A 144179-nucleotide genomic window follows, 5' to 3' on the forward strand; every position below is an offset into this window, starting at 1 on the left:
TAACTTTTTGACTTTTTATGAAAAAATGTGTAATAAAAAATTGTAAAAATTGATTTGTAGGAGAAAATTAGGATTGAGAGTTGTGCAACCGTAATTGTTAACTTTCGGTGAATAGTGTTAACTTTTTAACTTTTTGAGTAACTTTTTGACTTTTTGACTTTCCCTGGACATGCCAAACTTGGCTTTAGTTTTTCACTAGAATCATTGTGGTACTATTGTGAACAATAATGCTTTATACAAACGATCAACTTTATAAATTTTTACTACATGTCATATTATTTTAATGATTTCCATTTCAAATTCTAAAGTTTATTTGCGAGCAAGAAATTTTTTAAAATTTTATTAATTTGTACAGCATTTTCCGGCCTGAAATAGGATTCAATCATTCAACTCTACTTTTGATTGTCTCGGCATACCAACGTCTTCAGCTGTTGACTGTTAGAGGTTTGCACAGCTACTGTTTGACGGAGAGAATATGACAATATGATTTGCCTAAGAACAGTATGCGAACGTGTTGTGGTTTTGAGCTATAAAGCAAAAGGAGATGTTCAGAAGGCCATTAACTTCTCAACCAAGTCTATATGCTTATACTTTCTTTGGCCATGAACTTCCTAGCAAGTGAAAACCAGCCGTTGCATTCCTCATCTTCTCCAGATGAAGATTTAATAAAGCAGATTCTGCTCACCCACGACCCTGATGGTCGTCACCTTGATTCTGAGCTTTTGCTTCGTGCAATGGAGAACATCATGTCTTATGCTAAATCTGAAGTATTAATTCAACCCTCTTCCTCTGCCATGGCCTTGTAATTTTTTTAAATTCATCTATATATATATATTGTCTTTAATGATTTATATGTCAATGATCTTGATAAATCATTTTGTGGTGCTTAATTAGGAACAAGAAAATTTAATTTTTCAGTAGGCTCTGTTGATGATGTGAAAGACTAAGGTAAGCTGGGCTACTCAGTGCATGAGGCTCCTGCTAAATTAGGATTTGAAGAGGGCAATATGTATACAGCCTTACCAATGTCTATGGTCTTTGATGATTTATATGTCTATGGTCTTGCACACTAACATAAATCATATAGTAGTGTTTAATTAGACATTAGAAAATTTAGTTTTCAGTAACCTCTGCTGATGATCTGAAAAACTAAAAAGGTCTAGGTGACTCAGTGCACGAGGCTCTCACTAACATGGGTTAAGTGGGCATACATTGCCTTTCCTCCATTTCTGGTGAGGTTGTTTCAGTACTGCATCACCAGAAATGTTAACTGCAAGACATATTTGAGGTTCCAAGAGTTACCGTTCCATTCAAGGGTTCAGCGCCATAATAAAGTATATTGCACCATGATACAGATCATGAACTTCAGAGACATGAGAGTAGAATGAAGAACAACTGATGTTAACAAAGAAAACGAGAATAAGTTTATGGTTTTTCATTTGATTCAAAGAAAGTTGGATTGACAGCTTCTGAATTTGTAATGGTTTGCATGTTTAATCAGTCTGAATTGGTAGGTCATGATTAATCAAAGTTGTTAACCATCAAGGCTTTCATTGCAGTCCCACTGTTACTAACTACCGTCACAAAACTCAGCATTCAAATATTCTACACACTACTAAGCACAATTGAATGGATAGCTTAAAGTCCACTTCGAGTGTTTACTTAGCACCAAAGATCTTGCTTCAGGTTTCTGATGCACATGATGGTGCCATTGCAAAGAGTGACATATGCAACATTGAGGTGGTTGGATCAGAAGAAACACTGGGACACACCATCTATAAAGTCTCACACGGGGTAATCTCCTCCCTCTCCCTCTGTCTTATGTATATGTATTAGAATTCTATGTACCCAGAAAAAATATTCAGAAAAGTACCCAAAATTTGAATCTATGGTATAGATTTAAATTTGGTGTATGGTCACACAATAAATCTGATACACATTTAAATTCTGGACATCTTTTTGGAGTATTTGCAGGGTACATAGTGTTGTTGGGATTTAGATAGTTACATTACATGATTATAATGGAGATCTCCATTACAATACATAAGATTGCAACATGTCATTCAAAGTCAAATCAACAGTATGCAATTGTTATGTTATTTTGAATTTTAAATTCTCCTGAACTGTTTTTTTGAATGAAATAAAGGTATCTTGTGAGTCTTTCACAACCATTGATGATGTAATGGAGAGGATCAAGATTGGTATTTTTGTTGTATGTATATATAGAATTGGCTAAGGATTTTCTACCTCCAAATCTCTGTTTCCTTGTCTGAAAACAATCACAAATATTGTATCATATGAGAATCTCAAGATGCGGAAATCCTGAAACATGATCCAATAGTTATGAGTATTTTGGAATAGGAGAAAAGGAAAATTTGAAACAGAGGATTCTGTGTCATATAGAATCATGGATGCATAATACCAATTTTGACTGCAGATACTCTTCAACTACGTCATGGGTGGGAATCCACATGCAAAGACAATGGTCTTGTTTGACATGCTAGGGCATTACAGATGGGATGCAAAAGCAGTTTTAGCGCTATCAGCTTTTGCAACAAGCTATGGTGAATTTTGGCTCATAATGCAGCTCTACCCTTGCAATCCCTTGGCAGCATCTATTGCATTGCTAAAGCAGTTGCCCAAGGACTTGTTCTTGTTGAAGCATCTTTTTAAGGTCTTGAATGTGTTGATGAAAACGATTGTAGATTTGACAAAGTGCATCATTGAGTTCGAAGAATTGCCGGTGAATCATGTGATCCTAGACGGTGAGGCAATTGGCACTACAAAGTCTCAGATCTACATGGCTACTTACTGGATCATTAGAAGTGCCTTGATATGCTCTTCCCAAATCAAAGACTTGAGAGCCATGAAAAATGTGCAAGTGCATGTTCCTTCTCTTCAATCTGGTCACCACATGCTGAATTCTGTTGTCTACTATTATCGTTTCTATTGAATATTCAAGGGATCACAAGATAATTATGAATGTGATGAATTCAATTTATTTCCAATGAAGAATAATTAATTTTTTTGACTGGTATTTTGTATGCTATAATGATGTAATAATTTTTTTTTTTTTTTTTTTTTTACAGGCATTCAAATTCAGTAACCATTGCTTCGTGGGAGCTCTCAAGCTTGGTGGGTAGGTTAAGCACCATAAGCAGTCACCTCAGGTGGCAAGTGGATGTTTGTTATAAGCTGATAGGTAAATGTTCTTCATAACCTTTGAAAGCCTTTTAATGCTGAAATGAACTATTTGTTGGAAAATGTGGATCCTGATAAATATTGGACACTAACCCAAATTCTGAAATAAGGGTATTTTCTCACTTGTGATTTGTAGCCTTAAGTCTTATATATGTCGTTGAGAGGGTAGCCTCTCTTTATCTCTCGCTTGTAACTCTTTCTGATCATAGTGAAACCGCAACAACGTAGGTAGGCCTAATTTTGGGGTGAACCACATAAATCTTGTGTATGCATGTGATTTACAATTCTTGTTTATTTGTTCTTCTTTGTTTTTGTATCTCACTGATCTTGATTAAGTGTTCTTCGATTCCTAACACTATCAACTTTGAATTTCTTATTTTCACCCTTATGTGTCTTATAGAGACAAAGATGCATAACAAACTCATGGATCTCTTTAAGGAGAGCCACATTGATAACCAAGAGGTGCTTGAGATGTTGTTTGCTTTGAAGGATAACTTGCCTCTGAAGGATTCTTCCTCCCAAGCAAAGGTAGGTTGTCTCTAGAAATTTCTAGTATCGTTCACAGTTGATTGTCCTGCTTTAGCTAAAACCATTTTTGCTTGAATGCACTTTCACTCCCGGCGCTTCAAGTCGCACTTTTTCCTATATGACCAATCATGAGTGGTCGGGATCAAAGTTGACATGGTGATTGTGGCCCTAGAGGCTCATTTGCAATTTTTGTTGTATACAATAGGACTATATCTTTGGGATGTCTAAAACAGAAACATTCTAATCCTTTCATTAGCCATTTACTTAACTAAATAACAATGAGCTTTGGATTTATTTGACAGCTTGGGTTGTCTGCACTGAAAAGCAAGGTAGTGATACTCTTGGTTTCAAGGCCAGAGCTCCTCCCTATAGAAGTGATACTCTTGCTGGCGCAACAGATGTTTGATCATCCTCACCGGGTGAATTTACAAGGAAGCTATGAAATTGTATGGGTTCCCATTCCATCATCGGATACGTGGACTGATGTAGAAGAACAGAATTTTGATTTTTTATCAAACTCATTACCATGGTTTTCAATTCGGCGACCTTGGTTACTCAGCTCAATAGTGGTGAAATCCATTAAACAAGCATGGGATTTCAAAGAGAAGCCCTTAATGGTAGTATTGGATGCACAAGGTATGGTTACGAACTTAAATGCAATTGACATGGCATTGATCTGGGGTGCCATGGCCTTTCCCTTTTCTACTTCAAGAGAAAATGAGCTATGGGAAGAAGAAACTTGGAATCTTCAACTATTACTTGACGGAATTGACCCTCTGGTAGCAAAGTGGGTATGCTTTCGATTCAACTTTCATGTTGAGGCATCCTTAACTCAAACAAGGGTTAATTTCACTATTTTCTCCTATACTATCTCTATCTTTTCAATTTCATCCTTAAACTATCAATTTGATCTATTTATTCCCTAGAGTTTCTAATATTAGTTAATGTGGTCCAATTGGTGACAATCGTCAGTAACCGTTAAAGCCCAATTTGATAGGCAAAAAAGTCATTTCAAAATTTGACTAACTCAAACCATTTAGCCATATACTCACTTTTCTTTCTCACTCTTATGAAATGAGAGGTGGAGAAGAAGGTGAGTGTTTGGTTGTAGGATGTAAGTAGTCAAATAAAATGTGAGTGAGAAGATGTGTGTTTGGTTGTCTAATTTAAGTTATCCAAATTGTAAAATTACTTTTTGCTCATTAAGTCAGGTTTCTTTCCATTATTGATTTAGACGGACCATCTCCAATTGGATTATATGAATTGATATAAGAAATTGTAATAGATGAAATCTATAGTTTAGTAATGAAATAGAAAAAATAGCAGCAAATTACGAAATAAAAGTGAAATCAACACTTTGAACAAAGATTTGATTTATTCAAGATTTGTTTTTTTGTAATTTTGTACCAATCACACATTGATTTCAGGTAGAAGAGGACCAAAACATTTGCATTTATGGAAGCAACAACATAGATTGGATTAGAGAATTCAATGCTAAGATGAGGAACGTCACAAGTGCAGGACTGCAGCTTAAGATGGTCTATGTTGGCAAGAAAAATCCGAGTGACGAACACATGAAAAACATTTTAGCCACCATGTACGAGGAAAAGCTGACCAGTTCTTTAACTTGCACGAAGATTTATTTTTTTTGGCTTCGGTTGGAGAGCATGAGAAGATCAAAACTCCGATTAGGACATGCAGATGATCATAAAGATCAGATTCTAAAACAATTGTCAGAGTTACTGGACAACAATGATGAGAGTGAAAAAGGTTGGGTACTACTGGGAAGAGGGTCTTCGACAGAGACTTTGAAGCTTCAAGGGAGAAAAATTATGGATTGCTTGAATCTTTTTCCAGTGTGGGGAGAAAATGTGGCCATGTTAGGGTTAGTGGGTGCGATTACAACTGCAATCGAACCACCTCTTCTTGTTGAGCCTTGCAGTCACTCTAATATTATACAATTTGTTGAAGGATTGAAAGACACAATAATTTGTGATAAATGTAAGCGCCTCTTGGAGAAATTTGTGGTCTACAAATGTGATGGAACTGAGTAGGGTGCCCTATCCGCCGTGTATACCTAAGGGTACGTGTCTTGAGCTGCATTGTAATAATTTCTCTTCCTGTTTTTTTTTTTTGAATAATAGAACCTTTTACTTAAAAAAAAAAAAAAAAAAAAAGAGAAAAAAGAAAAATTGTTGTGCCTCCTCATACTATGCGCTGAAACATTTATAAAATAATAATAAGTTTACAATTTTTTGCTAGCAAAATGATTGTCCTTTTTGGTCTTCATGATGCTCTCTAGCAATTAACTTGTTTCATAAACTATTTTGTTGTTTGTTGTAAACGTTTATAATCAAAAGCTACAAAATACCTATATAAAACACTATCACCATGAACATTGAACTAAGGTGTAAAGGTATTTTTAGTGTTTCTGCTCGTGACATGTTTCTATATATATATATAGTTTGAGAAGAGTAGGAGTTATCTCTGTGTCTCTTTTGTAATTGTTTTGATCATAATAAAACTGTAGCGATCTTTTTTTTTTCGTTATGTTTCCTTTGGACTTGGAGTACCTCTCATGCCTCGGCCCCTCTTGTGAGCTATGGTGTCCACTCTGTGCCTATTGGAATGATTTGAATTGTTCGGTTAGTAAAATTTGTAAAACAAGTAATTTGTGCAAAAAGTTAGATTAATCGGATACTGATCACATTTATCTTTTAAAAATTAAAATGCCTATTGTCAAAATCATATTTGTTGTTTACATTTTTTTTTTCTAAGACAAATATTATTAAATTATATAATTATTATATCTGATTAAATTAATTTTTTATAATGAGCCAAATTGAGCTCCCAACAAGGAGCACAACACAAGCTGCCGCCCAAATCAAATCCTCTTCCTTTTCCCTATAAATCACTGCAAAAACAAAAGTTTCCAATACAACACCCAAAAAAAAAAAAAAAAAAAAAATGTACAGTCCATTTCTACTCTCTCTCTCTCTCAACAAAATTTAGGTATTGAAAAAAAAAGGAGTAACTTTGCTCCGATCTCAGATCAGACTGTTGGGTACTATTTGGTTAATGGAGATCCATCACAGATTTTGTTTCGGTAATTCGAACCGTTCAATGTGTAGAATTTGTCAAGTATTATATGCTTGTAAAAAATTACGTTGATCAGATATCGATAACTATTTCATCGGATTAGATTTCTGTCAATCGTTTATTTTTTTATTTTTATTTTTATATACAAAACTAATTTAACCACGTAGTTATCGATATCCGATAAATATGATTTTTTACAGGCATGCAGTATTTGACGGGTTTTATACATTGAACTATTCGGATTATCGAAACGGGACCCGTGATGAGCCTCACAGGCCCAATAGTACTCTCCAGTTCGATTTGGGATTGGAGAGAAGTCAGATCCAAAAGAAAAATACCAAATTAGTTTAGTTATTATGATTGCGTTCGGTGGAGTTTTCTAAATATGATTTTAGAATAGAATTATATTTTGAATTTGTGAGTTTTGAAATTATGATTTGAATGTGAAAAATTTGTTTGGTGAATGGGTTTTGAATTGAATGGAGAATTTTTGATGTGACATATGGTGTTTGATACAAAATTTACAATTCATAACCAAACACACAACTCAAAATTCTATTAAAACTCATAGAAAATTTTGAAAAATATTTTTTGTTAAATATATAAAAATTAACATGTGTCAATTGCAAAAAAAAAAAAAAAAAAAAAAATATTGCACTGTTCCAATCAATTGGCCGGATGATTGGATGGCCAAATTTTTTCACTTTCGACTGAATTTTCAAAAGTGAGCGTGAAATTAATATTTGAAAGTTACAACTAAATACCATATACAAATCAAAAGTTGGAATCACAATTCTAAAACTCTTCCAAACAAAACCTAGAGTTCTTGTTACTAATTATGAGGTTAAGAGTTCAAGTTTAACCACAAGCAACACTTCCCTATCCTATATTGCGATCTCTATTATAGAAAAAATAAAAAACCAACTTGAGTTAGTTTTTTTTTAACTTTATTTATTTATTTAAACTATTTTATTTTATTTTATTTTATTTTTTTCAACTATTGAGTTAGTTCAATCTCCAAGTCTAGCACCTCACACATGGGAGGTCACCTGTTTAACTTCTCTCCTCCAAAGTTGAACCCATTCACAATAGTTGGGCCTAGTTGGGTCTATAGGGCCACGTTCATTTATAATTGAATTTAGGATAAATTACAAACACATTTCCTGATATTTACTTAAATTACAAATTATTTCTTGTGGTTCCAGAAGTTACATTATGCTCCTTAAGATTTCTAATTTCATAACAAATAGATCATTTTATTAATAAATAATCAAGTTGATTAACAGTTTTTAATAACGTTAAAATTTTATTTCAATTAATAATTCAGATAATTTTATTATTGTATAGGTGCACAGTTAAAAATTTCACTTTTTTAATTAATTCTGTTAAATAAAAAATTCTTACAGAAAGATATTTATAATTTTTCAAATCACAAGAGGCAATTCATATTTTAAACAAATCTCAGGAGTGTATTTGTAATTTACCTTGAATTTAATTAGGGGTGTTGCTAATAAATATTCTTGGGATATAATAAAAAGACAAAAATTTTAAAATATGAGATACTTTTTCACTTATTTCAAAATACTTTACTAACTTTGTAACTCATTTACGAAGCACTTTTCACACTAATCTTGATATTAAGCAATGTCTTAAGAACGCTTGTTAATATTTATATTTAGTCAACAGTCCAAATTCAAGCAATTATTAAAATGGTCCAATTCATTTAATAACTCTCCAAAATCAAGGAAATAAGATGCAAATAATAGTAACAGTGGTGCTAGGGACCCCAGTGGGGGCACCCGCAATAGGCAAAAATATATATATATATATATATATTTCTTTTCCTTCCAATCACCCGGTGCCACGTGGCACTGGGAGGTCATTGGAGATCGGTTTTACTGGGGTCTGCCACATTTTTCATATCGAGTATAATGAGCGAACTTAAAATTTAATTTTTTTAAGAAAATAATATTAAAATAATTAAGTTAAACTCTATGTCGAGTTAAACACCAATTAAAATGACATAGACCTGCCCAGAACTTGATCCGGCCTGCCCATAGATGCCACCCTCGGCCCAATAGCAAGTTCAATCCAATAGCAACTGTAGGTTTCATTTAGTTATTTTTTTTTGGGTTTGGCGTTGGATTAGACTGGACCGTGTCGCTGGATCTGTGGAGGCCCACCACGGATTCTGTTTTGATAATTTGAACCGTTCAATATGTAAAACTCGTTGAGTACTAGATATTTATAAAAATCACATTGATCGGATATCGATAACTATATGATCAAATTAGTTTTGTATAAAAAAAAAAGGACGGTGAACAAATTAGCGATTGACAAAAAATTATTTTGATCACATAGTTATCGATATTTAATCAATATAATTTTTTATAGGCATATATTACTTGACGATTTTTATACATTCAACGATTCAGATTATCAAAAAAAAATCCGTAATAAACTTCCACAAACCTAATGGCAAGGTTCAATTTGACCTGGACTGGACGAAAACCAAATCTTTTTTCTTTTTAGGTGACAAAAAAGGGGGTAGCTTGGCTACGCTAACTCCCGTCCCCGGACAAGACCTCTTTTTAGAATAAATATAAGGGCGTCATTCAAGAGGCTACGGGATGTGAAATCCAAATCAAAGTAAGGCATGACGACACTTACCACTGAACCGACCTCTATTGGCACAATCTCTAAATTTAGCTATTATTAAAAGAAAAATGCTTGGGAGCACTAATTAATGCTCCCACTAATTAGGTGGCAGTGGGTCCCGCCATTAATGATGTGATGTTTTGGTCTTGGAGTTGTATTTTTTTTTTTTTTTTTACTTTTTTAATGCATTAGTGTTATTAGTGGTGATATTTTTAGTGGGATGAATCATTGTTGTTATTAAAAACATTCGGTGTGCTTTGTTTGAATTTTTTGGATTAAATTTTTTGAAAATTAAAATTTTTAATTTTTATATTTTTATATTTTTAGTAATTATTTTTAAATTTTAAACATTTTTTACTTTTAAGATGTATCTTACTTAGATGTATCTAAAAAGTAAAAAATTTGTGAAAAATATTTTAAAAAATTAATAAATAGATAAAAATATAAAAAATGTACTGAATTCTTGTATTTTTGGTATTTAATAAATTTGTAAAAGATTTTTTTTACAATATTTTTACTTTTTAGGTGTATTATGTTAGGTGTGTCTAAAAAGTAAAAAAAAAATGCTTAAAATATTAAAAAAATTCAGTAAAAACAAAAAAATACAAAAAATAAGAAAGTAGAACTTTTTAAAAACTGTTTTTGGAAAAATAGAACCAAACAAGCTGATTAACTTTTTAAAATTTAAAAAAAAAAAAACTTAGGATAAATTACAAATACATTTATTGAAATTTGTTTAAAATATAAATTGTCTTATGTGATTTAGAAAATTACAAATACCATTTTGTTAGAATTTTTTATTTAATGGAATTAATTAAAAAATAAAATTCATAATTACTCTCCTATACAATAATAAAATTACTTAAATTATTAATTGAAATATATCTCTAAAATTATTAAAAAGTATTAATTGACATAATGATTTATTAATAAAAAAGATAATTTGTTATGAAATTAAAAATCTCAAAGGTGAAATGTTATTTTTAAAATCACGTGAGTGATTCGTATTTTAATTAAACCTTAAGAAGTATATTTGTAATTTAATCTAAAAAACTAAAAAAAAAATTCCTACCCCACCTGAATGAGCTGGGTTATGCTGCAACTTTTTCTGGAGCCTCGAGGATCATGCATACAGGCCTCAATTTTGGGAGTAATATTTTAAATTTTGTTAAACAAGTGAATAGACACAATTTAATAAGTTTAGGTTCTCAGATTTGATTCTTGCAATGAATCCAAGAAGTGGTTGATTTTTTGGCTTTTGAATTTTTTTGACTATTTTAGTTTGGCCTAAAAAATTTAGTTTAAGAAGGATTTTTTGACTTTTTGATTTTTTTTTGACTTTTTTTTTTGTGAGAAAAGAGTGCAATGATTATGGGTTAGATGTGATATTTTGTTTGTTATGAGTACAATAGTCTATTTTGTCTTTTGTAACTATTTTAACAAAAAAAAACCTAAAAAATCTCTTCCCAAACAGAGACTAAATCAGATATTCACCAAAAAATCTGAATCATATGTTTTGTTTTTTTAAAGTAAAATTTACGTATATTTTCTAGCTACCTAGACTTACTCGGCATAATTACCTCTAAGGCCTCGTTTAAGAACAGGTTAATTTATCTTTCATTTAAGAAGTGGGTTGGTTTTTTGACTTTTTAACTTTTTGGCTATTTTAGCCTGGGGCTAAAAAGCCTGGTTTGGGAAGGGCTTTTTGACTTTTTAAACTTTTTTTGTGAGAGAGGAGTGTAATGATTATCAGTTGGATTTGATGTTTTGTTTTTTGTGGCTAAAATAGCCTATTTTATTTTTTGTGGCTATTTCAGCCCCTAACCCACCAAAACCAACTTCCCAAATTATGTCTTAGTAACTTTTTGGCTATTTGGCTAAAATATGAACTAAAAAAAACTAGAATGTTTTGAATAATTTTTGGCTTTTTACGAAAAGATGTGCAAAAAGTAGAGAGAAATGAGAATCTTTAACTTTTTGATATGAGTTGTTGATTTTTTGACTAATTTAATAATTTTTTGACTTTTTAATTAAAAAATTCAATTGCCAAACGAGGCCTAAGTTAGCTGTGCATATTTTTTTGATAATAAGAACAACTCTCCAACACTGGTAAATAATTTGTTTAGTAAAAGAACACACACGCACAGGGAGGAACCAGAATTTTTACTCCGGAGGGATTAAGGTATGAATATATATATATATATATATTTAATATCGATTGTTATGTATTGTTATCTTTCAATTCAATAATGAGAAATAACCAAGATATGATACTAAAATAATACATAAATTTTTTTTTGTATCTAGTCTTAACATAATCAAAAGCCAAGTCATATATATTTAACTTAAACAATTAAATAAAAGAAAAATCATAAGTTAATTGATTTTTTTTTTATTTTTTTATATGTCAACTCAATCAAAAGTCACTGTTTTTTTGTGGGTTCAAATTTCAAAAGTTTTCAATGGGGTCTCATATGAATCTCATTTATTTTGTTTGGTTTGAGTTTTTTGAAAATATTTTTCAAAAAATTTTATTTTCTTGTTTTTCATTTTTTTTTGTCTTTATTGAATTTTTAAAAATATTTTAAGTTTTTTTTAAAAATTTTTAGACACATTTAACATAAATACTTAAAAAATATAATTTTTGTGATTTTTTTTTAAGATTCACTAAATACCAAAATATAAAAAATATAAAAATTCAGTACATTTTTTCATATTTTTTGTATATTTATTAATTTTTTAAAATATTTTTTCACAAATATTTTATTTTTTAGATACATCTAAGTAAGATGCATCTAAAAAAGCAAAAAAAAAAGCTTAAAATTTTAAAAATATTTACTAGAAATAAAAAATACGAAAAATAAAAACTCAATTGAAAAAATTTAAACCAAACATACTGATTAATATTATATCATCATTATGAGCATGCTTCATCAAGTGATAAATAAAATGTGATAAAAGAAATATAATTAACGTATTATTACTGTTAAATTATGCTTGTATTAAATAATTTAAAAAAAAAACAGAGCTATGTTTTTTTTTGGGTGTTCCAACACATTTGTACATAGAAGCTTGTTTTATTAAGAAATATGAAGTTTACAATATTCATAAATTAAGGAAAGGCCTTTTGTAATAACAAGAAGGTTTTAGACAACATAGCATATTAGCATTGTTTTATCATGTGACAATATCACTTGGTGCCTTTCTTTATTCTCATTAGTTTAGATTATAGGACTTATTATATCTATGTTAGGTACTTGGAAAATATGAGAGGGGCTACATAATTTATGATTGAATAAAAGATACCAAATGACATGCCACTTGGTACCTTATTAGTACCCAATAATTTTTCATTTTGGACAGGGACCATGACCCCTCACCGTCTCTTATTAATTCCGTCCCTGCAAGCGCAAAAGAGTACACAAAAAATACACCTATTTTTGCTAACCACATTAATTAAGTGTTTACTCCTAAAAACACTCTATATTTAGCTAACTATTTCAAGAATTATTATTGTGTTTAAATTTGAATTTTAATGAAAGAGGAAAAAAAGAGAACAAAAAAAAGAGTGAGAATTCTGTTTGGTTTTAATATTCAGAATTTACTTTTCAAAAAATTCTAGTTTTTCTTTTTTTCGTATTTTTTTGTTTTCACTAATTTTTTTAAAAATATTTTAAACAATTTTTTTTTAAAATTTTTAAACAAACCTAACATAAATACACTTAAAGAGTATAATATTTGTGAAAAAATCTTTAAAAAATTCATTAAATACCAAAAATACAAAAAAAAAAATAGTACTTTTTTTTTTTATTTTTGTGTATTTATTAATTTTTTAAAATATTTTTTCATAAATATTTCACTATTTAGATACATCTGAGTAAAGTGTATCTAAGAAAGTAAAAAAATTGCTTAAAATTTAAAAAATATTCATTAAAAAAAAACATAAAATACAAAAAATTCAATTTTAAAAAAACTGAAACCAAACACACTTATTGATTTTTTATGTTTAGATAGCCTTTGATAACTAGCAAGATTCATATGAGGCAAAATACTTAATCATGAGCGAGTCTGCTACTGCTGAAAATGCTCTTGCATATTTTTTTTTTTAAAAGAAGATTGCTATGTGTGGGGATATATTTTCTGAGTACCAACACGTGGCAAGGTGACGCCGACGTGTCAGCCGAGGTGCCACGTGTCTTGGTCGTTGTGCCGAGGTCATCTCGGCTAGGCCGAGGTTTCCTCCGAAGATATCGGAATCCGAGATAAGCGGATAAGGGACAAGAGTCCTAGAATGAAGAGGGAACTCAACTTAGATATGGACAAGAGTCCTAGATTGGGAGAAGACTTCAGTTTGGGTAAAGACAAGACTCTTAGAGAGTTTATCCTAAATCCACTGGGAGTTCCAGATTAGCAGTAATCCTAAGTCTATTAGGGCCAGGCTCCTTTTGGGACTAGGATTGTATTGGCTATAAAAGAGAGGCACCCCCATGGGTCTAAGGTATGCTTTTGAGACTCAAGCTTGTGAGTTCAGTACTTGATTTATCTTTGAGAGATATACTGACTTGATCGTCGGAGTGCCCCCGGGTGGTCGAAACCACCGCGGGATTCTTATATTTCTATTGCAGGTCAGTCAGGGGCCATCTATTCTGCCAGTGCTCTCCAGCTGGTTACTAAGCGGGCAGTGTGGTCGGAAAATCACCCACACAATTTGGCGCCGTCTGTGGGAAAGAAAGAAGAATAGATGGCCAATGACGGACAGAAGGATCAGATTAGAGACAATGCTCCTACTGGGAGTAGGAGACCTATCGATCTCGACATTGAAGGGGACGATCGCAACACAGAAACCCGTGACCAGAGTCACGGAGTCAAAGACGCCAGCCAGGAAGGTGACGCACTAAAGACAACAGATCGAAGCAACGAAGACAATCTCCAGGTATGGAATGATAGATACCTGCGGAGGAACGAAGACCCTTCCAGAAGGGATGCAAAGACAGGGGGCATGAGCGCTTCCAAGGAGATAACATTCAAGTATAGAAGAACTCATCCTGAGTGAGCAGATCCCGGATTCCAAATCCCGGATCCCAGATCCCAGAAGACATAATCTCGGCCTAGATAAGTAGGTCCGAGAAAAGAAGAGCTCAACCTGAGTGAGCAAATCCAAGATTCTAGAAGATAAGATCTCGGCAACTGAGTCCGAGAAGAGAAGAGCACAGCGAACAGATCTAAGATCCCAGAGGATAAAAAGGAAACACAGAAGATCAGACTAAAGTTGGCCGGGTTGAAAACTCCGGCTTGAATCCAAGAAAATGCTTAACCGTAGTTAAGACCGAGAAGATTCTTAACCGTAGTTAAGCCAAGAAGATGCTTAACCGTAGTTAAGCCAAGAAGATTCTTAACCCGAAGTTAAGACCAAGAAGATGCTTAACCGTAGTTAAGACCAAGAAGATGCTTAACCGTAGTTAAGCCAAGAAGATTCTTAACCTGAAGTTAAGACCAAGAAGACACTTAACCGTAGTTAAGATCCAGAAGATGCTTAACCATAGTTAAGCCGAGAAGATTCTTAACCCGAAGTTAAGACCAAGAAGATTCTTAACCCGAAGTTAAGACCAAGAAGATGCTTAACCGTAGTTAAGCCGAGAAGATTCTTAACCGTAGTTAAACCAAGAAGATGCTTAACCATAGTTAAGCCGAGAAGATTCTTAACCCGAAGTTAAGACCAAGAAGATTCTTAACCCGAAGTTAAGACCAAGAAGATGCTTAACCGTAGTTAAGCCAAGAAGATTCTTAACCGTAGTTAAGCCAAGAAGATGCTTAACCATAGTTAAGCCAAGAAGAATCTTAACCCGAAGTTAAGACCAAGAAGATGCTTAACCGTAGTTAAGACCAAGAAGATGCTTAACCGTAGTTAAGCCAAGAAGATTCTTAACCTGAAGTTAAGACCAAGAAGATTCTTAACCGTAGTTAAGACCAAGAAGATACTTAACCGTAGTTAAGATCCAGAAGATGCTTAACCATAGTTAAGCCAAGAAGATTCTTAACCTGAAGTTAAGACCAAGAAGACACTTAACCGTAGTTAAGATCCAGAAGATGCTTAACCATAGTTAAGCCGAGAAGATTCTTAACCCGAAGTTAAGACCAAGAAGATTCTTAACCCGAAGTTAAGACCAAGAAGATGCTTAACCGTAGTTAAGCCGAGAAGATTCTTAACCGTAGTTAAGCCAAGAAGATACTTAACCATAGTTAAGCCGAGAAGATTCTTAACCCGAAGTTAAGACCAAGAAGATTCTTAACCCGAAGTTAAGACCAAGAAGATGCTTAACCGTAGTTAAGCCAAGAAGATTCTTAACCGTAGTTAAGCCAAGAAGATGCTTAACCATAGTTAAGCCAAGAAGAATCTTAACCCGAAGTTAAGACCAAGAAGATGCTTAACCGTAGTTAAGACCAAGAAGATGCTTAACCGTAGTTAAGCCAAGAAGATTCTTAACCTGAAGTTAAGACCAAGAAGATTCTTAACCGTAGTTAAGACCAAGAAGATACTTAACCGTAGTTAAGATCCAGAAGATGCTTAACCATAGTTAAGCCGAGAAGATTCTTAACCCGAAGTTAAGACCAAGAAGATTCTTAACCCGAAGTTAAGACCAAGAAGATGCTTAACCGTAGTTAAGCCGAGAAGATTCTTAACCGTAGTTAAGCCAAGAAGATGCTTAACCATAGTTAAGCCGAGAAGATTCTTAACCGTAGTTAAGCCAAGAAGATGCTTAACCATAGTTAAGCCGAGAAGATTCTTAACCCGAAGTTAAGACCAAGAAGATTCTTAACCCGAAGTTAAGACCAAGAAGATGCTTAACCGTAGTTAAGCCGAGAAGATTCTTAACCGTAGTTAAGCCAAGAAGATGCTTAACCATAGTTAAGCCAAGAAGAATCTTAACCCGAAGTTAAGACCAAGAAGATGCTTAACCGTAGTTAAGACCAAGAAGATGCTTAACCGTAGTTAAGCCAAGAAGATTCTTAACCTGAAGTTAAGACCAAGAAGATACTTAACCGTAGTTAAGATCCAGAAGATGCTTAACCATAGTTAAGCCGAGAAGATTCTTAACCCGAAGTTAAGACCAAGAAGATTCTTAACCCGAAGTTAAGACCAAGAAGATGCTTAACCGTAGTTAAGCCGAGAAGATTCTTAACCGAAGTTAAGCCCAGATGATGCTTAAACCGAAGTTTTAAGCCGAGATGATGCTTAACCGAAGCTAAGCCGAGATGATACTTAACCGAAGTTAAGCCCAGATGATGCTTAAACCGAAGTTTTAAGCCGAGATGATGCTTAACCGAAGTTAAGCCCAGATGATGCTTAAACTGAAGTTAAGCCGAGATGATGCTTAATTGAAATTAAGCCGAGATGATTCCTTGTCTCCACTTGTTGAAATTTGTAGCAATTTACAAGTTGGAGTCAAGCTGATTCCTTGTCTTCACTTGTTGAAATTTGTAGCAATTTACAAGTTGGAGTCAAGCTGATTCCTTGTCTTCACTTGTTGAAATTTGTAGCAATTTACAAGTTGAAGTCAAGCTGATTCCTTAATTCACTTGTTGAAATTTGTAGCAATTTACAAGTTGGAATTAAGCTGATTCCTTATCTTCACTTGTTGAAATTTGTAGCAATTTACAAGTTGGAGTTAAGCCGAGATTTCTGTTTCTCTTCACTTGTTGAAATTTGTAGCAATTTACAAGTCGAAGTGAAGCCGAGGTTATAGTCTGCACACTTGTAGCAATCTACAGGTTGGTTAAACCAGAGAAGATGCTTAACACTTGTTGAAATTTGTAGCAATTTACAAGATAGTGTCAAGCCGACATGTGATCATCTGTTGAAATTTGCAGCAATTTACAGGTTGAGGTAAAAGCTAAGTATATTGTTTAAACACTTGATGAAATTCGTAGGAATTTACAAATAGATTATTGTTTAACACTTGTTATGTTAATCCTTGTTGATCCCTGTTACAGTTTATGTTAATCCTTGTTGAAATTTGTAACAATTTACAAGTAGACTAGACCGAGATCACCGTTTAAACACTTGTTGAAACTTGAGAAAAAGTTTACAAAGTTAACATTGAGTAGTATATGTTTCGCACTTGTTAGAATTTATGAAAAGTTTGCAGGTCAGTATCTTGCCGAAGTAAAAGTTTTTGTAGCTATTATACCCGAGGTATGTAACCCCGAGAAGATCGCACAAAGGAGGCAAAGTATGAAAGGCATACAAAATATTCTAAGTATAGAATCATGCAAGAGCAGTTAGAAGAAGATCAAAACAGAATTCGTCGTAATTGACACGCCTTCACCTTACAACATCATCTCGGGAAGGCCATGGTTGCATGCAATGGGGGCAGTTCCCTCAACGTTGCATCAACTATTGCGGTTCCCCACAGAACATGGGATTGAGGAAGTCAGAGGAGACCAACTGCAGGCAAAGAATTGCTCCATGGCAGCAATGAAAACTACCTGCAACATTCAGGAACCAGGGAAGCCAGAGATTGAAGACGAGAACATGGAGGTCCTAGATGATGTCGGCAAGGAGCCAGCCGAAAAGAGTGAAGAGACACTGAGGAAAATCCTCGTCCAGGAGGGCGACGAAGAGCGCTTCATTCAGAGAAGGAAAGTTGAAATAGACATTCAAGAACAAAAAGGTACAAGAGTACAAAGGAAAAACTTCAAAAACTGAGATGATGCTTAACCGAAGTTAAGCCGAGATGATGTTTAACCGAAGTTAAACTGAGGTGATGTTTAACTGAAGTTAAATTGAGATGATGTTTAACCGAAGTTAAAGCGAAATGATGTTTAACACTTGTTGAAATTCTGAGAGAATTTACAAGCTAAAGAGTGCACAAAGTTAAATGTCGGCAAAAGATTCGCCAGAGTCAAACGTCGTTTTGATTAGAACCACTAAGTATACGCCATAAGTGGTGACCAGAATTGTGAAAGGAATAAATGCTTCAAGAAACAGGGATGATAGTTTGCAAATGCCAAGAGAAAGAGGGTCTAAAGGGGGTGAATTAAAATACCAGAAGTTTAATACATCGGCAAAAGAAGAACACATCAGGTCTGTGACCACGGTACGAAGCCAACTTCCCTAAAGTGATCCTAAGTGCAACTTATGTTCACATTAGGGGGCAGGGAGAAGGTACATGGGGAATGAATGATAATTAAGGAGCAAGGAATGTTAACACTTGTTGAAATTTTTGAGCAAAATACAAGATGAGTTAACCAAAGATTATGAAGTCTACCACTTGTTGAAAATTTACAAGTTTGGTATAGCCGAGATAACACTGAAAGGCGTTTCCGAGATATGATCATCTGAGATGGCCCACTAGCTTATTAAGAGCTGAGAAGGTTAGCAAGTACAGAAATGAAGACCTTAAAGAACTAGGGACTGAAAGCAAGAACGTCGGACTGATCTACTTCAACGGACGACGATGGTTCAGCCTCGGTAGTCAATTGGAGGAGCTTCTCTACCGTTACTTCGGCATCAATTTCGAGAAGGAAGCAAACTACTCGGCATCGGCGGCAGGTTGTGTCTCACCCCAAAAAGACAGTTGGAAAGAACTTCTCAACAGCCTTCTCAGCCACGAGCTCAGCATCAATCTCCTGAAGAGTTTGATCAAAGCTCTTCTCGGCAATTGGCACCTCGGAGTTTTGAAAGCAAGGATTTAAAGCAAAAATCTGGGAAAAGACACAGAAAACAGAAACAAGAATGTAATTCGTAAAACAAAAATGGTGGTGAAACTATCAAGAAATCAAGACAAAAAGGTTGTACAGGTGTGTCAAGCCAAGAACAGTGGCAGAAATCAACAAATATGTGAAACAGTGTATATTCAAGAAGATGATGATTTGGAAACAACGGGTAAAACAACAATGGTGGATTAACAATAAAGCAGAGCTTCTTGGAAAGCAACAAGAAATAAAACCAGGAGGAACAGTGGCTTACCAGAAAGAGGGAAGCCGGAATGAGAATTGCCGAAGTCTGACGACAATAACAGAATGACGTAAAGCTTCACCGGAGGAGAGAAACGAAGACAGTTGCAGAAGCTTGAAAGCTTAGAACAATGACGGATTCAAGCAAAAGAGCTAGAAAGAGAAAAAGGCAGAGGATTGAATGAAAAAACAGAAGTCAAGAAGATGACAAAGTTCAAAGAATAAAGCCAAGTACACAGACACTAAGTAAGTATGTGAAGAACAAGAAAGTAATGACCCAGGCACTATGCTAGCAACAGAAAGTAGATAAAGCGAAGAACAGTGCCAGACATTCAAACAAACTCAAAACTTGAAAACGGAGGAAAAAAGAAGACAACAAAGGGCAAGTAAACGGATTCAGAAGAGTTATGAACGATTGAGCTTAATAAAAGAGTTTATGAAACTACCAAGAGAAATGAATGCCGATATGAAGATCGCCGGAGTCAAATAGATGACTGGAAGTCAGGAACCCATCAAGAATGTGAGTGGAGCAGTTGTAAAGCTCTTGGAGTTTACGAAGTAATGGAACAAGAACCTCGGCTAGGAGGTATGATCTCGAGCGGCTTGGAAAGCATGAAGCTTGATACTTGACAGAAGTGGACAGTAAAGTCTAGGGAACTTTGAGGTCGGCGAGTTTGATCTCGGACAGAGGGGCACAGATGAACGAACAGTGTAGGTTCCATCACCTCAGAATGCCGAGGTAATAGAACCTAGGGGGCAGTTGTGGGGATATATTTTCTGAGTACCAACACGTGGCAAGGTGACGCCGACGTGTCAGCCGAGGTGCCACGTGTCTTGGTCGTTGTGCCGAGGTCATCTCGGCTAGGCCGTGGTTTCCTCCGAAGATATCGGAATCCGAGATAAGCGGATAAGGGACAAGAGTCCTAGAATGAAGAGGGAACTCAACTTAGATATGGACAAGAGTCCTAGATTGGGAGAAGACTTCAGTTTGGGTAAAGACAAGACTCTTAGAGAGTTTATCCTAAATCCACTGGGAGTTCCAGATTAGCAGTAATCCTAAGTCTATTAGGGCCAGGCTCCTTTTGGGACTAGGATTGTATTGGCTATAAAAGAGAGGCACCCCCATGGGTCTAAGGTATGCTTTTGAGACTCAAGCTTGTGAGTTCAGTACTTGATTTATCTTTGAGAGATATACTGACTTGATCGTCGGAGTGCCCCCGGGTGGTCGAAACCACCGCGGGATTCTTATATTTCTATTGCAGGTCAGTCAGGGGCCATCTATTCTGCCAGTGCTCTCCAGCTGGTTACTAAGCGGGCAGTGTGGTCGGAAAATCACCCACACACTATGTATATCTATCACTAGATTAATTTTATCTCTTTTTTGTTGTTGTTGTTGTTGTGCGTGTGGATTTACGCTACAAATGTCATATTTATATTGAATATGATAAGTCCTACATTATACATATGATCTTAACATAACAGAGGAGATGAAAAATAATCAAATTCATTCATAAAATTATATATTTGTTTCCCATTACTGCATCAAATCTCCCATTATCCTAAAGTTGCTTACTAAAGTTGCAGCTTAGGTGAAATCTCACTTTATTAATTCCCAAATGCTTATGGATAAGAAGGCCAACCAAATCTTCTCCACTTTACATCTAGTTGGGTGCGAGGCTCTATTTCAATAATTTGACTAATTTATTTTGTAGGTCATTATGTGTAGAAGATAATCTACAAATAAGGATTCCAAAAATAACAGCAATGTTAGGGGGCCACAAATTCTGTGGCTCAAATGGCCCGAAACTGTCAAAACGACGTCGTTTTGAGTGCAAAACAAGTCAAAATGACATCGTTTTGACAGTTTTCGGACCATTTGAGCCACAGAATTTGTGACCACCAAACATTTTCCCAAAAATAACAAATTGAATCATTACAGTGGGCCCGTGATGGGGTAGCTGGACTCCCACTGTACAAATATGGAGGAAAACAAGCTGTGTTTCCAAAACAAAATATATATATATTTAAAAAATTAGCTTGTAGTACAAAGCAATGAAGAACGTGTTTGGGGCCAATATTGTTTTATAACCTTTTGCTTTCCAACTATTGAACCATGGGAAATTATTTAATGTTCCTGAATTATCACGTGTCTGTATTTCTTAATTAATCATCATTTAATATGTCCTTCATGTTCTTCAATCACCCAACACAATATCCCATCTACCCACTTTTTTTTTACCAATCACAATACTATAAAAAATCACGTGTCTATATTTCGAAATTACTGAATAATTACCTTGAACCATTGAGACCTAAGACATTTTAGCCATGCTCTCATGCCCTTTAACTTCATGTATTATCTTTAGAAATAATGTATTTTGGCCTTTTCTCTCTGATTTCTAGTTTTTTTGCTTTAATAAATTATCTTAGTGTCCCCCACCGTAATAAACACTTTAGAATAATTTAAAGCCATAAAGAGTATAGATGATAATGACCACAATAACTTAGTAGTCTTTCTTTATTATTTTTTAAGGATAAATAACAATGAAAAAAAGAAAGTAGCTTGTAACTAGTACTCTTTCTTTTTTTTAATACTAAAATGTAGTTTGAGATGGTTTAAATAAGTGTATTTTTTAATTTTTTATGAAATATGGGTTGAATATGAGTTGGGTTTGAAATGATGTGCTAGAGAGGTGATGTGACTTAAATATGATAGCGATTTTTTGATTTTTTTAACTTTTTAAAATTATGACAAACAAGGCTTAAATTTATAAATAAAGAAAGGTCATAGGTTGAAGCATATATATTCACTTTTGGATAATACGTTTAAGTGTACAGAGAAAAACTTACAGATCACTAAAGCTCATCTAACTTGTGAGTAATCGGTAAGTTTTTGTGGTTCCCACATATTCAAATTGTTGAATTATTTACTTTTTATCGATATGATTTATTTTGATGAAAAGCGCCACAAAATTATTGCATAAAAATGATCATTGTATAGAATCCTTATCTAGAAGAAACTATAATCTTCTAATGAATCTTTTTTTTTTTTTTTAAATCATAAGTCATGATTCATATTAAATTTAATTAATTTCCATATTTATTTAGGTACAAAAAAAGTTATGAAACTTTACAGTATCATCCATATTAAAACTAGTAACTATAATAGCAATGCCCTTTCTCTTGTTTTTGCTTTTTTGAATTTGCTTTATAAAATTCTTGAAACCACAAGTATAAGAAACTTAAGTATCAAGTAAGGAAGCAAGCAATAGTCCTAGTTAAAGTAAAAGAGTAGTCAACTTTATTAATGATATCTTGTTGAAGACAAACCTCTTATGATCTCAGTCAGTCTTGCCAACGTAAGATTGCTTATGTCAAAATTAAGGAAAGATTAATTAAAAACTTCCTCCCCCTCCAATTCATTTTAGGGTTAATTATCCAAATTGCACTTAGTCCATATAATTTCAAATTGAACGATTTAATCCCTACAATTTAAGTATAGTTTTAATTTAGTCATTCTATCTAAATTTAAAATAACAATTTTGGAACACTTGTCAATTTTATAAGGTGCCACATAGAAAAATTAAACAGAAATTTGAACAAATCGACCAAATTAAAACTGAATTTAAAGTATATAAATAAAATTGTTTAATTTGAAACTATAAGGAGTGAAATTTAAATTAGACTAGGAAATCCTATATTTTGAGACATACTTTAATTATATAATTAGAGCATCTACTCACTCTTTAAACTAATAAACGCTTTAATACCAAAAATTGATTTTTTTTTAATTTTTTTTATCACTTTTTGTCATATAAGACATTTTCACACACAAATATAAGTGTCCATTAGGCATGTTCTTAAAGGTTTTCCCTTTGATGGGTACTACACACCACTCCATGGCCTAAGCACCCAGCTCCAAACTGGGCTTCTCAATTCACAATAATGGTACTTTCCGATGTACCAAAAAAATTCCACAATAATGGAACATGCACAAAGAAGTGTAACGAAATTGCACATAATAATCAATATGTGGTGCACATTTATTTTTTAAATGATCCATATCATATTAAAAATGAATCTAAGATACACATTAAGTCATCTACATACAATTTTTTGATTATGTTAGTGTAAGTTATCATTGTTAATGTAAAGTCCGACTTGTTTTCATTAAGTTAGTGTAATTTATCGTTAATGGTCCATATCATTAAAAATAATCTAAAATACACATTAATTTATATATATATATAGGAGTGGGTTCAAGAAAGGAGTTGGAAAATTCGAAGACCTTCAAAGATCCTTGAAGAACAACTTCGAATTCTCTAGAATATGATGAGAGGCTTAGATTCTTCAATAATCTCAACTTAGGAACACAACAACAAAGGAGATGATGGAGATAAGAGATTGGGTGAAGAAGAAGGCAAAATGGCTAGAGAATAGAATAATGGCAAGGCTCTCCCATTGATCTCCCACTTTCACTCTCAAGGTTGATAATGGAGAAGGGAAATTAGTTCTTTCCCAAGAGTTAAAAAAAAATCTCCAAAATCCATCCCTTGTAAAGCTATGGGTGGGTGCTATTTATAGGCACCTTATGATGTAGGATGGAGCCCATGTGCAAGGCACATGGGGGATATTCTCTCTAACCACCTTGTCCGAGGAGGTGACCTCTCCGAGGAGGTGACATCTCCGAGGAGGTGACTTCTCCGAGGATGAGAAAACCCCGAAGAGGAGATCAATCCCTCGGCGAACCCTTCTTCTTAGCCACACCTAACCAATGATCCCCAATCATCCCAAAGGGTCAGGGGTAGTCCCAGAGGACGTCCTGCCGCAAAATATTGCCGAGTCTCATGGACCCCCCGGGATCGTGCCACCTCGACCCGGGTATAGGCTAGTTTAACCGAAGAGTGAATTTGTCTCCACTCACCGTCCTCGGGATCGGGTCCTTTGTTCGAACTCCATTACGCCCATGGTTCTGGTGCGTAGATCCCGGAAAGCTCCGAGCCCGCAAGTGTTCTGGGACTCATTAACGGAGCGACTTCTAGATTGCGTCTGAATCCGTTCGAAGCCAAGTATTTCGGACCTCTAGGTTCGTGGATCCGAACCCTTTCGAGTCCGAGTGCCTCGGATCTCTAGGCTTGCCTAATACCCTTTCGAGTTCCGGGCCTGAGTAAGTCTCTAGGTTCGTGGACCCGAACCCTTTCGAGGCTTACAGCGATTCAATCCGTTTGATGGCGATGAATCTGGGCCCACCGATTCTTGGACTTGCGATAAATTCGGGCCCACTAATCTTGGGCTATTGGGCCTAAATAATTTAGTGGGCTCAAATTAGCCCCTCTTACAATATACAATCATTTGATTCCTTTCTATGGACAATTAATGTAAAGTCCAACTTGTTTCTCATTAGAAGTTGGTGTAATTTATCCTTATTAAATAATAATCTTGACTATAAAAGATTTCTGACCGTTTGTCATATTTCTTGCTTTTCGCTAAAATATTAAAAAATTAATTCTCCTTGCTTGTGTGTGAATCATTCTCATTATATTTTTTTGTAATTTCTCTCACTTATTTTTGAGAGTATAATTATAATAATGATTTTATGTTATAATTATTAATTTCTTCTACTTCATTGTATTCAGTTACATTATAATAAAAATGTTTTTAAAGTACACCATAGTGTAATTGAAAAAGAAGAACCAAGAATAACAATTGACATAGGATAAATTGTGAATCAACTAAGAATAACAAATCCAGTGATGTAGGAAAGTGTATCGAAAAAAATCCGAATTAGAGGTACTCGATGAAAATGAACAATATTGAGAAAAGTCTCAATTTTTATTAATCAAATATAAAATTTTATATTATCTTAAGGCTTACATTTTTATTTATATTAAAATAATTTTTTCTAATCAAGAAAAAGATATATTCTTGCTAGTCAAGAATATGTAAAAAAGAAATATGCAAAACAAAGAAACATAAAATAATAAAAGCTAAATAAGAAAATATAATAATTCTATACTATTTTATACTAAACTAGAATATTCATTGTTAAATAATAATTCTAAAATACAAAATAAAAATATATAATGTTTTTAAATCTCAACTGCATCATCAAGTCACCTACACATCTGCCTCAAATTAACCTACAAATTTGCATCAACTTGACAGTCAACGTGTGTACCACAAGCTTTAAAATTAATCAAACACTCCATAAAAGAAATGGATAATGGATCTAATCTCTAACCTTTACTTTGAAACCTTAAAGAAATGCTTCGTTGAACCCACCTTGTCCCAGCGTTTCCCTAAATTCACTAACAATAAGGTTATTAACACATAAATCAAACACAAAATCATATATATAAGACAAATGAATAGATAAATTTTTTTGATAAGTGGAGCTCCGCCAATAAATTAATCAAACACTCCTTAAAAGAAATGGATAATGGATCTAATCTCTAACCTTTACTTTGAAACCTTAAAGACATGCTTCGTTGGACCCACCTTATCCCGGCCTTTCCCTAAATTCACTAACTATAAGTTTATTAACACATAAATCAAACACAAAATCATATACATAAAACAAATGAATAGATAAATTTTTTGATAAGTGGAGCTCCGCCAATAAATCTTATCGATATTGTGGATACTTTTTAAACCGATGTAGAACAAACTCATTTAATGAAGTTGCCAACTCAACCCTACTAAAATAATATTGTCTGCTTTGGCTGGAGTCTCATGATTTTGTTCTTATTTAGAAAAGGTCTAATGCTAGTTAGGAGGAGTTGGTCAACATATTAAGTGGGTTGTGGATGTCTCTCACACCGATGTGGGACAAACCCATTTCGGGCTCCCCACAGATTTATATATTTTTGTATGGATTAGGTTTATTTCTGGTCCAAAATTTTTGGATTGAAAGTAGTGTCTAGGTTGGGTTTTAGTAGTTCGAATCGTTCATTTTATAAGGTTGTGTGTATATTATTCGTGAAACAATTTAAGTTAATCCGATAACTACAACCTCTTCATTTTATCGTATTTGTCTCTAAAAAAATAGACAATAATGTGTTATTAAAAATATACTATTTATTTTTTTGAGTCAAAAGTGATAAAATGAAAATGTTACAACTATTAAATTGACTGAAATTTTTTCATAAATAATATACATGTAAAACTTTACAAAATGAATAATTTGAATAATTGAAACAGATCCATAATAGATTCTACAGGCCTAGACAACACCTCCAGTCTAGATTTTAGAAAAAAAACAAGTCGAATCTTTTCTATATCCAATTCTATATTTGATTTTTTTTTGTGTATATTCTAGAATTGTTGATTCTATCTAATCCTCTTGGAGATGACTTTTGAATTTAAACCAGATTGGAAGCAAGGTACTTGTTCACCTGGGCCTTTATACCATCACTATCCTTTTTAACTTACTATAAAAGACTGGTAGTGACACCAAACTCAAACCACTACAACCACCACAAACTATCACTCTCTTCTTTGTATCTTCTTTCATATTTCTTATCCATGGCTACTGCAATTGTACCAGCAGGTGGCAGGGTACAGGGGGCTAGGGGAGACAGACGCATGTTTGCGACGTCGGACGACAATGTGATGATGAAGCAAATTCAGGCAACCCATGCTCCCGATGGCCGTGAAGTCGATGTGAAACCACTCATTCATGTGATTGGGGACATCATGCACCGTGCCACACCTCCCATTCCTGGCCTTGGCCTTCCTCCTGTTTCAGTATGAATTTTAACTGTTTTTTTTTTAAATCTTGCCTTAGTCTATCTTCGTGTTTAATTGTGATATCCATTTATCATTAATTAAGCTGATGAAAATTAAAAAGTAGATGGATGAAAGTGGAAGGATCGGAGTCATATTTTAGTGAAAGTGAAAGGATTGTAAAGAGGTAGTGTATGGTTCACATGACAAATTTAGTCAACCTTGTTACCGTCAAACAACAGCAATGACAGAGACTCCCTTTGTGGAGGACCCCACAACCCCTTTTGTGATCCACACCATTCATGATGTGGACCCCACACATACATGAGTGGGCCCTACACATCATGAATAGTGTAGATCAGTAAGGGAGTTGTGGGGATCCTCCACAAAGGGGGTCTGACTCATTTTTCATCAAACAAATGGAAGTGTAATATTTCAACTTAAAATGTGACATTTTGGTAAAAGTACAAATTATATTTACATCCTTGTACTTTCACTAATATCCTTCTTTAATCCATTCACTTTTATTTGTGACAGTCAATTCTTTATATTTTCAGTTAAATTACAATATTATTTTTCTATATATTTGACGCTCAAAAAGTTGACGGAACTTGTTATGTGAGTCATAGTGACAATTTTCCGCTCTCATTATCACCCCTAAACTTTCATCAATATCACAATTTAGTCTCTGTATTTTCACTTCAATCTCATTTTAATTTTTTTTTTATTTTTAATCTTCGCCGGCCATTAACTAACAAAAGAATAACATTACAACTTACTTAAAATGCAAAAAAAAAAAAAAAAATTTTACTATTATCACTGCAATGAAGAAACTAAAATAAAATTTTAGTAAAAGACTACAGATGTGCTAAATTAGTTTTATTTTTGTTTTTTTGGCATAAAAGTTACATTTGTTGTGTGGTGTACTAATTTAAGGGTGTTTTTGTAGACTTCTCAGGCACAACTAGACGCATTGGAGGACAGGACCCTCCAAAATGGCTTCACTGACATGCTCGAACTTTTGGCATACCCTATCAATAGGATTTCTTGCGAGGTATTGTATTTATTTAAGGCCCATATATATATATATATATATATTTGACATGCATCCATTTTGTGGTGTTTGTCATATTTTAAAATAGAAAGTTTCATATAACATTGGTCTCTCAAGTGGAGAAGATAACTTAGTGATTTGGGATTACAATATTATTTTTGATTCTGCTCATTTAATGATGGACTACTTAGAATAAAATGAGATTCTATTTACCATTTATTCGGGATTCACTTTTTTGTAAAGATAATAGGTGGAACATTACGTCTCACTTTATCCAAAATAATTAATTAAGTAGTTGGAACAAAAGATGAGGGGTGAGATGTGGCATCATCAAATTTTGCTTAGCCATTCTCCAAGTAATTCATAGAGGTGCAAATTGATATGCGCTCTAGTGTAATTTTTCACTTGGACTCTGCTGTCACTTGTACTGGACTTTTACTTCCATAAATTTGAAATTGTATGGCCCAAATTAATGGTAGTCTGATGCCTGTAACAGATCTCGTGCAAGTGTTCAGGGGGTTCAGATGCACACACAACAACTCTAGCAGTTTTCAACGCACTGTCAAGCTACTCATGGGAAGCCAAGGTTGTGATAACCTTCGCAGCATTTGCTGTGAACTACGGTGAGTTCTGGCTTGTTGCCCAACTTTACCCATCTAACCCACTTGCCAAGTCTGTGGCCCTCCTCAAGCAACTACCTGACATGCTCGAGCGTCACTGCTGGAAATTAGGCTTTTAGCGGCGTTTAAAAAACGCCGCTATAGGTACTAAAAACGTCGCCAATACTTTTTGTGACGTTTAATACCAAGCGCCGATGACGCGGCCGTCGCTATAACTTTATGGCGTTTGGAAAACGTCGCTGTATTAGTATAGGCGGCGTTTTTAAAAACGCCGCCAAATGCCCTGCCCTAACAATACTGTGACGTCAGTATGCTTTTAGCGACGTTTTTAAAACGCCTTCATAGGTTTTTTTAATTTTAAAAATTCCAACCGTTATAGTGGCATTTGAAAAACGCCGTCTTATCTTTCTTTTTTTTTTTTGGTTTTGAAATTGTGCTAATTTTATGTGATTGAACTAAAAGAACACCAATAATAAAACTAAATAACACTAATATGAAATAATAACTCCCATTCAAATAACAAATATAGTATTAATTCACTTTCCGATTCAATTTAATATAGCATTAATTTTTCCACAAAATAACATATCCAAAAATTGAATTCACAATTCTCAATCAAAAAATTACTACCTTATATACAAAGCCACAAAAGTTAAATCCAATTGAAACATAAAACCAATAAGTACCTTAAAAATGTCTTGGCTTCGAATTTTGGAAGATACATTACAGGGATTTAAAATTATTAGAGAAACTTACTAGAAAAGGCTTATGCCGATGACTATGAATGGCAATATATTAGCTAGAACAACCACAACTAGCTGAGTCCTAATTAATGAATTAGGAATCATTTAGATTATCTAAGGCAATGGCAAATCATTCGCATGCTTATATTAATGTTTCTCCTACGTAAAACATTTTCGGAAAGTGTTAAAAAAAGAATAAAGAACAGGAAATAAACTCGGCCGAAGTTCTGGGTTTTCTCCGCAGCATGCTTTTGATGAGGGCCTGACTGGAAAACAAAAATAGAGCAAGGATTAGATTAAGACACTAATTAAAGGCCACAATATACAAATAAGAACACAATTCCTCACGAGGAAAAATCTAAATTTTCATAGGCATCAAAAATATGCCAAGTTGCAACTTGCATTCATGATTGCATTATAACTTATATATGTATTTATGTGACATTTGTGTATACACTTACCCAAGGACCAAATGTCTGACTTAGAGCCATAAGGTATGTCAGCAAGAAGCTCAGGGCACATATAACTTGGAGTTCCTACAACCTGAGTTACGAAAAAGAAATCTTGAACAATAAAACTAATGCAAATGTTGAAACTTGAAAAATGAACCAGTTAACCACAAGACTTACAGAGTTGCTTTCTGTCAGGATGACGAACTGTGATGTGATCATATCACTGGATTCCACTAAGTCATCCATAAATAACAAAAACGAATGTAAAGGAATATATGATATACTCTTAACTTCTCACTTTTACATACCATGCCACAATCTTTACCCCATGTGTAACAGCAGCTCTGGCAAAGGAAACAGAAAAAAAAATTGATAAGAAAGAGGAACTATCTTCTGTAACATAAAAACAAACTTCAAGGCGAATTATATTTTATAAGCATTCATTAAAACCATAGGCAACAAACAACTCGTTACTTTGCCTTGTTTTCCTATAACTCTTTGGACACATTCCAATGCATTTTCCTGTGAAGGAATTATGACACAACAATGAGAAGATGCTTGTCTATATAACTTGATGCTACTTCCAGCGATCTTCAATCAATTACATAAATTACCTTGTGATAGGATCTAAGGTGCCGCATAACCAGCATTGCTTAACTCCGGGAATCCAGAAGGTCAAACCTCCCAAACTTGAATCTAATCAATAATCTAAACAACTTGATTGAAAACATTTTAATACTGTAGTCCATTTCAAACTGAACAAACAAAAGCCAAAGAAATACTTGTTTCTTGACCCCAAGGGCTCACTATCCAAAAGCAGGCTGTCAAGTAGTTTGAGTAGAGAACCTTCCCAGAACATCCTAAAATCTTGAACAGAACAGGTCACATTATACAAAGTAGTGAAAGCACTCACCGTGATTGTCATCCCCTTCAGTAACAGCACAGGTAATCATCTCACTGAAATGAATTCATAGAATCATTAGTGCAGGCAACATTTAACTTTAAAAGACACTACTACTATCTTCTTTGATCAACATCAATCTTATAGAATAGAACAGCTAGTAAAAAGTACATAACGCCCTGAATGATTAAATTCTGGTCTATAAAAGCAGCATTTTTGAAATTAACTGGTTAATCAAACTACATCAGGTCTTTTCCAGCATGGATCCACCTACAACCAATATGTCTAACCAAATGATTCAAATCACTTCAAAACAAAAATTTTAATTTAAAAAAATAACTAGAAAATGCCATGTGATGATGACTACCCATCCTCGTATCACTCACTCCTATGAAAAGATGGTAAGGCTTGCAATCTAGCATAGAGTCCCAATTCAACTATAAAAATTAAATAATAATAAATAACTACATAAATAAGAAACTAGCTAGAAAGATCACTTTGATATATTGTGAGGACCAAAATACAATTTCATTGCGAACGACATAGCATTGTATGAATCTTCAATTTAGCATGATGGACATGATATAGATTAATTTAAATTTTAAAGAAAAAAATGCACTTGGAAATTCCCAACTTTTTAGTGTTAATGAGGCACTAGCACAGATATTCAAAAGTTTCTTAAGTGAATTATACTATTAAAGAATAGCATGAGTTGAAAAACATGTAGCATACGTTATCATGTCTTGGCAACGAGTGACAGTGCTGAGCATAGCCATACACTTCTGATCCAAAATCTTCAGGACTAGAAATCGAAAGACACAAGAAATCATGAAACAGGGTTATACTTAAAGATTCTTATGAGAATATCATATGTGATATTCAACAAAAGGAAAAAAGGGATAAGAGAAAAACTTCACATATTTTGCAAGAACAATCCAAAAGTCAGCCGTAGAGCAATAGAAACTACAGCCTCAAAGGAGACCAAAAGTAAACAGTCACTCTCAGCTTCAAGGCTGCCAAAATGAGCTGTGTGCTGCAAGAATTTGTCTTAAAAGCGTAAAGCTTTATAATTTGCACGCTCTATCTAAGATAATATCTGAGAAATTCAAAATAAATGGAGAAAATAACCGGTAAACTAATATGGTCTAAGGCTCTAACAGTTGAGACATCAAATACAGCTTTCCAAAAGCTTCCAGAAAGTATTTCATTTAGGCCACAAAGGTGAATCCCATACATAAACGAAAGACAAAACACACCCCAAATTATGTTCTGGTTATATACACTTTTACAACACTGGAAAAATGACAACTAACATTCATGAGTGTGATCTAAGTAAAGGCAGCCAACAAAATTTCCCAGCTTACATCCCTTATTGTGCAATTTGAAAAACAGAGAATTTCATCCTTCCCCAACGCCCAAAAAGAAAATAAAAGAAGGCTCCAAAGAACTCACTCCCATTCCAATCCAGAACTGAGTGGATCATTTCTGTTGTGCAACTGAGACCACATATGCTTTGCTTAGAACATTTTGGACAAAATCATTACTGCTCCAGGAGGCTAGATGTTGTTTGTTGCTTCTTTTTCACAGTGAACATTTTCCACTTCATCTTCTCAATGAAGGCCAATAAATCGGGGCATACCATAATTCCCATTTGCAGAAGATTTTCAGGTTCAAATGACTCCTTAAATGTCCACTAAGGTTTGAAAGTCATCTTTAAGCATCTTTTTCATACTTCCCGTGAAACTAAAGGGATGCATTTCCATATTTCACACCAAGCAAACAAAATTTGCTCTTTCCTTCTCAATAAAGTTTTTCATATTGAATGCCATGAACATTACAAACTGAAAACTGTCAATTTAACGCATTAAACAGATGAGGAAGCTGAGTATTTCCAGAACCTAAAACTTTTGCCATTCAATAAAGTCTTTCCTCCATACTTGTTTTCTCGCATCTCTGAGCAGTACACCATCTAGAACATTATTGACATAAATCCACCATGACTAAGACAGTATTACATACCAAGTGGTCGTCATCAGTGGTTTGATGAAGAACCCTCATTTCTGTGAACACAGGAGGTGATCGTCCCATATACAGATGCTGAACCAGAAAAATGGAACAAGGACAGCAATTAATCGTATTTAGGACGGTAGACTCGTACCACAGTCCATGGTTTGTACTTCTCCAAGAACCAAGGTATGCTAGGGAGGAGAATTTTCTGTGAAACAATGGGCTCCATACAAACAGGCCAAATCTTTTCAACCACATGGTGAATGATTAAGGAAATGGGACAATGATGACTTATGATTAAGGTAGGTGACTTGGTTTTCTCTTTGTGAGGGGTGTGAAAGAAGGTTGTTGCTACTAAGTTATGTTTGATTCTCAAGAAAAGGCAAGAAAAAAAGAAAAAAAAAAGAAGGTGAAATCATTTGATTTTTGCTTGTTCACTTTAGGGATATTGGCAACAAAGTGGCAATCCCTTGTTCAGAAAGCTTCATTTCTAAGGCAATATGATCTTTGTTTCATATACTAAACATCTTGAGAAAAGCTCAAAGCAAAGACCAATGTGTGATGATTGTTTCCAAAATCAAAATGACAGCAAAACACTAAAGCAAGAAACTTATATAGCATAAAGGTTAGCCACACATAAACCCATAAATTCTATGACGATGTTTCACTAAGCCAATAGTCAAAAGATCTTTTGGAGTCTTACCATATTCCTTCTAGGATGCTGAAGTGGTGATTTTGCAGACAAAGATGAGGAATCACAACCAGCCTTTGCTTTATTTGAAGAACTTTTAGTATTTTTAAAGGGGTCTTGTATTCTTGCACTCTTTTGAACAATATATATCTGCAGAAAAAATAAGTTACAGATCACAGAGAGACACATCAATTTCATTTATTACAAATAAACATTAAACAAATTATTACAGATTCAATGCCTTTAAAAATTAATACTGTTACAATAATAACCTGGTTAGCCAATCTAATTATTCTTTGAACAAATCCATTTTTTTCTGATGCGGGCAACAAATTTGATTCAACAAACGGTCTAGTATGACCAGCAAAAATTGAAGCAGGTATTTCATTTTTCCGACTCAACTCTGCAACGAAAGTGTAGTGTTTTTCAGATAGGTTGGGTCTGAGAAACTTAGAAATCGCAATCGCTCTGAAGAAGAATCGAGAGAGAGCAAGAGAGTGAGAGATTTGAGTGAGTGATAACTTCGAACTTGACGGCGGTGGTTTTCAAAATAAAGGTGTGGAGAGACAAAATAGGGTTCGTCATTTGGAGGCGCTTCCAAGCGTCTTCTATTCATAAAACGGGGCCGTTTTGATTAACAACAAAAGCGACGTTTTAAAAACGCCGTTAATTATTCAAAACAGTGACGTTTCATAAAACGTCGTTAATTAAACGCCGTAAAATCTCTAATTTCCTGTAGTGTCTTTAAGTTCAAATTGTGAATGGAGAATGTGAATCTTCAGTGTAATGTGATCAAGGACGGAAATAAAACTTTGTAATGGGCAAGTTGATGAGAGAAAGAGAGAGAGATTTCAGTGCCAAAGGTACACAAACATGGTGTTTGACAGAGACAAAGGTGGTAAAATGGAGAAAGAGTCTAAAATTGGAGGCTTAGTCACATCTGATTAGTTCCTTGTACTAACTTAAGTTTCAGTCTGATACATATCTGATTAAAAAATAAAAAGAAAAATAATGAAATTGAATAAAATAAAATAAAGAATAATATCAATAGAATAAAATCCTAAACTTCAGGCAGATATATACATAGACAACTAAAATTATTGGAAGACGTATATGGTACATGATCAAATCACAATGGATGACTAGTTCAAGCCACTAAATTCCTTGATGAACGAAGTACCAAAAAGCAACCTTTTCTCAGTTTCTCCAACAACCAAAGCATTCAGCACAAGTTTGAAAGACTCATAGCATTCAATAACAGCACTTTTCATATATTCATCCGCACATATACGCCTCCAGAGGTCAGAATCTTTAGATCGAAATTGGACCGCCATATCCAATGCGACCGGAATCTGCAAGTGTACACAGTCAACAACAAAAACAAGCAACAGACACAAGAATTTTGGGACACCGCACTGACCTTGCTCGCAAGCAGAAAAGGTGGCCACTGAATTAGTTTCAGGCTAGGATCTGATGAATAAGGAACTAGTAACAGATCCATCTCCCTGGAATAAATGAAAACTTTCAGTACAATTGCACGAGGAATTAATAGATAGCCTGGTGAAAACAAGAAATCAGTTAAGGGGCCTTTCCTGTCATTTATGAGATCTTCTTCACGGAAACTTACTATTATTTCATTCCATAACTGAGCAAATTTTGCAGCTTCACTTCTTTTGCTTGCTGTAACCTAGACATTCATCAAAAAAAACAAGAAGTTCGTAAAAACATAAAATCACTAGATCTGGATATTTATTTTTGTACAGTAAGTGTGGTAACACAAGACGAAACCTCAGAAAAACGTTTTGCGAGAGAAAATCCCATTTTCTTAGTCTTATCAGAAGGAACCAAATATGTATTGAATGCACCAGGTAAAGACTGGAACCTTGACCTGAGCATGCCTAGTGTTCGTATCTGTAAGAGAAGTCAACATGACTGTTAATCAGCAAGATGAACATTAACTACTGATAGTTTGGACGTCATGCCTCTAGTTATTTAATGTTGATAGTACCAAAAAATAACTTGAATCAATCTCAAGTTGTATGAAGTGATGAAATTGAATAAAGTGCAGGGTTAGTCATTCAAAATGAGTAAAAGCAATGGAAAAATAGCCAACAAGACAAAAATAGACAGTAAGGAAATTAACATCGATGAATTAACATCGATGAATTAGCCTACCAAAACTAGCTGGTCTTGACTTCTACGGAAAAATATTTTTTGAAAAACAAAATAGCCTTTGAAAATCATTCTGCACTCAAGATACAAAAATACTAAAATTATTATATAATAATTCTCTTACAAGCCTAAAGCATGAACAGAAATGATGTGTTGGATATAAATGAAAATTGCAACATTCTATAATCCAAATAACGCGACCCCAGGTTTAGCAAAGGCTTACATTTCTGAAAAGAGCCCCTTAGTTGGAGTTCTCGGCCCAAGCACAGTTGCAAGAACATTAAAGTATGCAGAAAATTGTATGGCAGTGCATGGCCATTTAAAATGAGAAATTACAAAGAAAAAAAAGCAACTAGAAAGAATGCTATAAATGACGTACCGTACTCAATGAGCAATTAATGAAAGATAAATAGAAATCATGAAACCATTGTGTTCAAAGGAATCACCTCTCCTAAACGATCAAAGGCCCCAATAACACCACCACACAGAGTTGAGAAAATAGCATACCAAATTTGAGTATCCATAAAATAAACCTGCATGAGACTTGTACTAATATATGAGAAACTTTTCATAAACAATATATATAAACTGCTGTCCACACAAACACCATACACACACACAAAATAAATAAATAAACAAGAGATGAAATAACTTATAAATATTTTAACTGAACAAGAAGATCAAACAGTAAGACACACCAAGATTACAGATGCCCAGAGTGAGAGAACTGCTGCGTAGTTGTTTTGAGCTGCATTGACTCAAGTCTTTCAGCATTAAAGAATAATTTGAGAAGAAAAAGCACAAAAAGCAAGCACTAAGAGCAGATGAATACCTTCTGGGAAAAACTCATGCCAAGTATACTGAACACGACGAATACTCATTATATCTTTTGTTGGCTTCACCAGAGGTTTTATCTGGGGAATTTATAACCAAATTTTTAAAATAGAACCCATGTATTCGTCATATCCAATATATTAAAAAGGTTAATGTCAATACCTGGATGAAAAAACTAAATGTGAATTTGGAACAGAGAAGTAACACCCAGAAAAGAGTATACCTGAAATTGGTGAACAAATTTATTTAAACAATGAAGCCTATTTCAAGCAACTAAACAAAGAACATTTACAACAGTAGACAATCAGAATAAGATACGAGTCCTTGCCAACCTCACTTTATAAGTGCAAATTGACTTTCATGCATTCCCCGCCCAACATAAATTCTGGGCTGCAAAAAAAAATGAACAAAGTCATTCAAGAGATGAAACTTTTATTTATAGCTTGATGATAAGAAAATTTAACTAAAGAAAGTTCAGATCTCCATACAGTGTTTCTAATTTTAGGATAAAAACATGAAGCAATAGAATCAGAGTACTACAAACTAGAGAGGTAGTAACACAAAAATTGAACATTACAGCAGGGGTTTGGAGGACAGACTATGTTCTTCTAAGCAATAACATATGGAAAACCTAAAAAAATATTAGTGATTTAAAGTTACATCTCATTACAGCAGGGGTTTGGAGGACAGACTATGTTCTTCTATTCATATATATGTGTGTATGTATTTTGTGTTCAATTTTAACATCTACAATGCACATTATGATCTTCAATCGATCAATAGATCTTCAATCGAAACTTACCATACTTGAATCGAATCAATAGATCTTCAATCTGATCTCAGAATGATAAAGTAGATCAAACCTAGCATACTTGAATCGAAAGATTCCGTCAGTAAGAAGATCGAGATGAGACTGATCAACACTTACTATGAAGAAAGAGCTGCGAACGCGAACGCAAACACGAACTAGAGAAGAGGCTTGAATCAATCTATGAATACTTGAATCAATCTGCAAATACGAAGGGGTTCAGCTATGGTTCTACAAATATGAAGGGTTGTCTCTGAAACGAAGGGGTTTGAAGCTAGAGAGAGTGAAATCAAGGGTTTAGAGAAAGAGAGAGCAAGACTGAGAGTGAATAATACTTGAATCGATCTACAAGTAGATGAATCGATCTGCAAATACAAAGGGGTTAAGCTGCGGTTCTACAAATACGGAGTTTGAAGAGAAGAGAGAGAGTGAAATCAAGGTTTCAGAAAGACGGGGACTGAGAGAACACGCTACTTTATGTTCATATGTTAAAAAAATAAAAAATAAAAAAAGACATTCGAAGGCGTTTTCAAAACGACTTTGAAATTAAAACGGTGTCGTATTGTTAAACAGAAAAATGCGACGTTTATGAAAACGCCGTTAAATGTTAAAAATAGAGGCATTTTTTTAAACGCCGTTAAATAAACGCCGTTAAATCTAAATTTTCTTGTAGTGCGTGCTGACTCTTTGAAACCGAAGTTTGAGGCACTGATCAACCTCATCGGGGCAATGTTGGATGTGACCAAGTGCATTGTCGAGTTTAAGGACCTCCCCCCTCAGTACATCACCCCCGATACACCGGAGATGCTAGCCGCCACCGCTCATACCCCCACCGCCGTTTACTGGACTATTCGGAGTATTGTGGCATGTGCTTCTCAAATCATGAACCTTATTGGCATGGGACACGAGTACGTTCTCCTTACAAATCAAATCAAAATCCTTAGAAAGTTATTCAGTAATCTCATAACATTGTGACTTGTGTATGTGTCATGGTGCTTCCGACCAACAAAGATGCACAAAAATAGATGAATTGACTGACCTTGTCTGTCATCCAATTGGCCAAAGTGGGTCAATTCATCTCTACCCATCCCATGATTTACTTCGTATTTTGTATAACCAATCCACTATAATGGTGTACTCTTGTCTATCACATACATGTAAATTCTTTTACAAAATACCAACTTGTCATGATGATACTTCGAGACTATCAAATAATTAGTCACATTTAGAAAGAGTTAAGGATCCTTTATCCCAAATTTCTTTATTTTGTTGTTCCAATGCCCTCTTAACCATCGAATCATGCGTGAGTCTCAAAATAAGTAAATCTAGAAATATGATCTAATAGTTCGATGTGCATTGGGACTTAGAGACAGAAAATTTGAGAAACAAAGGATCTGTGCCTTTAGAGAGAGTACAACACATGCATTATTAATAAATTTTACCATTGGTGTCAGGTACATAGCATCAACTACAGAGGCATGGGAACTTTCTAGTTTGGCTCATAAGGTCAACAACATATACAGCCACTTGCAGAAGCAATTGGCTCTTTGTTATCAATACATTGGTTAGTCCAATCCAACCCAACTCAACACATTTCATTTTGTAGTATTGCATGATAGTATGTATAGTAAATGGAATGAAATTGACATACAGAGTAAATTTTGGTTTGTTGCAGATGAAAAAAGGTATATTGAAGCATTTCAGATGCTTGTTCGCCTCTTCGAGATGGCACACATCGATAACATGAAGATCCTCAAAGCTCTGATTTATGCTAAGGACGATCAACTGCCACTTGTTGATGGTTCTACTAAGAAACGGGTTTGTTTATATTCATTTAGCCCATTTATGCCATTTTCCATATATAAGCTCAATAACTTAAAAGGACAATGAGAATGTGATTCAAGGTTTTCATTATGAAATATTTTAAGAGCACGGAAACCAACAACAAATTCCAGCACAATTCTCTCACATGATGGTGGATTTTACTTTTCTGTGAGTCCCATATCTATGTGAGAGGGTTGTGTCTAGTTTTGTATTCATTTCTGTATCCCTAAAAGAATTGTTTCACTATTCAATCATTTGGTTTGATCATGATGATTCAAGTTGTAAGTTAACCATAATCTATGACTTCCCTAAAAGTTCTCACATTGGTTTGATCTTTGTATGACAAACGCAGGTTAGCATTGATGTGCTAAGGAGAAAGAATGTGTTGTTACTCATTTCAGACTTGGACCTCTCCCATGAAGAGCATTTCATACTCGATCAAATGTACACTGAGTCTCGACAAAACCCAACAAGGTCAGAGAGTCAGTATGAGGTTGTATGGCTCCCAGTCCTCGACAGAACAATCCCATGGAATGATGCGAAGCAACAGAAATTTGAGGCCATTCAAGCTTCGATGCCCTGGTTCTCGCTGTACCACCCTTCACTGCTTGATCCAGCAGTCATCAAGTACATTAAAGAGGTCTGGCACTTCAACAAGAAGCCTCTGCTTGTGGTGTTAGACCAACAAGGCAAAGTTGTGAATCCTAATGCAATCCATATGATGTGGATTTGGGGAAGTATGGCTTTTCCATTTACTAGCTTGAAGGAGGAAGCACTTTGGAAAGAGACAACTTGGTCAATTGAGTTATTGGCAGATTCCATTGATCAATCCATTGTTAATTGGGTAATGACTATTCTTCTAATTGACTCTAGTGTTTGTCATTTCTCATTATCAAGTTTTGACATACCAACATTGGGAATTTGGAAAGATTGGCACTATCAAATTATTAAAATAGTAGTGATACACAAATAAAGTATATAAAATGATGCGACTGTAATGAGATTTCTGTGACTTGAGTTTATTTTGTTGGTTAATTCAGATTGTAGATAGAAAGTACATTTGCTTGTATGGAGGAGAGGACCTTGAGTGGATCCGAAAATTTACGAACACAGCAAAAGATGTTGCAAAAGCAGCCGGCATCACATTGGAGATGTTGTATGTAGGAAAAAGCAACCCAAGGGAAAAAGTTCGGAAGATCAGCAACACTATCTTGGGTGAGAAACTCAGCCACATATTGTCAGACCCAACTCTCATATGGTTCTTTTGGGTGAGGTTAGAAAGCATGTGGCACTCCAAGATGCAACACGGTAAGTCTGTAGAGAATGATTCCATAATGCAAGAGATCATGACAATTCTGAGCTTTGATGGAAGTGAGCAAGGATGGGCTGTGATTAGTCACGGCACGGCTGAGATCGCTAAAGCCAAAGGTGACACCATATTGACTAGCTTGACCAAATATGAAGATTGGAAGGATCATGCTAATGACGTTGGTTTTGTGAATGCACTTATTGATAACCTTGAAAAACTTCACACCCCATATCACTGCAACCGTCTGATCTTGCCTGGCACCACCGGAAGCATCCCTGAGAAGGTTGTTTGTGCTGAATGTGGCCGTCCTATGGATAAGTTCGTCATGTATCGTTGTTGTACTGACTGAGCTATTAAGCAGGTCTACATACCCAGAAAATAAAGTAGAAAATTACCCAAAATTTACTATCAGTCTGGCTTTTCTTTCTGGGTTCATAGACTTTGTGATAATCATATTTTAAGAAGAGTGATTACTAGGACTACTATTATGACTACCCTTTTCTACGATGTATTTTCTCTGCATGGAGTTCTCTTTCTTGCCTTTATATTAAGTGTGTTGTAATGATGTACTAATAGTTTTGATAAATAAATGATGTGTAATATTTTGTGTTTCATTTGCTGCTGATCTATATTTGGTGACAGTTACTAACAAAACATGATGTTCAAGCTAGCCTATGGAAGAATGAAGAATCCAAACATTGGCTAATTGAGTTCCACAGATAAGGGAAGGCAGAACATGGATATGTCCCTTATTCACACTAAAGTTAGTCTTCTATAGAACTAAATAACTCGGTTTAATTTTGAAACTCAAAAAATATTTTTTAATTTTTTGTATTTAGCGTTTTTTAATAATTAATTATTTTTATTTTTTAAATCTATTTAATCTAAATGGACTTAAAAAGTAAAATATTTATATGGAAAAAATACAAAAAAAGAAAAAGAAAGAAGGAGAGCGCGCACACACACATATATATAGTATTTTTTTTTTTAAAGATTTTTCTTAACAAATATTTTACTTTTTAAGTGCTTCTAGATTAAGTGGATATAAAAAATAAAATGAAAAAATTTACTAAATACCAAAAAAAAAAAAAATGAAAAACACAAAAAACGAAAACAAAAAAATATTTACACAAAAACTAAGTCAAACAGAATGTCAGAAAATAAGCTATGTAAATCACATTCATCCTATGCAGATGCAATTCATGCCACATCAAATTTAAATCTAAACTATAGGGAATTAAGCAATTATTTTTAAATGCCAATTTTATGTATACTGCCCAATTGAGCTAACTCTTTATGGAATATTATGGGTTTAATTTTGAAATGGCAAACCAATTATTAAAAAATAATTTCCTACTGCACCTTGAGTTCACCCATATTCATTCCCAGTCAGCTTGTTTGGTTTCATTTTTCTGAAAATAGTTTTCAGAAAATTCTATTTTCTTATTTTTCGTATTTTTTTGTTCTTAATGAATTTTTTTAATATTTTAAGCAATTTTTTAAATTTTTAGATATACCTAACATAAATATACCTAAAAAGTAAAAAATTTGTAAAAAAAACCTTTCAAAATTCACTAAATACCAAAAATACAAAAAAAATACGAGAATTCAGTACATTTTTATATTTTTATGTATTTATTAATTTTTTAAAATATTTTTTCACAATTTTTTTATATTTTAGATACATCTAAGTAAGGTGCATCTAAAAAACTAAAAAAATGTTTAAAATTTTAAAAATATTCACTAAAAACAAAAAAATGCAAAAAATAAAAAATTCAGTTTTCAAAAAACTTAATTCAGAAAACTCAAACCAAACACACTGAGTAATTTTTCTTCTGGGATGGGATGGTATAGCTAGAGGTGTATATATGGGCCTAATGGCCTGTCCAATGGTTTATAGGCCCGTTTATTTTCAGAGGTAGGATGGAGGAGATTGATAGTGAGAGGATTAACTAAAATTGTATTTGTTTTGATGATAGTTGTTAGTGTAGAGATTGTTAAATTATTTTTATATAAAATAATAAAATAAATAAAAAAATACAAAATCATTAAACATTAACGCTTTAAAAAAATGCCAAATATGTAAAAAAATTAAAAATAAAATAAAAAATTTTCAGAAAAAAATAAAATAATGATTTTTACTTAACAAAAAATACAAAAAATTAAACATTAATGTTAAAAAAAAATACCCGACATGTAAAAAATAACATAAAAAATAACTAAAATTAAAAAATTTCTAGTCTACCGGACTATTTTTCTAATGCCATGCTCTGGAGGCCAATCCGAATTCCATCTACAAGGCTTATTCTAAACCCTTCGGCTTAGCAGTCCCTTCTTCAACTCTATAAACAAACAACACATTAAATGAGACTCATAGCTGTCCCAATCTCAATCCCCCTCTCATATTCCAAAACAAACGGGCCATAGGGTTTGGGACTATAGCTTAGGTTCATAGGGGCTGCGTTGGACAACCTTTTTAAGCCTAATTACAATATGGGCCGGGCATTGAAAGTGTGTTTCAAACTCACCCGCCCCGTTTCGTTCGCAACTTATAACATTATCCAATCATCATATATTTTTTTATGTGACACATTTTACAGACTTCTTTTTTTAAAAAGTCACATACATATAAAACACAATTTTAATTATAATAATTAATTTTATATGAATTTTATTTGAGAAATATTTATTATATATATATATATATCTAATTATAATTTAGTTATTATAATATTAGAAAAAAAAATTATCTTGATATACAAATAAATAAATAAGACAGAATGTACTTAATTATGTGTATCGCACGGACCAAATTAATTTTCCTTTATATTTTTATTTTTTTGTCTATCTTATTAATGTCTTAATATTAATTTATATTTAATTTTTTATTTAATATGAAATTATTTATTAAAAAATATTTGTATTTAATTTAAATTTTATATACCTATATACAATATGTATGAATAATTCAAAAAGAATATTAAATAAAAAATCAATACTCTATATAATTAATTTATATATTTTCTTCTTAATCCAATCACATTTATTTAATTTTTTAAATAAATTTTCTGTAGTTCTATTTCTACATATTTTTATTTTCCAAATAATATAAAAATAAAAATAAAAAAATAAAAATTAAATAATTATAATTACTTTTAGTTTTATATTACTAATTCTCTTTTTAATTTAACTATCGATTTTAATATCAAAATTAGTGTTTATTTTACTATCTTATATTTTAATATATATCATATAAAATTATTATATGATAATTATACTTTTATAGCACAATATATCTAAAATTATCAAAATAAATAAATAATTTAATTAAATTTATTATATATAAGTATTCAAATAACAATTTTATAGAACGATAAGGCTAAGATTGTTAAAATAAATAATTAAAATTAATATTATTCTTCTGTAACATATATCATAATATAAAATATCATTACATTAATTAAAATTAATTCCATTGTGATTTTATGTCAGACCTCATATTTCTAGAGATAATTTACGTACACGTATAGCGTCCAATTTGATATTGATCGATTAAAATAATAGAATTTAATACTTTTTTTTATTAAATTTTTAGAAGATAAATTGACAAAAGCCAAATGGTAAATAATATGGTGTATTATTTTAAAGAATAATGATTTATCGATGACTGTGTATATTTAAGATACATATCGATGTTTCTAGAATAATTTTTAAATTTATAGTATTACTGATAATCCACCTTCATGAGTTCTGCCAGAAAATATATGCAAAAATAATTTGGTTGAAATAAAAAATTTGCGATTATTATAACGTGTCACATAATTAATTAGAACTTTTTGAAAACTGAAATTATTAAGGTCATAGAGATTTTGTGCTTGATTACTTTTGAGGATGTTGTTTATGATTTGAATTTATAATTTTTTATGCATCAATGTGAATAATTCTTACAATTTTACTAATATAAGTATAAATCCTACTTTTGAGTCAACCCACCTTAACCACTTTTTCGTGTAATAAAATACTTAAATATTGTTATATAAAAATATTATAATAAATCATAATAAACCACCGCTTGAAACATTATTAAAGACCCGATGCACTACTTTAGACACAGTCAAAAACAAAAGAAATTAGCAAACACATTTTCAATTGATAACCAAAATAATACACCATAAGTTATAAACAAGCCATAATTTATATGTTATAAATTGTTTTCATTTAAAAAAAATATATTATGATACAAGTGGAATCTATAATTTTTGGTAAATTTGATTAACACAAATGAGGATCTGACTTCAGGTTGAGAATACACTTTTTTTTTTTTTTTTTTTTTTTTTTTTTTTTAAACTTTGAAAGAAATTATTTTTATGAGTTTTTTTACATAGGATCACACACATAGTGACAAAAATTTTCGTCAGCCATTAGCAAATCTGTTTGTATTTGACTTTTAATTGTTAAAATTTTCTACATATAAAATATTAAGACTCAAAATCAATTTTCACTACAAGAAAAAACACCTTTGGCGACTAAATTTTTAGTCGCCAAATGTCAAAATTTCACTTTTCCCGACTAAAAAGTTTAGTCGCTCGTGTTGTCGCCAATAAATGGTCGCGAATGCCTTTGGCGACTAAAACACTGTTAGTCGCCAATATATATGTCTTCAGCGACAAAAGATTTCGTCGCCAATAGTCAATTTCTTTATTGGAAAATTTTTTTTTGCCTCTGCTGCTCCCAACAGGTTTCGAACTTGCGACGTCCCTTTGCATACACCAAACCCTTTGCACAACACTCCCTCTACTATGCCAGTACATCATCACATGATCATATATGCAATATATATTATTTATATACTATATTAACCGCAATTAATACAAAATAATATTTATAAATATAATTTTTTTAATTCAATATAATTTTTGTCAAAAAATAAATTATTTACTAAAAAAAAAATTAGGCGACTTTTGGCGACTAAAACCATTTTTTAGTCGCTAATTGTATTATTTTGGGCTACTAATTATTTATTTGTCGCTAAAAAAACAAGTTCTCAATTAGAAATCAGCACTTTTGGCGACTAAACAGAAATTTCGTCGCCAAAACCACTACTTTGGGCGACTAAAATGGATTTTCGTCCGCAAAACCCCCACTTTCAGCGACTAAATTGTTTTTAGTCGGCAAAACTGCTATAATCAGCGACTAAACCTGTTTTTTGTCGCCAAAACCATACCTTTTCGCTACTAAATTATTTTAGTCGCTAAAAACCGTGACTTTTGGCTACTAAACAAACTTTAGTCGCTGAAAACCGTATATTAGGCGACAAAACTTCCTTTTAGTCGCTAAAAACATGCTGTTCGGCGACTAAACCCTTTTAGTCGCTAAAAACCTGCTTTTCGGCGACAAATTCCAATTTAGTAGCCATTTCATGCACTTTCAGCGACGAAATTTCATGTTTTGGTCACCATTTCTGTTTTTTGTTGTAGTGTTTCTATGTTAAAAATAAATTTTTGTGTATCGCACAGGTCACCTACTAGTTTTATATTAAATTTTTGTATATTCTAGTTGATACTAGCACAAATTAAGATTTTAAACAAAATGACTTTTCAGTGCTGAAATATTTTTGCTTCCAAATGTGTTATTATTATATTTTTAATAATGAAATTAAATATTTATTGATGAATTATATTATGCTTTTGGTTTTGGGATCAAAATTTTTGTCTTCAAACAAAAAAATTTTTGGACCTAATTATTTTGTCTCTAAAGATGCATTTGTTAATGACATTTTCAAAATTTTGTTATTAAAAGTTTTTTTTTTAAACTTTTCTGAATAAATGCTACTGTTGCGACTATGGCAATTATTAGTCTTCTAATGATTTTTGCTATAAATTTTTTACTTTTGTGAATAAAAAAATTGATTCTTAAAACTCTTATATGTTGTAGAGTAGATTTTCTCTAATCTTCTTGGGAGAAGACTTTAACGTTGTGTTTGGTTAGGAGATTTAAAAAAAAAAAAGAAAAAAAAAATGTGAAACTAGATAAAATATATATATATTTTATTTATATTTCACTTGATTTTTTTACTTTCTTTATTCCAATCCCTTATCCAATTTCTAGACTAAAAGCAGCGTAAAGAGTTTAAACCAGATTGGAAGCGAGGCACTTGTTCACTTGGGGCCTTTTACACCGTCACTATCCTTTTGAACTAACTATAAAAGACTAGTATAGTGACACCAAACTCAAACCACCACAAACTATCACTCTCTTCTTTGTATCTTCTATTTTCCATCACAGAGCTTAACATGTATCTCTTCCATGGCTGCTGCAATTGTACCAGCAGAAGGTAGGGTGCACCAGGCCAGGGGCGACAGACACATTTTCGCGACATCAGATGAGGACGCGATGATGAAGCAAATTCAAACAACCCATGTTCCGGACGGCCGTGAAGTCGATGTCAAACCACTCATTTATATCATTGAGGACATCATGCACCGTGCCACCCCTTCCATTCCCGGTCTTGGCCTTCCTCTTGTTTCTGTATGAATTTAAACTCTCTCTTTTTGTTTGCTATGTGAAACTTATTAGTTCTTTTATGTCCAGCAGTCCAAGCATTTGGTTGCACGTTTTAGAAGAAATTTCATTTTGTCCGCCAAATTATTACTCAAAAATCAATTCAATTCATATTCTCTTAATAATATCAATTTTATACCTAAGCTATGTGATTTTAGATCGATTTACCCACGCCATTAGCTACCGTCCATAGTCAAGTGAAAGTTGTTGATGCGATAGAAAAATTTCGTTTGCACCTTCATTTTATTTCCCAAACTATATATAAAATATCAATTAGATTCCTAAATAAAATTAATACAAAATTGAATAGTTTATGTATAAAATTGATATTACTAAAAGAACATGGTTTGAATTGATTTTTAAGTGATAGTTTGGGGTAAAATAAATTTTTCTCCACATTTTATTTTATTTTTGGGGTTCCAATTAAACTTTCAACAAAACATTATTTTAGTCCCTCAATTTTTAATTGTGATACTCAATTTTTATACTTTAAGTCAAGCAACAATACTACTGTTATGTCCAGTTGTGTTTAATTAGACTGACAAACACTAGGGATCAAAGCAAAATTTTGATGTAAGTGGAAGGATTGGAGTGAGATTTTGGTAAGAGAATAAAATTTTTAATGAGATAGATAAAATAACGCTATGATTTGCGTGACAAGTTCCATCAGCCTTATTTATGACAAATGGATAGGAGTGTGATATTTTACTTAAAATATAAATGATTGACTGTTATAATTAAAAATGAAAAGACTAAAGTGAAATTTTGAAAAAAGTACAGGGGTGCAAATTGTGACTCCTTCATTTTCACTAAAATCTCACTTTAACCTCTTTATTTTCAATCATGAGAATCAACTCTTTACACTTTAAGTCAAGTTAATTACAATGTAACATTTCTATCCAATTGATATAAAAAAGTTTACAATTATCACACTTAATACTTTCATCAAATATTTGAATTAAGTCTTTATATTTTTATTAAAATTTCACTTTGATTTCATCACTTTTAATTTCCATTAGTCATTAATTATAAATAGATGGCAATATAACATTACAATTTGAAAGTAGGGAAATTAAAATAAATATTTAATAAAAGTACAAATGTTTTTAAATATAACTAAATTTTTTTTTTTTTTCATTGCATGAAAGTAAAATTTGTTGTGCGGAGTGTGGTGTACTAATTAAGGCTGTTTTTGTAAACTACTCAGGCACAACTAGACACATTGGAGGATGTCAGGACCCTCCAAGATGGCTTCAGTGACATGCTTGAACTTTTGACGTACCGTATCAATAGGATTTCTTGCGAGGTATTTTATTTATTTAAGACTACTACATATATATATATATATATATATCAACCGTTGACACATACAACACGAGTAAAATTCAAGAAAATAAAATAAAAATAAGTGATAAAAAAATTAATATCATAATATGTGTGTCGTTCAAATGATAAAAATTTTATTTTTTAAAGAGAAAATTTCATTTTTACTCTTATATTTGGCGTCGATTTCCAATGACATCCGTAAACTTTCAATAATTTCAATTTTTCCTTCAAAATTTTTGAAATCGTATCAATTTTACCCTTATCATCACATTTGAAACAGAAAAAGTTAAAAAAAATTTACATTTTAACTCCAAATTTCAAATGATAGATGTAAATCCACCCTCTCCTATCCAAACTCACCATCTCTCTCTTCTTTGCACCTATACAACTCTGCTAGCCACCACCGGCAATAGCTAGCCCTCCTCTACTGCAACCCCTCCCCCATTGAAACCCCTAATTGGGCAAGTTTTCTTTCCTGAAATGACCCATAATTAGCAAATGTGACTGTGAATTCAAAGTCCTACTGTTTACACCCCCAATGTATGCCGCTGCGCCTATCAACAAAGGGTGAGACTACGGGGAGATCTCGCTGGAGTTGCAAATTTTGGCTAGTTTTTCGATCAGTTTAGGGATTACGAAGTTGTCCATGGACACAGCCGAATTGGAAGCCGTCGGAGATAAGACCATTCAGCTCGGGGTAGACTCGAAGTTCATGTACTGGTCTATTGACTTGTCCTATTTGGGATTCAGAAAACAATCCGGAGATTGCTCGGGCAAGTCGCCGTGGATGGTCCATTTCAACCACATTGTCATCTGCGAAACTTTTGAAATCTAGATCATTTAACAAACCCATCTGAAAAGCTCCCACCATGAAACGAGCTTACAATGCCAATTTTGATGACCTTTCCCATGAAGATTTATCTGAATTTGTTCAAAATTTTGAGTTATCAGAGGATGAAAAGACCACCACTTGGTGAAAGTCTGTTGTGGTGACTGAAGAACATAGAACCAATCTGTCATTCAGGGCTTTATTGTTTCCATCATAGCTCATATCATTAGAGCATTTTATGCTTGTGATAGAGCCGGAGCTACCACAATGGCCGGAGAGGCAAGAGCTTATCTAGGCAACCATCAAAAGAAAAGCAAACATCATTGATTTTCTGCTTTAGGACAATAAAGAAGAAGCAACAATGGAAGGAGAGTTTTGGAGGTTTGGGAGAATCAACTTGTTGTTCTGTAGAGAAAACATTCTCTTCAATGGTGTTCATCATTCTATAGCTTCAAACTCACGCATTGAAGATGAGAAAATTCATATCTTATGAGGATTTAGAGAACATCAAAACTCAAGTGCCCAAAGAAATGTACACCTTCTTTCACTTGGTTGGTTAAACAAGTTTTTTCGTGTACACCGTCTCTAATGATCTGTGTGATGATCCTTTTGGCAGATTTTTCAATCTATTCAATGCCCTATAACATTTCTATTCAAGACAATTCCTTACTAGGTACATTGTGGGAAGCCACAGAAAATCTTTCAGCATTGGAGAGTATGCATCAAGTATAATTCGAGTCATTTTCCAAGAAAATTTGTGGTAGTAGGAAAGTTTTCATTCTCTGCTAGATGATTTATATCCTTTTTCTTCAAATGGGGATCGCAAAATCAATGAAGACACGGGGTTGTGGGGTTCGATGGTGGATAAAGCCACTCGGATGCAGGAGGAATCAATGTGTGGAGATGTTGGTAAGTGTAGGAGGGAAGAATTGGAGAAAGATAAGAGAAGATGAGTTTGGGTAGGAGAGGGTGGATTTGCATATTTCTTTTGAAATTTGGGATCAAAATGTGATATTTTAACGTTTTTTGTTTCAAATGTGACGGCATGGGTAAAATTGATATGATTTCAAAAACTTTGGGAGTAAAATTGAAATTATTGAAAGTCTAGAGATGTCGTTGAAAATCAAGACAAAGTATAGGGGTAAAGATGAAATTTTCTCTTTTTTAAATTCAAAATTAATGTTTCAAGTCTTGTGCACTTATCTATATAACTTTTTTTGTTTTAAATAAAGAAATGAGAGACGTGATATAAAGAAAGCAAGCAAATGCTTGGACACTAAGTCCATTATATACTTGACAATGAATTTATTTTGTGGTGTTTGACACTTTCAAATAGAAAATATTATATAGTATGATTATTTTTTGTTCAAGGGCGCTATATTTGTGTGGATATAGTGGGATTGTTATTTAGAATCTATATTGTAATATGTGAGAAACCAAAGTTGGGCACGGTAGTAATTTGTGTTTGTTTCTCTTCAAATTTATGTGAAAAATAAAGAAAATAATTACAAATTTATGATGCTTGTGACAGATCTCATGCAATTGTTCAGATGCATACACAATAACTCTAGCAATTTTCGACATACTGTCAAGCTACTAATGGGAAGCCAAGGTTGTGATAGCCTTGGCAGCATTTGCTGTGAACTACGGTGAGTTTGGGCTTGTTGCCCAACTTTACCCATCTAACCCACTTGCCAAGTGTGTGGCCTTTCTCAAGCATCTACCCGACATGCTTAAGCGTACTGACTCTCTAAAACCTAAGTTTGAGGCATTGATCAACCTCATCAAGGCAATGTTGGATGTGACCAAGTGCATTATCGAGTTTAAGGAGCTCCCATCTCAGTACATCACGCCTGATATGTCAGAAATGGTGTTCGCCATTGCTTATACCCCTACTGCCATTTACTGGACTATTCGGAGGGAAACTTAAAGTTTTGATATCCCTTCAAAATTTTTGCTCTTCTTTCAATCAAATTATTTGAATTAAAATCATATGGAGGGAATATTGAATATTGAATATTTGATTTCTTCTTCCAAAATTAAAATTAATAATATTTTTAAATATATTTTTATATTTTTTAATAAAAAAAATATTAAGAGAAATATTTAAGATTATTAAAAATTTTAATTTATAATTTTATTACTTATATTTTTATTTAAATATAATTTTAATATATTTATGACGTCACGGTTCGATTCCGGTTCAACCCGACGGTTGAACCGGTGACCCGTCCACCCGATCATTTTTCCAGTTCACTCACCGGTCCGGTTTTTAAAACATTGCTCGAACTAACAAAGGTGCTCCTGACCAACAAAAGAGCAACAAAAGAGATGAATTGACTCATCTTAGTGAAGTTTCACTTTGATTCTTACTGTCTTAATTTGAACAATTTGAATTTTACATTTTCAGTTTTGTTGTAACGGTCCCTTTGTCACTTACCGTTAGAATTTTGAACTGAAAAAGTTCACGTGCAAAAATTAGAGGGACCAAAGTGAAATTCAGAATAAACTATAGAAGACAATTTGAACCACACACTTCCAGTTTTTTTGCAATATGGTCCCTTTGTTACGTGCCGTTAACATTTTAAAAGGAGAAAGACCACGTGCAAAAATAGAAGGATCAAAGTAGAATTGAGAAGTTGTTCAAAAAAAAAAAAAAAAAAGGTGGAATTGAGAAGAAACTATAAAGATCACCAGTGCTTCTCATAGATTTTTATTTTTTTATTTATTGTTTTTTTATTTTTTTAATTTATACTTTGGTTCCAGTAATTTTGCATGTGATCTTTTATATTCAAAATTCTAAGTATAAGTGATGAAGGGATTACATTAACAAAACTAAAAGTAAAGGATACAAATTGAAATTATGAGAACTAAAGTGAAATTTCACTCAAAGTAGAGAGACCTATTGTGTAATTTATCCAAAAAAAAATTCTTCAATTTTTTCATCTAAGATTTTAGTTTTTTCCCATTTTAAAATTATTTATTTTATTTTCTACTAGGAAAATAGTTGGTGTATGGTTTTAAGTAACCCAAATGAACAAATTTTTTAAGTCTACCTCCACTACAAGAAATAACATTTTTAGCGACTAACTTTTTGGTCGCCGAAAGATAATATATGGCCGCTAATAGTATTTAGCAACCAACAAAATTTGGTCACCATGTAGTCTCAAAAATTGTTGAAGATTGAGCATTTGCGAAGAAAAAATTGGTCATGGAAACGAAGGTTTTTGGCGACCAAGAATGAAGTTGGTCGCAAAAAGTTACCATTAGCGACCATATAGTTTTGTTGCTAAAAGGATTTAAATTTGTTAAGAATGTTCATTTGCGACAAAATACTAGTCGCGGAAATGAAGGTTTTTGGCGACCAAGAATTAAGTTGGTTGCGGAAAGTTTATGTTTTAGCGACTACATTAGTGGTCGCCAATAGTTATTCCTAGAACCTTATTGCGACTAAAATCTTATTGGTCGCAAAAAAGCTGTTAATTTCAAAAATGAATTTTTTAAATAAAATGCTATTTTTTTTAATACCTATAATACATTTGCAGGTAGTACATAATTCATGTCCATCCAATCAATTTTACTATACCAATCAATCAACAATCCAATCTAAAAACAAAAAGCCTTCAATTATAAAGTCAAAATAGTAGTTAATGTATGTAATTACAACTACCTATCAACATGAACACGTCCAAAATAACCATCATTCCTTATGACCATCCAAAATAACCATCCATCCTCACAACAAATTCACCACATCAAAAATATTTACAAAACCATCAAAGATTTCAAATGTATGTCATATTTTTCCAATGCAAAGTATCTCAAAAACTCCACGTATAAGTACAACTTAGAATTAATGCACCGGCAAACTCGGGCCCATAAACACGCATGATTACGCTTTTAGCTACCTGTAATAAAAAATTTGAAAAAAACATTGTTAATAATAATATTTTTGTTTACATTTCTATTTTAATTTTGTCAAAATCTATGGATCTAACTCTACTTCCAAAACTAACAATCACACATAGCCTAATTGCCCAGTTCAAAAAAAAAAAAAAAAAAAAAAAAAAAAACATTAGTTTGTTGTGTATGATAGGGATGTCACTATAGTCTTGAAGACATAGTTTTCAACTGTTAAGCAATAGTAAATAAATTAATGAAGCACTACCTGAATAATAATTAGAAAGCTGGAATTTTCGATATGACAAAGATAATGACTCAATCATATATAAAATCAGCGGGTGAAGGTTGAATTATTTTTTGACACAAACCTTAAATGGATTACATTAATGTCGAACTTGCATAATAATAGGATATAACTTAACACGAAGTTAACACGAAAAATTTGTTTAATAAAAAATTTGTTACACATTTTTAAGGGTAAATTATGACAGTAGTACTTTAATTCTTGTGTCATTTTGACCTTTATAATTTTAATTAGCTCAATTTTAACTCTAAATTTATGATTTTATTTCAATTTGATTCAATTGATTACAACTCTTAGCATTTTTAATGAAAAATATGCATATAAGTGGCACGTGTCATATTTTTTTAGAGTAAAATTATAAATTTGCTAACCTCAGTGAATTAACCTCAACCAATTCAATGATTATTTTTAATCAAAAACACTAATGGTATGATCAATTAGACCAAATTGACACAAAAATTAAAATTATCAGTCAAAATTGTGTCAGTTAAAAGTGTAAGAATCAAAATGACATAAGATACAAAATGTAAAGATCACCAATATAATTTGCCCTATTTTAATGTTATTTCCAGTAAGAGGTGCCCTAAGATTTCTGAATTCCTTGTACAACTTCATCCAACTGCAAGTAGAAGGCAATTTTTGTGGAGTCAATCTAATAAAAAATCATAATAATAAGGTTTTATTTTTATTTTTTTTGAGAAAATATAATTTTACCCTCGAAAGTATCACTTACAAATTAATTTAACCTCTATTATTTTAATAATATCAATTTTATACTTAATTATTCAATTTTGTATCAATTTTACCTTCACCGTCAATTGTTGTCTATAATCAAACAAAATTTATTGATGAGGCATCTAAACTTTATTTAGAATTTCATTTTACCCTCGAACTATTCCTTAAATATCAATTAGATTCCTGAATAAAATGAAATTTAGGAGTCTAATTGATATTTTAGAGAGTTTGGGGATAAATGAAATTTTAAATAAAATTTTAGTGCCACACTGTTTGATTACAAACAGCAGCTAACGGTAGCGAAAAAATTGATTCAAAATTAAATAATTTAAGTATAAAATTGATATTATTAAAAGAACCTAAATTGAATTGATTTTTGAATAATAATTTAAGAAGGAAAATGATATTTTATTTATTTATTTATTCTTTTAACTCGTTGAAATTTTTTTAATTTTGCCATTCACTTTTGTTTGTACCTCAAAAAGAGTGAAGGTATTCATGTGTTAATGCACGAGAACGCTATGAGCTGTGACAAAACCCTTACACAATAATACGTATCGGAAATCTAAGTATATGAGTGATATATAATCACTCACATCTTTGTTGTCTGATGAAATGAGACTATCAGAGTTTCTGTATTTATCCTCTATATAAATAATTTTAAAAGTATTTATAAGGAGACTCTCAAAATTATTAAGAAGAATCACTTTAATTTCGCTAAACAATAAAGCTGTACGAATAAACTTTGAAGTATCATTTTACTTCTTAAACTATAAAAGTGTATAAATAAACTCCCTAAACTATTAACGTGTTTTACTTTGACCCATTTCATTAGACGATTCAATTTGTACGCTTTTATAATTTAGGATTCCATTTGTACGCTTTTATAGTTTAAATAATAAAGTGATAATTCTCAATAGTTTAGAGGGTCTAATTGTATGCTTTTATATTTTAGAAAATTAAAGTAATACTTTTCAATAATTTATAAAATTTTATGTAAATAGTCCTAATTTTAATTCACATGAGTCTCTTCATGGATTAGTCGTCATGGACACTCAACCTCGAGTATGAAATCTGACTCAATTTCCTATAAATTACAACCGAAAATGATATAAAAACTAAATAAATTGAATTAATATTAATATGAATTCAAAATAACATGACAAAACACAGACTCCCATTATACTCACATTTTCAAAGACCACAAAGATTGTTGGTAAATTTTACGTTTGGTGTCAGGTACATAACATTAGAGGTAGAGCAGCTTTCTAGCCTGGGCTATAAGGTCAACAACATACACAACCAACTGCAAAAGCAACTGGCACTTTGTTATGAATACCTTGGTTAGTTTAACCCCATTTACCTCATTTGTATTAGAGTAAATTACAATTTAACCTTCTCCATTGTTATTAAATCACTTTACTTATTTTAATTTTAATATCGTACATTTAGACCATTTAATTATTAAAAAAAAAAATACCAATTAAAGCTTTCTATCGCATGATAGTATATAGTAAATGGAATGGAATGGAATTGACATAAGGTAAACTTTGATATGATGTAGATAAAGAAGGATACTTTGATTCATTTCACACGCTTGCTCGCCTCTTGGAGACAGTACACATCGACAACACGAAGATCTTTGAAAGCTTTGATATGTGCCAAGGAAGATCAGTTGCCACTCATTGATGGTAATACTAAGAAAAAGGTTTGCTCACATTCATATATCCTATTTATGCACTACAGTATTTTACATCAAATTTCATTGTAATTTCTCATTTTTTAATTTTAATAGTCAACCCTTTTCACCTTCGTTCGAATTGCAACATAACCCTTCCCTTAATTTGGTGTTTAACATTATGATGATAGAAGTTGTAATTTAACCATAATCTATCATCTCTGACTTCTTGAAAAGTTTCCATTGATTAATCTTTTTTGTATGACAAATGCAGGTTCACATAGATGTGTTGAGAAGGAAGAATGTGTTGCTACTCATTTCAAACGTAGACCTCTTCTATGAAGAACATTTGTTTCTCCATCAGTTGTACATAGAGGCACAACAACACCCAAAGGAGAATCAGTATGAGGTTGTGTGGATCCCTGTCATGAAGGAAACAATCCCATGGGACGAGGTGCATCAAAACAAGTTTGAGCACATACAAGCTTCAATACTATGTGTTAGCAGATATTTAATATTATAATGTGTTATAGATTGGGCTCCAAATAATTTGTTCTCCTAGTTAATCCTTTCTTTTCCTCCAAGAATCCTCCAAGTCAAGTCTTCTTCTCCAAGTCTTCCAAATCTTGCCCGCCAAGTCAAGTCTTCTTCTCCTCCAAGAATCTTGTCCACTAAGTTTCCTCTTCTCCAAGACACTTGCCCACTAAGTTTTCTCTCCTATAAATTGAGTCTTTCATCTCTTTTTGTGAGCTCAAGTTTCTTATTTGTAAGATTATCAGGCAAATAAAAAGGGTGTATGTGTAAAACTTTGGGTTCAGACAATTGTGCAATATTGGTTAAGCATACGACTTAGTCGGGCTGTTGTATCCTGGGGGGGACAAGTCAAGGTTTTTTCTACTGCACCGGTGTGAGGCTTTACCTAACCGCAGAGGGCTTGAATCTCCTTAAAGAGAGCAAATTTCCTTCACCTCAGCCCTTACAATAGTTATTGTAATTTTTATTATTTGTATTTTCTGGTGTTTTATTTGTAATTATCACCAACAATTTTAAGGAGATTCAAACAGCAAAATTTATTGAGCCAATATTGGAGAAGCCCAACGAGAATACCAGTGATCTCAACAAGCCCTTCCAGTTCAAGGGAGCCCATTTCAAGAGATGGAAAGGCAAGGTCCTTTTCTACCTCAAACTTTTCAAAGTGGCCTATATCCTGACCGAGAAAAATCCGAACAAAGTCTCCATTGAAGAGATGACCAACGAGGAGTATGCCGCTCATCTTGAAAAAATTGAGAAATACAACACAGATGAGTATAAATGTCAGTATTATCTTTTGAATTGTCTTTCAAATCAATTTTATGATTATTATGATACTACTTACACCACTGCCAAGAAAATTTGGAAAGTCTTGCAGAATAAATATGACACTAAAAAGGCAGGTGCTAAAAAATATGCAGCAAGCCGCTTTTCCCGCTATCAGATAATAGATGGAAAATCAGTGGTGAAGCAAGTACAAGATTTTCAAATGCTAGTGGCTGAAATTAGATCCGAAGGCATCAAAATTGGAGACAATCTTGTTGTGACAGGTATTATTGACAAACTACCATCCTCTTGGAGGGAGTTTCAGAAGTCAATGCATCATAAGCAAAAAGAGACATCCTTGGAGACTCTAATCACACGGATTCGGGTGGAGGAGGTAGCACAAGGACAAAATCCGCTTATGACACAAGAGCATTCTACTGTAAATGTAAATTTAACTTCTAGAAATACTTTACCTAAAGGCCGATTTCATAAAAATAGTCACTTTGAAGCCAGTTAAGAAAATCTGAAAAAATACTGGAAGGTCACAAAATAAAAATTACCCGAGGCAAAAGAAATGGAACCAAGAACCCCCTTCACAAGATCTGACAAATATGACATGTTTTGTGTGTGGCAAAAGTGGGCATATTGCTCGAACTTGCAAATTTCGGAAACAACAGTCTCGACCACAAGCTAATGTTACCGAGGAACCATTTGTGGCTATGATTATAGATATTTTTATGGTTCAATCTTTCGAAGGATGGTGGGCAGACTCTGGTGCCAATAGACATGTTTGCTATGATAAAGATTGGTTCAAAGATTTTACTTCTTTTAATGAGGAGAGGACTTTTATGCTTGGTGACTCCAGTTTAACCAAGGTGCTCGGGTGTGGAGATATTGAGCTGAAATTTACCTCCGGACGTGTGCTTGTTTTAAAAGATGTGTTGTACACACCGTCCATGAGGAAAAATTTGATGTCGAGTTATTTGCTCAACAAAACTGGTTTCAAGCAGACTATTGAATCTGACCAATATGAAATCACTAAAAAAGACATATTTGTGGGGAAAGGGTATCCCTGTGATGGAATGTTTAAATTAAATGTTGAGAATAAGAAAGTACATGCTTCTGTTTACATGCCGTCTTCTATGAATTTTTGGCATGCTCGTTTGTGTCATATTAATAGCCGATATGTGGGAGCCATGAGTAGTTTAGGATTAATTTCCAGACTAACAAATAAGTTTGAGAAATGTAAAGTTTGCACGCAAGCAAAAATAACTAAAAGGCTTCATAAAAGTGTGGTGAGAAATACTGAATTGTTAAAATTAATTTACAATGATTTATGTGAATTTGAAGGAATTTTAACACGTGGTGGAAATAGATATTTTATTACTTTTATTGATGATTTTTCAAAATACACTTATGTATACTTGTTGAAAAATAAAAGTGATGCTTTTGAAAAATTTAAAGAATTCATTCTTGAAGTTGAAAATCAATTCGGTAAAAAGATTAAAAAATATAAAAGTGATAGAGGCCAGGAGTATGAATATTTTGGATTCAACTCGTTTGCTCAGTCTTTGGGAATAATCCATGAAACTACTCCACCATATTCACCTGCATCTAATGGTGTAGCAGAAAGGAAAAATAGAACTTTAACTAATTTAACAAATGCTATGCTAATTGAAGAAGGTGCTCCTTCAAATTTGTGGGAAAAAACAATTTTAACTACATGTTATGTTATGAATAAAGTGCCACATAAAAACACAAAAATTACACCTTTTGAGTTATGGAAAGGGCATAAGCCAAATTTGAGGTATTTGAGGGTTTGGGGTTGTCTACCTTTTGTTAGACTTGTGGACCCTAAAAGACCTAAATTAGGTGTGAAAGCTGCCACTTGTGCTTTTCTTGGATAAGTAACAAATAGTATAGCCTATAGATTTTTTGATATTGAAAACAAAATAATTTTTGAATAAGGTGATGCAATTTTTTATGAAGAAAAATTTCCTAAATCTAAAAATGGTGGGGGTCAAAATTATCAAGAAAATATTTTATCTGAAACCGGTTCCTTTACTCCTTTTTTACAAAACCAAGATACTGTAGTTTTTGAACCTAGAAGGAGTAAAAGAGCAATATTAGAAAAAGATTTTGGCCCTGATTATCATATTTTTAATGTGGAGGGAACTCCATTAACTTTACAAGAAGCTTTGGCATCTCCTGACTTTATTTTTTTGGAACGAGGCTGTAAATGATGAGATGGAATCATTATTATCCAATAAAACTTGGGTATTAGTAGATTTACTACCAGGTTGTAAAACTATTGGCTGTAAATGGGTTTTGAGAAAAAAAACTTAAATTGGATGGAACTACTGATAAATATAAAGCAAGACTTGTTGCAAAAGGTTTTAAACAACAAGTAGATCTTGATTTGTTGATACATTTTCTCCGGCTACTAAAGTTACATCCATTAGATTATTAATTACAGTGGCTGCAATTCATGATCTAAAAATTCATCAAATGAATGTTAAAACAGCCTTTTAAATGGAGACCTGGGTGAAGAAATCTATATGTATCAACCTGAGGGTTTTGTGGAACCCGGTCAAGAAAGCAAAGTGTGCAAGCTAGTTAAATCCCTATATGGCTTGAAACAGGCCCCTAAACAGTGGGTGATTGAGAATGGCTATAAAACGAATGAATGTGATAAATGCATCTACTATAAATCTGAATAAAATTCACATGTCATTATTAGCCTCTATGTGGATGATTTATTTATATTTGGCTCTAATTTGCATATCATCGTGGAAACTAAAAATATGCTTAGTAGCCATTTTTATAGCGATCCCGGGTTTACCCTTGTTGTACAGTGATCCGGACATGTGTCCGTGAATGTTGGTAGTTGTTTATTTCCTAGTTTGCATCCTCTTTACTTTGTATTTTGAGTTTTGGGTTGTGTTGGGCAGGTTTGTTACAGGTTGGTTGTGCTTGGGAACCAAGTGTTGCTGCCCAGAATTTTGGGCCTTCGCTCGAGCGAGGAGTGGTCGCTCGAGCGAGAGTAGTGTTGCCCCGGTTCTGGACCTGAGAGTTGTAGTTTCTGGCTCGAGCGAGCTTTTCGTGGCTCGAGCGGTCTGGGTTTTTCTTCGCTCGATCGAGAACTCCTTGGCTCGAGCGAGAGTTTTCTGTGTCTTGTCGCTCGAGCGACCAATCCTTCGCTCGAGCGAGCGTGTTTTATATCAGCGGACAGCAGCGTCTAAAACATCACTTTTTCACCCCTTTTCTTTGATTAAACCCTAAATCCGAGCCTCTCTCACTCTAAACTTACACTCTCTCTAAGATTTCATCTCCCTAGAGTGTGCATCTAGCCTAGGGCCTTTGTTAAAAAGATAGAGGGCGTTGAGAGCTTCAATTTAATCTGAAAAAGTTTGGATTTGGAGCAAGTTGATCTTGGAGTTTTCATCTCCTTTGTGGCTTAAACTTTGAGGTAGGGATAACCTACTCCTCTCTATGGGTTTTGTCTTTAAATTTTGGTATTTTGAGATGTTGGGCTTGGTTTGGTAATTTTGTAAAAGTTTGGGGCTTTTGTGCAATTTTACAAAAGTTGGGGTTTTACTCATAATAAACCTAGATGCATGTTTGGCATGGAAAATGGAATTAATGTTGAATCATTGATGAAAATGGGACCTAAGGGTTGAAATGTTAATTATGGGAATTGGCCTAATTACATTGTTTAATTAATTGGGATAATTAATTGGTGAGAAATGAGGAAATGAAATGTTGATTGAATATCCATTTGTGCATTTATTTTCTGTTTAGAAATAACTGCTTTGGGCTATCGGTGGAGGATAGTCGTGATTGTTGTAGACAATGTATGTTGATTAGGCAAACTGAAACTAATCAATGAAATGTGTCATGGAACTTGACGGTTAATTGAATACATTAATTGTATGTATTGCGTGATTGTATATAGAACCAATGTGTTTATATATGTTGTGTGTAGAGGAGGAGATAGGGGATGTACTCCGCGGTTTAGGGGAAGATAGGGGATGTACCTCTAAACCGGATAGGTATTTGGAGGAGATAGGGGATGTACTCCGTAGACAGAGCTCATATGCTTGTCTAGAGAAGTGAAGATAGAGCTCATATGCTTATCTTTGTGAAGTGTGGATACAGCTTGTATGCTTATCTGTGGATATTGTTGATATACATATCTGTTGTAGAATATGGATACAGCTTGTATGCTTATCTGTGGATATTGTTGATATACATATCTGTCGAGAATGTGGATATAGCTTTTATGCTTATCTGAATGTGAGATATAGTTTTTATACATATCCGTGGAAATAATGATAGAGCTAGCATGCTTATCTGTTGAAAAAGGGAAAATGAAAAGTAATTGGGACTTGTAAGTCGTTGACATAAATATGTAATTTATGTGATTGTATCAGTGTTGACCAACTATCAATTGCTAATGTTTTAGTCATTGTCCATGGTTGGTTTAGTGTATTTCTACTGGGCTGTGGCTCACCCTATATGGGAACATCATTTTCAGGTGCAGGAAACATGCTACCTCCAAGGACATAGCTGGGAGGCTAGTGGCGGGCATAGTTTTGTCGTTTTACTTTTGATGTATTACATGTAATTTCAAGCCAAGGGCTTAATGTGTAAACGAGTTAGACCTCTTTGTTGTAACCAAGTGTTAACTTGGAAAGCTGTAAGCCCGTAGGGCATTTTGTTATGAGATTAACATGTAATACTTATGTAATGGAATTCTAATGAATGATAGAAGGTGGTTAGTTTATCTATCAACGCTTGTCTTATTTGTTGGGTTTAATATTATTATTTGAGGGCGTTACAACTTGGTATCAAAGCGTACCGGGTTCGAATACTTTGGGTACGTGGGAAGTGATTAGTATCACAATGGGTTTGTCTCGCTTGATAGAGACTTAGATGTAGTATCACATGCTATGTGCTTACTTGATAACATGCTTATGTGACTATGTGGGTATGGGATTTAATTTCTGGGATGTTGATTGGATCCTTGAGTTTCTGGGAGTCTTGTTGGAAAAGCACTTGATCAATGCTGTTTCTAACCGGAACTCTAGTGACGTCTCGGGACTATCATTATCCGGAAATGAAATTCGTAAGTGCTTATGTGTTTATGTGCTTATGTGGAGTGAATTACACTTGTCCATGCATTAGGACGTGAGTGTTTAGTTTCGGCACACCTATGAATGTGCTAACGTTCTGTGTTACTTTTATTAGGATGTCAGGACGAGGAAGAGGTGCTAGGCGTGGTAGACCTGCGAGGCAGGAAGCACCGTTACAGGGTGAGATTCCGGCAGTGCAGGAGGGAGTGGGGCAGGCCAATGTGGCCGAACCAGTGGGTCAGCAGGCTATGGGTGCCTTGGCCAGAGAGTTAGCAGGAGCTTTGGGTATTCTTAGGGCTGAGAATCAGGCAGCTGAGGCAGGGCCTTCCTTCTTGAAGAGGGAGTTTTTTTCGGTGTAATCCGGACGAGTTTATTGGGGATCCTAAAGAGCCGCTTAAGGCAGATGAATGGCTCGAACAGACAACGAAGACGTTTGAGATGCTTGGCATCGAGGACGGAGCGCTGAAAGTGACCTTGGCATCCTTCCAGCTGAAGGGAGATGCGGGCCAATGGTGGAAGTACGAGAAGGCTCGTGTTGGTGGGACTTGGGAGGCATTTGTGAATGCTTTTCAGGAGAGGTTTCTGTCTGCAGTAGCTAGGGAGAAGCTGAGGGATCAGTTTAGCCGGCTTAATCAGCAAGGCTTGTCAGTGGCCGAGTTTGAGGCTACTTTTACCAGTCTGTCTAGGTTTGCGCCTGAACTGGTGGCGTCTGAGGAACGCCGTTGCTATGAGTTTGAGCGGAAGTTGAGGCGGGGCCTCAAGTTGAGAGTTGGTGGGTCCTATATCCGAGAGTATAGACACCTGGTGGATGCTGCAGCTCATATGGAGCTTATGATGCAGGAAGAGGATGAGGGGCAGAGAGGCTCCAAGAGGAGCCAAGATAGTCAGAGTGATGGCAGGAGACAGAGGGGTTCTAACCCTCAGCAGTCGCAGGGTGGTGTTGCTAGATCGACCTTCCCAGTGCCGAGTGTAGGCTCAGGGAGAGGTGGTCAGGGGGAATTCACTTGTTACAAGTGTGGCCAGCTGGGTCACAAGGTATCTGTTTGCCCGCAGAAGGGTGGGGGTCAGAAAGCTGCTTCTTCTTCAGCTAGACCGCAGAGTCAAAGTTTGGGCAGGGGGCAGCTCTTGACTTGTTATCAGTGTGGACAGCCTGGGCACATGAAGAGGTTTTGCCCACAGTTGAGTGCCACTTCGGGAGCGTCTGGCTCTAGACAGACGCAGGGTTTTCAGCCAGCTCAGTCTGTGCAGGCCTCGAGGGCCAATCCGGGAGTTTCGTCATCCCAGTCTGTGCAGCAGTCTTTTGCTCCGAGAGGTGAGCAGGTAGACCAGGGGCCTACGGGGCGCGTGTATGCTGTTACCGCGCAGGATTTAGTACCGGCTCCATCGGTGGTGAGAGGTACTTTTCTGTTTTGCAACTCAGTTGCTAGTGTGTTGATAGACACGGGTGCATCTCATTCTTTTGTATCTGCTGCATTTGCATCTGTTTTGGAATTGGAGTTAGCACAGTTAGCATCTCCTATTTGTGTGGTATCGCCTTTGGGTGGTGAGTTGATCCTGAAACAGGGTGTTAGAGGATGTGATATAGAGGTCGCCGACTATAGGCTTCCTTTTCCGTTTGTTGTCATGCCCATGAAGGGTTTTGATGTTATTTTGGGTATGGACTGGCTATCGTCATACCGGGCTGTTATCGATTGCTACCGCCAGAGGGTCACGTTGTGTACCTTGAGCGGGGAGTGGTTCCATTTCTTGGGAGACCGGGTTGGTAGTGTTTTGCCACCGGGGTATGATTCGCGAGGGCGAAGTGAGCTTAGTGGGTTACTTGCTAGCTTTGAGAGTAGCGAGTGTGTTGAGACTCAGATTGTGTTACCGAGGGTGGTTTGTGAGTATTCGGATGTTTTTCCCGAAGATCTTGTTAGTTTGCCACCTCACCGAGAGATAGAGTTCTCTATTGACTTAGTGCCTGGTACGGCGCCGATTTCTATGGCACCTTACCGTTTTGCTCCGGCAGAGTTGGTTGAGTTGAAAGTTCAGCTCCAGGAATTGCTCGATAAGGGTTTTGTTCGCCCTAGTGTTTCACCGTGGGGAGCACCAGCCCTCTTTGTTAAAAAGAAAGATGGTGCCTTGAGATTGTGTATAGACTACCGGAAGTTGAATCGGGCTACGGTTAAGAATAAGTATCCTATGCCCCGTATAGATGATTTGTTTGACCAGTTGAAGGGTTCCCGTTGTTTCTCTAAGATAGACTTGAGATCGGGTTACCACCAGTTGAGGGTCAGGGAGGAAGATGTTCCTAAGACGGCATTCCGTACGCGGTATGGCCATTATGAGTTTTTGGTGATGCCATTCGGGCTTACCAATGCACCGGCAGTCTTTATGGACTTGATGAACCGGATTTTCCGGGAGTTCTTAGACCGATTTGTGGTTGTCTTCGTGGACGACATTCTTATCTATTCGTCTTCTGAGGAGGAGCACGAGGCACACTTGAGAGTGGTGCTTGAGTTACTTAGAGCCCATAGGCTGTATGCCAAGTTTGGGAAGTGTGAGTTCTGGCTGGGGGAAGTCAAATTCTTAGGCCACGTAGTATCCGGGGAAGGGGTGTCTGTTGATACATCCAAGGTTGAGGCAGTGCAAGATTGGGCACAGCCTAAGAGTGTGTTTGAGATCCGCAGTTTTCTGGGATTAGCTGGGTATTACCGTCGGTTTGTGAAAGATTTCTCCAGGTTAGCGTCACCATTGACTAGACTGACTAGGAAGGGAGTCAAGTTTGAGTGGAGTGAGACTTGTGAAAAGTCGTTCCAAGAGCTGAAAGTTAGATTGACCACCGCTCCGGTGTTGATTATTCCGGAGAGAGGGTTGGGTTATGCTGTATATTGTGATGCCTCACGAGAGGGTTTGGGTTGTGTGTTGATGCAAGAGGGGAAAGTGGTAGCTTATGGCTCACGTCAGTTGAAAATACACGAGAAGAATTACCCCACACATGACCTAGAGTTAGCAGCTGTGATCTTTGCCTTGAAAATCTGGAGGCACTACCTTTATGGTGAGAGGTTCGAGGTATTCTCGGATCATAAGAGTTTGAAGTATCTGTTTACACAGAGAGACTTGAATCTGAGGCAGAGGAGATGGATGGAATTCATCGAGGATTATGATTTTGAGTTGCATTATCATCCGGGAAAGGCCAATGTTGTGGCCGATGCCCTTAGTAGGAAGACCATTAGTGATGTAGCTTGTATAGCCATCCGGGAATGGGAGATGTTGGGAGCACTTGGCGAGTTTGATTTGCTACTGGGCGAATCTGTCGAGGCTGCGGCCTTGTTTTCTGTTGTTGCGCAGCCTACACTTGTGATTAGAGTGTTAGAGGCACAGAGAGGTGACCTTGAGGTAGAATCCCTCCGAGAGAAGATCTCTAGTGGGAAAGTTGAGAAGGGTTTGACGGTGTATCCCGACCTGAGTGTGAGATACCGAGACCGTTTGTTTGTACCGGAGTCTTGCCGTGAGGAAGTACTCAGAGAGTTTCACCATTCGCGCCTTGCGGTGCATCCGGGAGGTACTAAGATGTATCAGGATTTGGGTCGCCAGTTTTGGTGGCGGGGTATGAAAAGAGATGTGGCTGTTTTCGTATCGAAGTGCCTTACTTGCCAGCAAGTGAAGGCCGAGCATCAGAGGCCAGCGGGTTTGTTGCAACCCTTGCCTATTGCCGAGTGGAAATGGGAGCATGTCACTATGGACTTCGTTGTGGGTCTTCCGAGGACTCAGCGGGGTAGTGATGCTATTTGGGTGGTTGTAGACCGGTTGACTAAGTCGGCGCACTTTATTCCTATGCGCGTGAGGGATTCGGTAGATCATCTTGCCGACTTGTATATTCGGGACGTAGTGAGATTGCACGGGGTCCCAGTGACGATCGTCTCAGATAGAGATCCTCGTTTTACTGCTAGGTTGTGGCAGAGTTTGCAGAGTGCCTTGGGCACTAAGTTGACCTTTAGTACGGCTTATCATCCTCAGACTGACGGGCAGTCCGAGCGTACTATTCAGATCCTCGAGGATATGCTTCGGGGTTGTGTCCTGGACTTCAGTGGGACGTGGGAGAGGCACTTGCCATTGGTAGAGTTTGCCTACAACAACAGTTTTCAGTCTAGCATCGGTATGGCACCGTTTGAGGCCTTGTATGGCCGACCGTGTAGGTCTCCAGTTTGTTGGGCCGAGGTGGGTGATGCACCTTTGTTGGGTCCGGAGTTGGTTAGGGAGACGACGGAGAAAGTTGAGCTTATCCGTAGGAGGCTTGTTACAGCCCAGAGTCGGCAGAAATCTTATGCTGACCGTAGGAGGAGACCTTTGGCGTTTGAAGTAGGTGATCATGTCTTTCTGAAGATATCACCTAGGCGAGGTCTGATGAGGTTTGGAAAGAGTGGGAAGTTATCCCCTCGGTTTATTGGTCCTTTTGAGATCCTTGAGAGGATAGGTGAGGTTGCTTATCGGTTAGCCTTACCACCACAGTTGTCCGGAGTGCATGACGTGTTTCATGTGAGTATGCTTCGGAAGTATGAACCAGATCCATCACATGTGCTGGATTGGAGCGATTTAGAGGTAGATGAGGATGCCTCGTATGAGGAGAGACCGGTTCGGGTCTTGGATAGGCGGGATCAGGTCCTGCGTGGCAAGACCATTCCTTTGGTGAAAGTCTCGTGGAAACATCACGGAGTGGAGGAAGCCACTTGGGAACGTGAGTTGGAAGTCCGAGAGAAATATCCGGACTTGTTTGTTGATATGTAATCTTGTATTTAAATTCTGCATGTTGTTGAACTTAAGAGCTTTTATATATGTCTTAAGTTGTGAAACATTGAGAATGTTTGGTTTATTGGAAGTATGTTTGGAACTTGCCTCATATGGAAGTTGAATGTGACATTATATGTGTTGAATATATTGTTGAAATTGGAAAGATAGTGCATAATGTTAATGCAAGTTGAAAATACATATGTTGTTTACATATTGTGATATATCTCTTGTTAAAGGGATGGGATGACCGGTAATGGGTCGAATTGTTGAATGTTAAATTGTAACATTGTTCAAAATGGAGGAAAACCTGTTTTTGAAAACTTGTGCTTAATTTCGGGGGCGAAATTCTTTAAGGGGGGGAGGTTATAGCGATCCCGGGTTTACCCTTGTTGTACAGTGATCCGGACATGTGTCCGTGAATGTTGGTAGTTGTTTATTTCCTAGTTTGCATCCTCTTTACTTTGTATTTTGAGTTTTGGGTTGTGTTGGGCAGGTTTGTTACAGGTTGGTTGTGCTTGGGAACCAAGTGTTGCTGCCCAGAATTTTGGGCCTTCGCTCGAGCGAGGAGTGGTCGCTCGAGCGAGAGTAGTGTTGCCCCGGTTCTGGACCTGAGAGTTGTAGTTTCTGGCTCGAGCGAGCTTTTCGTGGCTCGAGCGGTCTGGGTTTTTCTTCGCTCGATCGAGAACTCCTTGGCTCGAGCGAGAGTTTTCTGTGTCTTGTCGCTCGAGCGACCAATCCTTCGCTCGAGCGAGCGTGTTTTATATCAGCGGACAGCAGCGTCTAAAACATCACTTTTTCACCCCTTTTCTTTGATTAAACCCTAAATCCGAGCCTCTCTCACTCTAAACTTACACTCTCTCTAAGATTTCATCTCCCTAGAGTGTGCATCTAGCCTAGGGCCTTTGTTAAAAAGATAGAGGGCGTTGAGAGCTTCAATTTAATCTGAAAAAGTTTGGATTTGGAGCAAGTTGATCTTGGAGTTTTCATCTCCTTTGTGGCTTAAACTTTGAGGTAGGGATAACCTACTCCTCTCTATGGGTTTTGTCTTTAAATTTTGGTATTTTGAGATGTTGGGCTTGGTTTGGTAATTTTGTAAAAGTTTGGGGCTTTTGTGCAATTTTACAAAAGTTGGGGTTTTACTCATAATAAACCTAGATGCATGTTTGGCATGGAAAATGGAATTAATGTTGAATCATTGATGAAAATGGGACCTAAGGGTTGAAATGTTAATTATGGGAATTGGCCTAATTACATTGTTTAATTAATTGGGATAATTAATTGGTGAGAAATGAGGAAATGAAATGTTGATTGAATATCCATTTGTGCATTTATTTTCTGTTTAGAAATAACTGCTTTGGGCTATCGGTGGAGGATAGTCGTGATTGTTGTAGACAATGTATGTTGATTAGGCAAACTGAAACTAATCAATGAAATGTGTCATGGAACTTGACGGTTAATTGAATACATTAATTGTATGTATTGCGTGATTGTATATAGAACCAATGTGTTTATATATGTTGTGTGTAGAGGAGGAGATAGGGGATGTACTCCGCGGTTTAGGGGAAGATAGGGGATGTACCTCTAAACCGGATAGGTATTTGGAGGAGATAGGGGATGTACTCCGTAGACAGAGCTCATATGCTTGTCTAGAGAAGTGAAGATAGAGCTCATATGCTTATCTTTGTGAAGTGTGGATACAGCTTGTATGCTTATCTGTGGATATTGTTGATATACATATCTGTTGTAGAATATGGATACAGCTTGTATGCTTATCTGTGGATATTGTTGATATACATATCTGTCGAGAATGTGGATATAGCTTTTATGCTTATCTGAATGTGAGATATAGTTTTTATACATATCTGTGGAAATAATGATAGAGCTAGCATGCTTATCTGTTGAAAAAGGGAAAATGAAAAGTAATTGGGACTTGTAAGTCGTTGACATAAATATGTAATTTATGTGATTGTATCAGTGTTGACCAACTATCAATTGCTAATGTTTTAGTCATTGTCCATGGTTGGTTTAGTGTATTTCTACTGGGCTGTGGCTCACCCTATATGGGAACATCATTTTCAGGTGCAGGAAACATGTTACCTCCAAGGACATAGCTGGGAGGCTAGTGGCGGGCATAGTTTTGTCGTTTTACTTTTGATGTATTACATGTAATTTCAAGCCAAGGGCTTAATGTGTAAACGAGTTAGACCTCTTTGTTGTAACCAAGTGTTAACTTGGAAAGCTGTAAGCCCGTAGGGCATTTTGTTATGAGATTAACATGTAATACTTATGTAATGGAATTCTAATGAATGATAGAAGGTGGTTAGTTTATCTATCAACGCTTGTCTTATTTGTTGGGTTTAATATTATTATTTGAGGGCGTTACAATTTTGATATGAAAGATCTTGGTGAGGCTAATTATATTTTGGGAATGAAAATTACCAAAACCTGTGATGGCATATTTTTTGATTAGTCGCATTATGTTGAGAAAATATAATTTTTATAAGTGCAAGCATGTTCTTACTCCTTTTGATCCTCATGTGAGTTTATTTCTTGTTGAAAATGATGAGGATGTAATTAATCAAACGGAATATGCTAGTATGATTGGTAGCTTGCGTTATGAGACTGACTATACTAGACCTGACATTGCCTATGCAGTTGGAGCACTTAGCAGGTTTACTAACAAGCCTGGCTGTGATCACTGGCTAGCCATTGAGTGGATTATGAAATATTTATCTGGTACCATAAAATATGGCTTGTTTTATAATAAGTATCCTGCAGTACTTGCAGGTTACAGTGATGCCAATTGGAATACCTTGTCAGTGATTCATTATCAACCACTGGTTACTTATTTACATTGGGATGTGGTGCTATAAGTTGAAAATCGAAAAAACAAACCATTATTGCTAATTCAACAATGGAGCCTAAGCTTATTGCTTTAGCTACAGCTAGTGAAAAAGCAAATTGGTTGAGAGATTTGTTAAATGAAATCTCTTGTTGGAAAAAACCGATTCCACCGATATTGATTCATTGTGATAGCACCGCAGCAATTGGTCGAGTTAATAACCGTTATTATAACGTTAAATCCAGACTTATCAGAAGAAAACACAGTATCGTGAGATCTTACATGAATAATGGCATCATAAATGTGGATTATATTAAATCTGGTGATAATCTTGCAGATCCATTAACTAAGGCCTTAGCAAGAGATAGAGTCTGGAATACATCGAGGGGGATGGGGTTGAAGCCCATTGAATATAGTAGGAGCCATGTATGAGGATACTCAACCCAGGGACCAGAGATCTTGTAACTGGGTTCAATGAGAAAAACGATCATATGATGGCTGTAAGAAATGCACTAAATTACTTTTTACCCATTCTTATGATATAAGTGCATTTATCCTGTAACGTTGTAGAAGTTGAGTTATTAAAAAACTCTTAATGAATTTCTTTAGCTCTTATTGAGTGGGGTGTCATAGTTGCAGGAGCACCCTTGACAGAATTCACCTATGTAAGTGTGGTAGTGGGGCCGCTACCTATGAGATTTGGGCTAATTCTCAAACACACTCATGAATCTTGGGATGGCACAAGGCCGTAATGTGCTTGCTCTTAAAGCTTATGTGAACACCTGGAATATTATATGTGTGCAATAATTATTTATTTTGCTTAAGCAGTCATAGTTCAATGCTGAGCATACTATTCACTGTGTTTGGTTTGAGTTTTCTGGATTAAGTTTTTTGAAAACTGAATTTTTTGATTTTCGTATTTTTTTTGTTTTTAGTGAATATTTTTAAAATTTTAAACATTTTTTTTACTTTTTCAGATGCACCTTACTTAGATGTGTCTAAAAAGTAAAAAAATTATGAAAAAATATTTTTAAAAATTAAGAAATACATAAAAATATAAAAAAATGTGCTAAATTCTTGTATTTTTTTTTGTATTTTTGGTATTTAGTGAATTTTTAAAAGATTTTTTTTACAATTTTTTTTTTACTTTTTAGGTGTATTTATGCTAGGTGTGTCTAAAAAGTAAAAAATTTGCATAAAATATTTTAAAAATTCAGTAAAAACAAAAAAACACGGAAAATAAGAGTGTAGAATTTTCTGAAAACTGTTTTTAAAAAATGGAAACCAAGCAAAGTGATTGGCTTTGGAGTAGATATTATTGTTTCACTAATGGCGGTTCAATGCAGAGCACACCTACCATGATGCATAATATCATTCTTTGCCTAATAATCTTAGATGTTGTTACCTATAATATTAAAATAGGTGGGGGAATGTTAGCAGATATTTCAATATTATAATGTGTTATAGATTGGGCTCCAAGTAACTTGTTCTCCTAGTTAATCCTTTCTTTTCCTCCAAGAATCCTCCAAGTCAAATCTTCTTCCCCAAGTCTTCCAAGTCTTACGCGCCAAGTCAAGTCTTCTTCTCCTCCAAGAATCTTGTCCACAAAGTTTCCTCTTCTCTAAGACTCCTGCCCACCAAGTTTCCTCTCCTATAAATTGAGCCTTTCACCTCTCTTATTGTGAGCTCAAGTTTCTTATTTGTGAGATTATCAGGCAAATAAAAAAGGGTGTATGTGTAAAGCTTTGGATTCAACCAATTGTGCAGTATTGGTTAACCATATGACTTAGTCGGGTTGTTGTATCTTGGGGGGGACAAGTCAATGTTTTTTCTACTGCACCGATGTGAGGCTTTGCCTAGCTGTAGAGGGCTTGAATCTCCTTAAAGAGAGCACATTTCCCACGTTCCAGCCCTTACAATAGTTATTGTAATTTTTATTATTTGTATTTTCTGGTGTTTTATTTGTAATTATCACCAACACTATGGTTCTCTGTGTACCAACCTTCACTACTTGATCCAGGAGTCATCAAGTACATCAATGAGGTCTAGAACTTCAACAATAAGACTATGATCGTGTCGATAGATCCACAAGGCACAGTTGTGAATCATAATGCAATCAATATGTGTTGGATGTGGGGGAATCATGCTTTTCCATTTTCTAGCATGAGGGAGGAAGCACTCTAGGAGGAGATGGCTTGGACGATTGAGTCGCTGGCAGGATACATCGATCCATCGATCGTTGATTGGGTAATATGACCTTTTTTTTTTTTTTTTTTTCTTCTAATTGCCGCTCAATGCTCACTGCAACATATAAGAATTTTGAGAGACAATTAGAAAAAAATAAAAATAAAAATAAAATCCAAAGAAATAAATTTTTAATTTTATTAATTCAAACCTTAATTTTTTGATTTAAACTCCAATCTAAACAATTTGTCTATTTTCATTAAGTAAAACCGATGAAATAATAATATTTTAGTCATTAAGCTCAATGTAAGTATACATAAAATGTCTACGATATTATTTTTCATTGAGTTTAATTATTGAAATACTTTTTTTTTTGTCGATTTTACTTAATGAAAATAGCTAAATGGTTTAAATTAAAAGCATATAAAAAATTTATGGTTTAAATTGATAAAATTAAAAGTTCATGATTTATTTTGTTATTAAAATCAAACTTTGGGATTCTTTTTTTTTGTAATTTCCTTGAATTTTAATGTGAAAATTTTGTGGCTAAAAAATATTATAAGAGACTAATATCCGTTGTCATGACAATCGTCACTAAAAGTCTACGCTGACAGCATTTTAAAAATATCGTTAATAAATAGATACATAGTAAAAAAACAATTTTGAGCAGAAAATGTTTACTTTTTAAGATGAAAATTTTTGTTCTCAAAAAAAAAAAAATTTTTTTTTACTAAATATCCAATTTGGCTACTAAAAATACAATAATAACAATTTTCACAACTAAGATATTTTAACGCTAAAAGGTGATTTTATTTTTAATTTTTATCTTTAAAATCTTAATTTATTATAGTGGCTTTATGTAAGCAAGTACATATGCTTTAATACAATCAACAATGTTCCGTTTGTTTTGGCTAAAACAAAATAGTTTTTCGTAAACAAATATGTTTTCCTTTCTTTGGTTGTGTCATTGAATTAATGTACTAATAGTTATATTAGTAGTGATAGTGGCGTGTTGATTTTAATGGTGGAGGTGATTGTAAGTGTGGTAATATAGTGACATTTGTAAGACTTTTAGTCCAATTTTTTTTTTTTACCTTTCAAAAGTATAAACATTTTTTGCCTAAATAAATTTGTTTTTTTATAAACAATGAAAAAAGTTTTCTATTGACCAAACCTCAGAGATTGCAAAGAACATTTTTCAAAAAATATTTTCAATCAAAACAAATAAAACATTATAACACATACTTGTTTTGTACATGTACCAAAAAAAAAAAAAAAAATGCTATCCATAAGTCGATTTCTTTATGAGGAAAAATGTAGTTTACGTTTACCCTTATCTAAATATAAAAATGTGATCAATTTGGAAAGGCGATCCAACCAATGTGGGAAGTTGTCCCCTTAGTTGTTTTGTGGTCAATTTGGAAAGCTAGGAATGAATGCCTTTTCTATGAAAAGAATGTTGACGGGCTTGAGTTGGCTGAGTTGGTGAAAGTGAGGGTAGCACTTTGGTGTAAGCAAAGTTATAGAGGTCTGCATTATTCAGTGGAGGACATTGTCAATAATCTTGATAGGATCAAAGCCTAATTGAGGTAAGGGTAGTGGCTGTAAGGGTGCAGGATTTTGTTCAATCTATAGCAGAACTCTGCTCTGCCTTAGTTTCTGCTGTCAGATTTTGCAACAATATTTTTTGGTGATTTCCTGGTTTGATTGAATACCCGTTCTTCATTGATGATGTACAGATCGAAACTGGGTGCGTTTTGTGTAGAATGAATTGAAGGGCTACAGTGCAGTTCTGGTTTATCTCTGCCCTGGCTCTGTTTACTTGAAGGGCTGATGTGTAGTTCATGGTTTATTTCTGCTATCTACCTGTTCATGGTTCAATAGTCATTTTTGGTCAGCTAGTGCTGGTTCATGTATTTGTAGGTCTGTAGTGTTGGTGTGATGTTGTCTTCAATACCTCATGAGGCTTTGTGATGGTAGGGTGTGAATTGCTCTACTACTGCATGTCTATTTTGGTAACTAGGAGGTTGGAGCATGTCTATCTGTTGCTGATTTTGGAAATCTATTATGAAGTATGGAAATTGATCTGTTGTTGCTGTCAATTAGGTGTTGCTATGCTTTGTTTTGTGTTGTTGGTTTCTCATTAACTAGGAGGTTGGAGTTTTTTCTAACTCCAAACTCCTCTTTATTGATGTTTTACCTATCATATGTAATTTATATGTGGTTCATCAATAAAGTTTTTTTTTGCCGATCAAAATATATATATATGTGTGTGTGTGTGTGTGATTTTTTATTGACTACTTCAGATTGCTTTTGAAAAGTACATTTGCTTGCATGGAGGAGAGGACCTAGATTGGATTAGGCGCTTTACCAACACAACAAAAGCTATTGCAAAAGCCATCTAGATCCCATTAGAGTTGTTGTATGTAGGAAAAAGCAACCCAGGGAGAAAGGTAGTGAAGATCAACAATGTCATTATGGTGGAAAACCTCAGCCACGCAATGCCAGACCTAATTCTAATACGGCACTTCTGGGATAGGTTTGAGAGCATGTGGCACTCCAAGAAGCAATACGGAAAGTCTGTAAGGAACGATCCCATAATGAAAGAAATAAAGTCAATATTGAGCTTTGATAAAAGTGATCAAGGATGGGCTATGATCAGTCGAGGGGGCCCGACTGAAATGGCTAAAGCTAAGGGTAACACCATTTTGAAAAGCTTAAACCAATTTGAGAAATGGAAAGATCGTGTAAAAGAGGTTGATTTTTTGACTGCATTCAATGAAAATCTTAATGAGCTTGGTTCGCTAGATCACTGCAACTCTTTGATCATTCTCTACGCCGAAAGAAGCAGCAACATTTCTGAGATGCGTACTTGTGATGAATGTGGCCGTCCTACGGAGGAGTTTATCGTGTTTAGTTGAATTATTAGTGACTAATAAGTTAAGCAAACTCATAATCCTTTGAGGAGAGGAATGACTTTAATAGGGATATAATTAAGCCCATTTTTATGAAGAGTGATTACCAGCATTACTACCTTTTTCTAAAAGAAAAACTCGAAACTAACCTAGAATTTCATATTACGGTATAAATTTGATCTAGTTTGGGAGACACTCCATGAATAAATCTAATCCCCAAACTAATTTAAGGTGTAAGTATATATAGATTGTTTTTCAAAAATGTTATAAACCTCCACCCTTATCAACCATAATTTATCCCCAATGTGTTTGATGAAATTTGAAATTCATAAGTAAAACAAATTTGAACAACTGATTACTTTTTCTAAAAAAATTCTAGGTTCATAAGTTGGGATTTATAATGTTGTTTTTTTTTAGATTCTATTTGTTGCTATTGATCTATACTTGGTGTCACTTGCAAAAGTGGTGTTCAAGCTAGCTTATTGGAAGAATTCCAAACATTAGCTATGAGCTCCACATTTCAGTGAGCATGAATTGCCTTATTCACACAAACTAATTGAGATGATCTATAGAACTAATGAAATTAAACCCAAAAAAATTCACTCCCAGGCACAATTTGCAGATTTTTGGGCCCTTTTGTGCCACCAATACAAGGCATTGAGATTTTGAAGATTTTGGGCTCAAAGAAGCAAAATAGTTGATGATACAGTTACTACACAACGGGTCCCAGGTGGAATGGGTCGGACTAATCCACGCTTCTTCAACCAGTAACTGAGTGTTCAAGCCCACCAGAGAACCTGCACACAAGTTCGACAGGGGAACGGGGAGTCCCCTAGCGAACCTTCCAACGAGCAAGTTAGAGAGAGAGAAGTGTAATATAGAGATATGAATTGAAGATAGAAAAACTTAACCTTCTTCTTGTCTTCAACGTCTGCTTATATCCTCTGGTAATCATTTCGCCGTCCCTTCTGACCTGCCACCTTGGCCGAAAATCTATGCTGTAGCTTACCTTGTTCAGGATGAGGGGGTGCTGTTCCGACGGAGAGGTGTTGTCGTAATAAATGCTGTGATGGACTGCATTAATGGCGATGTGCAGTGGCAATAACTTTGCAGATCTTTGTCTGCTGATGTGGCTTGTCCTTTACCTGCCACATGTCTGAATATCATTGGTTCTTCGTGCCATGTTGGCTTCCAACTATTCAGGATCTTATTAGTTGGGTTATGTGTTGGGCTCTAAGTGATGGGCTTGGGTTGTTCATAGTGGGCTATGACCTTTGTGGGCCTAACCACGTTAGTAGTCCCCCATTTCCAAGTGCAGCTTTAGCCCAATGAAGGGAATACTAATCGAGAAGATGAGAAGGACCGACCGCGAAGGGTGGCCGAGTAGAAGGGCCGACCATGAGGAGGACCGACCGCAAAGGGTGGCCGAGTGGGAGGGTCGACCATGAGGAGGACCGACCGCGAAGGGTGGCCGAATGGATGGGTCGATAATGAGGAGAGCCGATCGCGAAGGGTGGCCGAGTGGGAGGGCCGACCATGAGGAGGGCCGACCATGAGGAGGGCCGACAGTGAAGGTTAAGGTGGGGGGGCGCGGGGCTCAAGAGGCGACGTGTCACGTGATGACTTGAAGTGGAAAAAACAGGGTAAGGGGAGGTAGTAGTGAATCGTGATCGTACACGTGACTGCATCTCGTGGGGGGGGGAGATTAGGCGTTGGGCCAGAAATGAAACGATAGGTCATGATGGGTGTTGAAAAGACAGTTTTGGCGGATGTTTTGAAAAGCTTTCAAAATGGCGAAAATTAATTGTGACCCTTGGAATACGGGCAAGCCTTGGGCTTTGGGTATTATTCGATTTACCTACTTCTTTGCAAAAAATCAAAACATTCCAAGTGTTAGCTTCTTTGTTGCTGACGATACACCTCTGCGACATTTTTTGAATTTCCTTGCGCCCACATTCGAAGCTATTCGCAGATACACCACAGAGATGGCCCAAGAAGAAGCTGGAATCGCCAGGGTCGATCCACTTGGGGATGACGATGCGGTGGAGTTGACGGAGCAGTACAGGGCAGAGAGGCAAATGGAGAGGGTAGGGGAGCCAGCGGTACGATCTCATTCTTCCACCATGATGGCGGCTCCAACACCGATAAGCCAAATGGAGCCAGATCATTGGCATACAAAGGCTGATAAGTCGATCATTACCGCGAAAGAGCTGGAGGGGATGCGGGAGAAGTACCAAATTCCCACAAAGGTAGAGTTGAAGCTGCCGGAATCAAAGGAGAGGGCGTCTAATGCTCGACCGGGGGAGTTCGCCCTGTATGAGGAGGCTCTAAAGGGAGCGTTAAGACTGCCCCTCCCCCGGATAGTGGTGGATGTACTGAACCGGTTGGAGGTAGCTCCAGGCCAGCTAATACCCAACGTGTGGAAGATCTTACTGGCTTGTGCGAGTGCGTGGCCAAAGGTGAACAGGGGGGCTGAAATGACAGTGGACGAGTTTTTTGCGTGCTATAAGGCGTCAGGGCAGCAGGAGACTTGAGTTACCCTGCAGGCAGCAGCAGGGAAGGGGTTGGTGGCGGGGCTGCTATCGTCGATCAAAGGGTGGAGGCTGCGGTGGTTCTATGTGTTCGCCAATGGAGGGGTTGGGGTGCGTATAGTTTGGAAAGTGCCCACCAAATCGATGGAGCCAAAACTGGGGGCAGCAGCGGAGGAGAAGGTGAAGAGGGTGAAGGAATGGCGGGAGAAGGAGGGGGCAAGTGGGACGAGCTTGTTCAGCCGTCAGCCTTGTTTGCAGTAGGCTTGGGTCCTCAACCGAACAGTGGAGACCTCGACCGGGCGGAATTAGAGGCGAGAAGGAAGGCACAAGAGGCGAAGGATAGGACTATCCTTGCCCAAGCCAGTAAGTTCAAGGAGGCGCAGGAAGACCGACCGCATAAGCCGATCACGCGGGAGAGGATCCAACCGCACCCAAAATTGCTAGAGGAAAAAGACTTGGGTGAATCTGAACCACGACCGCCCTCGATTGATCCTTTGAAACAGAGGGCCAAGGAGATGGGCAGTGTGAGGCAGAAGAAAAGAAAGGTGAGGAGGAGTGAGGGGGAGCCTACCTTGAAGAAGAGGAAGGAGATGACAGCAGAGGAGACCCCCATGGCCCAGGAGGTAGAGAAGGAGGGAGTGGGGAAGGCCCTAGGAGGGGTGGTTGCCTTAGGAATGGTGGAGGTCGCCTCAGAGGTCGTGGAGGTCGTCCCCGTAGTGGTGTCGATCGCCCAAGAAGTTCAAGTAGAGGGTGGGGCCACTGGCCCTGAGCCAAGGGTAGAGGAACAGCCCCAGAGGGGTCCTGCACCCCAAGGAGGAGGGGCCAGGCTGACGACTGCTATCCACTATGCTCGCGCGGTGTCTAGGCGGCTGGAGGGAGAAGAAGGCCCAACCAGGGCAGTTGCAGATCGCCTTGTGGGGATAGTGGATGATGTGACCGTTCGCTCAGTGGCCAAGTTCAATGAGGCTGAGCTGCTAAGGGGGTTATGCTCTGCCCAAATGGAGGTAACCACCCTAGCTGGGGCTCTGCTGAGAAAGGTGGCGGCTGCAAAGGTCAAGTCGGATGAGGCCAAGGCTCAACTTGTAAACTTCACAAGGGAGAGTGCAGTGTGGAAGAAGGCTGCGCGAAGCGCGTGCTCCAGAGGTTGGCAGGAAGCTGAAAGCGCTAAAAAGATGCAAGTGTTGGCCATTGTTCACCGCAATGTTGCCGACTGAGCCCAAGCTGAGCTGATCGCGGTCAAGTTAGAGCTAGAAGACGAACACTGCCAGATTGTGTCGCTCGAGTTCCAGCTGGCTGGCGAGCAGAAGAAGCTGGGAGAGGCTCAAAGGGCCTGTGCGGTTGCCATTGAGCGGCATGAAGAGGCTATGACCAGCACTGAAGAACTGCACGCCCAACAAATCAAAGAAAATGATGAAGCAAACGTGAAGATTGCTGGGCTGTAGAAGGAGCTGAAAGACAAGCGTGCTAAGGCAACGGAAAAGAGGGCGAGCCTGCAGAAGGAGTTGGAGGAAGAGAGGACCAAGGCAGCCTCTGAAAGGGCAGCATACCCCGATCTGTATATCGCAGCAATAGAACAATTCAAGGGGTCTGCTGAATTTCAGATGGCGATCGATGCTGCGGTCGCCAGCAGTGTGGCAAGGGAGGTGTCTGGGGGGGGGGCGGGCTCGTTTGGAACGACCGCTGGAGGCAAGACTGAGGCAGAGGTTATTGAGAGCTTCCAGCGGTCAGACTTCTATAAGCACGAAATGGCTGAGTTCTGGGACAGTGGCTGGAAAATGTTCAAGTGTAAAGCTGAAGAGCTGTTCCCAGGCTTAGACCTCAGTAGTGTAAAAATTGACGAAGACGATGTGGCCCAGACCCCCCTAGATGAGGGGATTGAAGAAGAGGACCTCGTTTCCAGTAAGGATGAATAATTGAAAAAGAAGGAGAAGACCTTGTACTTAGAGTTGTTTTTGTGTGTTTGTTTTTGTTTTTTGTTTTTGAAATGCTGTAATGAACTTATGTGCCAGTTGGTGAATAAATAAAATTTGAGTTCTGTTTTCAGTCAATTATTTTTGCTTGTACATCTGGAATGTATAAAGTATTGTGAAGTGTAAAAATGTAAGGAAAACTCAATGTAAAGTGAATTTTAACTTGAGAGAGTGAGAGTGAGAAAACTTAATGCAGAGTGAATTTTAGCTTGCAAGAAAAATTCAATGCAGAGTGAAAGTGAGAGAACTCAATGCAGAGTGAATTTTAACTTGTAAGAAAAAATTCAATGCAGAGTGAAAGTAAGAGAACTCAATGCAGAGTGAATTTTAACTTGTAAGAAAAAATTCAATGCAGAGTGAAAGTGAGAGAACTCAATGCAGAGTGAATTTTAACTTGTAAGAAAAAATTCAATGCAGAGTGAATTTTAACTTGTAAGAAAAAATTTAATGCAGAGTGAATGTGAGAGAACTCAATGCAGAGTGAATTTTAACTTGTAAGAAAAAATTCAATGCAATGTAGTCTGGCCGAGCTTTACATGTTCAGTCTGGCTGAGGCTTTTTATGACTCGATCTGGCTGAGGCTTTTTGTGACTCGGTCTGGCCGAGCTTTTCACGCTCAGTCTGGCTGAGGCTTTTTATGCTCAGTCTGGCTGAGGCTTTTTGTGACTCAGTCTGGCTGAGCTCTTCACGCTTAGTCTGGTTGAGGCTTTTTATGACTCGGTCTGGCTGAGGCTTTTTGTGACTCAGTCTGGCCGAGCTCTTCACCCTTAGTCTGGTTGAGGCTTTTTATGCTCAGTCTGGCTGAGGCTTTTTGTGACTCGGTTTGGCCGAGCTCTTCACGCTCAGTCTGCCCGAGGCTTTTTATGCTCAGTCTGGCTGAGGCTTTTTGTGACTCTGTCTGGCCGAGCTCTTCATGCTCAGTCTGGCTGAGGCTTTTTGTGACTCGGTCTGGCCGAGTTCTTTACGCTCAGTCTGGCTGAGGCTTTTTATGCTCAGTCTGGCTGAGGCTTTTTATGCTCAGTCTGGCTGAGGCTTTTTATACTCAGTCTGGCTGAGGCTGCAATCAAAGGGTTATTGGAATACCACAGATAGTTGAGATATAAGCTTGCTGTTATACAAAGTGTAGCCTGTGGATCATAAATTTACACCATATGTGGAGAAAATGAGAACATTCACGTGTGCAGATTGTCAGAAAGAACATACATCAATTGGACAATACAAAAAATACAAGTTTTATTGAAAATAGCGCTTCAAATGCTCAGCATTCCAAGGATGGGGGAGGTCTCGACTTTCCATGTCCTGAAATCGATAAGTGCCTGGGCGAGGTCTGGCTTTAACAACGTAAGGTCCCTCCCATTTAGCTACCAGCTTGCCCTCAGTCGGATTCTTGGTGGCGAGGGTTGCTTCGCGTAAGACAAGGTCCCCTACGGCGAACTCCCTTGATCGGACTCTGTGGTTGTAGTGTGTTCTCATTTTCTGTTGGTAGGAGGCCAGTTTGACAACAGTGGTTTCTCTGAGCTCTTCAATTAGGTCAAGGTCTGCCCGACGGAGTTCTTTGGCCAGTTCAGGGTTTGGGTGTAAAACCCTTGGGGTGGGCAGACCGACTTCCACTGGGATGACCGCCTCAGCGCCGTACGTTAAGGGAAAGGGGGTCTCCCCAGTGGGAGTCCGAGCAGTAGTACGGTAAGCCCAGAGTACATTTGGTAATTCCTCAGCCCAAAGCCCTTTAACAGCTTCTAGCTTAGTTTTGATGATCTTCAGAAGAGAACGGTTGGTGACTTCGACTTGGCCATTGGCTTGGGGGTGACCTGGGGAGGAGAAACAGGGTTGGATCTGGAGGTCTGCACAGAACTTCCTGTACTTGGCGTTGTCGAATTGTTTGTCGTTGTCGGAGACGATGGCTTGAGGGATTCCAAACTTGCATACGATCGACTGCCAGATGAATTTGGTTGTGTTCCATTCGGTAATTGTGGCAAGGGGTTCTGCTTCTACCCACTTGGTGAAGTAATCAATGGCGACAATCACGAACTTGGTCTGGCCTTAGTCGGTGGGAAGTGGACCAACTAAATCGATCCCCCATTTGGCGAACGGATAAGGACTGCAAAGTGTGATCAACTCGGTGGGAGGAGCATATGAGATGTTGGCGAAACGTTGACATTTATCACATTTGAGCATGAAGTCGGTCGCATCTTGGTTAAGGGTAGGCCAGAAATATCCAGTGCGAAGTATTTTGTGGGCTACGGACCGGCCGCCTGAATGATTACCGCAGATACCCTCATGGATTTCTCGCATCACATAGGTTGCTTTAGCTGGACTGAGGCATCGCAGATACGAGCTTGAAAAACTACGTTTGTACAAGACACCACTGACGAGGATGTAATTGGACGACGGGGCCTTAACTTTGGCGGCTTGCTGTTGGTCATCTGGAAGTTCCCCTGTTGTCAAAAATAGAAAGATGTCCGACGCCCAAGGGATGGGCTCATTCGGGAGGAACTGCACTTCTTGCTGATAAAGAGAAATGGCAGCGTGTGCTAGGTATTCGAGACGGACACCATGGCTGAGGTCGGACTGGTCTGTAGAAGCCAACTGAGCCATCTTGTCTGCCTTTGAGTTTTTCGCTCGAGGAATGTGCTGGATATGGAAGGTATTGAAGAGGCGAACGAGGGGAAGGGAAATATTCCTGTAAGCCCACATTGTGTCCTCCTTTGCATCGAATTCCCCTGTAATTTCTCCGACAATGAGCTGGGAGTCGCTAAACACCCGGATGTGGCTGACACCAATGTCCCTGGCTAGGCGGAGCCCTGCTATCAATGCCTCATATTTGGCCTCATTGTTACTGGCATCGAACAAGAAACAGAGAGCACATTTGAAATAACCACTCTCAGAGGCGGTAAGGATGAGGCCAGCCCCACTGCCTTCTCTGTGGGATGATCCGTCAACATTGAGAGTCCAAAAATGAGGGTCCTCTAGCTCGGTAGGGGTTGGTGGGGGCGGAGTGGTCGTGGTTAGGCAGGATTAGTGAACTCTAGGATGAAATCGGCGACAACCTGCCCTTTAATTGCTGTTCAAGGTCGGTATGGTATGTCAAACTGGCTGAGTTCCACCAACCATTGCATGAGTCTGCCAGAGAGCTCTGGTTGCTGCATTACCTTCTTCAAAGGTTGGTCGGTGAGGACCACTATGGAATGGGCTTGGAAGTAAGAACGGAGTCGTCTAGAGGCGATGACCAGGGCCAAGGACAATTTTTCTAACAGTGGGTAGTTCTGCTCAGCGCCCTTGAGGGCCCGACTGATATAGTAGACCGGCCGTTGAACAGAGTCGTCCTCCCTGACAAGAGCTGCACTGACTGCGGTGCTTGAAACGACTAAGTAGAGGAAGAGGGGTTTGCCAGTGATTGCCTGAGATAGGAGGGAGGGTTGGCCATGCACTGCTTCAACTACTGAAAGGCCTCTTCGGACTCGGTCGTCCATTCAAAAGTTTGCCGAAGAACTTTGAAGAAGGGGAGGCATTTATCCATTGCGCAGGAAATGAAGCGATTAAGGGCGGCAACTCGGCCAGTGAGTCTTTGAACTTCCTTAACCGTTCTGGGTGACTGCATTTCAATCCAGGCTTTGATCTTTTCAGGGTTAGCTTCAATACCCCGCTGACTGACCATGAAACCAAAGAACTTCCCAGATCCTACACCGAAGGTGCACTTCTCCAGGTTAAGCTTCATTTGGTACTTCCGTAGGGTGGCAAAGGTCTCTTGCAGGTCGGTCAAATGGTCAGCGGAGAGTTTACTCTTGACTAGCATATCATCGACATATACTTTCATGTTCCGACCGATCTGATAATGGAAAACGGCGTTGGCCAACCATTGGTAGGTGGCCCCACCATTTTTCAGTCCAAATGGCATCACTTGGTAATGGTAGGTGCCTCGGTCAGTAATGAAGGAGGTGTGTTCCCGATCAGATGGATGCATCAGAATTTGGTTATACCCAGAGAAGGCATCCATGAAGCTGAGCATTTGGTGACTGGCCGTGGCGTCGACCAATAGATCTATCCGGGGAAGAGGATAACTGTCTTTGGGACAAGCTTGGTTGAGATCTGAGTAGTCGACACAAAGTCGCCATTTACCATTGTTCTTGTGAACCAGGACCACGTTTGACAACCATCTAGGGTAGTCCACGTTCTTGATGAATTGGGCCTCAAGGAGCTTGTAAACCTCTGCGACAATAAGAGTATTGCGCTCAGGATGAAAGATGTGCTGCTTCTGGTGGTAAGGTCGGAAATGGGGTTCAATACTGAGGCGATGGGATATGAAGGAGGGGTCAATACCCGGCATGTCTGAATGGGTCCAGGCAAAGACATCATTATGCTTGGTTAGGAGGGCAGTAAGGTCGGTCTTTGCTTGGGGGAATAGTTGGCTGCTGATTTTGACAGTTTTTGTTGGGTTGGTGGGGTCGATGGGAACCTCCACGAGTTCCTCCGCAGGTTCTCCTCTAACCAGCTCGTCCTCATCTCGGACGTCGAGTCCTTCAATGATCATAGCTTCGTTCAGCTTGACTTCTTTAAGTGAGGCAACATAGCATTCCCTGGCCACGGTCTGCTCTCCCCTTACAGTCCCGACCCCCAGATCGGTGGGAAACTTAACGGCAAGGTGATAAGTTGATATGATAGCTTGGAAGGCATTTAGGGCAGTGCGGCCAAGGATGATGTTGTAGGCGGATGGGTAGTCGATAACAAGGAAGGTGAGCAACTTTGTAGTCTGCCGTGGGTACTCGCCGATTGTGATGAGAAGATCAATGGAGCCGATGGAGGTGACCCGGTCGTCAGTGAAACCGACCAAAGGGGTTTGAAGAGGAGACGGACTTTCCTCTCTTATTTTGAGCTGGCGAAAGCAGTTGAGAAAGATGATGTCTGAAGAACTGTCGTTATCGATAAGAACTCGTCTGATCTTGTAGTTGGAGAGGAGGGCATAAATGATGAGAGGGTCATCATGAGGGTAGTGGATGCTTGTACAGTCAGCATCCGTGAAGGTGATAAGCTCGGTCCACTGCTTGGGCTGTTTGGAGGGTTGATCCACCGTGGCAACTGTTTTGTCTGAGCCATGCCTTATCTTCTTGAGTTCTGCCCTCTGCGCCGAGCGGGATGGTCCCTCGCAAGCAAGGTCGCCTAAAATGACTCTGATCTCTCCAACAGGTGGAAGGGGATTTCCTGGCGGCCGAGGTTGCTGTGGAGGGCGATCATGGCCTTGCTTAGGTTGGGCTGGCTGCCGAGAGAGGTGCGCCGACGGTTGTTTTTGAGGGGCTCAGTTCTTTGCCTCTGCTAAGGGCGAGTGTCCGTGAACCGGCTAAGACGTCCCTGGCGTATGAGTGTCTCGACCTGATCTTTGAGGTTAACACACTCATCGGTGTTATAGCCATGGTCCTAGTGGAAGCGGCAATATTTGGACTGGTTTTTCCGATTGAAAGGGATTCGTGGCGGTTGGGGCCATTTAAGGGGGTAGTCCCGCTGGATCTGATTGAGGACTTGTTCCATGGGGGAGTTAAGGGGTGTGTACTGCTCGAACCGACCGGGCGATCGGGCTGGTGCCGACTGGTCAGCTCGGGGGGGTCGGTCGGTATAATGTGGTGTTTGGCTATTATACTGGGTGTTTCTGGGTTTTGAGTCTTTTCTCTTTTCTCTGGAGGCCGGGTTTTTGGTTATGGGATCTTGCTGGGCGACTAGGGAATCTTCAGCATTTATGTATTTTTGGGCTTTGAAGAGTAGGCTTGCCATAGAGGTCAGGGGATTTTTAGAGAGGGAGAACAGGAAGTCGGACGACCACAGACCGGCCATGAAAGCAGTGAGGATGACCTTGTCATCATTTTCCGCTACTTGTAGGGCCTCGGTGTTGAAGCGGGTAACAAAACTGCGTAGCGACTCCCCCTCGGTCTGTCGAATGTTGAGGAGTTGGGTTGCGGGGCGTCGCTGGCGCTGGGCTCCAATAAAATGGCTGAGGAAGGAGTCACTGAGGTGCTAGAAAGTGGAGACGGAGTCTGCTGGTAACTGGCTAAACCACAGTCGAGCTGACCCCTTCAGTGTCACGGGAAAAGCTCAACACATGATCTTGTCAAGAAATGCATGGAGGATCATGAGAGTTCTGTAGGTCTCCAGATGGTCGACTGGGTCCGTTGTACCGTCAAAAGAGTCGATGGTGGGCATCTTGAACTTGGGGGGTAGAGGTTTGTCGCAGATGGAGACGACAAATGGTGAGTTTGCTGTGGTAGAGGGTTTTATGCTGGATGTTCTGCATGACCCCTTGGAGTTGGAACTTCATGGCTCGGAGTTCCACGTCCCAGAGAGGGATGTGGTCACCTCCGGAGGGCAACGGGGGCTGGACGCTGCTAGCCTCTCCTTCGAGGATTGGTGGCGGGATCGATGGTTGTGGGCCCCGGGGTGGTAGGTTTATACCTGGAGGAGGGGGTTGCAAGCCTTCTCTATTGGGCAGATTAGGCTGCGGAATAGTATGGCTCGGGGCTTGTTCGTAGTTGGGAGGAATATCGGGAGGTGGTGGAGGGGGCATAAGAAGGTTTCTTTGGAGTAGGGCATTGATCAGGGCTTGGTTTTGCTCGGTCATGCGGTTAATGCTGTTGGTAAGCTCGATGAAATATTATGGTGGGTTGTTTGGATTAGGGGGGTCGGCTTGGTGGTCGGCAGCATTTTGGTGAGAAGCCATGGATCTAGTTATGACCATACACTTCGATGGGTAGCGAGAAAGGGTTATTGGAACGGGGTCTCCGGCGACAGTGAACACAACTGGCGCGAGAAGCAAAGCTTTCCCACAGACGGCGCCAACTGATGATACAGTTACTACACAACGGGTCCTAGGTGGAATGGGTTGGACTAATCAACGCTTCTTCAACCGGTAACTGAGTGTTCAAGCCCACCAGAGAACCTGCACACAAGTTCGACAGGGGAACGGGGAGTCCCCCAGTGAACCCTCCGACGAGCAACTTATAAGCGTATTGGCCCCCTCCACCTTGTAAGAGGCCTTTTAAAGTCGTGAGGCCGACGGGCGTCGTTTCGCCACCTCACCAGAGCGGACAATATCTTACTGGGGCGCGAGAAGCCAGTCACGTCAGTTTGGTGGCCCATACAGGTCGTCCGACAAACTCTCCCGCTGTTCGCGGCCCAGCCCGCTGGGGTGTTTTGTTGGGGCAATCCCACATCGCCTAGGAGGGACACTTGCAACCAACTTATAAGTGTACTGGCCCTCTCCACCTTGTAAGAGGCCTTTTAAAGCCGTGAGGCCGACAGGCGTCGTTTCGCCAACTCACCAGAGCGGACAATATCTTACCGGGGCGCGAGAAACCAGTCACGTCAATAGTAATGGGCCATATAGGGATTAATTTCAAGGATATTTGAAGCAATTTTGAAATTTTTTTGGGTTGTGTAGTTTTATTTTTATTTCTTTCAAGTAGCCCTATAGACTGGTCCACCTTTGGCAACATAGGGTGTGATTGACCTGGCTCCAAGTAACATGACTTTATTTTTGCATCGTTCTCTCTCTCTTTAGTTTTCTCTCTTTAGGTTACTGTTGGGGCTGCTGTTTGGGGGGGGGGAGGGGGCCTTCGGTCTCTCTCCGACCGCTTCTCTCCTCTTTCCCCTTTTTTCTTTTACTTTTTTTTGCAAAATAACTCTTGGGAGATTATTCTTCCCATTCTCTCCTTTCTTGTGAGGTTCTTCTTCCCCTAGGGTAGAAATTTTTTTGCGTTTTCTCCTCCTCCATCCCTCAACTAGAGCTAGATTTTGCCATTTTTCCGCTGCCTTTCACTGTTTCATGCCGCCACAACTACAACACCAACAGATCTGCCGCTCATCGTCTCTTCTTGCTGTTGACACCACCACCACCACATCGTGGCCATTCTTTCACCAGATCTGATCTTTCTTCTCCAAATCTTTGTTTTGGTTTGTTTATTTTTGAGTTTTTTTTTTTTTTTTTTTTTTTTTTTTTTTTTTTTTTTCTTTTCTGCTTTTATTTTGTATTTCAATTTGTTTGGGCTTCATGGGTGTGATTTTGGTAGCTTACCCTCTCTGGAGTGAAGCTTTTGTAGTATCTCCGACTAGCCCTAATGCTGATCTCTTATGATCGCTTCTGCTTTGCAGTACGGATTAGGATCGTGTATGATCACGTCTTTGATACTATTTTAGCTTTGCTTATGTGTCTCTTTGCTCATTTTTCCTTTGATTAGGGCAAGTTCTATTTGTGTAAGCATGGACTCTTTTATAAGTGCCGTTTTGGCTTATCATTAATGGATTTTTCTCCCATTCAAAAAATAAAAAAGTAACATGACTTTAAAGGCCTGACTACAGTGGGTTCAACCCTAAACTCTTACAGATTTGGTAGTGGTGATATAGAGTAATGTTAAAGATTTTAAAAATTTTATTAAATATTTAATAAAATTTAAATAGAATTTTTGAAATTTTTAATATTTTTAAGTGATATATTTAAATTTATATAAAAATTCTCGATAACTTTGTCATTTATTGAAAAGGATTCATAGTAGTTCGAGACTATTAAGAAAACAAACTTTTTTTTTTTTTTTTTGTTACAGGAGAAAACAAACTTAATTCATGTATAACCCAATCCTGCCAACCAGGACTAGAGCAAAATTTAAAATTAACTTGTCAGTGTAAGGAAAGTTTCTAGAACACCTCAAACAAAATTCATTACTGAACAGGTTAATTTAATAATTTTTTAGTTATTTGGCTAAAAAGGTAGGTAAAAAAAACTTGTATGTTTGGGATGACTTTTTGGCTAATTACGAAAAGATGTGCAAAAAGTAGAGAGAAAAGAGAATCTTTGACTTTTTGGTATGAGTTGTTGGCTTTTTGACTAATTTAGTAACTTTTTGGCTAATTGGCTAAAATAGCCTCTTGCCAAACGAGGCCTGAACGTCTAGTTTGTAAATAAATTATTTTAGTAATTTTTTTGATTGTTTATAAAAATATATATATATATATAAATAAATAAAAGTAAAAAAAATAATATGACAATTTATAATAATTTTTTACTTAAAATATTTAGTTTCCAAACAAAACTTTTTAATGTTAATCCTTAATTTTTTTTAGATAAATTACAAATACACCCCTGATATTTGATTAAAATACAAATAATCTCCTTGGTTTTAGAAATTACATTTCACCTTGATATTTTTGATTTCATAACAAATCATCCTTTTTATTAATAAATCATCAAGTTAATTAATAATTTTTAATAATGTTATGAATATGTTTCAATTAATAATTTAGATAATTTTATTATTGTATAAGAGAGTAATTATAATTTTTTTTATAGTTAATTCTATTAAATAAATTTTTTTTAATGAAGGGTTATTTATAATTTTTTAAACTACAAGGATAATCTATACTTTAAGCAAACCTCAAAGGGTGTATTTATAATTTATCTTAATTTTTTTTAATAGAAAAATTACAATAAAAACTATAAGATTTGATAAAGCTTAAATTTTAATTTTGCCAATTTTAATTTGCTATTAATTTAAAACATTTAAATATTTTAATCATTATATTCAATTTAAGTGTATTTAATGATTAAATCATATTTTTTTTTGGTCAATAATAGATAAATATTCAGATTAAAATTAAATTAAAAAACTAGTATTTAAAATGATAAAAATTGAAAATTGAAAATTTAATTTATTATGAGACTCATGCGACCTTTTTTAGTTCAAATATATATATATATATATATAAAAATTAAATAAAATATGCAACACTTGATTTATAATTTTTGAAAAAAAGATAAAATAAAATCGAATAATAAAAAAAATGAAAAATCGTCATCAATCTTCAAATCAAAACGAAGAAGAGAAATCTTCAAATCTTGATTTATAATTCTAGCAAAAGCAATCGATCTATGCTTCGGAAACATGAACATCTCTCACTTTTGTTGTGAAAATTCAGAGAGAGTTCACCAGTAAGAAGCAACCCCTAGATTCAATGTCACCAAAACCCTAACCACATAATAAAATTGAGCAAATACATACATAGATCTATGGATGATTTATCAAGCCAAGTGTAAAACAAACTACGATACCATTAACAAATCGCAGATGTAGAAAGAGAGGATTGAGTCGGTACGCTTTCGTTGACACGTCCATCGGCAATCGACGAACGCAATGCCTAATGAAAGCGAAAAATTTGATAGAACAAAATAAAAAGAAAATCATAGATCCGCTAAGGAAGAAAGAGAATCGTTGAAGCCATGAAAGAATTCAAAAAATTTCAAGAACGTATTACTCGTTCATCTGGAGTGGCGTTGGGGTTTTATAGAGTGATGAAGGACATTGGGAATGCAGCTTAGTACAAGAGAATTACAAAGAGAAAAATGTTTCAAACTCCCTTTTTCTCCCACCCCTTTGTCTCCTTTTCCTTTCATTGGCTAGTTTTTTTTTTTTTTTTTTTTTTTATTTTCGATCACCACCCACCACGTGTGTGTTGGGGGGACGCATGGTGATGATTGGAGGGGATCTCTATCAATGTTGTTACAAAAAATGTACTCAATTAAGGCCTCGTTTGGAAAGTGAGTTAGCTTTTTAGTTTTTTAATTATTTTAGCTTGGAGTTAAAAAGTCTTGTTTAAAAAGGATTTTTTGACTTTTTTAACTTTTATGAGAGAAAGAATGTAATGATTATGAGTTGATTGTGATGGTTTGTTTCATTGGGTTAAAAAGTTTATTTTGTTTTTTTTTTTTTTGACTAAAATAGTCTCAAACCCAACCTAACCCTTTTTCCCAAGCGAAGCCTAAGGGAAATGCTATGGACCTCCAATAAATTATCAAATTTTTTATCAAACTTCTTATATGGATGTGAGATTCACACAAGTCACATGTGTATGGATCCCACACTTATGTAAGAGGTTTAGTAAAACACTTGATAATTTATTTGGGATCCCTAGCATAACTCCTCAATTAAACGAAATGTTGTGAACAGAACGTTTGTGAACAGGTTCGAACTCAATTCAATAATAGCTCGTTCGGACTCGGTTCGTTAAATTTTTTTTTGTGTTAGAGATCAAGCTCGAGCTTGAGCTTGAATTCATTAAATTTTTAATAAACAAGTTCAAACATTATAAAACTCGTCTCGTTAACTGGCTCGTTTAATATTTATTATTTATATATTAAATAATGTAAAAATATGTATAAAAAATAAAATAAATATGTTATTTATATATTTAAAAAATTAATGTAAATAATAGTTAACTACAGATTGTACATTTATATAATAGTAGTAGCAAATATTATTTTTTTGATAGAATATTGACTTTTTTTTAGAATGTTTATATATATTATATATATAATTGTATAATTAAAGTTTTAATTATAACTTTAGTCTCATACGCAAATATGAATTTATAAATTTTTAGATCATTAAGGCCCATGAACAGGCTTTAGTTCGAGTAAGTTAAAATCTTAATAAACAAATCCAAACATACTAAAACTCAGCTCGGCTCGGCTCGGCTCGTTTGCAGCCCTAATTAAGACAAAATAAAGGAGATATATATACCCACTAGTGGACGATACACACGTACTGCGTATGCAATTCAGATAACTAATAATAAAGAATTTAATATCATAATATGTATGTTACTTAAGTGATATGTATGTTCTCAATGAAACCCAACTTGCTTACACTATGTATAATACTTTTTTTATTTTAGCATATATAAAGTTCAACAATGGTAGAGGGCCACAAAAACAACCGCTCAAATGGCTCAAAACTGTCAAAACGACGTCGTTTTGGGCGCAAAACCTACCAAAACGACGTCGTTTTGGCAGTTTTGAGCCATTTGAGCCACTGTTTTTATGGCCCTCAAACATTTTTCTATAAAGTTGCTACGTGGCATGAGAAGAAGAAGGTTTGACTAAACCAATTTAGGCCTTCACGTAATAATAGTATATATATAATTTGTAGGTTGTCTCCGGTTGGAAATCAAGATTGGACCGTTACATTTTAATAATTCGAACCGTTACATTTTAAAATTCGTCGAATAAATTATCCCTGTAAAAATCAAGTCAATTAGATAACGATAACTACGTGTTTAAATCAGTTATATATGAATCGTTTATTTTTTATACAAAATAGATTCAAACACGTAATTGGCATTATCCGACCGATTTGATTTTTTAAAAGAATAATACACTCGACGAATTTTAAAATGTGAACTATTCAACTTATCGAAGCGGGACCCAAAAGTGGGCCCACGGAGTGGACTGGACGGTCCAGTCTTGATCTTAAATTAGGGACAAGGTAGACCCTTTTTTTTAATATGAAAGATATAATTATATATATATTTTTCATTCAAATTAATTACTAATTCAAATGAAATTAAATATTATAGGAATGAAAATCTTATAATTTAACATAATTACTAATAAAAATTAGATTAATTGTTATAATCTAAATCGGCAGTGCTGGGAACCCTAAGTAGGGGTGACCCCCCAGTACCCCCACCTCCAAGTGGGGCACCACTGCAGCTCTTAGTCTTTTTCTCAATCCAAATATCATCTTTGTATCATATATACTATTTCCCAATAGCTAAAATATCCCAAACATGACAAACATAGCTAATTTTATCATGGCCATCAATCAACTAAATGATGATGATACGAGTTAAAATTTAACCATAATCATTTAAGTTTAAATACAAATTGGTTGTTAGAGTTGATGATTGGAGTATCATTCGAGATCACGGATTGATTATAGGGTCACAAGAGAGTGGCCAAAAGTCAGAATGGTGACTTGTTGATTCTCAGAGCCCATTGGAAAATCATTGAAAGTTGATCGAAGGCCGGCTTGCAATGGGTGGTCGATAGCGGCAGCGATGAGTGGTGGCCAAAGATGATGGAAAAAAAGAGGAGAAAATTTTGTTTTGAGAGCAAGCAAAATTTTATTTTTTTGTTTTCAAAAATTTTAAAAACCGTAGAATCCAATCTATAATGTCTCAAACAAATTTTCATTTCCAATTTAAAAATCAAAACAAAAACAGATAATAGAAAACAAAAATTTACCAAAAGATGCTAAATTTAAACCACATTGGAAGCATGGTACTTGATTCACTTAGCCTTTATACCATAATTATCCTTTTAACTAACTATAAAAAGACTTGAAAGGAAGCCAAACAGAGACCACCACCACCATCACAAGAAGCTATCATTCTCTTATTTCATCTGCCATTGAAAGAGATTATATTTTTCCTCCTCCATGGATTCTGCAACAATACCAGCTGATTCTATGATGCAGCAGACAAGGAGTAACATTCAGATGTTCTCGAGGTCCTATGAGAAAGAAATGATTAAGCAAATCCAGAACAACCATTCCCCTGATGGCCGTGAATTTGATGTCTGTTGGAAAAAATGGTTTTATATAGGCATATTTTTAACCCAATTTGGGTGGACCCCAAACGTGTTTTGGGGTGGGTCCGAAGAGGTGACGTGTTCGTTGCCGCGTGGCAAGTCACACGGTAAAGACGGTACGTCAAAACCATTTATGAGTGAATGGGAAGTTGACGTCGTTTTCGGGTTTTACATTAATTTTTTAGATAAAATTCATTTGAATTTTTTCAATAAAATTATTGTGGGAATTTAATTTAATTCTAAAATTCAAATTTTGGGTTCCTATTTAGTTTCCTAAAAATTTGTCTTTGTAAGAATTTAATTTAATTCTAAATTCCTAAGTGGTTTCCTAAGGGTATGTTTGGTAACGTTTACGTTTTCAGTTTATATTTACAAAAATTTTATAAACTGGTTTTTGTTTATTTTTGTTTATTTTTAAAAAAACATAAACTACAAACGCGTTTGGTAATTGACAAAATGTTTAAAAAATTTTAAAAATATAAAAAAGAGTGAGAAATAGCAAGTGGTGGTAAGTGGCGGCAGAAGACGGTGGTGGAAAGTGGTGATAGTGGGTATTGGGTAGCTGGTGGTGGTAGGTGGTGGTGGCGGGTGGTGGTGACAGGTGGGTGGTGGATGGCCGAGTAGGTGGCGGATGGCGGGTGGTGGTGGCAGGTGGGTGGCGGATGGCGGGTGGTGGTGGTGGTGGTGGGTGGGTAGGCGGGTGACGGTGGCGGGTGGTGGCGGGTGGTGGGTAGAGGATGGCTAGTGATGGCGGGTGGGTGGTGGGCGGTGATGGTGGATGGGTGGGTGGGTGACGGTGGCGGGTGGTGGGTGGTAGCGAGTGGGTAGTGGTGGTAGTGGTGGCGGTGGCGGATGGTGGTGGCAGGTGGGTGACGGATAGTAAGTGGTGGTGGGTAGTGACGGGTGGGTGGGTGGGTGACGGTGGCGGTGGCGGGTGGTGGGTGGTAGTGGTGGTGGTGGTGGTGGTGGCAGGCGGGTGGTGAGGTGATGGTGGCGAGTGGTAGGCGGTAGCGAGTGGGTGGTGGTGGTGGTGGTGGCAGGTGACTGGTGGGTGATGGTGGTGGTGGCGGGTGGGTGACAAGTGGCTGGTGGTGGTGGATGGCTGGTGGTGGCAGGTGGTGGCAGGTGGGTGGTGAGTGGTGGTGGCAAGTAGGTGGCGGGTGGTGGTGGCGGGCGGTGGATGGTAGTGGCAGGTGGATGGCAGGTGGGTGGTGGGTGGTGGTGGTGGTGGCGGGTGGTGGTGGGTGATAGTGGTGGAAGACGGTAGTGAAAAATGGTAACGGGTGGTGGCTAGTACTGAGTGGTAAAAAAAAAAAAACTGAAAACTCAAAATGGAAACACATTTTTTGTGTTTTCATTTTTTGGCCAAATTTATAAACTGAGACCATTAATTTATAAATCAAAAATTTTACCAAACAAGTTTTTTTTTGAATTTTTTAAATTTTTGTAAATATAAACAGAAAACTGAAAACGTAAGTGTTACCAAACGACACCTAAATGTTTGTACATTTTCATTTATTTATTAAACAATTCAATTTGTTTAATATATATATATTCAAATGATTTAATATATATATATATATATATTCAAAATAGTTTATGTAAATGAATTTGGAACAGTTGCTCAACAGGCATTTGTTTTTCCACTAACGGACAAAAACCTCCATTCTTTAATGGGTGCATTGTTTAAATTTGGAGTGCAACGTTTTCACTTAAATAGCACCTGTTCGGAACATTTTTTAGTTGCCTATATATATTTAAACTTTTCCAGCAGTTTGGGAATTCGGGAATTTTAGTGATATTTTGTTCCTTTGTGTTATCCAGATTTTCCTACTTTTGTTTTATTCTTCATTTTAATTTTAGGAATAAATATTCAGAGAGTATAGATCACAGGTTTGGTTCGCCGAACAAATTTATTTGAAGTACTTCTATAAATTTGTGAAGATCATTGTATCCTGGGAGATAGACGTCACTCAACCGTAAGTACCATAGCGAGGCGAATCTGTCTTAAGGACAGAGTGTCACACACTCGACTTGGTCTTGTAATTTTATTTGGTTGGACAAAATAAACCCGGTATGTTATTTATTTATTTTGTTTGAATTTATTTTCAAGTTATTTTTTTTTACACAGAAGATTGTTCCAACAATGTCAAAGTACTCCTCTATCCCATTGAGGACATCTTTCACCATTACACCCCTTCCGATGTTCTTGGGCTTGGCCTTGCCAATGTATGAATTTACTCTCCTTTATTTGTGCTATTTGGTATTGTTTTTGTTTGGAAATGATTAATTAATTACACAAATGATTCCCAAAATAAGCGTTATTTGTCATTTTGGTTTCATAAAATCGCAACTTTCTCAACAATTATGTCTGAGTAATCATGATTGCTTGTGTAGGTAACTCAATCACAAAGCCATGCCATGGACGACAACACCCTCGAAAATAGCATCCGTGGCGTTGTTGAACTTTTGGCAAACCCAATTAAAACAATTTCTTCCGTGGTATTTTATTAGGAAAATAACAATTAGTAGGAAGTGTAATAAATATTTATCAAAAGATCAAAATTTCTGTGAAGTTCAATTTTATTGTATTTTTTTAAACAACTTATTTAAGGTCAATCTATATATTGTTTGTTACACTTCAACCATGCATAGAAGTTGTGGGGATATATTTTCTGAATCCCAACATGTGGCCAAGGTGACGCCGACGTGTCAGCTGAGGTGCCACATGCCCAGGTTATGACGCCAAGGTGATCTCGGTTAGGCCGAGGTTATCTTCGAACATATCGGAATCCGAGATAAGCGGATAAGGCACAAGAGTCCTAGAATGATGAGGGGACTCAGGCTGGATAAAGATAAAACTCTTAGGGAGTTTATCTTTATCTCTTAAAGAGTCCAGGATAAGCACTGAGTAGAAGTCCATTGAAGCTAGGCTTCTATGGAGACTAAGATTGAATTAACTATAAAAGAGAGGCACCCCCATGGGTTTAAGGTATGCAATTTATATTATGAATAGTGAGTTTAGCACTATTGATTATCTTTGAGAAATATACTGACTTGATCGTCGGAGTGCCCCTGGGTGGACGAACCACCGCCGGAATCTTCTCTTTCTGTTACAGGTCAGCCAGGTGTCGTCTATTCTGCCAGTGCTCTCCAGCTGAATACTGAGTTGGCAGTGTGATCGGAAAATCACTCACACAATTTGGCGCCGTCTGTGGAAAAGAAAGGAGAATAGATGGCCAGCGACGGACAGAAGGATAAGGTTGGGGATAAAATCCCTGCTGGGAGTGGAAAACACGTTGACCCAAACGTGGAAGAAGATGGTCGCAATGAGGAGACTCAAAACCAGAATCACGGCAAGAAAGACGTCGGCTAGGATGACGACGTGCCAAAGAAACCAGATCGAAGAGATACTATAATGAGGATGACCTCCAGGTATGGAAAGATAGATGCTTGCGGAGGGACGAAGAGGTGAAAGAGATGGCAAACAAGTTAGCAGACCTGCAATCGGTCGTCAATTTTATGATGCAAAATAATGTCATGCAGCCACCATACTCGCTGCAGGACACGTCGATTCCAGCAGCCAATGCCCAGAAGGGAGGGCAGAAGCCAATCCCAATAGCCCCTCAGCACACCAGAAGCAAAAAACACTCTCACTGGCCTTCCAAGGAGGTTGGGTGAGAAGAGTCGTGGAAAGAAAAATCACGGAGGACACATCGCACAAAGGAGACAGACCCCAAAGAACATTGGCATGTTCAGGGACAGGCGCTGTGCTTCGATACAACTAATGGAGAAAGGTCGAAGAGGACTCACCACAAAGCTGAAAGTAGTGCGCCAAAAAGATTAAAAGTAGGAGATAGCCGAGCTCCTAGGCGGACAAAGGAGGACTTGAGAGATTACCTCAAGAGGAAGCAACAAAATGCCGACGCCGAGGTAACCTCCCTAGATAAACCGATGACACCATTCTCGGTGGAGTTGGACAAGTTTGAGGCACCGAAGAGATTCAGTGTGCCGAGGTTCGAAATATACGATGGTAAGTCAGACCCTAACTTCCATGTTGGATTATACTTGAGCTCAATGGCATTGTATAGTGGGAACGAGCTGTTGCTCTGCAAAGTGTTCCCTTCATCCTTCGGGGAGATTGCATCAGATTGGTTTCACAAACTACCGAAGGGAAGTGTGAAGACCTAAGAAGGCCTGGCCGAGATGTTTGTGATTAGGTTCGTGACAAATAAGCTGCAGCCATTAAGGGTGGACGCATTGATGGCTCTAAAGATCAATAAGGATGAAGGCCTTAGGGCCTATGCAGAAAAGTACTATGAGGTGTTCAACCGAATACCAGAGTTTAATCAAGAGGTGGCGGTCGTATCTTTCAAGAACGGCCTAAAAGACGACTGTCCATTACAAAAATCTTTTGGCAAAGACATTGCCAAAAAGTATGGAAAAGCTCATGGTGAGAATCGAGAAGTATGCCAGAGCCGAGAAAGATACATCGGGGACTAAGGAGGCAAAGCAAGAGAAAGGAAACGGCTCGCCAAAGCGAGGCTAAAGTAACAATGGATCGAGCAAGTAAGAGACAGAACTGAGGGCTACACAGGCAGTGACAACTGTGTTCTAAATCCCAATTCACAAAGTCCTGGACCAAATTCAGAATTAACCCTATTTCAGAACACCAGCAAGGGCACCAGGAGAGTTTATGGAAAGAAACCTTGGCAGACATTGTGCTTACCACAATGAAGATGGGCACATAACTCAAGCTTGTAGAGCCCTGAAAACACACTTGGAAGACCTGGTGAGGCAAGGCCATCTGAGAGACCTTGTCGATGAGGCCAAGACAAGGGAAGAACATGCAAGATTGCCTCAGGCGATAGCAGCTCCACGTCTCCCAGAACAGCAACCTCAAGCAGGAGGACATCGGGTAATTAATGTAATTCACTCAAAGGTTAACGAGAACGCAATTAAGGGGGAGACCCAGAAGGTGAAGCACTTGCAGCATGTCCACCAAGTCAGGGAGAAAAGACATCGGGCAGAGGAGTGCCAAGGACCAGTAGTGTCCTTTTCTGAAGTTGACCTTGAGATGGTGCAGCATCCGCATAATGATGCCTTGGTAGTATCCCTTCAGGTTGGGGAATGCCAAGTAAAGTGCATCCTGATTGACCAAGGCAGCTCTTGTGACATCATGTACGTCCGATGTTGCAAGGAGCTTGGGTTTCACCCAGACGATATGGAGCAATCCAATAGCCCAATGGTCGGGTTCAATGGAATGCCGACATGGCCACTGGGAACAACCAGCTTGGAGGTACAGGCAGGCACCAGGAAGATAACAACAGAGTTCACCGTAATTGACACACCCTCCCCTTACAACATCATTTGGGGAAGGCCATGGTTGCATGCAATGGGGACAGTTCCCTCAACATTGCATCAACTACTGTGGTTCCCAACAGAGTATGGGATTGAAGAGGTCAGAGGAGATCAGCTGTAGGCAAAGAATTGCTGCATGGCAACAATGAAATCCATCTGCAGCATTCGAGAACCAGAGAATGCAGAGATCGAAGGCGAGGACGTGGAGGTCCTAGAGGATGTCGGCAAGGAACCAGCTGAGAAGAATGAAGAAACACTGAAGAAAATCCTCATCCAGGAAGGGGATGAAGAACGCTTCTTTCTTCTCGGCTTGAGCTTAGTCGAAGTAAATAAATAAAGTTTTGCTCTTTTGTCATTTGTCGAAATAAATAAATAAAGTTTTAGCTTGATTTATTCGTTTATACACTTGTGGCTGATAAAGATACGTAACGTTGTTTCTGGAATACATGTATAATGAGAACCCAAGTGGAACTTAGGTTCACATTAGGGGGTAGAGAGAAGAAAAATGGTTTTAACACTTGTTGAAATTTAAGAAAAGTTTACAAGTTGAAGTTAAACTGAGATGATGTTTAACACTTGTTGAAACTTAAAAAGTTTACAAGTTGAAGTTAAACCGAAATGATGTTTAACACTTGTTGAAACTTGTGAAAAGTTTACAAGTTGAAGTTAAACCGAAATTATGTTTAACACTTGTTGAAACTTAAAAAGTTTACAAGTTGAAGTTAAACCGAGATGATGTTTAACACTTGTTGAAACTTGAGAAAAGTTTACAAGTTGAAGTTAAACCGAAATTATGTTTAACACTTGTTGAAACTTAAGAAAAGTTTACAAGTTGAAGTTAAACCGACATAATGTTTAACACTTGTTGAAACTTAAAAAGTTTACAAGTTGAAGTTAAACCGAGATAATGTTTAACACTTGTTGAAACTTAAAAAATTTACAAGTTGAAGTTAAACCGAGATAATGTTTAACACTTGTTGAAACTTGTAAAAAGTTTACAAGTTGAAGTTAAACCAAGGTTAAACACTTGTTGAAATTTTATGAAAAATTTACAAGTGAAACCAAGGTTGTACCAAGAAAGATACTTGGGTACTTGCCGAGGTAAATCATCAGTTTGTATAACCGAGGTGTATCACCTGAAGAAGGTTGCACAGGATTAAAGTATATATTAAAGATATGCAAAATATTCCAAGTATGGAATAACACAAGAGCAATACAGAGAAGACAAGGATACAAGCATTCAGAAAAGAGAGTTATATTAAAAAGAAGGCACATCGGCCATATGAAGAGTTTACACTGTCCTAAAAGCAAAGAAGTACAAAAGGCAAAAAAACAAAGGAAAAAGATGCCAAAATTAAGATTCTTCAGCATCATTAACAAGCTAGGTCTGGATCTCGGAAGATTGCTGGGAGGACATCTCGGCCACTTTCTCGGTCGCAAGTTCAGCATCAATTTCTTGAAGGGTTTGATCAAGGCTCTTGTCGGCGAGAGGCACGTCCAGTAATGCCTGCTCAGGGGTAGCTTCCTTGGGAACCTCATCACCCTCCTCATCTTGAGTCAAGTCCAGGACTTGCTCATTCAGACAAGGGGACTTGGTCCCAGCAGCCTCCTTTGATTTCCTCACTAAAGTCTCCTCCTCGGACTCAGATTCGTCGTCAAATTGAGTTGGAATAAGAGGGAATGGAAAATGAATGACGTCAGCGTTCTTGAGGGGCGAGTCCTCGGGGACTTCAAGCTTTTTTAGCAAAGTCATCCAACCAAGGATAAAAACCTTGTTGCATGCTTGCTTTACTTGCCTTTCATAGTCTGCCGTGACATCGGCCACCCCCTCGTTCTATCCCTTCTGGTCGGCCTCCTTCAGCTCAGCGTCTTTGGTGGCCAAGGCATCCTGAAGTTCTTTTTGGGCTTGGGCTATCTTTTCCTCAGACTTTTTTCTCTGAGCCTCAAGAACCTTGTTAACGGCCTCAGCAGCACCTGTTTTTTCATCGGTATCGTCCTTAGCTTTGATGGCAGCCTCGGCCTGGTTTTCCAACTTCTTCATTTTTTATTGTAAGCTTTTGTTGGCCTTTTACAGACTGGCAACTTCTCTCTTCTTATCGACCAGTTCTTTCCGGTTCTCAAAGAATTGAATTGAGAAGGAATGAGCATGCTGGATGGCCTGAAAGTGAACAGGACAAAAGTTATTAGAAAATTTTCTAAGTACAAGAAAGAAAGAAAAATGACCAAATAAAGACACTTACTTGGACAGAGCGCTGGAGCATCAGAGCGTAGTTTTCATATTTACTCAACTCGGCATTTCGGTCGAGATCGTTAGGAAGGAGCAGAGCGGTACTAAAGGCAACGCCGACGTTGATGTCATCGGCACTATCGCTAGCCCTAACTAGCTTATCCTCTAGTGTGATTTGGGGGGCCCAAGGGACATCCTACTTTCGAGATCCTGATGTGGTTGTGGCGGATGACCTCGGCCTCTTTGATTTTGGGGGTTCAGATGGTTGGGCCTCGACTGGCCTCTTCTTAGCAGCAGATGTAGTTCTCTCGCTCGAAGCTAATTTCAAGATCGGCAAAGTGTCTTCGGTGTCAATTTGAGTCACCTTTGCCTTTGGCTGAGCCTTCTTGATCCTTTTTGTCTTCGGCTTTGGCTGGGTTGGCGCTAATTGAGCATCAACAGAATCAGGAATGCTGGCTAAAAGATCCTTAGCGACTGCTTTTTGACGACCCATTTCAGCAGCAAAAACCATTCATCGCCGACATTGGAGTTGAGATGGCGGGATCAGATATGGGGCAGAGGTTGACGACTGATCTGCTGGGTCAGAAGTTGATCCTTGATCTGGCTGAGACGAGGAGGCAGATTGAGGAGTTGTAGCGGAAGACGAAGAAAGGCTTTTCTTTTTCTTCTTGGGGACGTCGGGAAGAGCTGACTTATACGTAGGAATGAAATTAAGCAGAAGAGGGGCCTTCCGTTTGTGGACTGGCAGATCCAAAAGTTTCCTCAAGTCTTTGCTGGGAAAGAAAGACTGACGAAAGCCCTTTGGTAGCTGAGGAAGAGCTGCAAGAAAAACAGACATTAGAAACAAATAGAGTATCGAAGACTTTGAAACAAACAAGTAATATGGACACAGGGCTCTTACCATTGCCCTCTACAAAAACGGTTCGAGGAAGAGGGTAAAGATGGAGGTCCTCATCTGAAGCGAACTCCCAGTTCCCCGAGGTAATGAAGTAGTCGTCTCCAGCTCCCTTGTTGGAGTCTGGGAGGTCGGCTACGATTTTGTACTCTATAGATCTCGGCTTGAGGTAGTAAACGTAGCCCGTATCTTTTTTGAGGCCACACATGGTATAGCAAAACTAGATATCGACTAAGGTAACCCTAACGTTTTCTTGTTTGGCTAAGGTTATGATGCCATTAATAACTCGATAGGAGTTGATGGCAAGCTGCATTGGGTTCAACTTATAGTAGTGAATGATCTCACGAAAAAGGATATTGAGTGGGAGCCGAAGTCCGCACTCGATGAAAGCTACAACAGGAAGGGGCATGGAATCAGCTGTGGGCATGATAGAGTCTTCCTCCCCAGCCAACCTCAGATGGACGTCAGCAGGGATGTCGAACTCACGCCTAAAGTGATCTAACTTGGTCGGGGTATCTACCATATGTTTCCACATACCCATGATATCGGCCTAACTAGGAGGAACTGGGTTTCAGAATGAAGGTGTTTTAAAAGGGTTATTGGGATCTCGGCAAAAACCTAAAAATTTGCCGGGTAAGAATTTGTGGAAATAGTTTCAATTTTTCCTAAAAAATCATGGGTTCTACAAACAAATCCCAAACCTAGGTCTATGGAAATGAAGATTGAAGGCACGAATCTGGAAAACAAAAAAGCAAGAATACGCTTCAGAATCAAAAACAAAGATGGACTATTAAGAACATTGTAAGTACGAAGGGTATAAAGTCAAGAACAGTGGCAAAAGTGTAAAAACGTTGTGAGCAGTGCGAGTATTCAAGACATGAGCAAAGAACAAAATCGTGAAATAAATACGCTCAGATACAAGATTCATAAATCAAAAACTTGAGTAAAACAGCAATGGCGACCAACTAATGAAGTAAAACTTCTTAGAGAGCAACAAGAAATAAAACAAGAAGGAGCAGCGGTTTACCAGGAAAATAGAAGTCGGAATGGGGATTGCCGAAGTCTGACAACGGTTGTAAAGGCGGAGGATCGGTGAAAATCTCGTCGGAAGTAGTAAACGGAGCAAGTTGCAGAGCTAAGAAAGCTTGAACAATGGAGGGTTTTGAGAAAGCTAAAAGCTAGAGGATTGAACAAAAAGTGAAGCGACGAAGAAAGGGAGAAAGTTTTGTTAAAACTTGAAACGGCGGCAAAACAGAATTAATGTGCCTAAAATAGCGTGTGCGTCAGACGGTGCACGCATACACGAGACGATTTAGAAGCACGTACCAAGTACGATCCAGTAAAAGAAGGACATGTGGCTGAAACAGTTGAATTGTGATGCATGACAGCTCATACGCGTGAAGGAGTTCAACGGAATTCTTGTTCTTTAAAAGACATGTCGGCCTGTATGATGACCTCGGTTAAGACACTTCAAGTCGACATACTGGCAGGAAGTAGCGATATAGGTTCCATCATCTCAGAATGTCGAGGTAATAGAACCTAGGGGGCAGTTGTGTGGATATATTTTCTGAGTCCCAACACGTGGCCAAGGTGGCGCCGACGTGTCAGCCGAGGTGCCACGTGCCCAGGTTATGACGCCGAGGTGATCTCGGTTAGGCCGAGGTTATCTCCGAAGATATCGGAATCTGAGATAAGCGGATAAGGCACAAGAGTCCTAGAATGATGAGGGAACTCAGACTGGATAAAGATAAAACTCTTAGGGAGTTTATCTTTATCTCTTAAAGAGTCCAGAATAAGCACTGAGCAGAAGTCCATTGAAATTAGGCTTCTATGGGGACTAAGATTGAATTAACTATAAAAGAGAGGCACCCCCATGGGTCTAAGGTACGCAATTTATATTATGAATAGTGAGTTTAACACTATTGATTATCTTTGAGAAATATACTGACTTGATCGTCGGAGTGCCCCCGGATGGACGAACCACCGCCGGAATCTTCTCTTTCTGTAACAGGTCAGCTAGGTGTCGTCTATTCTGCCAGTGCTCCCCAGCTGAATACTGAGTTGGCAGTGTGATCGAAAAATCACTCACACAGAAGCATTACAGTAAAATTAAAAAAATTCCATACATGCCTCTCGTGGAGAAATTTTGGGACCACCACATTTATTTTATTTTATTTTATTTAACACTAAGAGCATCCACACCAAATTCTTTAAATTTTTAGTCAAATTAAAGCTATTTCATTATTTTAGCTAATCACTTTTTAACATCTACTGCATCAAATTATTTACTCTAACTTATTCTTATTAAATATTATTTTCTTATTGTGTTTGTAGTCTTTTTTTTATTATTAAATTGATAAGTTACCAGGCAAACAATTCTTAAAAAAAAATAAATAGATAAAAAATTGGCCGTTGACCTATTGACTGGTCGGACTTCCTGCCGGACATTCGGTAACACTAATCTTCGTGTTGTAGCAATGAACAGTGCATCGCTTGTTGTAACGAGTTACTGTAGCACTCGTAAATTAGTAACGAGTTTGATGAAGGCCTGTTTTGATGAACAGTATCATAAAACTAGCTAAAAAACGATTTTAGCTAGTTTGATGCGGATGCTCTAAGGCGAAGTTTGAGATACAACTAAAAATGTCACTTTATTTTATTAAATTTTTTATCTTTAGTGATTTTTTAAAAAAAAATTATGTCAACTTCAGATCTATTTTATGCAGACAAATTTAAAAAGTAAAAAAAAATGTAAATAAACAAAAGCCAAGAAGGCTAAGGGTTGGTTTGGCAAGGGCTCATTGGGCTTTTTTGGCTCAATGAGCCATAAAAGACAGAATAGGCTCATGAGCCACAACAGACAAAACATCACATCCAACCCCATAATCATTACACTCTTCTCTCACAAAAAAATCAAAAAAGCCAAAAAGCCAAAAGCCCTTCCCAAACTACGCTTTTGAGCCCAGGCTCATATAGTCAAAAAAGTCGAAAAGCCAAAAAGCCAACCCACTTCCCAAACGGACGCTAAATTTCTTTGTTTTTGTTTTGTTTTGTTTTTTTTTTGTGTGGTCCTTTCTAGACTTTTTTTTCAATTTTTTTTTTATATTGTCAATCCGTTTAATCGAGTAGAATCCGAAAGTGTAGAGTATTTTGAAATTTTTCATAAAAAGTTCATTAAAAATGAATTAAAAATAACAAAAAAATAATTAAAAGAACCAACCCCAAACACTCACTAACTTCTAATTTGTTGCCCAAAGTAATCTGAAGCTTAACAGATCGCTAGCAGTTTTTCTAGGGTTCAGATGCTCACACAACAACTCTAGAACTCTTCAAAATACTCTCTAGCTACTCATGGGATGCCAAGGTTGTGATAGCCTTAGCAGCATTTTCCATTCAATGGGGCGACTCGTGGATGCAGTACAAGCGGCAACACCGATTCATGACCAGGCTTGCCCAGTACTTGCTCATGCAAGCCGACTCTCTAAAACCGACGTTTGAGGCACTGACTGACCTCATCAAGGCCATGATGGATGTGACCAAGTGCATTGTCGAGTTCAAGGAGCTTCCACCTCATGTACATCACCTCCAACATGCTGGAGATGGTAATCCCCTCCCCCGTTTACTGGACGATTCGGAGTATCGTGACATGTGCTTCACAAATCACGAACATTACTATCAAGAGACCCGAGCATGTTCTTCTCCAAAAATTATTGAGTTGTCTCAAAATATTATGTGATTTTGATGAACCACATGCTCAAAAGGTAATGATTGGGCCGGCCTTGTTTGTCAAAAGGCCTACCAAATTTTTTTTTTTTTTTTTTTTTTTGACTCTATTGCTTATTAATTGGCTTGTTGTTTAGCCTGATTTTTGTTTTTCAGGTCAATTTTTTTTTAACTTTTTAGTTCCATCTAAACTAGACAATCTCAAAAATTAAAAAAAAAAAATCTAAATTTTGAAAAAAATTCCATTGAAGACAAAAACAACCCAACTTTTTAAGGTATTTTTCAACAAATTATGTTTTTTTTTTTTTTTTTTTTTTTTTTTTTTTTTTTTTACATTTTTAGTGGACCTTTTTTCTTATTTATAAATTTTGATATTTTCTAATTTTTATGAACTTAAAAAATAAACTTTTTTACTCAAAGTTTAAAAAAAATTATTAAGGACAAAAATAAACCTAACAAATAAGCCTCCGTTTGGGAAGTGGGTTGGCTTTTTGGCTTTTCGACTTTTTTGGTTATTTTAGTCTGGGCTAAAAAGCTTGGTTTGGGAATGACTTTTTGAATTTTTTGACTTTTTTTGTGAGAGAAGAGTGTAATGATTATAGGTTGGATGTGATGTTTTGTTTGTTATGGCTAAAATAGCCTATTTTATTTTTTGTGGCTATTTTAGCCCCAAAACCACTTGCCAAACACCACCTAAAGAACTTACAAACTGAGCAGATGGAAAGCCCATGTCAGCACATTGGAGAGACCCTCTGAAGAGCCCTGTTCTGGAAAATTGTATTTTCATACTTGGTTTTTAATTTTTTTTCCTCAAAATTGGCAGTAAAGTGTTTTTAAAATGTGTTTGATTCGTTCCGACTAAAATTTTGGGCAGCAGTAATTTTACCTGTAGTTTAGTTTATTTTTATTTGTTTAGATTTTCCCCCCTAAAATTTTATTTTTTTTCTATTTTATTTTATTTTTAATTGTCAAACAGAAAAAGACTACAAATTATGTTAATAAATTTCAAAATAAATTACACTCACTGCTCCTGTGGTTTGAGAACAATAGTGATAATCCTACATTTTTTTAGATAATTATGTTAATCTCCAATGCAATTAAAATTCATATAATATTTAAGACATTTTTCATCAACAATTCGTATGAATAAAAAAATAAATGTTCTCATATCTTTTTAATTAAAATATATATTTATTTTTATTTATTTTATTATCAATCTCCTATCATATTAGTTTCAACTCTTTTAACTTTATTAAAAATATAAAAATTCTCTTTTTTTTGTAATTATTTTTAAATCGTATTGGAAGTGAGTGTAATTATTCCTAAATTTTACCATATGGTGTCACTGTGTCAGGTACAGAGTGGTGATTCATCCCACTAATTTTTGGACCACTAATAGCTCTAATGAGCATAAAAAAAAAAAAAAAAAAACTCAAGCCAAAACATCACATCACTTTGATGGGGGGCCACTATACCACATCATTAGTGATACTTTAGAGCTCCCAATTTAATGCTCTAAAACATTATTCGTCAGGTACATAGCATCGACTAAAGAGGCGAAAGAGCTTTCCAGCTTGGCTCATGTGGTCAGCAACATACACAGCCACCTGGAAAATCAATTGACTCTTTGTTATCAACACGTTGGTTAGTCCAACTCAACTTAATTCAACTCACTTCATTTGTTTTTAGGTAAATTATACTTTAATCTTTTAAATTATCACTCAGTATCATTTTACTCTTTTTAATTAAAAATTATTATATTTTGTCATATTAAATTGTTGATTTATATCAATATGAACTTTTCGTTAAGGATCTGTTATATAAATAAGTAAAAATTTGACATGTGACACATGATATCTAATATTATAAAATGTTTAAAATGAATTGATTTTTTTTCCGTACACTATGGTTGTCATCGCTTAAAAAATAAAATAAAATGAAGTAGGTGAAATGAAAAAGAATGTTATTTTAAACATTACACAATATTTGCAATGTAATGTGCAAGTTACATATAAATTTTTCATCCGTTTACTTAACAAATCCTTAATAGAATATTCACATTAATACAAAATTAATAGTTTCAGGTAACAAAATATAATATTTTTTTAGTTAAGGGGGTTAATGTGATACTGATTAATAGTTTGAGAAGGTAAAATTTAATTTACCCATCATAATATACAATTCTTGTTTGGTGTAGTTTATAGAGTTCTTATATATATATATATATATATATGTAAAAATAATAAAAATAAGTTGAAAAAAATCCTAATTATCTGAAAGGAGTATTTTTAACTTCTGTTATCTAATTATTAATTTTAAGATTGTGTTTGGGTTTAAGATTTAGGTAGATATTTGCGATGAAAAAAAAAAGTAAGAGAAATGTAAATAAAATATAAGTTAATTGTTTGTTACTTTCTATTTCTCTAACATATGCATATTTTTTTCCTTTTTCACTATACTCCCTACCCAAATCAATCATCAAGGATCCTCTAGAGTGAAATTTCCCTAAAGTTTCCTAGAGTGCTACATTGTGTGGTTGAGATTTACTGGCAAGTCACATCAATTTTTCTGATGTGACTTGCCAGTAAATCTCAACCACACAATATAGCACTCTAGGAAACTTTAGGAAAAAACTACTTTAGAGGATCCTTGCTCCAAATCAATTTAGATCCAAACACAACTCAAAAGTTGCACCAAATGGATAGACACTAGTAAATGAAAATGGAATTGACATATACAGAGTAGAGTAGATTTTTACCAATATATGTTGGTCTGATACAGAAGAGAAAAAGTATAATGAAGCATTTCAGAAGCTTGTGCGCCTCTTCGAGGCAACACACATCGATAACATAAACATCCTCAAGGCTCTGGTTTCCGCCAAGGAAGATCAGTTCCCACTCTTTGATGGTTCTACTTAAGAGAAAGGTTTGCTCATATTCATTTGTGTAATTATAAATCTTTGGCTTAGTATCGTTTGGTGTAGAGTTCAAAAAAATATATTATGATTAGTTTCACAAAAATTTTAAAAAAAAAATCCAAAAAAATGGACAATAAATATGATTATAAAAATAGTCTATTCAATTTTTTGAGTACACATCTGTAATTAAATTATATAGTTACCATTATCAGATCAATTTAATTTTTTTTAAAATGATCTAAACATGAAATTCTAAAAAATTAACGAATTGAATTATTGAAGTAAAGCTCGCAAGTCCACGGGCACAAATTGAACATCTCCCTATTGTAAGTTGTAATTTAACCATAATCGATGATTCCCATTGGTTTCATGTCATAAAAAAGAGTGGTTGATCTTTTTGTATGACAAAATGCAGGTAAGCATTGATGTTCTAAGGAACAAGAATGTGTTGCTACTCATTTCTGACTTAGACCTCTCCAATGAAGAGTATTTCATTGTTGATCAGTTATACACTGAGTCAAAACAGCAGCCGACAACGTTAGAGAGTCAGTATGAGGTTGTTTGGCTCCCTGTCATGGACAGAACAACCCCTTGGAACGATGAGAAACGACAGAAGTTTGAGGCCATACAAGCTTCGATATCATGGTACTCAGTGTACCACCCTTTGATGCTTGATCCAGTAGTCATCAAGTACATCAAGGAGGTCTGGCACTTCAACAAGAAGGCTCTGTTGGTGGTGTTAGACCCACAAGGCAAAGTTGTGAATCCTAATGCAATCCATATGTGTTGGATTTGGGGAAATATGGCTTTCCCATTTACTAGCTTGAAGGAGAAAGAACTCTGGAAGGAAACTCCCTTGACAATTGAGTTATTGGCAGATACCATTGATCAATCCATCCTTAATTGGGTATTTAACTATTCAGTTAAATTGTATTTTTCATATCCTTATCATCTCAACTTGAACAATTTAGTCTCTGCACTTTAAGTCCAGTTTTAATTTGATCATTCCGTCTAAATTTCTATTAATATTTTCTATGTGTACACACCTTAGGAGATTTATAAGCGTTCCAAAATCGTTAATTTTAACCTCTAACATGGACGGATGAATCAAATTTAAATCAAACTTGAAGCGTAAGCATTTTATTGTTCAATTTAAAATAATAGGAATTAAAGTGAAATTTTAATCAAAGTATGAAGGTTAAAAGTGAAATTTATCCACACTATCCGGTATTCATAACAAGTATTAGACTTAAAAGTGTAGGCATTTTATTCGCCTCAAAAGTTTTGACATAATTTGGAAAAACTGCCACCATCAAAGTATTATCTAGAAAATTTACCTAGAAATATTCAAAATTTACAATCTAAGGACCAAGATTCATTCTTCTGACTGTGGCTCCACATCAATTACTTTAAATCTGTACACTAGATTTCAAATTCGGGTAGTAGATAGCATTTTTGTTATAAAAGTGTGTTTTTTTTTGTTTTTGTTTTTTTTGGTTACTTAGATTGTAGATGAAAAATATATTTGCTTGTATGGAGGAGATGACTTAGAATGGATCCAAGGATTTACCAAAACAGCACAAGCTGTTGCAGCAGCTGCTCACATCCAATTGGAGATGTTGTATGTAGGAAAAAGCAAAGCAAGGGGAACAGTTCGGAAGATTAGTGTTGGTGATAATTACAAATAACACACCAGAAAATACAAGTAATAAAAGTTACAATGACTACTATAAGGGCTGAGGCGCGGGAAACTCGCTCTCTTTAAGGAGATTCAAGCCCTCTGCGGTTAGGCAAAGCCTCACACCGGTGCAGCAGAAAAAAAACCTTGACTTGTCCGCCCCAGGATATGTTGGAAAAAATGATTTTTGGGGACTTTAATTTAATATTAAAGTGTGGTGACTTTAATTAAATATTAAAGTGGGTCCTGACCATTTTTTGTGTTGGGTCCAAGTGAGCCAAAAACCATTGGGTTTTGAATAAGAAATTGCCAAGAAATTACTTCATGATGTTAGATTCATGAATAGGATTTTAAAGAGTATTTAAATCTTTTTTCTTGGCTAAAGGGTGTGAATCCTTTGGGCATCCATACTTTTTATTTTGTGGAAAGGGGCAATAGAAGATCTCCACCTGTCCTTATGTAATAATTGTATCTTATCTTCTTTTGTCTATTTAAGGGAAGGCCTTCACCCTTGTTGAGGCATTACGAAAATTCTAGTTTTTCTTTTGTTTTACTATCTCCTCTCTTGTAATCTCTTCCCAAACCCCCTCTTGTAAAATATTTTACTTCCTCAATAAAAGTTTGCTATTCGTATTTCAATATGTATGCCCTCTGTTAACTTACTAGAACAGTTATTAACATTTTTAGACTTCTGGCAAACCCAAAAACAGCATTACCTTAATACTCCTGAAGATCTCTATACCCAACAGTATATAGCTGAACGTCTTGCCGAGTGTGATCAGAGGATTGCTGAGTTGCAGGTGCTGATCAACGAGAATCTGGTGGCCTGGGCGGCCAGAAGGCCTCCTCCACCCCAACAATAAGGTAATATGAGATCATATATGTCCTAATTTGTTTTATTTATGTCATTATTATGTGTACATTAATTCTTGGGTTTGTGCTTGTGTAAGGTTAATTAAATGATAGGGTTAGTGGGACGTCACCCAAGTCGCGTAGGGTTTAGGTCGTGTTGCAGAGATTGCGTTGACCATTTGATCCCCATAAATCGTTGACAGATGTGCTAATCGTACCTTTAGTGAGCACCATTCATGGTATCAGAGCCAAGTTTTAATTAACATATAATAATAATATAAATTAAATAAATTAGACATATATGATCACAATACAACCATGTCTGAACAAACTGAAAATACCGTAGAAATACCAGGAACTGAATCAGTAACAACTGTAGGAAATACTGTTTCCTCATTAGCCGAAGCTGCAGAACTAGTTGCATACCAGGATGTTAAACAGGCCCTAGATAAATGGACCATACCATCAGTAGATCCATATACCATATACAGAAAAGGAAAATTCCAATTCCTCAGCAGAACAATTATCAAGACATTTGAACATGCATCTTGTATCCAGAATAATGATGAAATTATTAGATTAATTCATGTTAATGATTTTGTCCCCTTTCTGAAAGATTATAAGTACATCCATATAGGATTGGTACAAATTGCTTTTAAACCCTTGACCCTTCTTGGTCAAAACACCAGTATTCAATGCACCCTTCGTGATGGACGCTGCCTTGATTGGCGAGCTTCACTTATGGGAGCTATTGAGACAAGTTTGTCTCATGGACCAGTTTATTTTGATATTTATCCGAATCTTAGTGTTGCCTTATGTGATGCTAATTTATCCAATGTCTTAGAACTCAGAGTTCTCACTCATGGATATAATTATAAACCAGGTACTCCACTCTTTTCTGTACATTCCCGAATCTACATAAAGGCTTTAACAACTTTAAATCCTTATGTAAAAAAGAAAACTGAAACAGGCCAAACAGTCTTAATTGAGACTAACCTCTACAGTAGCCAAGTTGCTGTCCCCAAGATGATTGCTTGGAAAGACATCACTTTTCCAGATAGGTGGGAAATTCCTAATGCCGTACCACCCAAACCAATGATTCAACATAACATCGATGATGTTATCCAGACACAAGGAGGTCATGTTTATCTCCAGTTCCAGAAACCTTTACTTACCCGAAGCAATTCTTCTAATGCCAGTTTTTGAACCGCGCCTAGAAGTTTTTCTAATAACAGTTTTAGATCTGTCCCTCCTTATCAAGTGGATTATCCAGAATCCAGTCGTCAATCTGTGGACAATCTACCATTTAGAAGACAAATAGAAAACATTCTTCAACAGATACCTTCTCGGCCTCCTAGTAGACCACCTAGTGACCCACAGGAAGATCCTATGACATCAGAAATTCAAGGAATCCGTCTTTCCCAAAATCGTATTCCTCATGGTGTTTATACTGCACCCCCAGTTCCAACACCTTCTCCAGATAGCCCTACGGCCAGTGATATGAATTTTGATCTTTAATGGATTTTACACTAGGAAGTGAAAATAGAAAAATTTTAAACCAGGAATTTAACCAGAATAAGTATAAAGCATTTAGAGATTGGTATTTTACCAACCATACCTCTGAACAGTTAGCTAATTACAAAACTCAATATTACCAACATCTTGAGTTACATCAGAGATTAATACCCTTTGTTGAATGGTATAATACAGTGACCCAACCAAAACTCACAGTTATTGAAGATCAGTATAAAGCTTGGACTACTACAGAAGGTCAAGTTATCTATTCTCTTCATCCTCCAGCTCAAGCTTTAGAGTTAGCACCAAATGGTGAAACCACCAGACAACCGTTATCCGCTACTGCATATATTGATGCACAATCTGTTAAGCTTACCAAAACTGATGCCTCTTTAGCCAGACAAAATAATTATACCAATCTTATTTGTCAAACTATCAGTAAACAGTTAATTCGAATTGAAGAAGCTGTTTCTACCTTTAAGGATAGAACTCTAGCTCCACCTGTCACAGGGGTCTCCACACTCCATCCAGTATCCATCAAACCCTCTTTAGACATCACTAACTTTAAGTTGAAATCGTCTAATACTGAGTTTATGGACACTTTATTACAGAAAATGCAAACTCTTAATGTTCGCCCTCCATAACCTCCTAAGCCTCCAGGACAATCTAGCAGTGGGACAATCCATATGCTAAGAGCTGGAGAAAACCCTGACCAGGACACTTTATCACCAGAACAAATCCAAGAAATTCAAATGAACTTTCAGGAACCCTCATCTGTAAACAAGCTCAACTATTACAGTTCTGCTAAACCAGGATTTTTACCTCATACCAGAAATTATTATTCCCGACCTACTCCACCAGATATTCTTTATGAAGAAGCTTATTTAAATGAACAGAATAGCTACCATGGTAAAACCATTTATGAATGGAATATTGATGGTGAATCCGAATTTGGCATATATAAGAAGCTACAACAAATGATGATGTATGCTACTGTTTGCCGCCAATACAGTAATAATGATCAGGCCATAGCTAAGTTTATTATCAATGGCTTTACCGGTATTCTTAAAGGTTGGTGGGATAATATTATGACTCCCCTCCAACAAACTGAAATTTTGACCGCTGTCAAATTCGAGCTTGACCCAACTACCAACCAGCAGGTCCAACAGTCTGATGCGGTGTACACCCTCATCCAAACAATTATCTACCATTTTGTTGGTACCAGTACCTCTACTCAGGACCGTGATCGTGAACTTCTCCAGAACTTGCGTTGCCCATCCTTAACCCATTTCCGCTGGTATAAGGATGTTTTCCTTCTCAAGGTTACCCAACGCGCTGATGCTAACAGCACTCATTGGAAAGCCAAATTCATTGATGGCCTTCCTACCCTCTTTGCCGAACGTGTTAGGAAAAAACTTCGGGACCGCCATGACCGGATGTCTATTCCTTATGAGCAGTATACCTATGGACAACTTGTGTCCATTGTTACCGATGAAGGTCTTTCTTTGTGTAATGACCTCAAACTCCAGTATCAAATGAAACAACAAAACTTAACAGGAAGAAAAGAATTAGGCGAATTCTGTGACCAGTTTGCCTATGAGCCCGGTATTAAATACCCAGCCAAAACCAGAAAAATTTCTTATATGAAAACCCCCAAATCTTATAGAAAAAGGTCATCCAAGACTAGCCATCCGAAACCAACCAAGAAGTTTTATCCAAAGAAATCTACCAATAAATCAAAAGGTAAATCTAAATCAGAAGTAAAATGCTACAAATGTGGCCAAACAGGACATTATGCTAATAGATGTAGATCTAAAGCTAAATCTAAGGTAAATGAACTAAGCCTTGATCCAGACATTAAAAACCAGTTAATCCAAGCCTTAGAAGCTGAAGAAATTTCAACTGAAGATGAAATCCCTTCTGATGATGAGCTTAACCAGTTATACTCTTCCTCCTTTGATGAAGATGATCCAGAAGAACCATGTCCATGTAGTACCAATCAGGAACAAATATCAGAAATCAATTACTGGAAATCCATAGTAGAAATGAATGGTTTGAATCTAGGAGAACCCAGTAGTATCAATGTTTTAACAGACACTCAAAAGGATATGCTTGCTGTAGCCGATCAGATCCAGGATCCAGAAATAAAAATAAAATATTTAAAAATGTGTTATGAACACCAGCAAACCATAACAGACACCCCTCATATTCCAGATTACTCCTATAATCTTCAAACAGTAATTAACAGAATTCAGACTAAATCAGTAATCGAACAGCCAACTACTCTCCAGGACTTAAAAATGGAAATTAATATCCTCAAAACAGAAGTCAAACACTTGCAAACCGCTAGTGAAGCTGCTATTAAAGATATTAAGTATCTGCATACTCAAATTCCTAAACAGAAAGAAAAAGAAACTGAACAAAAACTTGATCTTAACAAACAAGAACCAGAATCCTCAACTCCTTATTTGTTGTTAGTTAATCAAGTAACTTTTCAGAAATGGTACATAAAAATTTCTTTTATGATCAAACCGGATTTTATCATTAAGGATGCAATTGCCTTAGTTGATAGCGGAGCTGATATGAATTGTATTCAAGAAGGTATAGTTCTGACCAGATATTTTGAAAAAACTACTCAGAGTCTTACCAGTGCAAGTGGAAATTCTCTTCAAATCAGGTATAAAATTCCAGAAGCTTATATTTGTAATCAAGATCTTTGTCTTCCCACATCTTTTGTGTTAGTCAGAAATCTTGCTACAAATATTATATTAGGCACACCTTTCCTTTGTCTTTTGATGCCTATCCAGAAAATTGATTCAACAGGTATTTATTCCCAATTACAAGGAAAAACAGTTAATTTTGAATTTATCACTCAACCTTATACTAAAGAACTAGATCAAATTCGTGATTTAATTTCTGTTAAACAAAACCAGATAAATTTGATTCAAAAAGAAGTTTCTTTTTTGACAACAGAACAAAGATTACAACAATCTTCTTTCCAACAGAAAATTAAATTAATTGAAAAAGAATTTCAATCCGAAGTCTGTGGTACTGTTCCTAATGCTTTTTGGAATCGTAAAAAGTACATTGTTACATTACCATATGAACCAGATTTTGATGAAAAATATATTCCAACTAGAGCTCGCCCTAGTCAAATGAAAAAGGAATATATGGAAATGTGCAAAACAGAAATTCAAGATCTTCTTATGAAGAAACTTATCCGTCCTAGTCACTCCCCGTGGAGTTGTACCGCCTTTTATGTGAATAAAAATGCAGAGTTAGAACGAGGTGTTCCCCGCCTTGTCATTAACTATAAACCGTTAAATGATAAATTGAAATGGATTCGATATCCTATTCCGAACAAAAAGGATCTTTTAGACCGTCTCCAGGATGCTATAATTTTTTCTAAATTTGATCTTAAATCAGGATATTGGCAAGTTGAGATTGCAGAACAGGATCATTATAAGACAGCTTTTACAGTACCTTTTGGGCATTATGAATGGAATGTTATGCCTTTTGGCTTGAAAAATGCCCCTTCAGAATTTCAGCATATCATGAATGATATTTTTAATCCATTTACAGAATTTACTCTTTCTTATATTGATGATGTTTTAATTTTTTCCTCATCAATTGACCAGCATGTAAAACATCTTAATATTTTTAAGCATGTTATTATCCGAAATGGTTTAGTTTTATCTGCCCCAAAAATGCAGTTATTTCAAACCACCATCCGATATTTGGGACATAATATTTCTAATGGTAGTATTATTCCTATTAACCGAAGTATGGAGTTTGCCTCTAAATTTCCAGATGAAATTAAAGACAAAACTCAATTACAGAGATTTTTAGGTAGTCTTAATTATATTCGTGACTATTACCAGAACTTATCTGCAGATGCTAACATCTTGTATACCAGGTTAAAAAAGAATCCACCTCCATGGTCTCCAGAACATACTTTAGCTGTTCAAAAAATTAAAGCTAAAGTCCAACAGTTACCTTGTTTAAATTTACCCAATCCTGAATAGAAGAAAATTGTTGAAACAGATGCTTCCAATGAAGGATTTGGTGGTATTTTAAAACAGTTTAATCCCAAAACTCAGAAGGAAGAACTTCTACGTTTTCATTCTGGGCATTGGAATCACGCTGCTTTAAACTATCCGACCATTAAACAGGAATGTTTAGCCATTGTCAAATGTGTTATGAAATTCCAGGATGATTTATTAAACCAGCATTTTATCATCAGAGTTGATTGCTCTGCTGCTCGACAGATATTTAAACAGGATGTTAAAAATCTTGTCTCTAAACAGATATTCGTAAGTTGGCAGGGTTATTTATCCAATTTTGATTTTGATATTGAATATATTAAAGGAGAAACTAACTCTTTGCCTGACTTTTTGACCCGTGAATATTTGCAGAAATCCGCAAATGACCAGTAGAGGCCAAAGAGGTCGTGGTCGTGGCAGGGGCTCTAACCCTCGCTATGATCCATCAGAATATCCACCCCTCTCTCGAGGAGGTCAAACCAGTAATCCAACGGCAAGGGATGTTCTCCTGAGGCCCGAAGATCCATACACTCCTAACAGTCTTTCTGATGAAACGGTCCTCTGGATTGAACCATCAGATGAACAGTGGATGACAGATCCGTGGGAGATTAAACGCCGTTATCTCACCACCCAACAGTCACCCCCTCATTTTGATCAATACAGGTATATTTACGAACAGATCCTCGTTGAAACTGGCGCTGCTGAGATCAAGCATACTTTGCATGATGCCAACAAGACTGCCAGTCCTATCCAATTCAGTAAAATGGTCATCCGTAATATTATGCCCATTTCTACTTGGGGCATCCATCCGCATACTACCCGAGATATTGATCTACGGAACAAACAGACCAAATACTCTTACTGGGACTATATTGATGCCTTTACTCAGGTATTCTACTACCGGAACCCCATCAAGAATCATTCTTGGTTTATCTGTATCACGTCCGATGTTCTCAAAACCGATGTCCCTTCCTGGTTCCTCGTTTGGTGGGATAAATTCGGACTTTCTCTTGATATTTTACCAGAATCAGTTAAAACAGAATTTAATGAATGGCATGTTGCCTATTCTCGTGCCTATTCATATTTAAATAAAAACCGAGAGCTTTCAATCAGAAAAGCTATTGTCCATTTCTCTATCCGTTTTAGTATTCCATGGATCTGGAAATGGGACTTTGCATGTGACTACCAGAATAAGATCCCCCGATTAAAAAGAATTTATTTTATCAAATGGTGGGATAAAATGGATCTCAAAGATCTCATTCCGAAAATACAACAGCATACCAAGGCTTGCTGGGAATCAGTTAAACAACCAGCCTTACCAGCACCCTCTTCTCCAGTTACCAATCCCTTTGTCCAGATGCAAAAGGAATTAAAACAGAAATTTCCTAACCTTTCAGATAATGAATTAATCCTTAAAAGTATGGATTATCTGAAAGAACAATTCCTCCAATCCGTTAATCCTGAAGATGACACCTCGATGAGGTCAGGCACCAGTCATACCCAATCCGAATCAGAAGCCGATCCATCTGACCACGTGTTAGCAGGAGAATCGCAATCAGAAGATGAAGCAGAACCCACTCTTGGAGATTTTTGGGATTCCTTTACAGCTGCAGTAGCAGACAAAATGGCCTAAGACAAAAGTAATAAAGGAAAGGGCCCCTAGCTTTAGAGCGTCGGCATAACAGGACAAACAACTTTCCAGAAAGCAGATGCTCCATCAGTATCAGGGATAAAGCTTGTTCCCCTCTACCGATATCCTTGAAGATAAGAAGATAGGTGTAATCTGTCGGTGCAATAGAAGATCTCCACCTGTCCTTATGTAATAATTGTATCTTATCTTCTTTTGTCTATTTAAGGGAAGGCCTTCACCCTTGTTGAGGCATTACGAAAATTCTAGTTTTTCTTTTGTTTTACTATCTCCTCTCTTGTAATCTCTTCCCAAACCCCCGCCATGACCGGATGTCTATTCCTTATGAGCAGTATACCTATGGACAACTTGTGTCCATTGTTACCGATGAAGGTCTTTCTTTGTGTAATGACCTCAAACTCCAGTATCAAATGAAACCTTCATCGGTAACAATGGACACAAGTTGTCCATAGGTATACTGCTCATAAGGAATAGACATCCGGTCATGGCGGTCCCGAAGTTTTTTCCTAACACGTTCGGCAAAGAGGGTAGGAAGGCCATCAATGAATTTGGCTTTCCAATGAGTGCTGTTAGCATCAGCGCGTTGGGTAACCTTGAGAAGGAAAACATCCTTATACCAGCGGAAATGGGTTAAGGATGGGCAACGCAAGTTCTGGAGAAGTTCACGATCACGGTCCTGAGTAGAGGTACTGGTACCAACAAAGTGGTAGATAATTGTTTGGATGAGGGTGTACACCGCATCAGACTGTTGGACCTGCTGGTTGGTAGTTGGGTCAAGCTCGAATTTGACAGCGGTCAAAATTTCAGTTTGTTGGAGGGGAGTCATAATATTATCCCACCAACCTTTAAGAATACCGGTAAAGCCATTGATAATAAACTTAGCTATGGCCTGATCATTATTACTGTATTGGCGGCAAACAGTAGCATACATCATCATTTGTTGTAGCTTCTTATATATGCCAAATTCGGATTCACCATCAATATTCCATTCATAAATGGTTTTACCATGGTAGCTATTCTGTTCATTTAAATAAGCTTCTTCATAAAGAATATCTGGTGGAGTAGGTCGGGAATAATAATTTCTGGTATGAGGTAAAAATCCTGGTTTAGCAGAACTGTAATAGTTGAGCTTGTTTACAGATGAGGGTTCCTGAAAGTTCATTTGAATTTCTTGGATTTGTTCTGGTGATAAAGTGTCCTGGTCAGGGTTTTCTCCAGCTCTTAGCATATGGATTGTCCCACTGCTAGATTGTCCTGGAGGCTTAGGAGGTTATGGAGGGCGAACATTAAGAGTTTGCATTTTCTGTAATAAAGTGTCCATAAACTCAGTATTAGACGATTTCAACTTAAAGTTAGTGATGTCTAAAGAGGGTTTGATGGATACTGGATGGAGTGTGGAGACCCCTGTGACAGGTGGAGCTAGAGTTCTATCCTTAAAGGTAGAAACAGCTTCTTCAATTCGAATTAACTGTTTACTGATAGTTTGACAAATAAGATTGGTATAATTATTTTGTCTGGCTAAAGAGGCTTCAGCTTTGGTAAGCTTAACAGATTGTGCATCAATATATGCAGTAGCGGATAACGGTTGTCTGGTGGTTTCACCATTTGGTGCTAACTCTAAAGCTTGAGCTGGAGGATGAAGAGAATAGATAACTTGACCTTCTGTAGTAGTCCAAGCTTTATACTGATCTTCAATAACTGTGAGTTTTGGTTGGGTCACTGTATTATACCATTCAATAAAGGGTATTAATCTCTGATGTAACTCAAGATGTTGGTAATATTGAGTTTTGTAATTAGCTAACTGTTCAGAGGTATGGTTGGTAAAATACCAATCTCTAAATGCTTTATACTTATTCTGGTTAAATTCCTGGTTTAAAATTTTTCTATTTTCACTTCCTGGTGTAAAATCCATTAAAGATCAAAATTCATATCACTGGCCGTAGGGCTATCTGGAGAAGGTGTTGGAACTGGGGGTGCAGTATAAACACCATGAGGAATACGATTTTGGGAAAGACGGATTCCTTGAATTTCTGATGTCATAGGATCTTCCTGTGGGTCACTAGGTGGTCTACTAGGAGGCCGAGAAAGTATCTGTTGAAGAATGTTTTCTATTTATCTTCTGGATGGTAGATTGTCCACAGATTGACGACTGGATTCTGGATAATCCACTTGATAAGGAGGGACAGATCTAAAACTGTTATTAGAAAAACTTCTAGGCGCGGTTCGAAAACTGGCATTAGAAGAATTGCTTCGGGTAAGTAAAGGTTTCTAGAACTGGAGATAAACATGACCTCCTTGTGTCTGGATAACATCATCGATGTTATGTTGAATCATTGGTTTGGGTGGTACGGCATTAGGAATTTCCCACCTATCTGGAAAAGTGATGTCTTTCCAAGCAATCATCTTGGGGACAGCAACTTGGCTACTGTAGAGGTTAGTCTCAATTAAGACTGTTTGGCCTGTTTCAATTTTCTTTTTTACATAAGGATTTAAAGTTGTTAAAGCCTTTATGTAGATTCGGGAATGTACAGAAAAGAGTGGAGTACCTGGTTTATAATTATATCCATGAGTGAGAACTCTGAGTTCTAAGACATTGGATAAATTAGCATCACATAAGGCAACACTAAGATTCGGATAAATATCAAAATAAACTGGTCCATGAGACAAACTTGTCTCAATAGCTCCCATAAGTGAAGCTCGCCAATCAAGGCAGCGTCCATCACGAAGGGTGCATTGAATACTGGTGTTTTGACCAAGAAGGGTCAAGGGTTTAAAAGCAATTTGTACCAATCCTATATGGATGTACTTATAATCTTTCAGAAAGGGGACAAAATCATTAACATGAATTAATCTAATAATTTCATCATTATTCTGGATACAAGATGCATGTTCAAATGTCTTGATAATTGTTCTGCTGAGGAATTGGAATTTTCCTTTTCTGTATATGGTATATGGATCTACTGATGGTATGGTCCATTTATCTAGGGCCTGTTTAACATCCTGGTATGCAACTAATTCTGCAGCTTCGGCTAATGAGGAAACAGTATTTCCTACAGTTGTTACTGATTCAGTTCCTGGTATTTCTACGGTATTTTCAGTTTGTTCAGACATGGTTGTATTGTGATCATATATGTCTAATTTATTTAATTTATATTATTATTATATGTTAATTAAAACTTGGCTCTGATACCATGAATGGTGCTCACTAAAGGTACGATTAGCACGTCTGTCAACGATTTATGGGGATCAAATGGTCAACGCAATCTCTGCAACACGACCTAAACCCTACGCGACTTGGGTGACGTCCCACTAACCCTATCATTTAATTAACCTTACACAAGCACAAACCCAAGAATTAATGTACACATAGTAATGACATAAATAAAACAAATTAGGACATATATGATCTCATATTACCTTACTGTTGGGGTGGAGGAGGCCTTCTGGCCGCCCAGGCCACCAGATTCTCGTTGATCAGCACCTGCAACTCAGCAATCCTCTGATCACACTCGGCAAGACGTTCAGCTATATACTGTTGGGTATAGAGATCTTCAGGAGTATTAAGGTAATGCTGTTTTTGGGTTTGCCAGAAGTCTAAAAATGTTAATAACTGTTCTAGTAAGTTAACAGAGGGCATACATATTGAAATACGAATAGCAAACTTTTATTGAGGAAGTAAAATATTTTACAAGAGGGGGTTTGGGAAGAGATTACAAGAGAGGAGATAGTAAAACAAAAGAAAAACTAGAATTTTCGTAATGCCTCAACAAGGGTGAAGGCCTTCCCTTAAATAGACAAAAGAAGATAAGATACAATTATTACATAAGGATAGGTGGAGATCTTCTATTGCACCGATAGATTACACCTATCTTCTTATCTTCAAGGATATCGGTAGAGGGGAACAAGCTTTATCCCTGATACTGATGGAGCATCTGCTTTCTGGAAAGTTGTTTGTCCTGTTGTGCCGACGCTCTAAAGCTCGGGGCCCTTTCCTTTATTACTTTTGTCTTGGGCCATTTTGTCTGCTACTGCAGCTGTAAAGGAATCCCAAAAATCTCCAAGAGTGGGTTCTGCTTCATCTTCTGATTGCGATTCTCCTGCTAACACGTGGTCAGATGGATCGGCTTCTGATTCGGATTGGGTATGACTGGTGCCTGACCTCATCGAGGTGTCATCTTCAGGATTAACGGATTTGAGGAATTGTTCTTTCAGATAATCCATACTTTTAAGGATTAATTCATTATCTGAAAGGTTAGGAAATTTCTGTTTTAATTCCTTTTGCATCTGGACAAAGGGATTGGTAACTGGAGAAGAGGGTGCTGGTAAGGCTGGTTGTTTAACTGATTCCCAGCAAGCCTTGGTATGCTGTTGTATTTTCGGAATGAGATCTTTGAGATCCATTTTATCCCACCATTTGATAAAATAAATTCTTTTTAATCGGGGGATCTTATTCTGGTAGTCACATACAAAGTCCCATTTCCAGATCCATGGAATACTAAAACGGATAGAGAAATAACTAAACCATTTCGGATAATAACATGCTTAAAAATATTAAGATGTTTTACATGCTGGTCAATTGATGAGGAAAAAATTAAAACATCATCAATATAAGAAAGAGTAAATTCTGTAAATGGATTAAAAATATCATTCATGATATGCTGAAATTCTGAAGGGGCATTTTTCAAACCAAAAGGCATAACATTCCATTCATAATGCCCAAAAGGTACTGTAAAAGCTGTCTTATAACGATCCTGTTCTGCAATCTCAACTTGCCAATATCCTGATTTAAGATCAAATTTAGAAAAAATTATAGCATCCTGGAGACGGTCTAAAAGATCCTTTTTGTTCGGAATAGGATATCGAATCCATTTCAATTTATCATTTAACGGTTTATAGTTAATGACAAGGCGGGGAACACCTCGTTCTAACTCTGCATTTTTATTCACATAAAAGGCGGTACAACTCCACGGGGAGTGACTAGGACGGATAAGTTTCTTCATAAGAAGATCTTGAATTTCTGTTTTGCACATTTCCATATATTCCTTTTTCATTTGACTAGGGCGAGCTCTAGTTGGAATATATTTTTCATCAAAATCTGGTTCATATGGTAATGTAACAATGTACTTTTTACGATTCCAAAAAGCATTAGGAACAGTACCACAGACTTCGGATTGAAATTCTTTTTCAATTAATTTAATTTTCTGTTGGAAAGAAGATTGTTGTAATCTTTGTTCTGTTGTCAAAAAAGAAACTTCTTTTTGAATCAAATTTATCTGGTTTTGTTTAACAGAAATTAAATCACGAATTTGATCTAGTTCTTTAGTATAAGGTTGAGTGATAAATTCAAAATTAACTGTTTTTCCTTGTAATTGGGAATAAATACCTGTTGAATCAATTTTCTGGATAGGCATCAAAAGACAAAGGAAAGGTGTGCCTAATATAATATTTGTAGCAAGATTTCTGACTAACACAAAAGATGTGGGAAGACAAAGATCTTGATTACAAATATAAGCTTCTGGAATTTTATACCTGATTTGAAGAGAATTTCCACTTGCACTGGTAAGACTCTGAGTAGTTTTTTCAAAATATCTGGTCGGAACTATACCTTCTTGAATACAATTCATATCAGTTCCGCTATCAACTAAGGCAATTGCATCCTTAATGATAAAATCCGGTTTGATCATAAAAGAAATTTTTATGTACCATTTCTGAAAAGTTACTTGATTAACTAACAACAAATAAGGAGTTGAGGATTCTGGTTCTTGTTTGTTAAGATCAAGTTTTTGTTCAGTTTCTTTTTCTTTCTGTTTAGGAATTTGAGTATGTAGATACTTAATATCTTTAATAGCAGCTTCACTAGCGGTTTGCAAGTGTTTGACTTCTGTTTTGAGGATATTAATTTCCATTTTTAAGTCCTGGAGAGTAGTTGGCTGTTCGACTACTGATTTAGTCTGAATTCTGTTAATTACTGTTTGAAGATTATAGGAGTAATCTGGAATATGAGGGGTGTCTGTTATGGTTTGCTGGTGTTCATAACACATTTTTAAATATTTTATTTTTATTTCTGGATCCTGGATCTGATCGGCTACAGCAAGCATATCCTTTTGAGTGTCTGTTAAAACATTGATACTACTGGGTTCTCCTAGATTCAAACCATTCATTTCTACTATGGATTTCCAGTAATTGATTTCTGATATTTGTTCCTGATTGGTACTACATGGACATGGTTCTTCTGGATCATCTTCATCAGAGGAGGAAGAGTATAACTGGTTAAGCTCATCATCAGAAGGGATTTCATCTTCAGTTGAAATTTTTTCAGCTTCTAAGGCTTGGATTAACTGGTTTTTAATGTCTGGATCAAGGCTTAGTTCATTTACCTTAGATTTAGCTTTAGATCTACATCTATTAGCATAATGTCCTGTTTGGCCACATTTGTAGCATTTTACTTCTGATTTAGATTTACCTTTTGATTTATTGGTAGATTTCTTTGGATAAAACTTCTTGGTTGGTTTCGGATGGCTAGTCTTGGATGACCTTTTTCTATAAGATTTGGGGGTTTTCTTATGAGAAATTTTTCTGGTTTTGGCTGGGTATTTAATACCGGGCTCATAGGCAAACTGGTCACAGAATTCGCCTAATTCTTTTCTTCCTGTTAAGTTTTGTTGTTTCATTTCATTCTGGGCATTGGAATCAAGCTGCTTTAAACTATCCGACCATTAAACAGGAATGTTTAGCCATTGTCAAATGTGTTATGAAATTCCAGGATGCTTTATTAAACCAGCATTTTATCATCAGAGTTGATTGCTCTGCTGCTCGACAGATATTTAAACAGGATGTTAAAAATCTTGTCTCTAAATAGATATTCGTAAGCTGGCAGGGTTATTTATCCAATTTCGATTTTGATATTGAATATATTAAAGGAGAAACTAACTCTTTGCCTGACTTTTTAACCCGTGAATATTTGCAGAAATCCGCAAATGACCAGTAGAGGCCAAAGAGGTCGTGGTCGTGGCAGGGGCTCTAACCCTCGCTATGATCCATCAGAATATCCACCCCTCTCTCGAGGAGGTCAAACCAGTAATCCAACGGCAAGGGATGTTCTCCTGAGGCCCGAAGATCCATACACTCCTAACAGTCTTTCTGATGAAACGGTCCTCTGGATTGAACCATCAGATGAACAGTGGATGACAGATCCGTGGGAGATTAAACGCCGTTATCTCACAACCCAACAGTCACCCCCTCATTTTGATCAATACAGGTATATTTATTTTAGTTGCCAAAACTATATATACCGCGACCAAAATAATTTTTAGTCGCTGAAATTAAAGTTTTGCCGACCAAACTTTTGGTCGCGAAAGAGAAAAAATAATTTTTTATTTTTCTTTTAGCGACGAAAATATTTTAGTTGCCAAAACTATATATACTGCGACCAAAATAATTTTTAGTCGCTGAAATTAAGGTTTTGCCGACCAAAATTTTTCTTTCAGCGACTAAAATATTTTAGTTGCCAAAACTATATATACCGCGACCAAAATAATATTTAGTCATTGAAATTAAAGTTTTGCCGGCCAAGCTTTTGGTCGCGAAAGATAAAAAATAATTTTTTATTTTTCTTTCAGCGATGAAAATATTTTAGTTGCCAAAACTATATATACCGCGATCAAACTAATTTTTAGTCGCTAAAATTAAGGTTTTGTCGACCAAACTTTTGGTCGCAAAAGATAAAAAATAATTTTTTATTTTTCTTTCAGCGACTAAAATATTTTAGTTGCCAAAACTATATATACCGCGACCAAACTAATTTTTAGTCGCTGAAATTAAGGTTTTGCCGACCAAACTTTTGGTCGCAAAAGATAAAAAATAATTTTTTATTTTTCTTTTAGCGACGAAAATATTTTAGTTGCCAAAACTATATATACTGCGACCAAAATAATTTTTAGTCGCTGAAATTAAGGTTTTGCCGACCAAACTTTTGGTCGCGAAAGATAAAAAATAATTTTTTATTTTTCTTTCAGCGACTAAAATATTTTAGTTGCCAAAACTATATATACCGCGACCAAAATAATATTTGGTCGCTGAAATTAAAGTTTTGCCGACCAAACTTTTGGTCGTGAAAGATAAAAAATAATTTTTTATTTTTCTTTCAGCGACTAAAATATTTTAGTTGCCAAAACTATATATACCGCGACCAAAATAATATTTGGTCGCTGAAATTAAAGTTTTGCCGACCAAACTTTTGGTCGCGAAAGATAAAAAATAATTTTTTGAGTACACATCTGTAATTAAATTATATAGTTACCATTATCAGATCAATTTAATTTTTTTATAAATGATCTAAACATGAAATTCTAAAAAATTAACGAATTGAATTATTGAAGTAAAGCTCGCAAGTCCACGGGCACAAATTGAACATCTCCCTATTGTAAGTTGTAATTTAACCATAATCAATGATTCCCATTGGTTTCATGTCATAAAAAAGAGTGGTTGATCTTTTTGTATGACAAAATGCAGGTAAGCATTGATGTTCTAAGGAACAAGAATGTGTTGCTACTCATTTCTGACTTAGACCTCTCCAATGAAGAGTATTTCATTGTTGATCAGTTATACACTGAGTCAAAACAGCAGCCGACAACGTTAGAGAGTCAGTATGAGGTTGTTTGGCTCCCTGTCATGGACAGAACAACCCCTTGGAACGATGAGAAATGACAGAAGTTTGAGGCCATACAAGCTTTGATATCATGGTACTCAGTGTACCACCCTTTGATGCTTGATCCAGTAGTCATCAAGTACATCAAGGAGGTCTGGCACTTCAACAAGAAGGCTCTGTTGGTGGTGTTAGACCCACAAGGCAAAGTTGTGAATCCTAATGCAATCCATATGTGTTGGATTTGGGGAAATATGGCTTTCCCATTTACTAGCTTGAAGGAGAAAGAACTCTGGAAGGAAACTCCCTTGACAATTGAGTTATTGGCAGATACCATTGATCAATCCATCCTTAATTGGGTATTTAACTATTCAGTTAAATTGTATTTTTCATATCCTTATCATCTCAACTTGAACAATTTAGTCTTTGCACTTTAAGTCCAGTTTTAATTTGATCATTCCGTCTAAATTTCTATTAATATTTTCTATGTGTACACACCTTAGGAGATTTATAAGCGTTCCAAAATCGTTAATTTTAACCTCTAACATGGACGGATGAATCAAATTTAAATCAAACTTGAAGCGTAAGCATTTTATTGTTCAATTTAAAATAATAGGAATTAAAGTGAAATTTTAATCAAAGTATGAAGGTTAAAAGTGAAATTTATCCTGACTATCCGGTATTCATAACAAGTATTAGACTTAAAAGTGTAGGCATTTTATTCGCCTCAAAAGTTTTGACATAATTTGGAAAAACTGCCACCATCAAAGTATTATCTAGAAAATTTACCTAGAAATATTCAAAATTTACAATCTAAGGACCAAGATTCATTCTTCTGACTGTGGCTCCACATCAATTACTTTAAATCTGTACACTAGATTTCAAATTCGGGTAGTAGATAGCATTTTTGTTATAAAAGTGTGTTTTTTTTTTGTTTTTGTTTTTTTTGGTTACTTAGATTGTAGATGAAAAATATATTTTCTTGTATGGAGGAGATGACTTAGAATGGATCCAAGGATTTACCAAAACAGCACAAGCTGTTGCAGCAGCTGCTCACATCCAATTGGAGATGTTGTATGTAGGAAAAAGCAAAGCAAGGGGAACAGTTCGGAAGATTAGTGTTGGTGATAATTACAAATAACACACCAGAAAATACAAGTAATAAAAGTTACAATGACTACTATAAGGGCTGAGGCGCGGGAAACTCGCTCTCTTTAAGGAGATTCAAGCCCTTTGCGGTTAGGCAAAGCCTCACACCGGTGCAGCAGAAAAAAAACCTTGACTTGTCTGCCCCAGGATATGTTGGAAAAAATGATTTTTGGGGACTTTAATTTAATATTAAAGTGTGGTGACTTTAATTAAATATTAAAGTGGGTCCTGACCATTTTTTGTGTTGGGTCCAAGTGAGCCAAAAACCATTGGGTTTTGAATAAGAAATTGCCAAGAAATTGCTTCATGATGTTAGATTCATGAATAGGATTTTAAAGAGTATTTAAATCTTTTTTCTTGGCTAAAGGGTGTAAATCCTTTGGGCATCCATACTTTTCATTTTGTGGAAAGGGGCTATGGATGCTTGGTGTTTTAATGACTAGCCTTAAAGGCTGGAAGTTTTTCCTCTCTCCCCTATACATGTATAAATTGAGACCCTCCTGTCAAGTTTCAATATAGAAATTTTTGCTTCCATTTTACAAGTCAGTTTGCTTGATAGTTCCTATTGTGAGAGAGTGCTGCCATTGTTTTGTTCGCTAAGCTAGACAGATAGTGCTTCTGCCGTAGCTGGTTTTGACCGTCGTATCCTGGGAGACAGACGCCGGGTTTCCTCAAGCACTCGACCCGTGAGGCGGCGAAATCTGTTTTAAGGAAACTGCTTCCGTGTAGGCTTCGGTTTCGTCTCTTTACCCTTTTATTGTTTTGTGTATTTCTATTGAAATTTAATTGTAGTTATCAGCATATGTTCTTGGTATATAATTTGATTTCTTCATAAATCTATTTATTTAATTTCACAATTTGAACAACAAGCTTAAAACAAATTTTATATATCTTTTCTATGAAATTGATTGAATAGATTTATATAGACTATTAGGTTAGCTTTGTATAATGTTACTAGGAATTGTTGCGGAATTGCTCACTATTTCAATAATTGTAAATTATACAATGGTACTCTCTAATTGCTTAGTTTAATTAGAATGCTCTATTATAATTTGCATACTTAATTGTATTAATATGATCTTGTTTTCTACGTATGGTTCATCATTTCCTTACCATGATTTGCATGAATTTTAAGGTTATAAAATATAATTTATGGTTGTTGCAATTTTGACATGCTAATTCTATTCTAGTCTCAATTTGTTACATGCTTATTATTTTCTAGGCTAGATTACATAATTTAATGTATTTGGAGTTATAGAGTTTTATGAATTGTGTACATAATTAATCTAAATTATCTAATTGTGTGCATTAATATGAATTATTTAATTGGGTGCATTAATCTAAATTATCTAATTGGGTACATTAATCTAAGTTATTTAATTAGGTGCATTAATCTAAATTATTTATTTGGGTGCATTAATCTGAATTATTTAATTAGGTGCATTAATCTGAATTATTTAATTAGGTGCATTAATCTGAATTATTTAATTGGGTGCATTAACTTTGAATTTGACTTATCTATTTGGAGTTATTAGTTTAAATGTTTATTATGAATTAATTTCATTCATGACTCATGAGTATTGAACTTTATTTTAAAGTTGTAATTTAATTTTGAAGTTACAAATTGTATTTTGTTTTGGTACCTTATATTAGTTGGTTACTTATATAATTAATAGTTGGCTAGATGGTTTCAATTATTTATTATAATTAAAATTTTTAGATTATTTGTTTTTATTTTGTTGTGGTTTACTACTAACTTTGTTTGTAGGGATACCAATGCAAAAAACAAATATAAAACCAAATGAATAGAATTTGGGATGTAAAAACAAAAATGTTTGGACTACTAACGTTTGTGTTGAATAGGAATACCTAAGCGTGGAAAAGCTTTTGGACTACATAGAATCCTTTTGGATTGGCTATTTTATCAAAATGTTTGAAGCATGTTTGCTTGAGATGTAATTGATTTGTTTACCAATTTGTAGTAGCAAGTTTTATTTGCTTATATTGTTGTAGCAATGGTTTTACATTGCCTGTAAAAGTTTTGGACCCTGGTTTGCTTTAACCTAGTTCATCCCTAAGAAAATTTAATTCTTAATTTGTTTATCACGGACTAGGAGTCAACATGCTCTTAAAAGTTTTGTCAAAAGGTTAACTGGGTTTTAAGTGGGACCGATGTGACCCCTCCAGTCTTCCTGCGAACTTTCTTGACCATGTTCGATTCTAGGTTTTGTGGTGAGACTAATTTTTGAATTAATTTTTCTTCTAAGGGATTTTCTAAGGGTTAAGTTTAATTTCTGGAAACACAGAAGTGATATTCTGGTGTAATTTTCAGAAATGGAAACTATCACTGATGCTGCTGCTACTGCTAATGTTAGTGGGGATTTGAACCCCCGGGCAACTGGATTGCCAACCCCTACTACTGTGACCTCTGTGGTCAACCCTGGTGTTACTCCGGCTGTTCCGGGAGGACCGCTTAGTCACCATGAGCGCCCAAAAAAATTTGCTGGGAAAAACTTTAAGAGATGGCAGCAAAAGATGCTGTTTTACTTGACCACGCTAAACCTTGCCAAGGTTCTGAGTGAGGATCCTCCAGCCGTGGCAGAGAATGAGCCTGACAGGCAGAAAGTCATGGCGCTTGACACATGGAAGCAGACAGACTATCTTTGCCGGAACTATGTGTTCAACAGCTTGGCAGACTCATTCTATAGTGTGTTTTGTTCCAAGAGCTCAGCAAAAGATTTATGGGAATCTTTGGACAAAAAGTACAGGACTGAGGATGCCGGGGTAAAGAAATTTGTGGTTGGCCATTTCCTTGATTTTAAAATGGTAGATTCTAAAACTGTGATAAGCCAAGTCCAGGAGTTCCAAGTGATCTTGCATGAAATTCATGCTGAGGGGATGCCTTTGAACGAGTCATTCCAAGTTGCTGTGATCATTGAGAAACTTCCCAATGGTTGGAAGAATTTCAAGAATTACTTGAAGCACAAGTGCAAGGAAATGTCTGTTGAAGAGCTGGTTGTCCGACTCCGGATTGAAGAGGATAATAGAAAGAAAGGAGGGAGTACCTCCTCAGTAAAGGCCAATGTCGTTGAGCATGGCAAATCTTCTGGGATAAGGAAGAAGCCCCCTGTGAACAAGAGCTCTAAGCTGGGGCCAAGGGGTGGTGCTGCAAAGAAGTCGGCTTATAAGCCGCAGGAACCTGGTTATCGGTTCTTTGGGAAGTGTTATAACTGTGGTAACGAGGGGCATCGGGCTAGTGACTGCCGCAAGCAGAAGAAGCCATACAAGACCAAACCTCGTGCTCATATGGCAGACTTACAAGAGCACTCCCATGAGGAGGATGATATGCACTTGTCTACCGTTGTCTCTGAGGTGAATCTGGTGGGTTCAAACCCAAGAGAATGGTGGATTGATACTGGGGCTACACGCCACATCTGCTCTGAGCAGAAATTGTTTACAACTTTCGAACCGGTTACAAACGGTGAGAAGTTGTTTATGGGAAACTCTGCTACCTCGATTGTTGAGGGGAAAGGAAAGGTGGTCCTGAAGTTGACGTCAGGAAAGGAGCTGACCTTGAACGAAGTCCTGTATGTTCCGGACATTCGTAAAAATCTTGTCTCAGGGTCTTTTCTTAGTAAACATGGTTTTCGCATGGTTTTTGAGTCCGACAAGGTCGTTCTTACCAAAAGCGGAATGTATGTGGGTAAGGGTTATATGTTGGGGGGTATGTTTAAACTCAATGTTATGACTGTTATCCCAAAGATGAATAAAGGTGCATCTTCTTCTGTTTACATGCTTGAGTCTTCCAATTTGTGGCATGGTAGACTAGGACATGTGAACTTTGAATCTTTACGTAGATTAATCAAGTTAGATCACATACCATCTTTTAAGATTAATCCAAAACACAAGTGTGAAACTTGTGTTGAAGCGAAGTTGACAAGATCTTCGTTTCATTCTATTAAAAGAAGTTCAGAACCGTTGGATTTAGTGCATAGTGATGTGTGTGACTTAAAATTTATACAATCACCTGGTGGCAATAAGTACTTCATCACTTTTGTTGATGATTGCACTAAGTATTATTATGTCTATTTGCTCAAAAGCAAAGATGAGGCGATTGACAAGTTTGTTCTTTATAAGAATGAAGTTGAGAATCAAGTAGGCCGCAAGATTAAGGCTCTAAGAAGTGATCGTGGTGGTGAGTATGAATCTCCGTTTATTGAGACTTGTGCTCAATCTGGGATTATCCACCAAACCACAGCGCCTTATTCTCCTCAGTCTAATGAGATTGCTGAGCGGAAGAATAGGATGCTAAAGGAAATGATGAATGCAATGTTGATAAGTTCTGGATTGCCACAGAACTTGTGGGGAAAAGCAATTCTCTCTGCAAATTACATTCTGAATAAAGTACCCCAGAAGAAGGTGGACAAGATGCCGTATGAGTTATGGAAAGGCGTTAAGCCTTCGTATAAATTCTTACGAATGTGGGGGTGTCTTGCAAAAGTGGCGATTCCTATACCCAAACGGGTTAGGATAGGCCCGAAATCTGTGGATTGTATATTCATTGGTTATGCACGTAATAGTAGTGCATATCGGTTTCTTGTTCATAAGTCTGAAATTCCAGACATATACAGGAATACCATCATGGAGTCAAGGAATGCATGTTTCTTTGAAGACATTTTTCCTTGCTGAACCCATGCAGCGATTCCAAGGTCTTTGGAGCAATTTGATGAGCTTGCTAGTGAGGATGATCATGTTGATGATCCAGGTGATGATCAAATTGAGGTTTTAGATGAGCCCAGACGGAGTAAAAGGGCTAAGACATCCAAATCTTTTGGTCCAGACTTCTTGACTTATATGGTTGAGAACGAATCTCAAACTTTCCACGAAGCTGTGACTTCTCCTGAGAGTCCTTTATGGAAAGAAGCGATCAAAAGTGAGATTGACTCCATCTTACAGAACCACACCTGGGAGTTGGTAGATTTACCTCCAGGTTGTAAGCCTTTAGGCTGCAAATGGATTTTTAAACGAAAGATGAAGGCCGATGGGTCTATTGACAAGTCTAAGGCGAGGCTCGTTATCAAAGGGTACAGGCAACGAGAAGGCCTGGATTACTTTGATACGTACTCACTTGTAACTAGGATAACATCCATTCGCATAGTGATTGTGATAGCAGCTTTGCGCAATCTTGAGATACACCAGATGGATGTAAAGACAACTTTCTTAAATGGGGATTTGAATGAAGAAATCTACATGGAGCAACCTGAAGGGTTTTCAGCTCCAGGACAAAGCAAGAAAGTCTATAAACTTGTCAAATCTTTGTATGGTTTGAAGCAAGCGCCTAAACAATGGCATGAGAAGTTTGACAATGTAATGTTGTCAAATGGGTTTCGAATCAACGAATGTGACAAGTGTATTTATGTCAAAGACACTGATAGAGGTTATGTCATTTTGTGTCTATATGTTGATGATATGCTCATTATAGGTAGTAACGATGAAATGATCAAAACTACCAAGAAGTTGTTAAACTCTAAATTTGACATGAAGGATATGGGCATTGCAGATGTTATTCTGGGAATTAAGATTACCAGAATCTCTGGCGGAATTGTACTTTCTCAGTCTCATTATGTTGATAAGATACTTGAGAAGTTTAGTGGATCAGATACGAGTGTGTCATCGACACATGTAGACTTAAGTCTACACTTTACCAAGAATAATAAAGAGAGTGTCTCTCAGTTAGAATATTCTCGGGTAATTGGAAGTTTAATGTATCTGATGAGTTGTACTAGGCCAGATATAGCTTACTCGGTTAGCAGGCTTAGTAGATACACAAGTAATCCTGATGCTTCTCATTGGAAGGGCATTGTGCGGGTGTTAAGTTATTTACGCTACACTCGGGATTATGGGCTGCATTACACTCGATATCCAGCGGTGCTTGAAGGATATAGTGACGCGAATTGGATATCAGATATAAAGGACTCAAAGTCCACTAGTGGATTTGTGTTCACTCTTGGTGGGGCAGCCGTGTCTTGGAAATCTTCCAAGCAAACGTGTATATCTAGATCAACAATGGAATCAGAGTTTATTGCTTTGGATAAAGCAACGGAAGAAGCAGAATGGCTTCGCTATTTTATTGAAGATATTCCACGTTGGTCTAAACCTGTGCCAGCTATTTGTATTCATTGTGATTGTCAATCTGCAATTGGTAGGGCATAGAGTAATATGTATAATGGAAAGTCTAGACATATCCGTCATAGACATAATTCCATACGACAACTACTCTCAAATGGAGTTGTCTCTTTAGACTATGTAAAGTCTAAGGACAACATTGCGGATCCGCTAACCAAAGGGTTAAGTCGAGTGTTAGTCGAAACGTCGTCAAAAGGAATGGGGTTAAGGCCTTTGGAAGTTACCGGAATGGAAACCCAACCTAGTTGACTGGAGATCCCAAGATCTAGGTTCAATGGGACAACCTAATTGCGTGTAACGGTGGTATGTCACTGAGGAGGTTAAACCTCCAGCCATTCCTTCTATTAGTGATACCTACAAGTGTAGAGGATAAGCTGAGCTTTTAATGACTCTTATGTGTTAAGCTGTTGAGCTAAGTATTGCAGGATACTTTAGTAGAGTCACCTATGTGAGTTTGAAGTGGGGCCGCTTCTAGAAGAATTGGGCAGGCCAAGATTCTTTGAAACCACTCGTTGAACCAGGCTAGTGTCTAGGGCCACACAAGGCACACCAGTGAAAACATAATGGTGGTAGGAGTAATTCCCGTGTGAGATCTATTGTCTCAGTTTACATAAACGGTAGAGCAGTTCAAGATGTCTTATTCACTGATCTGCCAGTAAACTCGATAGGTTTTCACTGGGAGAGGTTCAAAGCCAAAAGCTACCTTCTCTGATGTTGGGGTTAGTCCGTTGTACTCTCTCTCAGAGTCTTTATTGTTGAACGATGTCCGTTTGTTGAGTCATTCGGTCAATTTTTATTCATGTGGGGGATTGTTGGAAAAAATGATTTTTGGGGACTTTAATTTAATATTGAAGTGTGGTGACTTTAATTAAATATTAAAGTGGGTCCTAACCATTTTTTGTGTTGGGTCCAAGTGAGCCAAAAACCATTGGGTTTTGAATAAGAAATTGCCAAGAAATTGCTTCATGATGTTAGATTCATAAATAGGATTTTAAAGAGTATTTAAATCTTTTTTCTTGGCTAAAGGGTGTGAATCCTTTGGGCATCCATACTTTTCATTTTGTGGAAAGGGGCTATGGATGCTTGGTGTTTTAATGACTAGCCTTAAAGGCTGGAGGCTTTTCTTCTCTCCCCTATACATGTATAAATTGAGACCCTCCTGTCAAGTTTCAATATAGAAATTTTTGCTTCCATTTTACAAGTTAGTTTGCTTGATAGTTCCTATTGTGAGAGAGTGCTGCCATTGTTTTGTTCGTTAAGCTAGACAGATAGTGTTTCTGCCGTAGCTGGTTTGACCGTCGTATCCTGGGAGACAGACGCCGGGTTTCCTCAGGCACTCGACCCGTGAGGCGGCGAAATCTGTTTTAAGGAAATTGCTTCCGTGCAGGCTTCGGTTTCGTCTCTTTACCCTTTTATTGTTTTGTGTATTTCTGTTGAAATTTAATTGTAGTTATCAGCATATGTTTTTGGTATATAATTTGATTTCTTCATAAATCTATTTATTTAATTTCATAATTTGAACAACAGGATACAACAGCCCGACTAAGTCGTATGGTTAACCAATACTGCACGATTGGTTGAACCCAAAACTTTATCACACACACCCTTTTTATTTGCCTGATAATCTCACATTAGACATAACAAAAGCAACCCAAAACTTATTCTCTCTTAGGTGTCTCTAAAGATAGGACATAAATATAGAAATCAAAATTAGTTAGACAAGTTCTTGGTAGGGAAAAAACGGATGAAGACAAGGAAAGGATAAGTCTTGGTGGACTTGACCAAGACTTGGATAAGATAAGATTGGTGGATAAGTTATGGAGACTAAGACCAAGACCTTGGATGACTTGGAAGGCTTAACAAGGAAGAAAAGAAAAGAAAACTAACCTATAACACATTATAATATTAAAATACCTGCTAACATTCCCCCACCTATTTTAATATTATAGGTAACAAAAACTGAGATTATTAGGCAAATAAGGATATTAAACATCATGGTAGGTGTGCTCTGCATTGAACCTCCATTAGTGAAACAATAATATCTACTCCAGAGCCAATAGTATGCTCAGTATTGAACTATGACTACTTAAGGGAAATAAATAATTATTGCACACACATAATATTCCAAGTGTTCACAAAAGCTTTAAAAGCTAGCACATTACAGCTTTGTGCGATCCCCGGATTCATGAGTGTGTTTGACAATTAACCCAAATCTCATAGGTAGCGGCCCCACTACCACACTCACATAGGTGAATTCTGTCAAGGGTGCTCCTGTAACTATGACACCCCACTCAATAAGAGCTACAGAAATTCATCAAGAGTTTTTAATAACTCAACCTCTACAATGTTACAGGATAAATGCACTTACATCATAAGGATGGGTAAAAAGTAATTTGGTGCATTTCTCACGGCCATCATATGATCGTTTTTCTCATTGAACTCAGTTACAGGATCTCTGGTCCCTAGGTTGAGTATCCTTATACATGGCTCCTGCTATATTCAATGGGCTTCAACCCCATCCCCCTCGATGTATTTCAGACTCTATCTCTTGCTAAGGCCTTAGTTAATGGATCTGCAAGATTATCACCAGATTTAATATAATCCACATTTATAATGCCATTATTCATATAAGATCTTACAGTACTGTGTTTTCTTCTGATAGGTCTGGATTTACCATTGTAATAATGGTTATTAACTCGACCAATTGCTGCGGTGCTATCACAATGAATCAATATAGGTGGAATCGGTTTTTCCGAACAAGAGATTTCATTTAACAAATCTCTTAACCAATTTGCTTCTTCACTAACTATAGCTAAAGCAATAAGCTCAGCCTCCATTGTTGAATTAGCAATAATGATTTGTTTTTTCGATTTCCAACTTATAGCACCACCGCCCAATGTAAATAAGTAACCAGTGGTTGATAATGAATCACCTGACAAGGTATTCCAATTGGCATCACTGTAACCTTCAATTACTGCAGGATACTTATTATAAAACAAGCCATATTTTATGGTTCTAGATAAATATTTCATAATACGCTCAATGGCTAGCCAATGATCACTGCCAGGCTTGCTAGTAAACCAGCTAAGTACTCCAACTGCATATGCAATGTCAGGTCTAGTACAGTCAGTCACATAACGCAAGCTACCAATCATACTAGCATATTCTTTTTGATAATTACATCCTCATCATTTTCAATAGGAAATAAATGCACATGAGGATCAAAAGGAGTAAGAACATGCTTGTAGTTATAAAAATTATATTTTCTCAAAATTTTCTCAACATAATGCGACTGATCAAGAAATATACCATCACAAGTTTTGGTAATTTTCATTCCCAAAATATAATTAGCCTTACCAAGATCTTTCATATCAAAATGGCTACTAAGCATATTTTTAGTTTCCACGATGATATGCAAATTAGAGCCAAATATAAGTAAATCATCCACATAGAGGCTAATAATGACATGTGAATTCTCTTCAGATTTATAGTAAATGCATTTATCACATTCATTCGTTTTATAGCCATTCTCAATCATGCAGGAATCAAATTTCTCATGCCACTGTTTAGGGGCCTGTTTTAAGCCATAGAGGGATTTAACTAGCTTGCACACTTTGCTTTCTTGACCGGGTTCCATAAAACCCTCAAGTTGATCCATATAGATTTCTTCACCCAGGTCTCCATTTAAAAAAGCTGTTTTAACATCCATTTGATGAATTTTTAGATCATGAATTGCAGCCATTGCAATTAATAATCTAATGGATGTAACTCTAGTAACCGGAGAAAATGTATCAAAAAAGTCAAGATCTGCTTGTTGTTTAAAACCTTTTGTAACAAGCCTTGCTTTATATTTATCAATTGTTCCATCCGGTTTAAGTTTTTTTCTCAAAACCCATTTACAGCCAATAGTTTTACAACCTGGTGGTAAATCTACTAATACCCAAGTTTTATTGGATAATAATGATTCCATCTCATCATTTACAGTCTCGTTCTAAAAAACAGAGTTAGGAGATGCCAAAGCTTCTTGTAAAGTTAATGGAGTTTCCTCCACATTAAAAACATGATAATCAGGGCCAAAATCTTTTTCTACTCTGGCTCTTTTACTCCTTCTAGGTTCAAAAACTATAGGATCTTGGTTTTGTAAAAAAGGAGTAGAGGAACCGGTTTCAGATAAAATATTTTCTTAATAATTTTGACCCCTACCATTTTTAGATTTAAAAGGAAATTTTTCTTCATGAAAAATTGCATCACCTGATTCAAAAATTGTTTTGTTTTCAATATCAAAAAATTTATAGGCTGTACTATTTGTTGCATATCCAAGAAAAGCACAAGTGGCAGCTTTCACACCTAATTTAGGTCTTTTAGGATCCACAAGTCTAACAAAAGCTAGACAACCCCAAACCCTCAAATATCTCAAATTTGGCTTATGCCCTTTCCACAACTCAAAAGGTGTAACTTTTTTTTTATTTTTTATGTGGCACTCTATTCATAACATAACATGCAGTTAAAATTGCTTCTCCCCACAAATTTGAAGGAGCACCTGCTTTAATTAGCATAACATTTGTTAAATCAATTAAAGTTCTATTTTTCCTTTCTGCTACACCATTCGATGCAGGTGAATATGGTGGAGTAGTTTCATGGATTATTCCCAAAGACTAAGCAAACGAGTTGAATTCAAAAGATTCATACTCCCGGCCTCTATCACTCCTATACCTTTTAATCTTTTTACTGGATTGATTTTCAGTTTCAAGAAGGAATTCTTTAAATTTTTCAAAAGCATCACTTTTATTTTTCAACAAGTATACATAAGTGTATTTTGAAAAATCATCAATAAAAATGATAAAATATCTATTTCCACCACGTGTTAAAATTCCTTCAAATTCACATAAATCAGTATGAATTAATTCTAACAATTCAGTATTTCTCACCACACTTTTATGAGGCCTTTTAGTTATTTTTGCTTGACTGCAAACTTCACATTTCTCAAACTTGTTTGTTAGTCTGGGAATTAATCCTAAACTACTCATGACTCCCACATATCGGCTATTAATATGACATAGACGAGCATGCCAAAAATTCATAGAAGACAGCATGCAAACAGAAACATGTGCTTTCTTATTCTCAACATTTAATTTAAACATTCCATCACAGGCATACCCTTTCCCCACAAATATGCCTTTTTTAGTGATTACATATTGGTCAGATTCAATAGCCTGTTTGAAACCAGCTTTGTTGAGCAAATAACTCGACATCAAATTTTTTCCCATGGACGGTGTGTACAACACATCTTTTAAAACAAGCACACGTCCAGAGGTAAAATTCAGCTCAACATCCCCATACCCGAGCACCTTGGTTAAACTGGAGTCACCAAGCATAATAGTCCTCTCCTCATTAAAAAGAGTGAAATCTTTGAACCAATCTTTATCATAGCAGACATGCCTATTGGCACCAGAGTCTGCCCACCACCCTTCCACAGGTTGAGCTATAAAAATATCTGTGATCATAGCCACAAATGGTTCCTCGGTAACATTAGCCTGTGGTCGAGACTGTTGTTTCCGAAATTTGCAAGTTCGAGAAATATGCCCACTTTTGCCACACACAAAACATGTCACGTTTGTCAAATCTTGTGAAGGGGGTTCTTGGTTCCATTTCTTTTGCATCGGGTAATTTTTATTTTGTGGCCTTCCAGTATTTTTCCAAATTTTCTTAACTGGCTTCAAGTGACTATTTTTATGAAATCGACCTTTAGGTAAAATATTTCCAAAAGTTAAATTTACCTTAGCAGTGGAATGCTCTTGTGTCATAAGTGCATCTTGTCCTCGTGCTTCCTCCTCCACCCGAATCCGTGTGATTAGAGTCTCCAAGGATGTCTCTTTTTGCTTGTGGCGCATCGACTTCTGGAACTCCCTCCAAGATGATGGAAGTTTGTCAACAATACCTGCTACAACAAGATTGTCTCCAATTTTGATGCCTTCAGATCTAACTTCAGCTACTAACATCTGAAAATATTGAACTTGCTCCACCATTGATTTTCCATCTATCATTTGATACCGGAAAAAATGGCTTGCAGCATATTTTTTAGCGCCTGCCTCTTCAGTGTCATATTTATTCTGCAAGGCTTTCCAAATTTTCTTGGCAGTAATGTAAGTAGTATCATAATAATCATAAAATTGATCTGAAGGACAATTCAAAAGATAGTATCGACATTTATACTCATTTGTGTTACATTTCTTGATGTTTTCAAGATGAGCAGCATACTCCTCGTAGGTCATCTCTTCAGTGGGGACTTTGTTTGGATTTTTCTCGGTCAGGATATAAGCCACCTTGAGGAGACTAAGGTAGAAAAGCACCTTGCCTTTCCATCTCTTGAAATGAGCTCCCTTGAACCGGAAGGGCTTGTTGAGATCGCCGGTATTCTCGTTGGGCTTCTCCAGTATTGGCTCCATGAACTTTTGCTATTTGAATCTCCTTAAAATTGTTGGTGACAATTACAAATAACACACCAGAAAATATAAGTAATAAAAGTTACAATGACTACTATAAGGGCTGAGGCGCGGGAAACTCGCTCTCTTTAAGGAGATTCAAGCCCTCTGCGGTTAGACAAAGCCTCACACCGGTGCAGCAGAAAAAAAAACCTTGACTTGTCCCCCCCAGGATACAACAGCCTGACTAAGTCGTATGGTTAACCAATACTGCACGATTGGTTGAACCCAAAGCTTTATCACACACACGCTTTTTATTTGCCTGATAATCTCATATTAGACATAACAAAAACAACCCAAAACTTCTTCTCTCTTATGTGTCTCTAAAGATAGGACATAAGTTAATATATATATATATAGAAATCAAAATTAGTTAAACAAGTTCTTGGTGGGGAAGAAACGGATGAAGACAAGGAAAGGATAAGTCTTGGTGGACTTGACCAAGACTTGGATAAGATAAGATTGGTGGATAAGTTATGGAGACTAAGACCAAGACCTTGGATGACTTGGAAGGCTTAACAAGGAAGAAAAGAAAAGAAAACCAACCTACAACACATTATAATATTAAAATACCTGCTAACAATTAGCAACACCATTTTGCTCGAAAAACTCAGCCACGTATTGTCAGACAAAACTCTCGTATGGTTCTTTTGGGTGAGGCTAGAAAGCATGTGGCATTCCAAGAGACAACACGGCAAGTCTATAGAGAACGATCCCATAATGCAAGAGATCATGACAATTCTGAGCTTTGATGGAAATGATCAACCATGGGCAGTGATTAGCCGAGGCACAGCTGAGATGACTGAAGCCAAGGGTGACACCATGTTGCAAAGCTTAGCCAAGTTTGAAGAATGGAAGGATCATGCTAAAGAGGTTGGTTTTGTGAATGCACTCATTGATAAGCTTTATGAGGTTCACACCCCAGAACATTGCAACCATATGGTTTTGTCTGGCACCACTGAGAACATCCTCGAGAGGGTTGTCTGTATTGAATGTGGCCGCCCTATGGAGAAGTTCATCATGTATCGATGCTGCAATTAATGACTTGAGCTAGGAGTATTAAGCAAGCTCGTTATATATCCTTTAATTTGAAGAGGCGATTATTATCTACTAGTACTAGTACTATTACTTTTTTTTTTTTAGATAATAGTACTAGTACTATTACTACCCTTTCCTACAATGTATTTTTTTCCTGTACTTCATACTGTGTTGTCAAGGATGTGATATTATCAATAAATTAAATGATAATATTTGTGTTTTTGTGTTCCATTTCTGTTGCTGTTGATCTATATTTGGTGACAGTTATCAACAAAACATGGTGTTCAAGCTAGTTCATGGGAAGAATCCAAACTTTAGCTAATGCGTTCTCATAGACTCTTTTCAAACCAAAAAGAAAAAGGGAAAAAAATGCTCTTTTATATTTAAATAATACAGTATTTATTAACTTTTGATATTTTATTTTTATGTAAAATTCAAATTTCTATTTTATAAATAAAATTTTGTAGTTTATCTACAACTTTTTACTAATGGGTTGGCACCATTAGTTAAGATTATTATTATTTTTTTGGTCTCATTTGGGAATATGATATTTTAGTAATTTTTTAACTATTGAGTTAAAATATGAGGTAAAAACTAATATGTTTGGAATGAATTTTTTACTTTTTACAAAAAATAGAGAGAAAATAATTTTTTTTTTAATTTTTTGTATAATTTATTAATTTTTTGACATTTTTAATGACTTTTTATCTTCCCAAATAAGGCCTAAGTTGGGTCTTTCTAGGATGAACTTTTTCTCTGTGGTTCTTTGGACAAGAGGAGAGGACAGTTGTAATTGGGGGAGGAGGAGAAGGAGTGGTTGTGGTTGACAATAGTTGGTGGTTGTTGAAGTATTGGGAAATTCTAACATTTGTGGGGGGTTAATTATATTTTTTACTCTTACATTTTTACCAATTTATTCATTTTCAATTTTGACGGTTAACTTCTTATATTTTAAGTCAGTTTGTAATCTCACCCTTCCTACATCTATCATTTATAAGATTGATGAAATTTAAAACTAAGTAAAAATGAAATTTTAGTGAAAATGTAAAAACTAAAATAATATTTTGATGAAAGTGTAAAATGCTAATAAGATGGAAAAAAAGAGTCACATTTAACTCATATGACAAATTCCAATAGATTGACACAAGGATAACACATTGAATATTGACTCAAAATATAGGACGTTGTCTGTGACAATTAAAAATGAAGAAACGAAAGTGATACTTCAATGAAATTATAAGGACACAAAATATAATTAATCTTTTTTTATTATCCTAATTGATTTTTACATCATTTGGTTTGAAAATTGGGTTGAATCTTTGGTCTTAAATGGCAATGTTTTTATAAATATTTTTAGTTATTTAAGGTAATTTTATAAAGGGAGAATATTAAAAAAGTAGAGAGTAAAAAAATAATTACAAAATATGAAGGTAGAAGTGATTTATAAATTCCATTATGGAAAGAAATCTTGTACCTTCATTAATTTGAAGAGGGAAAAAAAGAAAGAAAAAAAGAGAGTAAATTGGTGATAAATCCAAGCTAAGAGTAAATTAGGTATAAGGTATTAGGTCTAGTAGATATTTTTTTATTACTGAGAGATCCACTATTTGTGAAATAATTTGGTGAGAAGTTCTTTCGTTGGTTTTAGAAGATATTTTGTTTCCAATTTTATGCATTAATTTATCTATTAACTTTTTGTTGACTATTTGCTCAATTTTTTTTTTCTATCTGTTGAAATTTATATCTATTTGTTTAAAAAAAATTTATATTTGTTCAATTTTTTTGACTAATTTTTTTATATGTTCAAATTTATATCTATCTGTTCAAATTTTTTGACTATTTGTTCAATCTTTTCTCTTTGTCTGTTTAAAAGTTTACTATCTGTTGAAATTTACCATTTGATCTGTTGAATTTTTTCATCTCTATTTTCTTTCTCTATCTATTGAAATTCTCATTTTAACTTATCTATCTATTAGAATAGCTATCTGCTGAAATTTCTTATCTGTTCAAATATATGTCCAAATTTTATTATTTGTTCAATTTTTTTACTTACCTGTTCAAACTTTACATATTAATTTGTCTCAGTATGCCCGGCTACCCCTTCCGCCGCTGCTGCTGCCTGGTTCATCACCGATTATGCTGTTCCGAAGTTGTAAACCCAGTAAAACAACCACTCATGATTACATATATATATATATATATATCACAACACTACAACAAATTACATTTTTGGTGACCAAATTTGGCGATTAAAAAAAATTGAGTCACCAAAAGTTGTGGAATTGGCAATCAAAAATTATATTAGTAGGCAAAAGTATAATTTTAGCTACAAATTTTTTTTAGTCAGGGTATATTGATTATTGGTGACTAAAAAAAAATTAGTCTCTGTATAGATAGTTTTGGCTACTAAAATTATTTTAGTCGCCGAATGAAAATCAAAAATTTAATTTTTATCTTTGGCAACCAAAAGTTTGGTTGCAAAAAATTTATTATTTTTTAGTCGTTGTATAGTTAGTTTTGGCTACTAAAATTATTCATTTTTTCCGACCAAAAAAAATTAGTCGCCAAATTAATACTTTTTGCGACTAATATTTTAGTCGTCGTTGATTGAGATTTGGCTACCAAAAAATTTAGTTGTTATATATTAAGATTTTGCGACAAAAAACAAATTTAGTCGCCAAAAGTGACATTTTTTTAGTGGGAAGTCACTTAATATTGGCTCTTGCCCTTGTTCTCTATTTGCACACAACAATTTGTTCAGACTTCTCACATACAAATTCTCCTTCACCACCAAACCTCACTCCACCTTACCTCACTGCAGACCACCGTCACCGGAGCAGATCACCATGGCTACTGCCAC

At 36.5% G+C, this 144179-nt stretch overlaps 4 protein-coding genes and 3 pseudogenes across 5 annotated transcripts; 4 read left to right on the forward strand and 3 right to left on the reverse strand.

Moving 5' to 3' along the window:
- The first annotated feature begins 400 nt into the window (after nucleotides 1-400).
- Nucleotides 401-5996, forward strand: LOC145801444 (protein SIEVE ELEMENT OCCLUSION C-like). 2 transcript variants are annotated; one of them, XM_082892854.1, is made up of 7 exons: nucleotides 401-767; nucleotides 1687-1794; nucleotides 2438-2883; nucleotides 3090-3202; nucleotides 3602-3729; nucleotides 4032-4520; nucleotides 5157-5996. In XM_082892854.1, exons 1-7 carry the CDS (start codon nucleotides 582-584, stop codon nucleotides 5781-5783), a joined length of 2097 nt encoding a protein of 698 aa, XP_082748980.1. In that variant the 5' UTR covers nucleotides 401-581; the 3' UTR covers nucleotides 5784-5996. The 2 variants fall into 2 exon arrangements, with proteins under 2 accessions (XP_082748980.1, XP_082748981.1); XM_082892855.1 differs by lacking the exon at nucleotides 2438-2883 and having other exon boundaries at nucleotides 436-802.
- Nucleotides 5997-26892: 20896 nt separating this feature from the next.
- Nucleotides 26893-41197, forward strand: LOC114266197 (protein SIEVE ELEMENT OCCLUSION B). Its single transcript, XM_082892859.1, has 8 exons — nucleotides 26893-27189; nucleotides 28118-28222; nucleotides 28719-28935; nucleotides 38124-38358; nucleotides 38905-39014; nucleotides 39126-39268; nucleotides 39627-40118; nucleotides 40315-41197. The coding sequence occupies exons 1-8, from the start codon at nucleotides 26968-26970 to the stop codon at nucleotides 40930-40932; spliced, it is 2142 nt and encodes a 713-aa protein (XP_082748985.1). The 5' UTR covers nucleotides 26893-26967; the 3' UTR covers nucleotides 40933-41197.
- Nucleotides 29505-37160, reverse strand: LOC114279156 (callose synthase 5). The gene is made up of 17 exons (XM_082892858.1): nucleotides 37131-37160; nucleotides 36980-37032; nucleotides 36805-36865; nucleotides 36641-36722; nucleotides 36507-36556; nucleotides 36255-36341; nucleotides 35425-35547; nucleotides 35228-35323; nucleotides 35057-35140; nucleotides 34828-34988; nucleotides 33649-33786; nucleotides 31671-31740; nucleotides 30652-30994; nucleotides 30512-30559; nucleotides 30215-30381; nucleotides 30047-30128; nucleotides 29505-29851 (listed from the first exon to the last, which is right to left on the reverse strand). Exons 2-13 carry the CDS (start codon nucleotides 37006-37008, stop codon nucleotides 30992-30994), a joined length of 984 nt encoding a protein of 327 aa, XP_082748984.1. The 5' UTR covers nucleotides 37009-37032; nucleotides 37131-37160; the 3' UTR covers nucleotides 29505-29851; nucleotides 30047-30128; nucleotides 30215-30381; nucleotides 30512-30559; nucleotides 30652-30991.
- Nucleotides 41198-46889: 5692 nt separating the features above from the next.
- LOC114266206 (protein SIEVE ELEMENT OCCLUSION B-like) lies at nucleotides 46890-75067 on the forward strand (annotated as a pseudogene).
- Nucleotides 75068-80795: 5728 nt separating this feature from the next.
- LOC145800887 (uncharacterized) lies at nucleotides 80796-82157 on the reverse strand. Its single transcript, XM_082890640.1, has 2 exons — nucleotides 81933-82157; nucleotides 80796-81317 (listed from the first exon to the last, which is right to left on the reverse strand). Exons 1-2 carry the CDS (start codon nucleotides 82155-82157, stop codon nucleotides 80796-80798), a joined length of 747 nt encoding a protein of 248 aa, XP_082746766.1.
- A 7241-nt stretch (nucleotides 82158-89398) lies between these two features.
- On the reverse strand, nucleotides 89399-89535 carry LOC114266227 (small nucleolar RNA snoR137; annotated as a pseudogene).
- An 18958-nt stretch (nucleotides 89536-108493) lies between these two features.
- Nucleotides 108494-110625, forward strand: LOC145800888 (protein SIEVE ELEMENT OCCLUSION B pseudogene; annotated as a pseudogene).
- Nucleotides 110626-144179: the final 33554 nt, after the last annotated feature.

This window comes from Camellia sinensis, chromosome 10 (genome assembly GCF_055761805.1).
Source record: "Camellia sinensis isolate YWXY chromosome 10, ASM5576180v1, whole genome shotgun sequence".
NCBI classification, from domain to species: domain Eukaryota; kingdom Viridiplantae; phylum Streptophyta; class Magnoliopsida; order Ericales; family Theaceae; genus Camellia; species Camellia sinensis.

What these genes read in the sequence shown, in the direction of transcription:
- LOC114266197 (XM_082892859.1), top strand. Translation starts at nt 26,968, where the DNA reads ATGGCTACTGCAATTGTACCAGCAGGTGGCAGGGTACAGGGGGCTAGG. An exon ending in ACTACCTGACATGCTCGAGC is followed by an intron (nt 28,936 to 38,123) that starts GTCACTGCTGGA and finishes ATTTTCTTGTAG; the next exon opens with TGCGTGCTGACTCTTTGAAA. An exon ending in ATGGTTCTACTAAGAAACGG is followed by an intron (nt 39,269 to 39,626) that starts GTTTGTTTATAT and finishes TGACAAACGCAG; the next exon opens with GTTAGCATTGATGTGCTAAG.
- LOC145800887 (XM_082890640.1), bottom strand. Translation starts at nt 82,157, where the DNA reads ATGGCTCAGTTGGCTTCTACAGACCAGTCCGACCTCAGCCATGGTGTC. An exon ending in CGTCGTCCAATTACATCCTC is followed by an intron (nt 81,318 to 81,932) that starts GTCAGTGGTGTC and finishes TCTCTTCTGAAG; the next exon opens with ATCATCAAAACTAAGCTAGA.
- LOC145801444 (XM_082892854.1), top strand. Translation starts at nt 582, where the DNA reads ATGCTTATACTTTCTTTGGCCATGAACTTCCTAGCAAGTGAAAACCAG. An exon ending in ATTCTTCCTCCCAAGCAAAG is followed by an intron (nt 3,730 to 4,031) that starts GTAGGTTGTCTC and finishes TTTATTTGACAG; the next exon opens with CTTGGGTTGTCTGCACTGAA. An exon ending in ACCCTCTGGTAGCAAAGTGG is followed by an intron (nt 4,521 to 5,156) that starts GTATGCTTTCGA and finishes CATTGATTTCAG; the next exon opens with GTAGAAGAGGACCAAAACAT.
- LOC114279156 (XM_082892858.1), bottom strand. Translation starts at nt 37,008, where the DNA reads ATGCATGAAAGTCAATTTGCACTTATAAA. An exon ending in CATTTAGTTTTTTCATCCAG is followed by an intron (nt 36,723 to 36,804) that starts GTATTGACATTA and finishes TAAATTCCCCAG; the next exon opens with ATAAAACCTCTGGTGAAGCC. An exon ending in GCATGAGTTTTTCCCAGAAG is followed by an intron (nt 36,557 to 36,640) that starts GTATTCATCTGC and finishes GAGTCAATGCAG; the next exon opens with CTCAAAACAACTACGCAGCA.